Source organism: Apodemus sylvaticus, chromosome 7 (genome assembly GCF_947179515.1).
Source record: "Apodemus sylvaticus chromosome 7, mApoSyl1.1, whole genome shotgun sequence".
Lineage (NCBI taxonomy): Eukaryota > Metazoa > Chordata > Mammalia > Rodentia > Muridae > Apodemus > Apodemus sylvaticus.
Genome location: NC_067478.1, coordinates 70,790,053 through 70,921,772, shown reverse-complemented (window position 1 = coordinate 70,921,772; position 131,720 = coordinate 70,790,053). Strand labels below are relative to the sequence as shown.

Sequence of the window (131,720 nt, the reverse complement as noted above, 5' to 3'; positions counted from 1 at the left end):
TCTTTCTTTTTAAGTAAATATATCCTGAAGGCTGAGGCTGTTGGGCAGGGAGCTCCCAAGGCACTGGCCCAGCCCCACCCTGAGTGGGCTGTATGTGCAGGCAATATGACAGAGATGACAGCATGCCTGACAGAGAGCAGAAATCAGCCTTGGCAGAGGTGTCACTGGCTGGGGATTCTGAACACCCTGGCTTGCAGACAGAGAGGTTCCACAGTCCAGGACCCAGTACTCAGAGCAATGTTGAGAGGCCTCACTTCAGGAATGGTTCCTGTGGCTCAATCCCCTTGGTGGTGAAGTCCCATAACAGGTACTAGACAGTGTGGTGAGCTTTGTCGCTTCTGGAGTCTATCATCCCACACTGTGTGAAAGGGGCAGCTGCACCTTGTAGGGTGGGTGTGAGACCTTTCTAAGCATGAAGGACCATGGGTAGGAATGGAGGGAGGAAAAGTCCAAGTCGAAGGAGCTGGCAGAGACAAGGGAGCCAGAAAAACACTTCCTAGCAAGGGCCCTTCTGCCCTCCACAGAGTATACCTGTCTATCTCCCCTAGTCGCCCTTGCCTGTGTTTCCTCTTCTTGTCTGTAAACCTGATAGATTCTGCTTGCCCTCTCAGAGAGGCCCAGGGGAAGTGGGTATTGTCATCGACTGCAAGTATACAAGGAGCCTCACCCCGGTTCCTCACATCCGCTCCTGGCCGTGAAGCTGTTGAAGATCCCAGAGTGTTGCCTGCAGACACCAAGTCTGAAGCTAGGGAGTTATTGTAAATTCCTTTAGCTGTGCCCTTCTCTCCTCTCCTGCCCCCCTGGAAGCCTTCTCTTGCACCTTGCTTATGGTGTGGGAGAGTTTAGGGCAGGTCCTGAATTGGGTCGGGCAAGCAGAGGCTGGAGGCCTACACTTCAAGATTCACCAAAGCAGGGGGGATCTGACCCCAGGGTTTGTCAGGGACAACTTACTTGTGACTAGGGCCTCTCTAGGTTTCTCAGAACACAGCCACACATATCCACTCACTATACAGCCCATGCCATCAGCCCCACCTACAGGGCCCTCCAAGGAGCTCAAAGGGCCCACTCTCCCCACTTCTCTACAGTTCACCCAAGGACAGATCAGCCACTCTCCCCACCCCTCAACCCCTTCTGCTGTGACAGCTTCCTTCCGGCATAGACAATAGAAACCAAATGGAGCACGCCTTTATTTTCAGCACTTGGAAGGCAGAGGCAGGCAGATCTCTGTGAGTTCCAGGCCAGTCTGGTCTAGAGTTCCAGGCCAGCCAGGGCTGTGTAGAGAGAGATTCTGTCTCAAAAACAAAACAAAAACTAAAAGGAGGAGGAGGAGGAAGAAGGAAGAGGAGAGGAGAGGAGAGGAGAGGAGAGGAGAGGAGAGGAGAGGAGAGGAGAGGAGAGGAGAGGAGAGGAGAGGAGAATAAAAACCCACCTCATCGTGTAACCTTCTGGGCCCCTAAGTCTGTGCTTGATCTCCTCATCTCACTGCCTGCCCAGCCTTCCCTTTCCCACACTTATGCTGATCGGCCGCCATTTGTCCTTCCGTGGGAAGACAGAAGCCTTGTCATGCAGGCTGCTGTTGAACCTGGTACCCAGAAGTCCTTGGGTATATGAATGAGTTGTTGGGTCATCAGATGCCACAAATGAGTGTTTTAGGGCTCATCTGTTCTCTCCCTTGTGGCACAGATGAAGACTGTAGGCTAAGTGGGAGGAGAAATGTGCCCAAGGAAAGTTCCCTACGATGAAGACATTTCAGAGATGTTTGTGTACAATGCCAGGGAGCCAAACTTTTCATGGATGGGAGGCCCTCACTAGCTATTCCAGGAACAGCAGGCCTGGCCTCCTCATTCCCTACCAGCAAAGCTCTTGATGGTAGCCAAATCCCACTCCCTAGAATTCCATTTCGGAACATCCCTGGAGGCTGAGGGCAGGAGAAAGAAGTGGGAGCGGCCCACCCAGGCAGAGGAGGCTGTATGTGTAGTCACTGGTAATTCTCAGCATCAGTCAGGTCCAACTAAGGCTGCCAGGGCACAGGATGCCTCCTCTGCCACAAGGGGACGATGAAACAAGAGCTAGATCAGAGCAGGCGCCATCTGACCTTCTACGACTCTCATGTCCCTTTTTACAGTGGGACATATAGATCACCCGCAGCAGGGCACTAGGAGCAGTCCGTAGGTGTTCAGGACACAGTCTCTTCAAGCAACTGTTTCCTGTCTCATGGGTGATCCCAGATGAGGCTCTTCCTGCAAAGGCTACTCCGGAGGATACAATGTAGCAGGCCTGAAGGGAAAGGAGAAGAGCGGATCTCCTCCCTGCCTGTTGCTAGCTCCCTGCCCACCACTGCGGCCATCTTTACTCAGGTCGGAGCAGGCCCTGGGAGGCATACATGAGACCTTGGCTCTCACCCAGAGGCTGGAGACCTCAGATCCTCAAGCCCCCTGAGCGATCTTAGCCTTCAGCAGTCCTCAAAGGAGGGGCACTGAAGAAAAGAGAAAAGAAAAACCAACCTCTCTTCTGCCAGCCCAGATTCCTACCCACAGGTTATCTGACAGCTTGCAGAGTGGTCAGCCAACTGCCCTGCTCTGCCTGCTGGCCTTTCTAAGATCAAAGATCTCTGCTGCTCCATCTAACAGGCCTAGTAGATGGTGACAGTTGCTCTCCTAGGAGGGGCTGGTGCTCACTCCCCCCCCCCACCAGCTTTTCCTTATTTTTCCTTTCTCATTCTGTAGACTCAGCCTTCTCTCCCCACCCCTCCCCTTTCTCCTGTCCCACCACTTCCAACTAAGGCGGCCAGTCCCACACCAGCTGCGGCTGCTCAGCCGGAAGCCCCCCAGCCCAGGGAGGCCTGTAAGGGGCCTCTGCACCATGCCAGGCCACGTCAGCTTTTCCTGGAAGGCAGGAAAAGAAAAATCCCAAACATGGAGGGTGTGTGTGTGTGTGTGTGTGTGTGTGTGCGTGCAGGAGGTTGGGGTGGGGGTGGGGGTGGGGGCAGGAGGGAGAGGGTCAGAGTCAGCAGGGAGAGAAAGCTGGAGAGAAACAGAAACTTGGGAAGTAACAGCCAGTGAGTTAGGAGGGAGCTGCAGTGAGGCCTGGGGTAAATGTCTGGGGAGTGGGGTGGCCGTGACCCAGGTGGAGAAAGGAAGCCAGGAGGAAGCAGGCCTGGAAAGAGATGAAGAAAGGTCTGGAGTCTGAAATAGAAACATTGTGCTGTCACAGTACACACTGAACTGCCCCAGCAAAGGGCAGAGCTGGTCTCTGACTCACACCAAATGTCCTCCACACAGCTTGGAGGCATCCCTGGGAGGAAGCTGGCTCACCCTCACAGAGATTTGTTTTACTAATGGGTGTCTGGGTGGGGGAAGATGGGGAATATGGACAGAGCTCCTGTGTCTATGACACTGTTCATGCGGTCCATGACGTGTGGGGCTATGTTTAAGCAGGGCTCTTTCCGTTTGGCATATATGTGAAAGGTGAGCTGGTATCGACTTTCTCTGACTGCTTTCCTATGTACATGTGTGTGAGCGCATGCTAAGCCAGCATGGTGTGCACACTTGAGAGCACAGATGGGGAAGCAAGGCACACCTAATTTTCTCTACTGCATCTGCCTCTACCTGGAGACTCCGGCTGACCTTGCCAAGCTGACTGCTGAGACTGCCTCCTCACCTCCCACCCACTTTCCCCGCCATTCATGGCTTTTGTTTCATGGTCTCTGACCTCAGTGTGAGGTTCACACCATGAGCTTGTGGCTGGCCAGCTCCTGGCTACTCCTCCCACCGGAGTTGTTGTATACTTCTGTTACAATGCTTACTTCTTATCCTTTGAGATATGTTCAAATGTAAGCCCTTGCCAACAAAGGCCTTTCGTCATTGTGTCTTATCTGTCCTTCCCAACCTTTCTTTACCAATTCTCCACATATTTCTTGCCTATCTCTCCAATCTAAGTGTGAGCCCTGGAATGGGCAAGGACATTATTCTGTTCACTACTGTCCCCCAGGGCCTGGCAAGGGCCTGCCATTTAGAAGATGCTCAGTAAATAGTCACTGAGTGACACAATGGTTTGATTAAGCTTGGCCCTTGAGAGTAGCACTGTTAGGAGGTGGGTGTGGCCTTGTTGGAGTGGGTGTGACCTTGCTGGAAGAAGTAGAGCATGCTAATGTTAAGAGAAATCAAACAAGAGATGCGTACAACTGAATGCCCCAGACTCACTTATTCTTCCTGTTCCTTTGCCAGCTCCTAGAGTAGTGTGGTTCTCAACCTTCCTAATGTTGTACCCTTTAATACACTTCCTCATGTTATGGTGACCCTAAAATAAAATTATTTTCATTGATATTTCATAACTGTAAGTTTGCTATTGCTATGAAACATAATGTAAATATCTGTGTTTTCCAATGGTTTTCAGCGACCTGTGAAAAGTTCATTTGACCCCAAAAGGGGTTGAGATTCACCTCCGTTGGGGGTTAGCTTCCCATGATGTCTGTATTTCACATGCCACCACCCCATACAGAACACTTCCAGGGCTCCGGCAAGGCAACAGTGGGAGGCTCACACCCTAGAGATACATCCATGTAACATACCCACAAGCTGCCCAGTAGTTTTTAACTCTCCCTCCTTGACAAATACAGCCCCACAACCGCCTAGAAGAACAAGTTTAAACTTAGCTTTTGTAAAAGGGGACATTTGAATGGAAAGGGAAGACATTTTGGAGACACGGGGTAGGGGTAGTAGATGAAGAGGAGGCAGCTGTAGAGGGATGCATTTACAGAGAAGAACCCCCTAAAATGACCATCTGCCTTCAGACCCCAAGGAGAGGCAGAGAACGGTCCCAGCCCTCCACAGCCCATAGAAGGAACCAGCCGACTTCTAGCCTGCATAGACGTCACTGCATTCTGGCCTGTGGTACAATACGATATATCTGTGTCATTTAAGCCACCTAGTTTGGGGTCTAATCATTCCATTCTCTCAAAAAAGTAAGGTTTCACTTCATCTATGTAGTCCTCTTTCCTCTCTCCCTAACCATTCTCATTTTGCTAGTTAAAATATTCTTGGGGCAGAGGGCTGGAGAGATAGTGCAGTGGTTAAAGCACTGGCTGTTCTTATGGGTGACCCAGGTTCAATTCCCCAGCACCCACATGGTGGTTCACAACTGTTGGTAACTCCAGTTCAAGAAGGTCAGACACAGCTGGGCAGTGGTGGCGGGCATCTTTAATCCCAGCACTTGGGAGGCAGAGGCAGGTGGATTTCTGAGTTTGAGGCCAGCCTGGTCTACAGAGTGAGTTCCAGGACAGCCAGGGCTATACAGAGAAACCCTATCTTGAAAAACCAAATAATTAAAAATTAAAAAAAAAAAGGTCAGACACCCTCTTCTAAACTCTGAGAATACCAGTCATGTGTGTAGACACATAGACACATATGTGTAGGTAAAATACCCATATACATAAAGTAAAATGAAAAGTGTTTTTTTGAAGATTTATTTATTTTATGTGAGTACATTGTTGCTATTTTCAGACACACCAGAAGAGGGCACTGAATCCTGTTACAGATGGTTGTGACTCACCATGTGGTTGCTAGGAATTGAACTCAGGATCTTTGGAAGAACAGTCAGTGCTCTTAACCACTGAGCCACCTCTCCAGCCCCCCAAAATGTTAAACATTTAAAAATATTCTTGGAGCAGATGAGGTGGGTCGGTAGATAAAGGCACTTTCTGCTAAACGTGCTGTCCTGAGTCTGATTACCACAACCCTCAACCCTCATGGTAGAGACTGAACAACTCCAGCAAGATGTCCCATGACCTCCGCACTGGAGCCATGGCAAGTCCACATGCACACGCGTGCATCAGCAAACACACAAACCAATAATTGTTCTGTTGGTTACATTTAAGCATTAAATGACACAGATGTGTGCAACAGGACCTCCCATTGCACAGAGCTATCACGTACTCTAAGGACATACTGCTATAAGTGGGAAACTCTGGGGAACTTTCATTTCTTTCTTCCCTTTCACTCTTCCCTAATTTTCACATAGTCTCACCTGTACATTGTAAACGATGATATTTATATGATTCAGAAATTGTAAGTACAATGGTGTAAAAGTAACTTTTATTCTCCTGCTCTGTCATCTCAGAGGCTTACTGCCTCTGTCTGCTAATCTAGGCCCAGTCCTGGAAGCTTCTAGCCTCTGTACAATTTTTTTTTGTTTTGTTTTGAGACAGGGTTTCTCTGTGTAGCCCTGGCTGTCCTGGAACTCACTCTGTAGACCAGGCTGGCCTCGAACTCAGAAATCTGCCTGCCTCTACCTCCCAGAGTGCTGGGATTAAAGGCGTGCACCACCACCGCCCGGCCACCTCTGTACAATTTTATGTAGGCCTAGAATGTTTTCAGCCTCTGAGACTTGCTGCTGAGTAAACTCACCCTTTCTAGTTCTTTTTGATCTCTTCCTGGCTGATTCAACTCAGCTGTTCTAGCTCAAAACTCCTCTCCAAGCTGACTGATTCAATCTGGGTTCTCTCTCAGCCTCTGAATTGCTCTGCTTGGCCTCAGACCAACTCTAGCAATCTGTTCTAATCTTTTGGCTCTTTCTCATTCTCTGACTCATTCTGTCTTCACCTGTGTCTAGCTTTTTCTCTCTCTGCAACCTGTCTCTCTATAACTGTCCCAGTAAAACCACCTCCTCTTTCTTCCTCTGTACTGTTCCCTCTTATATTGCCTCTCTTTCTTCTCTCCTTCTGAGAGTTGGGCATATCCTAGTCTGTCAAATCTTTCTCTGATTCAGCACTTTGTCTGTCACTCAATTAGACATCATTTTCAAACATGAGTGCTTCCTTCTAAAAACTAACTTTACTTTCATTGTTTGGGATTAAAGGTATGTACTAAAGGTGGATCTGTATTCCAGCCAGAGGGATTAAAGGTGTGTGTTAAGGCTGAGCCACACCACAACCACAAAATAGGTTTTTCTAGCCACCAGCACAATCTTGGGGTTCACAGTGTGATCAGCTATCCTGCAAAACAATGTTTTCACTTTGTTCCCAGACTCTAAAAGGTTGTTTTTTTTATTTTGTTTTGTTTTTTTTATCACCAACCTGATCTCCCATTCTCATGTCCACATGAGTACTGTCTATGCCAGTGCTGAGCTAAGGACATCCAAGGATTACGTTTCCTTCTCTCCTGAAGGTCGGATATTGTCTCGGTTCCCTCAGTCGCTGGGAGGCGTGAGAGCCTTACTTGCCTTCTATTGGGGTTGTGGCTTCTCTGGGAGAGCTTCTGAGCTACCTGGAGTTCTAATTGCTTTCTTTATTCTTATTGTCAAAAGAATAATGAACGGGCCTTCACCAGATGCTAAAAATAACCCTGGCTTTGTGCGCAGCCCCTGTGCTGACTTCACCTGGTATAAAAATCACCTAGGTGCTTGCCGTATTAACATTGCAAATGTTGATTTTCTTTTGCTCCTCAAGGATCTGGAAATTTTTTCAAACAACAAAAGGAGGTTTTTGTTTTTGTTTGTTTGTTTGTTTTAGTAAAAGCCTTCTGGGTTTTAGAATCCCAAGAAATACACACTTCTCCCCCTCCTTCTCCCCCTCCCCTCCCTCTCCCCTTCCCCTCCCCTCCTTCTCCCTCTCATGTAGCTTCAAACTACATTTTTAGCTTAGGATGACCTGGAATTTCTGCCGCCATCTCCCAAGGACTAGACTTATAAACTACTACACAATGCTTGTCCACTGTCTCTTTAGAGCGTGTGACCCACTAGGCTAAATGACTCCTACCTTAGATGCCTGATTATACCCAGGCAGTTCTTTTATCAGCCTTAGGAATCCTTACAGGTTTGTTTTTTGTTTGTTTTTATTTGATTTTGACAGAAGAGGATTAGAAAACAATTTATTAATTGCATCCATATTTGTAACTTTTGTGTGTGTATATGTGTGTGTATTCATGTGTGTGCAGGTGTACATATGAGGAGGGAGGTACACATGGGTGTGCATGTAGAAGCCAGAGGAATCGCAGCTGTAGTTCCTCAGTTCTAGCTATCTAGTTTTTATTTGTGAGGCACGGTCTCTCAGTGGCCTGGAACTTACCAAGGAGGCTAGGGTAGCTAGCCAGTAAATGTCAGAGATCTGCTTGTCTCTCTGCCCCTCCAGCACTGGACTTGTAAATACACCTACCAACCACACCTAGCTCTCTCTCTCTCTCTCCCTCCCCTTCTTTTCCCATGTGGGTTCTGTAGCTCTAACCTGGGTCCTCATGACCTGAGTTTAATTTACAGCTACTGACTGGGCTACGTCCCCAGCCCTTTTGTCCATTTTCACTCACGGTGGGAATTACCAGACATCATATCTATTGTTCTTTTCACGTCTACTATGTGCTAGGTCCTTTGTGCATATAACTTAGAACCACAAAACCAAGCACCTTTATTGCCCATTCTATAGAAAAGAACAGAGAGGTTTAGGTTAAAGAATCCCTCAGATTCCTTTTGGTTAGGTAACAGGCGACCACATGCTTTTTCTCAAAAGTCCTATAGTTCCCTGATCCAACATTATTAATGAGACCACGATCTTGAGGCTAAATAGGAACAGGTCAGGAAAGATCCAAAGAATGTGTGTTATGTTGGGTAGAGTCAGCTTTGAATGGGCAACAGTGTGTGTGTGTGAATTAATGTGTGTAAGTATGTATGTGAATGTGTGTATGAGTGTGTGTCAGTGTGTGTGAATGAATGTGGGTAAGTATGTATGTGAATGTGCATATGAGTGCATGTACATGTGTGTGTATGTGTATATGTGTGTGTTAGGGGGTGACACAGACCAACTCCTACCCCTCAAAGGCTCCTACTAGAATTCCAAAACTTCTGTTGTTGTGTTTCAAAAGAAAAGAAGCATTAGGAGGGGAAAACCTATTACTGTTATTCTACTAAATGGACATAACAATAAAACTAATGAGTTATTGCTACACCCACAAATCAATGCATCCCTCAGCCCTCATCAGGGACACGTCTTGATGTAGATGGTAATTAATACAGAAACCTAAACTGGTCAATGTGCAGAGAACAAAAGACATCAATGTGTACGTCACATCCCTCCCTCTTCTCAGGGCTTATGGATGGATCTATGTGGAAGAGAAGGTGGAAAAATCGTCAGAGCCAGAGATGGCATATGAGTTCAAAACTGTGGTTTCTAGATACAATGAGACAAATACACAGGTGAACTCAGAGACTGGGACAGCATGCATCAGACCAGAAAACCTCAAGGCAGACAAAACCAGCAATTCTCGACCCAGCTCAAAGGCTTTCAGCATTGGATAGCTGCTGGAGGAGGGAAAGCCCCTTTTGCCCCCAGTGGAATATCATCTGTTGTGGGAGCTTGAATGAGAATGTCTGCCCCACCCCCACCCTTAGGCTCATTTGTTTGAAAGTGCAGTGGTGCCCAATTAGTGGAACTGTTGGATAAGGATTAGGAGGTGTAGCCTTGTTGGAGAAGGTGGGTCACTGGTGACTGCCTTTGAGGTTTCAAAAGCCTACACCAGGCCCAGTCTCTCTCTCTCTCTCTCTCTCTCTCTCTCTCTCTCTCTCTCTCTCTGCCTACATCATGTGGATCAGATGTGAGCTCTCACCTACTGCATCAGCATCATGCTTGACTGCAGCCATGCCCCCTGCCACCATCATCATATAAGCAAGCTCCTACTTCAATGCTTTCTGTTATAAATTGCGTTGGTCGTGGTGTCTCCTCATGGCAATAGAATAGCAACTCAGATACCAGCTAAACTGGAGGATCTGGGGAGGGGGGATGAATATGGACAAAATACTTTATGTGAAATTCCCAAAGAATAAATAAAAGCATTATTTTTTTCAACAAATGAAAGTGGGACCAGAACCCAAAGTCATGTCTCTGATTCTTACTCTGCCATGTTGAAGAGGGGCCATACATACTGGACTGGTCTCAGCTGGAAAGGGCAGGATCGAGGATATAAGACTTGATCCAAACCTTGGGCTCTTCAGAGGGTCAGTGGGAGCTGAAAAGCCAGAAGGTCAGACAGTCCGACGCTTTCCTCTCGTGTGTCTCTAAGAGAAGTGCATATGCAGGTGCTTAGATGTGGGATGAGAGCTAGACCTTAAGAATCTGCCATCCAGGGCAGATAATGGATAGAAAGTGGGGAGCAGGGCTTGGAGAAGGAAAGAGAGGCCTGCAAAAACAAGAGAGGTATAGAAGACAGAAAGTAAAGGGTGATGTGTGGAGAAACAGTTGCCAGAGATGGTAACAATGTGACCAGGAGAGGCAGAGTGAGCAAAGAGGACTTTCCCAGGACTGAGAGAAAGAACACAATAATTTCCACTAAAGGATGAGGGGGTAGGGTGGGGTGCAGCTCACACAGCCTCCTTCATTGACTCATTTATTTCAACCATTTCACAAGCACCTGTGGGCAGCTTTTAAGGGGTCAGTGGGTTCTGGGGGTTTGAGTGGTACAGGGGCTAGAGTGCCTGCTGCCCTTCAGAGAGCTTGTCATCCCCTAGGAAGAACTTTCCCAGCAAGACTCTCCCCTGTAACTCCCTTCTTTCTTTTCTTTTGAAACACAAAGGAACTTTGAGGGCTCTAGTAGGAGCTACTGGGGGAGAAGGGAGAGTCTGTATCTACCACCCACACTGCTGCTCAGCCAAAGCTGGCTGCCCAATGTCACGCACATTCCTTGGGTCTTTTCCACACCTGTTCCCACTCTTCAATTTCATGGGAAAATTTTTTCTTGTTTTCTTTATGTCTCAGTTTTATGGGAGACAGACAGACAGTTGTGAATGCCCATCAAAAAGACTGTGTAAGACTCCAAGAACAACTGCAGAAAATCTAAACTCTGAAATGGCCAGAATTCAGGGATGCTGGTACATTACTAGTGGGAATGCAAAATGATCTGGCTACCTCAGAAAATAATGAGGGAGACTTGCAAAAAGCAAAACATACACTAACCATGCAATCCACTAAATCTATTCTTATAACTCAAGAAAAATAAAAACAGGTGGTTTGCACACACACAAAACCTGCATATGCATATAGTAGCATATTCTTAATCACCAAACACTAGAAACCACGAATGTCCTTCAGTTAGAAAATGAATAAAAGATGCAGTGAAAAAACACAGAAACTGCCAACTTGAGCAACAGCCTGAGGAATTCTCAGAAATGCATGGGGTGGACTCTTGAAAATGACAGCCTAGGGACGCCTGTGTGGGCACACGACTGGAATGCCAGCACTTTCACTGCATCGTGAAATCCTGTCTCAGCAACAGGGCCACCAGCAAGATGGCTCATCAGGTCGGCCACTTGCTTCCAATCCTGATGCCCTGAGTTTGATCCCTGAGACCCTCAAGATGAATGGAGAGCCAGCTCCCAAAAGCTCTCCTATGTGGGCCCATGCACACAAATGTTTACAATGCAATTTTAAAAATCATACTTCTCTTCAAAGAAAGAAAATCCATAAAAATCCATGCCATGACCTTTCTATATTTTGGATGTGATCATAAAAATATGAAAATAGATACTGATTTGGAATGTTGTATTATGGCAAATAATACATGTAATGTGTACATGATTATGAATTAGTAATATAACATGCATACTGTTAGTTAATCAGAGCAATAGGACCAGACTGAGATTGTCAGTTGTGATTAATACAGCCAGTTGAATAATATATTTGAGAAATGCCATTTTTTAAAAAAGACTTTTTATTTTTTGTGTATGAATGTTACCTGCATATACATGTGTGCACTACATGAATGCCTGGTGCCTTCAGAGGCCAGAAGAGGGCACTGGGTCCCTGGAGCTGAAGTTACAGATACTTAGGAGCCACTGTGTAAGTTCTGGGAACCAAAACCAGGTCCTCGGTTTGAGTAGCTGGTGCTCTGAACTGTTTAAGTCGTCTCCCCAGTCCAGAAAAATACTGCATTTTGATATTGTTTCCACCCTCTATGGCAATTCATTTTATCTTCTTACAACTCTTTCTCGATGTTTCAATTCTACAGACTAATTCTTATAATATTAAAATACATAAATGTGAGTCTTCTAAAAAGAAAAATGTAACCATAATGTGATAGTTTGAACAAATCTTCCATTTAATAAACAAAACAAACATTTGATAAAGGAAAACTCCATGTTTCTCTCAAGAGCCGTCCAGTCTTCCCCTCCCTTGTCTAACTGCTGTCTTTCATTGCTATGGCACCCAGGACATCAGGACATCAGTCTTCTATGTAGTGGTGACCACATCTAAGGGCAAACGCAATGTCCACTATCAAATCAGCTCTTAGCTTCATGAGCCCATAGGGCTCAGATTCTTGGTGTTACGTGTAAGGGCATCAAATTAACATCCTCTCAGGGGCTGGAGAGATGGCTCAGTGGTTAAGAGCATTGTCTGCTCTTCCAAAGGACTCCAGTTCAACTCCCAGCACCTATATGGCAGTTCACAACTGTCCGTAACTCACACCAATGCACATAAAATGAAATTAAATAAGTATCCTTGCAACAACAGCATCTGAACATGGAATTCTTGGGTTCTGTCTACCAGGCTCTTAGACCTGTTGCCATTCATTTGGTGTCTCCATAAATGCTGTCTAGTCTCTTTGGAGCTAACGCTTGTTTTAGGCCACCCTCATTAGTAGACCAGCTGCTTGTCAAGTGGATTTTTTTTTTCCCATCTTAAATTCATCATTCAAGCTCTCCATGTCTGACCTGTCCATCAAGTTCCTCAGAGGCCCCTGGGTATCTTCCAAGGCAAGACCCCTGGTCAGGAAGGTGGATGTGAAACATGGGGCCATTTGAATGTGTGAAACTGAAATTGAGTTTGAAATAAGTTACAGGTTTTCTCTAACCAAAAAAAAAAAAAAAAATTGAGGAAGATGTAGGGGAAGGGGGAGCCCCTAACTCAATATTGGTGGGAGTGCATATTAGCACGACCATTATGGAAATCTGTATGAAAGTTCCTCAAAGCATTAAAATTAGAGCTAACACGTGACCCGGGTAGGTATTCTACTTCTGGCCTCCAAAGGACTCCATATTGACCACCGAGACCCTTGTGCATTCATGTTCATGGCTCCTATGCTCACAATAACAAGGAAATGGAGCTAGCATACTGTCTACCAATGAGTGGATAATGAAATGTAGTCAATATATTCCATTGTGTAGTGGGATTTTATTCTGTTGGAAAGAAAGATGAAATAATGAACTTTGAAGAAAACTGAGTGGATCTGGAAAATGTAATTTTAAATGAGGTGTCTTAGTTACTTTTCTATTGTTATGATAAAACATCATGACCAAGGTAACTTATTTTAAAAAGTGCTTATTAATTGGGCCTAGGATTCCAGAAGGTTAGAATTCATGGTGGCAGGAACAGCTGAGAGCTCACATCGCAAACCACAAGCAGGATGCAGAGAAAGCTAGCTCAAAATGGTAGGAGTCTTTTGAAACCTCAAAGCCAAGTGACATACTTCCTCCTAATCATCCCCAAATAGCTCTGACACCTGGGAACCAAATATTCAAATGCTCTAGACGGTTTTGGGCTGGGGAACATATCATTCCAACCACTACATGAGGTGGCCCAAACTCAAAGACAAAAAACTGGGTGATCTCCCTTTTACAGGGATTATAATGTAAATATCTTTCGAGGTATGAGTATAGGTGAAATCTTTTAAAAAAATCTTGAAAAGCAACCAAGAAAGACTATATTAGGTCATGAGGAAAGATGGGGGGAGAGTGAAAGGACACATGGGACATGAAAGGAGACAGAATCTGGCACCAGCTATGAGGGAGAAACAGGTGACAGGGCAGGTAGGGCTGGGAGCAGGAGGAGACTCACAAAAACACACTGTTAAAGATGACACAGTGGTTCTGAACATTGTATCCTGATTTGTTTTTTAATTAAGTTACAGATTTTCTAAAGAAGTTGAAAGGTGCTATTTAACTTAGCTGCTCTTCTCTGCTGATTTTGTTGTTTTGTTCCAAAGGAGTCTGATTTCCAAGAGTCAGTCTTTTTCTCTCCCCTCTGTCTCTCTCCCCCTCTCTCCTTCCCTCCTTCTCTTTCTCTCTTTCTCCCCTCTCTCTGCCCCTCCCCCTCTCTCCCTCTCTGTCTCTCTCTCCCTCATGCTCTCTCCCTCCCTTCCCTCTTCTCTCCCTTTCTCTCTTTCTCTCTCCCTCTTTACTGCTCTTTCTCCCCTCTCTCTCCCCCTCTCTCCTCTCCTCTCTCCCTCTCCCTCCTCTCTCCTCCCTCTGTCTCTCTCTGACTCTGTCTCTCTCTCTCCCCTCCCCTTCTCTCTCCCCCTCCCCCCTCCCCAGCAGATGAGTTTTTGCAGGTGCTTGATTTTGCTTGGTTCGTCTCTTGTCTGGCCTTTCAGATGACAGAAACAATCTCAAAGAGAGCACATCGCTTCCACCACGCGCTTCTGCAGTGACCTTTCCCTCTGGTCTCACCCCCCACACCCCCATGGATCTCCACACTGGAGAAAGACATTTCCCTTATCCTACACTTTGAAGAGCTGACTTATGGGAGGCCAATGTTTTAGCAGGTTTCCTACAAGACATCTTGTGTGCATATGTCTGAGAAAGCTATCTCATTCCCTTTCCATAAATAATACTTTAAAAAAACAACAAACCCTCACCAAGTGCTTCTGCGCGGTTTGGGGAAGCTGAAAAGTGATCCCAGACCACATCATGAAAGTGCCATCTCACAGGTAACAAAGTCACAAGGCTTTTCAGTATTTGTAAAAGGAGCAGCAGATAGCGGGTGAGTTTTTAACTTTTTCTTGGGTGGCAGTCTATATACTAAATGGCATTTTTCAGCTTATATTTACATTCCTTACCAAAAATACAGATTGATGAACAAATCCTAGCTTCAATAGGAGAAGTCATCAGCTTTTTTTTTTTAAAAACAGATTGGTCTCAAACTTGCAAAGGATGACCTTGAACTCTGGGTGACCCTGCCTCCACCTCACAAGGGCTGGGCTTACAGGTGAGGGCCAGAGTATCAAGGATCCTGCTGGGCTAAAACACTGACCAAAAGCACGAGAGGAAGCCAGGGCCGAAACCTGGAGGCAGGAACTGAAGGCAGACCTTGGAGGAGCTGCTGACTGGCTTGTCCTCGGGCCTGCTCAGCCTGCTTTCTTATACAACCCAGCCCCATTTCTGTAGAGTTGCCATCACCTACTGGGAGCCAAACCCGCTTACACAGATTAACAATTACGCTGCCCAGAGACGGCCCATGGGCCAGTCTGATGGAGCCAATCCCTCAACTGACATTGTTTCTTCCCAGGAGACTTCAGTTTCTATCTGACTAACAGCAATCCAGCACAAACTGGATACTACTTTTCAAATCAAAATACCCAGGAGCTATGAAATACATGTTGCTGCAATCCAACCTACTGCTGCCTGTGCTGCAGCATGTGTGTGATTGTTGAAATAAATCACAAAACAGGGGGATGCTGGACCCAAGGTTATCCAAGAGTCCCTTTAGTTCCCTTTGCAGTGTTTTAGTTACAAGCCGTGAACCCCATTTTTCTAGAGTATTAAAGATCAAAGAGGTCCCCAGTGGGATGTATTCAGACACTAGGGTCACCTGTTTCCTTCCTTTAAATGTTTTAAAATGTTTCTTCTCTCATACAATACTTCCTGGCTGCAGCTTCCCCTCCCCGTCTCCTCACCAGTCCCCAGAAAAGAGCAGGCCTCCCAGGGACATCAACCAAGCACAATATCTGATGTTTTCAACAGGACATTCATCAGTGCCTTTCTGAATGACAGAACCAAAAACCCTTGGTTTATTCTAGAATGCCTGCTTGTTGGCGTAGATGTAACCATCTCGTCCAAGATGACTGAGATCCAGGTTCATTTTGGAGAACAGAGTCCTCCCTGCCAGGGGCAAGGCTTGCAGTACAAGCCTGGGTTGGACTCCTCCCACTCCAAGGATGGCAGACAGGCACCTCTGGGGTAAAGCAGGAGTGTGCTACCTCCCTAGATGGGAGCTAGCTCTCAGGGTGACTTCCCTAGACTGGTGCACAGCTATTCAGCTGTGCAAATGGGAAAGTGGGAGGTGATGTAATCACCCTACCAGGCTTGACATGTGACTGAGAGAAAGGGTCCTGGAGGCTATTAGTGACCTCGGGGTTTCACTGGCACAAAACTCCATGCTGGGGGTGGGTGGGGGTGGGGAAAGCAAGCAGCTACAGCTCCTATGATGAGCCTAGGCCATAGCAGAGGGAAGCAGCTGGGCACACAGATCTGATGACTCCTGTTGTCAGCTCTCCACAGGAGAAAAGCTGTTCTGTTTTAGTTGCTAGGCTAGCAAGGGTGCTGTACCACGCACCAGCCTGGGAACAAGCAGGCAGAGCAAGCCTGTGGAAAATTTTTCTGAGAAAGATGGGGCACCAAACCACAGGCTAGTCTCAGCGAGGCCAGTTGGATATTAGCAATATTTGGTCTGTAGCCCAAACCCCAAAGATCATCCAGCTAAAGGGGACTGTGCTTCCCGTTGCCGGGTAATTGCATGGGTCCTAGCTGGTTGGCGTGCCAGAGAAGGGGTAATCAGCTAAAAATAAACTTAAATGATTTCTTAACCAAAGGGGAGAGTCACCCATCAATATTAAGAAGATCAGACTATAACAATACTTAAAGATGCATACATGTTTACAAAAGCTTTCCAAAAAGACTAAGTGACTTGGGTGGAGAGGATCAGGACGGGGGCATGTGATACAACTGACCAGCAACATTCATATGTGCCCAATCTGCTTTGCCCAACTCTGGGGTTTTGTTATTTTTTTCCCCTAAGTAGGATGTTGGTTCTGTTGAGTAATGCCATTTTTCCATGCTTCTAGGGCATAATTGGGAATACCAGGAAGGTAACAGAGACGTCTGTCTTATTGGAGGGCAGATACCAATCCAGAAATAGTGCAGAGCTGGTCAGCAGTGATGAAGAGATGAGCAGACACAGCTATGCTGCCAGGGCTGGGAACAGCCTGCTTGCTGGGGCTGGGAGGAGGGGGATGGAGTGGGGAGCGGGTTTGGATTTTTGTTGACTTAGCTTTTTCAAGAACGCTGAGGCTTATAGCTCAGCTTCCTGCCTGTCACCAGGATAAGCCAAAAGCTGAGAATCTCAATCTCTCTCTCTCTCTCTCTCTCTCTCTCTCTCTCTCTCTCTCTCTCTCTCACACACACACACACACAGAGAGAGAGTGGCAAGAACCTGGATGAGGTAATGGACATAATGAGAAAGCAGGCAGGGACCTTGAGTCACTTGCAATATATATTTTTTATTTCTGAGCAGTTATTTTAGCTTCATGTGATGCTGTCACAGTTGGCCATATGGACTCAGTTGCTGTGAACCAGTCAGCAGCTGCTGCAGCAGCAGTGTGTTAGAGCTTTGCTTTAGCTAGGCTGTAATACCAGCTACTCAGAGGGTGAGCAGGAGGTGCAGAGTCCTAAGACCTGCCTGGGCTGTGGAGTAAGTTCAAGGCCACAAGCCTGGGTGACACTGAGTGATATTGTTTTGAAATAAAATTGAACCAAGTTCATTTTAGTGTAGCTCAGTGGTAGACTCTGAGCTACTGGGTTGATTCACCCAGTACCTAGTACTAGGGGAAGGGGGAAGAGACAGAGAGAGAGAGAGAGAGAGAGAGAGAGAGAGAGAGAGAGAGAGAGAGAGAGAGAGAGAGAGAGAGAGAGAGAGCGCTAAGGGCATGACTCTCATGACTCTCTCAGAAGTAACTTCAGTTTGTCCACATAGTGACTGCATTCATTTCTGATAGAGCAGGATTTATTTCTGGAATCATTGGTGGTGACAGCTGTAAACTTGACCAAGGATGGACCAGGCACAAACTCTCCCAGCCTCTCTGTCTCCTAAATCTAGCAAGTCCTCCCTCCCTCCCTCCTTCCCTCCCTCCTTCCCTCCCTCCTTCCCTCCCTCCCTCTCTCTCTTCCTCCCTCCTTCCCTCCCTCCCTCTCTCTCTCCCTCCCTCCTTCCCTTCCTCTCTCTCTCCCTCCCTCTCTCTCCCTCCCTTCTTCCCTCCCTCCCTCCCTCCCTCCCTCCCTCCCTCCTTTCCTCCCTGCCTCTCTCTATTTCTCCATTGTTCCCTTCCTCCCTCCAATACATATTAAACACTGGCTGTCTGTGCCTATGGCACGGTTAAATTCTAAGAAAGAATGGGGCCCCAGCAGCAGTTCCGACCATAAGGCTTAGATGCTGCTGCTTTCTCAAGTTATCCACATTTTCATTCCCAGAAAATGGTGACTGTAATGCCATTTGTCAACCTAAAAACAAATCTGTACTTAAACAGGACAACATCATCAGAAAGAGAGATTTGCAATATGGTGGGCACTCCCATCCTAGAAATCGGAGAACATCCCAAAGTCAAATGAGAAAAGGGGTTTCCTTAGTAGGGTGAAGGAGGGGTGAGCGGAGAGGAGGAAATCATTGGTGGGAAGCTGATGCTGTGCTCCACATGCCTGGGAGGAAGCAGGGCCTGGGGCCTGCGGCCTGGGTGAAAGGATGCAGCAGGAAGTCAGATCAGGGCAAAGCAGAGGGTAAGGAAGGAGGTTGTGAACAGCCTTGGGAACTGATGCTTCCAGTGGATTGGCGGCTGATTAGACAACGTGACTGCTGATAGATGATGTTCCTCAACCTTATTCCGGGAAGCGTCCTCTCACACACCCACGTACGGACGGACCCATGGGGCTCCCTTCCTGCTGACATTCTGATTGCTTTATTCTGTATTTCATAGTTTTCTAGGCCATTCAGCAATAGTTCCCTTATGGTGGGGGGAAAAATGAACCTAATTATATCTGAAGCACATCCAATACCCAGAGAAAAATGGGAAAACCAGCTCCAACCTCTTCCTTTGTTTCTTGAATAAAAAAGGGGCCAAAAGAATAGAAAGAAGATTTGTACAAATACAGATCATGAGGGGAGAGTGTAATAAATTTTTGCAAAAGGTGGGAGCACAGTAGACAGGAAATTCAAAGTGTTCCAATCCAAGCATACATATCTTTAAGCACAGTAAATTATAACTCTATTGTGAGTCACGGCAGGAAAGGTATTCCACCTGGATGTCTAAAGTCCATTAGATATGGTCCGTAGTGTTCTGCTATTTATTGCTACCTGACAAACATTCCCAAAATGGTTCAGATGGAAGTAGATTATTACTTTTTGAAATTGTATGGGCTGGCCATCTAGCAAATTCTGCTGGTCCTGCAGATTGGCCATGGTGTTGCTGTCAGTTGACCACTCAGCAGGTCAGAGAGTCTCAGATGTCCTTGGGACATGCCTGGCCATTGGTAATGGGTCCTTTGTTCTATTGAGAAAAAAGAAAAAGATGCTTAAGAGTGTTTCCCTGCCCATTGGATCAACTCACAGGGCATCAATGTATGCAGTTTGAGGTGTAAAATTTGTCTGCTCATCATCCAGGTGTACCAATTTGTCAGGCGCTGGTGCCGGTGCCGCCGGTGCTGCCGGTGCCAGTGCCCACCTTTAGTCCCAGAACTCAGGAGGCAGAAGCAGCCAGAGCTCTGAGAGTTCAAGACTAGCCTGGTGTTCATAGTACATTCCAGATCAACCAAGGCTACACAGTAAAATCTTGCCTGTAAACAGTCTTGTGTGATAGCAGACACCTCTAATCTCAGTGTGCAGAGGTTAGAGGAGCATCTGGATCAGGAGTTCTAGGCCATCCTTGGTTATACAGGAGTTTGAGGCTAGACTACACGAAACAAAAACAAAAACAAAATCAACAGAACACACACATACAAAACCCTTCAAGTTGACACGCATGATATCATACACTTTGTGGATCTCAACTAATAACAGATTTTGATCAAACATGCTAGGAAGAGTCTAAATTAGTCTTTTATTTTGTACTATGGAAAGTGCCTCAGAGTGAAGTCTGGAGATGCAGCTCAGTGAGGAAGCGCTGAGCTAGCATGTTCAAGGTCACAAGTCCGATCCCTAGTACTTCGAGGAAAAACAAAACAAAATGACAGGTCAGAGTCATTACCACTAAGAGGTCATTTTGTAATTTGCCAACTTACTAGGCTGAGCTGTTTCTCAGAGCTGTTCCTCTGGGATAATTTTAGTTGGAGAGGGCACAGTGACATTTTGGAAGGCCATGAAAGAGAGGTAGCAGCTGTCTGTGTGCTTCCTTGCCAGGTCACCTCCTCAGTGCAAGCAGCAGCAGGTCTGAAAATGTTCTTCTCTCTCCCAGGATCCTTTTTCAGCTTCCCCGACACTTGGGCCAGGTGTGTGTTTAGTTATGTGAAGTAGGCACCAGTTTCTCCAGCAAGAGGCCTGCATCGTCAAAACCAGAGAGAAGTTCCCGTCTGTCCTGTGGGTCCCAGAGTGTGCTCCTGGGTTCCAGCTAATACTTGCTCCCTCTAGTTTACATGTGCACCTCCTTTTACCCAGGCTTCTCTGCAGACACGAGGCTCTAGCACGAGACCCTTGAAATGCACACACACAGAAGTAGCTTCCACAATTTGAAAAGGTCAGAGCCTAGAAACAGATACATGGATGGATAAATAGATAGGTAGATAGTCAGAAATATATGTCCACCCAGTGGGATCTGCTTCTAGTTGAACCTTGACTAACACTGAAGCCATTAGAGCTATAACTAATATTTGGGAAAATTGCATTATTATAAAGGTATATCATGCAGTTTAATGCTCATTTTTCTAAAATCTGTGGTTTGTGTTCATTGCACATGTTTAAAACTTGTAATTTTCTATTATTTCTTTATTCATGATAAGGACATATTTTTGTGATGTATAATTTTCTACTATTTATTGTTTAGTAATTACACACATTTATTTTAAGTCTTGCAAACCCAGGATTCTTACCTGTTTCATTAGAAGACAGGGTGGGGACTGAAGGGATGGACGGCTCAGTGGTAAGATGAGGCAAGTTTGAGGACCGAAGTTCGTCAGACACCCAACACCTAGGATATTTTTACTTCCACAGTAAGTTGGTGACAGTAATAGAAATAAAGAAAATAAGCAAGCAAACAAACAAACAAAAAACCAAGGTAAATACCAACTTCAAGAACATAAGGTTGTATAAGAAAAGATAATGGAGTATAAGTCTGTACATGGACCAGCTGGGAATGTTTGCATAATTATCATAATGACAGCTTTGAACATCGATTTAAGCAATAGTTGCAATTTAATTATACTAGAAGGGAGGGAAGCAGAGAGAGAGAAAGAGAGAGAGAGAGAAATTTAATTCAAGCTCCTCAGAAAGTCAGTATGTTGCATTCAAAACTTTAAAAAAAAATCCAGGAAAGCACATAATTTTTTAATATGGTAGGAAATAGCAGAAGTGAGAAAAGTTGTGATGGTTGCCCTGGGGAACTGAAATCAGAAGCGAGGCACAAGGGCTGGATTTTTTCCTTAGAGAAATATTTGATTAAAAATAAATTTTAATAATAGAAAAGGATATATTAGGCATAAATTATAAAACAAAGGAAATGAAAATTGCAGCCTTAACATCAGGGAAAAAAGAATAAATTTATGCTAAAATCACACACAGAAGGTGATGACGCTTGAGCAGACACTGTAGCACCCTGGGATGTCACAGACCCAGACATTCACACAATACAGCTTTGCCATGCAGAAATGAGAGAGAGAAAGCACATCTGCAACCACAGTGTGTGTGTGTGTGTGTGTCTATATGTGTGTCTGTGTGTGCATTTATATGTGGGGTGTGTGTTTATGTGTGTTTGTGTGTGGTATGTGCATGTGTATATATGTGTGTTTATATGTGTTTATATGTATGCATTTGTATTTGTATATTGTGTGTGCTTATGTGTGTTTGTGTGTGGTATGTGCATGTGTGTATATGTATATGTGTGTGTTTATATGTGTCTGTGTGTGCATTTGTATATGATATGTGTTTATGTATGTGTGTGATGTGCATGTGTGTTTATGTGTGGAGTGTGTACATGTGTATATGTATGTGGTATGCATGTATGTTTATGTGTGTTTGTGTGTGGTATACATGTGTTTTGTGTGTGCATATGTGTTTAAGTGTGTGTATTTTGTATGTGTGTATGTGGTATATATGTGTGTGCATGCGTGTGTGCATGTGTGTGGTGTGTATATGCATGTTTGTGTGGTGTATGTGTGTGTGTGTGTGTGTGTGTGTGTGTGTGTATGTGTGTGTACACAATCCCGGTGTTCTGTGTAGGGCTCAGAGGACAACTTCAGAGATGTTATCCATCTTTTCCTTTTAAAGCTTTTTCTTATAAAATGTTTTTGTTTCATTTTATATTGTTGTATTAATGTTCCCGGGAGAGTGTGTTGGGTCCCCTGCACTGGAGTTACAGTCTGTCGTGAGTGTGCTGGAGCCTGACCCTTGGTCCTCTATTGGCAAGTGCTCTCTGCCTCTGAGGCCCTTCTGCAGCACCGGCCTTTCCTTTCTGACTCCCTTGAGTCAGGGTCTCTCATTGACTTGAGCCAGATGACTGAGGTAGAGTGCACATGCGCGCATTACCACACTCCACCTTTTTAGAGGGGTTCTGTGGATCAAACGCTGATCTTTATGTTTGCATAGCAAATGCTTTATCAATGGAGCTGTCTCCTAATTTCAATATCACAGAACAAAATGAAACAAACAAACAAACAAACAAAAACACCATCCACAACAAAAAAACAAACAAAACCTTTTCATTTTGCCCAAGTTGCTTTTGAATTTGTTCTGTAGCCCAGGTGGCTCTGACTTTGTGATCCTCCTACCTCAGACTTCCGAGTAGCTAGAATTTGGGATCTGCACTGCCAGGCTGGCTAAAGTGGAAGATGTAAAGCAAATTTCCCAGAAGTCCACAGATCAGATAGAAAATAAGCAAATATATGAGTGATTCAGTAATAATTAACTTGACCTTAAAGGTCATGTAATATATTTTACCCAATAGTTAGAAAGTATTTATTAACCTTGAACACACGTGAAATTAAAACAAGTTTCTTAAGGGGAAAAAAAAGGCCAAAAGAGGGCCAGCAAGATGTCTGCTGCCAAGCTTGGGCTGAGGTTAATTCCAAGGACCTGCTTAGTAGAAGGAGAGAACTGGCTCCCCAACACACACACACACACACACACACACACACACACACACTAAGTAATTAGTCAATTAATTTACTTATTTTTTAAAGGAGAGATTAGGTGTACCAAAAGCAACAGTTCACAAAATCATCTATCTGAAAAATTTTAAAATATACTTGTAAAAGCCCTTGGCTTAGTTACTGGAGGGATGGTTGGGTGGTTGGGACAGCCTGGTGTGGGGCTAGAAAGCTGGCTCAGAGGTTAAGAGCACTTAGTGCTCATGCAGAGGACCTGGATTCAATTCCCACCGTGCACTTGGTGGCTAACAACCATCTTAACCACAGTTCTGGGGGAGTCCAAAGCCAACATGCAGCTACAGTCAGGAAACTATTCTTTCTAAACAGTGCATGCTGCTCTCTCAGCTTCAGGAAGAAATTATAAAACTTTCAAGTATTGTACTTTATTTAGAATCAGAGTTCAAATCACTAACTTCAGATTATTTCAAATGTTCTCATAGAATTTTTAGCCCTGAGCAATGCCCATCAAGTATATTTTAACCACATTGATAGATTCATCCTATCCATCTCCAGAACATCTTCATTGGTACTAAATATAGACTTTTTGAAAGAACACTTAAAACATTACATACCTGAACAAATTACTAAAATAGTAGGCAGAAGCACTTGCTGCTCTTCCAACAGACCTGAGTTTGGTCCCCAGCACCTAAGTCAGGGGTTGTAGCTTGTCTGTAACCCAGCAACCAGGGAATCCAATGCCTCTGGTTTCTGTGAGCACCTGCTCTCATGTGCACACCCCCACATGTGGGAACATATGTTTACATATAATTAAAACAATAAAACAGAATATTTTTGTTTGGTTTTTAAGATAGGGTTTCTCTGTATAAACCCGGCTGTCCTGGAACTCACTCTGTAGACCAGGCTGGTCTCGAACTCAGAAATCTGCCTGCCTCTGCCTCCCAAGTGCTAGAATTAAAGGCATGTACCACCACTGCCCAGTTTTATAAACTCAAAGATAAAAATATGAAGATAAAAGGTAGACATTGATAGTCTAGGTAAGGAATAGGGTTGATTGACAAACATAAAGTTGGGTCTTTCAAATAGTGTACAACATGAGAATCTTTTTATTAAAGAATAAAAAGCAAGAGAGAGGAAATACAAATTAACAATATTAGGAGAGATTATGAGCATATGAGCCCATGGATAAAGGAAACAAAAATTAGACCAGGCATGGTGGCTTTTCCCTGTGAGACCAGCTTACTCTCAGGAAGACAGAAGTGTTACTGTGCTGTCAAGGCCAGACCGGTCTACAGTGTAAGATCCTGTCTCAAAAACTAATTAAGATTTGTCTCTAAAACTAACATTTGAGTACTGTGGCTCCTACCCGAACCACAGCTCTTGAAGGGCTGAAGCAGATGGACTTCTATGAGTTTGACTCAGCATGGGCCACATGGCGAGGGAATTCAAGGCCAGCCTGGGCTTCAGAGTGAGACGCTGTCTCAAAAGAAAAACAGTAATCATCATCATCATCATCAAAATTAATGTGATAGAAGTAATTAAAATATCGTAGAAAATTGAGGGGAAAAACCAACCATTTTTTGAAATAATAGTGAGTTCAGTAAAGTTGTAGGATATAGGGTCAACATGCAAAAATAATTGTACCTTTATATACTAATAATAAGCATGCAGAGGCTACAATTTCAAACAATGTATTTTACAATCACCTACCAAAGAAAATTATGTATTTATGCATGTATACAACTGAAACTACATTCAGAGTCTTTAATGATGAAAAATTACAAAATCAAAGCTGACTTCATGAATGGAAAGACAACATCATGCTCCAGGCACCGAGGTTCGTGCTGGTGAGGCTGTCTATGGTTAACGCAGGTCTGCGCTGATCGCAGCAAGGCCTCTGTAAACAGACTGTTAGTTCTACAGTGCACAGAGGCAGACACAGCCTTCAGAGGAGCTAAAATAGCCTCGTGGCAGGCAAAATAAAGTGGGAGGCATCGCTGCACCTGACATTTGGGTTTACTTTGTACAGCAATCAATACAGTGGGAAGGATTATATACAGAGCTGGGTGGCACAGACTGGAGATCCCGGAAGCTGGCCCACCCACATGTGCCCAACTGATTTCTAACAAAGACCAGGAAGCATCTCTATGGGGGAGAGACAGCTTTTCAACAGAATGCTTTCCACCACACTGTAAGTCGCACACAAACCCCAACTGGAAACGGATCAGGGAGGTAGGTGCATCTATAACTTTAAAGCTTTATTGAAGACACACACACACACAGCCCACATGTACCACACCACACCATACCACAAAAGGGAAATCTTTAGGATCTAGAGCTGGGCAAAGACTTCTCAGATTTAATAGCAAAAACAAGGAAACTTGGTCACTTTTTATCTCATAAGATGTTGTAAAGGGTTTATCCTGTGAAAGTTTGGCCAAAGGGGATTCAAAGACAAGCTCCTGACTGGGAGAAGCTGGCAAGTCACGTGGCTAAGAGGTGGGGGGGGGGTTAGGGTTTGTAAAGCACTCCCCAAGAATCAGGCTGAACACATTACAAGCAATCCCATTAGGAAATGACCACAGGCATAAACGCAGTTTACTTTAGTACCTGTCTTTGGAGCCAGCGAGGTAGCTCTCAAAGTTCAGCTCGGTGTGGCCAGCCTGTCAAGCCAACAGCAGAAAAGATGGAACCAGTTTCTGAAAGTGGTCCTGTGACTTCCACATGTGCACACAACCCCATCCCCACACAAATCCATACACATCCACACAGAAATATACATCACACATACAACAAGTTTTTTTTTTTAATTAAAATGATGGGATCTTATTTGTTTCATAGCCTAGGCTGGCCTTGAACTCATGATCTTCCTGAGCACTGGGGATTATAAGCACATAACCCAACATGAAAGGGATGTCTAACAGTTTGAACCACTGGTCAAATGAAAGTTAAAACCTCAATGAGGCACCAGTACACACCTACCGAAGTGCCTGATAATAAAAATAGTGACAATCTCAAATGCTGGTGATGACGCAGAGAAACTGGATCACATTCACTGTAGCAGGTGTGACAGTGACCCTCCGAAGAGATGCATAATTTCACCAAGTATAGTGGCTCACACGTGTGAACTCAGAATTCAGGAAGATCACAAGTCTCAGAATTCAGTAAGTTCCAGGCCAGCCTGGGCTACACAATGAAACCTTGTCTCAAATAAACAAACAAACACAAACCAGCAAGCATGGTGGCACATGCTCTGTTCTCAGCACTTGGGAGGCAGAAGCAAGAGAATCAGGAGTTCAAAGCCATCCTTAGTTTAAAAGTGGTACAGGAGATCCTTTCTCAACAAACAGCAAGCAAACAAACAAAGATGTGTATCAGAATTCCTAAGCCTTGCAAAGGGGTTCAGATTGGGAAAAGGTGATCTTTGTGATTAAAAAATGGTTGGGCCGCCTTCATATTCTCATCGGGGAACACCAAACAACTTCCAGATGGTCTTCAAAATGAGTAACAAGTAAAGCTTTTAGGATAAAATAGGGGAATATTTTAAAGACCATATGCAAAAGATTTCCCTTAAAATAGGACCTTGAGAACATACAGTGCAAAATAACACAAAAATCATTGACTAGCTGTCCGGGGAGAGTAGGCAGTGGCAGGCTGTCTCTGCCATCCCAGCACTAAGATCACAAAGGCACACTACCATGCCAGGCCTTTGCATGTGGTCTCTGGGATTAGGCTCAAGTATTCATGTTTACATGCCAAACATTTTAGTGACTTAGCTCTCTTCTCGGGGCCAAGACAAACATCCTTATCAAACTCGAACAGACAGTTATAGAATGGCTATATATGACTCTTCGGAATAGGTTCTAACAATCACCAACCCTATAACGAGAGATGCGGCCTCTACTCTCTGACAGCAGTGTGCTGAGATTAGTGTTAAAGACATGATTTTAAAATGACAGGAAAACTATACATTTAAAAATGTAAAAGCATGTATCTAAATTATTCGTGAGCCCAAGAACAACTCTTACAGGAATGAAATATTTAAGACTGAAGGGCAGCGCAAACAGTAGCTATCAAAACTTAGGGGCCTGTAGGAGTATGCTTAGGAGAGCATTACTAGTTCTACATGTGTATATTAGGATGGAGAAAGCTTAAAAATTCATGAATTAAAAACAGAGCTCTCCAGGTAAACAAGGAGAGGAGGGCGGACTGGCTAGACAGCTCCTGTCTTACATCTCTGCAGTACCAACCTCAGACAGAATTGCCACGTGGGCACAACAGGAGTTGGAAGCTCCAGCATTCTCCTGTGGCTTCATGAAGGCAGCCAGAGACCTCCAAGTCTCCAAGCAGGCGCTAGTTGAGCCTCCTAAACTCCACCCCGTTGGGTTCTCCTTCAGTCTGAGCTTGGGCTGCAAGCTGATTCTGCATAGCGTCTTCACAGAAGAATGGTTGCTGAGGCCTGGCTGTGCACGCCTGCGATCTCAGTGTTCAGGAAGCAGGGGAACAGAGAGCTGGGCTAGGCTGCCTAGTGAGATCTTGTCCCAGAAGGGAAAAAAATCCCATAAAACAAACATCTCTTCTGGATTTATAGCTGGTACCTTGCGCTGGGACACTCGGTCAAGGTGGCCACCTGTCAGTTCTGTGTTGGTCCCAATCTGATTTGTCTTACACTGACCTAGGACCACTGTAGCTAGAGATGTGGAAAAGAGAAACCCTAGGGACCTGGTGACCTTAGGATGCTTTCAGGTGCACTTGGGGAGGCTGAACGAAGTCACATGGGTTGGGGTAGGAGCGTTATCTATTTTATGACGAAGATGTATCCAAACACCATTCACGTGATAGAACAAAATACCTTTTTTTTCCTTCCTTCTAGAAGGAGTCTAAAAGAAATGCAGCATGTTAAATATGATTTTTAATTGGCTGGAGAAGTTATAAATAATTTATTCTTATTACATTTTTGTATATTTCATGAGTTTTCTCTGCCCCTCTGTCCAAACCACTGAGTACATGTGGCTATTGCTCAGGTGACATGGATCTGACACCGAGGGACTGGCATTTTGATCGTATTTAATTTTAACTAACTAAAGCTAAAAACAGCCACGAGTGACTGGTGGTGCTGTCTTAGACAAGCCAGGTGCTTACAAGAGTAAGCACAACTGATGCTGCTCATTCCCAAGGATTTTTTGTTTTAATATGTTTCCTTTGTGTGGAGATGGGGTGGGAGAGTCTCACTATGTAGCCTTGGGTAGCCTAGAACTTGCTGTCAAGACCAGACTGGCCTCAAACTTACCAAGATCTCCTTGCCTCTGTATCCAGAGTGCTGGGATCAATCAAAGGCATACACCACTCCATCCAGACTCCAAGCATTGTTTTTTCATTATTTAAAAGCCGAGGTTGCCAGGCGTTGGTGGCGCACGCCTGTAATCCCAGCACTCTGGGAGGCAGAGGCAGGCGGATTTCTGAGTTCGAGGCCAGCCTGATCTACAGAGTGAGTTCCAGGACAGCCAGGGCTACACAGAGAAATCCTGCCTCGAGAAAACCAAATAAAAAAAAAAAAAAAAAACTTTTAAAAGCCAAGGTGTGGGGTTTGGGGAGGTGGTTCAGTAGAGAAAGCATTTGCTACACAAAAGTGTAAGGACTGGTGATCAATATCTAGAACCCACAAAGATGTCTGGGCAGGAATGGTGGCCGTGATAACCCCAGCTAACATAAAGACAGGGCTAACTGGAGTAAGCTCCTAGCTAGTCTAGTGCATCTGCAAACTCAGGGCTCAGCCGGAAGACCTGGCCTCCGCAAACAAAGCAGAGAGGAAAGGAGGAAGATGGCAGACATCAGCTTTGGTCCTCTGCATGTGCACATGTGCCATATACACACAAACATGCACACACACACACACACACACACACACGCTGAAAACTGCAGTGTAATAAACACAACGGAAAAGGCATAAATCTTAAATGTAGCCTGGTGGGTAACTGTCAACTTACATCAAGAGCTGCAACATTTCTGGGACCCCAGAAGTCCTGGGAGCCCCTCCTCCTGCACAGTGTCCCCTGGTGTCCTTCTTCCACCGACCTTACTTGCTGTTCAGTTTGCCGTGAGTGACTCCATCACTGCCCTCTCCTCTGTGGTTGGCTCCTTTGTTCGTCGCTCGGCCATCAATGCTGTGCACAGCAGCGGTTGGTCTTTTTCATGTCTGAGTAGTATCCCACTGTAGACTGCAGGCTATTTTCTATGATTTACTGTTAGGAACTATTTCAAAGACAGACACTATGAGCATTTGTGTGCTTATGTCCCCCAAAAGACTCTTTTGATGAGTCTAAAAGGCCCTATCTGCTGGGTATATATCTGAGAGTGAAACTGGCAAGTCGTAAGGTTCCTTTGACTTCTGTATATTGCCAAGCATTTTTCTAAGGGGTGACTATCCTGTTTTCAATAACTACACAAGGGAACTAGTTTAAACAGGAACTTCATATTTAATTTTTAAAAGAATATTTTGCTTTTAATCATTGATACTATCTGATCCCCCCCAAGTCCCCATTTTCTTCTCCCTGAACTTCAACATCTCCTCTCCCTCCTCCTCCTCTCCCTCCTCCTCTCCTTCTTCCTCCCCCTCCTACTCCTCTTCCTCTCTCTCATCCTTTCCCTCCTCCTCTCCCTCTATCTCCCTCTCCTTCTCTCCCTCTCTTACTCCTCTCCCTCTCTCTCCTCCTCTCCCTCTCTCTTCATCTTCCTCTTCATCATCATCCACTGAATCCAGCTAATGTTATATGCATAAGCATGGACAACCTACCTGTGACCACACCCCTGAAGAAAAATAACTCCCTCTTCCTCAGGTATCAAATGTCAATAACTCCTCAGCTAGGAATGGGGCCTCATAAATCCCTCCCCGACCCATTCTGAAATTATTGACTGGTTTAACCAGAACTTGTGCTGGTAACCACAGTTGTAGCCAGTTCATAAGTGCAACAGCCATTTCCTGTCCACAGACAGCATTTTGGGACACTCCTCCCTATCTTCTGGCTCTTACAGTCTCTCTGCCCCCTCCCTCTTCTGGAATGTTCTCTGAGTCTTGGGGTTTGAGACAGATGTCTCACTGGGGCTGAGCACCCAATAGTCACTTTTTTCTCGATAGTTTGACTCTATTGATCACTGGTCATTTCAGTTTCTCTGACCAAGGGTAAGCACCACACTAACCTATGGGTTCAAACGTATTAGGGGACAGTTTGACAACATGTCTATTTAGCAAAATGGCAATAGTATACCTCCACTCCAAGGCCTACGATCTCTGCAGCCATGGGAGTTTGGGTAGGTTTGAGATTCTAGGCACAAATTCCCTTCTATGGAGCAGGACTCAAATCCAACCAGAAAATAGCTGGTTACCCCATAGCAACCATGCCCTGTTGTACCCGCGGGCACATCTTGCCCTGGCGGTTGGTATTGTATCATGCAGAGTCCAACACAGTGTAAGTCCACTGGTGACTTTTCTCCCTCCACTGGCCAGAATGTCACCTGTTGATATTATGGCGATCAAAAGGAAAGGAATTTCCAGGTTAATTCCAGTTTTATTTCTGTGTTTGTCACAGCCAAAGTGTGTCATGTCTTCTGTAGCAGGGTCCTACCATCAAGTCACATGGGAGTCAAGAGCAACGGCACCAGACTGAGGAAGAAGTTTCAATTAACTTTTAAGTTTTGTATTTGTTTGGACAAGGTCTTGCTATGTCACTCAGAATAAGACAAAGCTTAACATGTGTCCCAGGATGGTCTTGGATTCATAATCCTCCTGCCTCAGACTTAGGTGGGCATTGCTTGTCATGGATAGAATACTAGTTTGAGAAATAAAAGACAGCAGGGTAAATCTCTTTTTAAAGACTAGCTCCAAGCCAGGCAATGGTGGCTCATGCCTTTAATCCCAGCACTTGGGAGGCAGAGACAGGTGGATTTCTGAGTTCGAGGCCAGCCTGGGCTACAGAGTGAGTTCCAGGACAGCCAGGGCTACACAGAGAAATCCTGTATCGAAAAAACAAGAAAAAAGAAAGACTAACTCCATAATTATCAGTAAAATCAAAACATATAGAACACAATACCTTTGTAAAATCAGATTAATGGAGGAACTAGGAGGGGTTCTGCTTGAATCAGAGAACTCTGAAAATCACCAGCTGTGTGACCTTCAGTAAGTTACTAACCCTCTATGTTCTCTGGTTTCTTTGCATGTTTGTTGGAATAAAAATACTGTCATTCACAGGATTTCCATAAGGATTGATAACATAATTATTGTAAAGCACAATGTGGGCCTGGAATATGAGAATATGGCAAATATTCACCCAGCTTTGGCTATTAATGATATTATTATTTGTGTCAGTCTGAATGATTAATGAGTCACTGTTCTTAAAACATATCTGGTAATTGATTCCCATCCTTATTCTTTGTTCTAACACTGATCAATTCTTAGGAAGTTCTTCCCTCTTTTCTCTGACCCTGGCAGTTTTTCTCTCAAATGGTTGAATATTTTGAATATGGTTTCTAAATTCAATTTGAGGGCGAGTTCAATAGAGTGTTGCTAAGAGAAAATTTACCTAATTTGCTAAAACCAAATTAAGTCCATACATACACAAGGGAGTAAGTTTAGTCCATAAGCAGTTGGTATATATATTATATATAATATATATACATTCTCCTTGCTCCTCATGGACTACAATTTCACTTTTAAGCTTACATTTATACATCCAAACAACGGACACCCACTAAGCGCAGTTTCGAAAGCATCTCCTAACTCATCCATCGGCTCACTCACCCAACCGGTGCCGTAAAACCTTCCTGATTGACTTAACTCAATAGGTTAAAATTTTTTTCTACTTAGCACTAGGTATTTGAACGGCTTTAAAAAATGTCAACTCTTCTTAAGAATGCTGATCTTATTTTGAACTAAATGTTAATACTGCAAGACATGTCATAATGGAATCTGTTCTCCAGGCCAATCCCAGGAGATCTTTCCTTTTCAGTGTGACACTATTCCCTATTGAGCCCTGAGGGAAAATCGTGTCACTGAAACATACAGGTGTGGGCGGGTGTGTTTCAAACACAATCAATGAATTGACATGTTACGAATGGAATGGCCTTGTTTCCTCCACTCCCAGTTTCCCAGCTTGGTCTGTCAATATCTTTACGTTGCAAGTGTATAAGAGAAAGGCGTCCATTCCTTCAAACGTGGCGGTTTTCTGGTCCCCACATGGAGCCTTTGTTCTGTCCTGACGCCTGGGCACAGCCTTCCCACAGTAGGCACTGTAATGTCTGAGACGGCCTCGCAGTTTCCCTGCTCAGTGCTCATTTTGGTATGCCCCCGTCCCCAGCCCCACTGCAAGTTATGCCTTTGCCCTCTTTCCCTGAAGAGTGTGCCATACCCAAGTTCTCCTGTTAAGAACCTTGAGTGAGAGCCCCAGAGAGACGCCCCCTCCCCACTTTGCAAACCAAAAAGCATTGCTCTGAGAACTGTGAAGTGCAATTACATTTCCCATCGTTGTCAGGAAGTGGCAGCCTCCACATTTTTGGCCTCCTCTGTTTGTCGAGGTGTTCGCTTTAGTTCTGGTTGCAGTCTGGCTATCACAGGTAGAGGGCTACACAGGGGACACAGACCTGAGAGGAGCAGAGGTCCCCATACCAGCTCCTTTCTTAACTGAAAAGCCCCACCTTCTTTTGTTTCTTCTTATACTGGTCTTCGGGATGATTCTCATTCTAGCTGGTCCTCAGGAAATACCCGTGAGGAAGCCATCCTTTCAAATCACCTTTCTGCAGACAGGCTTCTGATTGAATTCAAGGCCACATCCGGGGCGTCTGGTTTCTATAGCACAAAGAATTACTGCTCCTGATATAATGTTCTGAGTTCTGAGGCTACTGCTGTCATATTGCATTTTCTGACCATTTTCCAGGAACTTCACCACACCACACCCACACCCACACACCCACCCACCCCCCCCCACACACACACACAGAGAGAGAGAGAGAGAGAGAGAGAGAGAGAGAGAGATTTTTCCAACTCATTAGACTCTATCTTCATGGAACATCCTTATATATTTTATGACCACACATACACCCTGAGAAAAACCAAGCTATCACAGCACCCAAAGCACACAGAGGTGCTCAAAGGAGCTGGATTGAATGAGGTGCTGAGGAGCTCTGGAGTTGGGGATAGAGACAAGGACTATATCTCCAATGTCTTACAAGTCCTTAAAGGGGCAAAGCCAGTGGCAAAGTCAAGCTGGGCAGGTGGTAGCAAGAAGACACACTTCATTGGCGGCGGTGGTGGGCAAATAGTGAGTCCCCGGCTCTGGGTAAAGACAAGGGGACCTGAACCTCCCGGCTCTGGGTAAAGACAGGGGGACCTGAACCTCCCCGGCTCTGGATAAAGACAGGGGTACCTACAAATTGAACCTCAAGTGGGCAGCTGAGTGAAAACGGCTGGAGAGAGAACAAGGGGAAAGAAGGGCGTGAACGATAGAATTAAATTGGCGTGGAGCTTTAGAGGGAAGGTAGAGGCTAGGGGCCATTCTGCACATGTGCAAATAGTTGAACAGAAAAATAGAGAGCTCCTTCGAGGGCCGGTATCTGTGTCAGCAGATAGCCCCAGCATCCTGGCCCCTGGCCTCCGCAGCTCTCTCTTGTTCTCTGAGCAGAACCTGTAGAACTCTGCCCTGGGAGCACCCAGTCTAGCTGAGCAGTATCTCTGGAAGCTTGGCCCCAGACAAAGGATTGAACTCTCAGCTACCCCTGTTCCCTCTGCACTGAGCATTCAGGCTTTGGGGGCGGGGCATTTAATAGAACTCCCAATCCTTGAGATGGGAAGGAATAGGAAGTAGCCCTTTTCTGACTGCAGCTCCATGACCAGACCTGTATCCAAGTACTATCCAGGTGCAATCCTTGAACCGGTGTGAAACCTCAGCAACCCTGACAGCTGCCCATACATTACCATCACTGGTGGAACACTGCCAACCACTCTAGAGATACACACACACACACAAACACTGCACTCACACACACACACCTACACACACATAGCACTCACACTCACACACACCCCCGCGCGCACACACACACACACACACACACACACACACACTGACTTCAGACTAATACATCAGCTTGTCCAGTGGAGACAACCTTTCTGCAATCACCTGCCTGATCTGAAATGTGTGGTGTGCTTTCTCTCTGCACACCACAGCAGTCCTACCTCTAGGGAATCTCCTCCCCAATCTTTCCCTTGCCCATCCCCCTATCTTCCCAGAGAACTCAAAAAGGGTGGTGCTGAGAAACAGAACACACACACACACACACTGAGAGAGAGAGAGAGAGACAGACAGACAAACAGACACAGGGAAACCCCAGAATACCAACAGTTTCAACCCAAAAAGAGCAGTGGACAGTGTGCTTGTTCCAGCGCTGGCAGCCCCCTACCCCCACCCCACCCCCTACCCCCACCCCACCCCGCATCCTGAGAGCCCTCCCTGTTCTCTGACAGCCTCCTTTCAACCCAAGCGGTTTTACCTCCAGCCAGGAGCTGAAAAGCCTCCAGAGCTGGGGCTAGGGGCAAACACCCTGAAAAATCACTTGGCCACCAGGCAAATGCCAAAGGAATCCCAAAGGTACCTTCGGTGGTTTCCACCTTCAGCCCTCAGCCTCCTTCCTTTGTTGTCCCCTGACTTCCCACCCAACCCCCAAAATTCACCGAGTCCTGTTCAAATTGATTGTTTTATTGACAGTTTACATACAGAAGCATTTAGAAAAGGACGTGGGCTCCGGGGTCAACTCCGCCCCGGGCCACCCACGCTTGTGCTGCACTTCGCCCAGAGCCAGAGCCAGAGCCAGAGCCTTGGTCCAGACGCCTGAAACCCCACCCCCTGACGTTTTCCTAAAAGAACTAAAACCTGACCCCACCCGAGTCCCCTCGCGGCTCCCGCCCTCTCCCTCCCTCCTTCCTCATCCACCTGCCCGCCCGCTCCCATCCCCCCACCCCCGCCGCCGCCCCATCCCCCTACACTACACCGTCACACTTTACAGGACACAGAAGTCTATAGCCCACGCTCGGCGGGGACTACACGCTGGGCAAACTCTATTTTCCTGGAGGGAGGGGCGACGCAGGGAACTAGGGTGTCCCTCCCCGATTTCCCATCCCACTGCTGCCTCGCTCAGGTCTGAGGCAGGCCCGCTCGAGAGATGGTGAGATGCGCCTGGAGAGTTACAGCTCTCTGCGCGCCCAGCACGCTCCTGCCGGGCTCTGGACCCCATGGAGTTGCAAGAGCCGCTGTGGCTTGCACCAACCTCTGGCATCTGCAAGACATTGACAACGAAACTGGCCCTGGAACCAAGGCGGCACCCTGTGAGCAAAAGGGTGCGCAGTCCTGGGGCGCTTGAAATTAGGAGAGAGCCGGAAGAAAACATTCCGACGCTCACACTTGATACACTCACACCCAATCTCCCAGAAGGTGGGAAGGGATAATAGCACCAGACCCAGAAATGTCGCTGTTTTTTTTAAAAACAACGAAAATAAGAAAATCAGTGCGCTGAGTTGAAAGGCCTACCAGGACCCCAGTTTGGCTCCAACTAGACAGAAATGGGATGGGGGTAGGGATGGGGAAACGCGCGGATTTGGATCATCATAAGAAAGGAGCGTTTAGGGTAAAAATTGGCGGGCTTCTGGCACATGCAACCTTGAAAAGGCAGAGTGGGATAAAGGTGAGAGCCACAGCTCCACGCTGGGGACCTGTCCTGGGGATCCCGGGCAAATACAGGACCAACCCCATTATTATCACCAGCTGTGGCCATTGACTGGCGTGGCGCATTCCCCTGGCCTCCAAGTTCCACCGGATGGGGTGCGCGATGGGTTTCGCGGATCGTCGTGGTGGAATGGAAGGCGTAGACGGTTTCTCGCCGCCCATGGGTGGTGTCTTAAAGGAGGTAGGAGCCTGACTCTGTGCTTCGGGTGGGGGTGGGGATTCAAGCCCGCCAAGAGAATGACCAATGAATTCGGCCCACTCCTAGAAATCCCTAGTAGTAACCCCTGGGGAGGGCTAAGGAGGCAGAGTAACTGAAGGCTTGGGGGTGGGGCGGGGTCCCGCGAGGGTGGTAAAGTCCTGCCATCCCTAGGCTACGAGGTACCCAAGGTGGAGGTGGGCAGGCCAGCCGTGCTGGGGGCTCAGCCCGCTGTCTGCCTGTAGTTGCCGTTAATCTCCTGGGCGATGTTGACTGCTTCTGCCCCCAGGGGCAGCCGATCGCTGTACTCAGAGCCAGCCTCGAACTCCTCTTGGTTGGCCTTGGACTGAGACTCCACCAATGAGCAACCCGCCAGGCTTTCCTCTCTCTGAAGGTCCCCGCTTGGGTCCCCCTGCTCCACGTCTTCATCTAGGCCTTCCTCCGGGACCTCCTCTGGCTCCTCACCTCCGGCCTCGCCACGGGCAGGGTAGCTTTTCTCAGACTCAAGGTAGGAGGCACGCGGGTCGAAATCGGCTGCGATGCGTTTCTCCATAGGGTCCGGAGCCTGTGGCCGCAGGATTAACCGATAGGGTTTGCCCGGATGTTTGGCCAGCAGATGGCAGCAGGCGGCACCCAGCAGGGGCACGGTGGCCAGCACCAGGAGAAAAACGCTCACGGTCACGATAACTAGCAGGGATGGCAGTTCTTTCTTGGTGGAAAACACCACTTGCACGTGGCACGCCTCGCCCGCCAGTGCCAGGCATACGGAGTAGTTGGTGCCAGGCCGGAGGCCGCGAAACCAGTAGGCATTGACCCCCTCCTCCACTCGTGACCACTGAACTGCTGTGCCACCCCCCGCAGGACATAGATAGAGTAGGCGCAGTGGCCGCCTCCCGGGCCGCCGCGCTCCACTAGCACCATCTGGCCCAGGGCCCCAGCGAGCAGCAAGAGGCGTCAGCTGCACCCGAGCCTCTCGCTCTGCTACATCCAGCGCGATGACGCCCAACTCAAAAACGTGAGGCTTGAGATCTGAGCTCTGGTTGAATGCATGGTTAGACACATAGCGAGAGGGGTCCCCATGGCCACAGTGCTTCTCCCCCATCGGATCTGCAGAGATCTGACCGCCCGTCTGGTCTCCTTCATCTGTCTCCTCCAGCTCTGCCTCGATTTCCCCGGGGACACTGACTCGAGCCAGACCTTGGCCTTTAGTTTTGCCTTCAGGTTTGAAGGGCAGGACGCTGTTGCTGCGGCCCTTAGTGGTGGCTTTGCGCTCAGAGGTCGGGACCTGCGCATCAGGTTCTTCCCCTGTTCCAGGAGCATGTTTTGGCGGCCCCGCTGCAGCCACCGTTACCCGTAAGGACGTTGAGTTGGTGCCCAGCTCATTGTGTGCACGACAAGTGTAGATGCCTGCCTCCTTGGCACTCAGGAGGGGCACCAACAGAGAGCCATTTGCTAGGGCCAAGAAGCGCGGGGTGGCTGGAGGCGCTGGCCAAGCAGGTGCTGGAGTCGGGGTTGGCGCTTCAGTCTGCGTAGGCAGGTCCTCATCTCCATCACCCTCCCCATCCTCCTTATCTCCTCCATCTTCTTCCGTGCTGAGAACCGGTGGCACTAAGACTACAGTGCCGCCAGGGATCTGAAGTTGCCATTGCAGGCGGGGTGTAGGGTGGCCTTCAGCGACGCAGTGTAACATGAAAGCCAAGCCTGCGCGCAGAGGGGTGCCAGGCGCCTCAGGCGACGGCTCTGCGCTCAGACGCACGCTGGGCGGTGCGCAGGGCAGGGCGGGCAGGCGGTGCACTGGCACGCCCTGCAGCTCAGGAGGTGAGGCGCACGCTATAGAATCCGGCTCCGGTAAGGAGACCCGGGTGCTCGCCGCCCAAGCCTGCAGCCACACGAGACCACAGCTGCAGTGGAAGGGGTTGTGATAGAGTTGCAGGTGAGAGAGCGCACTTAGTGCGTCGAACGTGCCAGGCTCCAGGGTACGCAGCCGGTTGTTGTTAATGCGCAGAGAGCGCAGGTCCGGGAGCGCGCCGAGTGCATCCCGGGGCAGGGAGCCCAGGCGGTTGTGGTTCATTTTCAGCAGTTGCAGTGCGCTCAAGTTACGAAGGTCGCTCCAAGGGAAGTTGGATATGAGGTTGTGACTTAGGTCGAGGTTCTTGAGCTGACTCAGCACTGCCAATGCCCCTGACTCTACAGTACGCACCTCACTGTGAGCCAGCCACAGCGAAGTGACCTGCGTGACGTTGACGAAGGCCCCCCGCCTTAGCACGGTAATCTTGTTGGCAGACAGACTAAGCGTGGTCACGTTGGCTGGCAGTCCTTCTGGGACCTCGCGCAGCTCCTTGTAGGCACAGTCTGCAAACTGGTGGGCGTATTTGTCAACGCAGGCGCAAGGCTCGGGACACGCTCTGGCCACTCCTAGCAAAGTCCAGGCCAAACACAGGGCTCCGAAGGGCCCCATCATGGCTCCTGCAGAGGGAAGTCAAGGTGAGGGGGGAGACGGTCACTTATGCCACACCTCTCTCCCTTCCCTAACAGACTCTCCCTCCTAAACCTATGTAAGCTCCAGACACCTTGGGTACTGGATGGAGCCCAGTGAAAGCCTGCAGACTCAGTGGAGGCTTGCTTTTCAGAAACTGTCGTGTTTCTCCAGAGGGCATGGGACATCCTTCTCCTGGCCCCCAGCTATCCCCTCAACCGGAGCTGCTCCCTCCAAAGCAATGGGCCCCACATGGACCCTTCTTTCTCTATCTTCATTTAACTCGGTGGTTAAATGGAGGTGCGGAAAGATTTTCGTTCATGAGTAACTGTCTTCTTTGGAATCCTTTGTCCCACGCACAGCACTCGCACACACTTCCTTACAAGCAACAACAGAGCAAACAAAAACTCAGGCATCTCCCTGCTGCCTCCCACTACAAGGCACCGAGACTGTGGCAGGAGGCTCGCTATGAGTTATATAGACACAAAAACACGGGCACCCAGACATCTACACAATGTACCCTGGGGACCTCATTGTTCCCTCCACTCAGTGCAGCTTGGCCACAGTGTTCTTCACCGGGAAGCAAAGCACTTTCCTGTGTACAGTGAGAACAGACAGGCACAAGGACACAAGTCCTCATGTGAACCAACCCACACTCAGAGACATGGGTGCCACACCGCCCTCCTCTGTGACCGAACCCCTAGCTGATAAGCAACATGGAGAACTTGTGAGGTGTGGTGTGGGGACCTAGGCAGCCTCCACCCACTTATGCCTTCTCGCCTCCCTACCCTGGGCTGCAGCTCCCCTCACGGGAGAGTCACATCTGCTCAACCATTCCATCTGAGAAGAAAATTCTGCCCCCCTCCCCGCCCCCACTAGAGCAGGCATGTTGTGGAGACAGTCACTAAGGCTTCCTCTTTGGATTCACAGAGCTCAGGTGAATCTCTTTGCCCTCGGGTTTTTAGGGGACAGTCTCTAGCTAAAAATCCTGGAGACAATCCAAGGTTCTATACCTCTCTCTAGAGCCCCAAGATGCCTGAGTGCCTCCCCTGTCTCTAGATATACAAATACATCAACACAGACTCCCTGTCCCAACTTGAGGCTCCTGTCAGTCTTGGAAGAACCTCTCCTACACCCTGTCTTTGACATTAGTGGGTCCCCCTTCTTGCTTTTGCTCCTAAGGGAGGCACCTCCCTTCCCTGTTCCTCCCAGATAGCCACCCAACCCTGGCTAGGCTGGACCGACCTTTTGGGCTGGGGTTGTGGGGTCCTTCCACTGCTTACCTGCTGCCCTCTGATTGCAGTGCGTCCTCTTCAGTCTGAGAGCTCTTCTCCAGACTCAGGCGACAGTCTGAGGGAGCTTCTGGCATCTGTTGCTGTGGCAGTGGGGAGAAAGGGGTAGTACATTGAAAGAACTCCCCTTGGCCCTGAAGTCCTACTTCAATTTTTTCCTTTCTTATCTGTTCGCCCTACTTCTCGATGACTGCAGGTTTGAGAGCTGTCGCGCGCCCCCGGGCTCGGCGGGAACGCGCACAGTCTCCCACCTCGTGCTGCGTTTACATTTGTTAAAGCCATAGAGATCCTCTGCTCATCCCAGGCTGAGACCTGTCGGTTCCAAGGGGCTCCATATGCCCATAGCCCTCGGCTCCACCCTTCCCAGCCCACCGTACCCCTATAATCCATTTTCTATTTCTCCCAACATTTACACATTCGATGACATTGTCACTATTCCTCGTTATGCTTCCAAACCCCTCCCCAACACACCACACACACACACACACACACACGCACACGCACACGCGCACACGCACACACACACACACACACACACTCACCCTCTCCACATGACCTTCACAGGTTACAACTACCCATCAACACGTAATAATCGTGTCAACGCGCCAAGTTCTCTCTACCTTCACACACATTTTCACAAGCACACCTTCACTCCAACACTCACCGTTGTCTTTTGCGCGCACGCACACAAATACCCACGCTCACTCACCTTCACGCGCCCGTCCCGCCAGCGCCCGCGAGCTTTGCTTCTAATTGAATGCGAGCTCTTCTACGTCCCGCAACACGTGAGACAAACCATCTTTGAGGAATTTGGGAGAAAGAAAAGCAGAGGACTGGAGGGGCGTGTCTTTGCCTTTAAACACTTTTTTTTTTCTCCCCAAAGCAAGCAGTGGCGCAAAAAGCCTTTCAGCGGGACCTGCTGAACGGCGCGCGCTGCCTGGCTCTTCCGGACCCTTTCCCTCCTGCGGGCTGCTAGCCTCCCCCTCCCCGAAGCCTCGTTCAACACGATGCATAATTGATAGTGTTAGCAGAACGCCTCACCCTCTCTGTCATTTTTTTGCCTGGATCTGGGCAGATACAAATCCTAGTTTCCCTCCACCCCCAATCACCGCCAGACTAACTCGCCAGATGAGTAGGCGCAGCCTGCAGGGTGCGCGGAGAGGAGACGCCCACCTCCCCAGCCCATTGCAGACCCTGCTCAGCCTCTTTTGCCTGAACTCCACACTCAGGTCTTTTGTGGCAAAACCAGTGCGTGCACTCCACTGCCGGTGGTGTACCTAGTGCTTACAGTGGTGTGGGTGTCTTTTGAGCTCACCCAAGTGTCTCACTCTGCCCTTGTTTGCTGCAGGCTAACAGGGCACTGAGGTTGTCACTGATAGTGGTGACAGGGACCAGGAGTGCTGTGGACTAGGGACTTAGGACTCCTGAGCATTTCCTGCACCTCCCACTCCTCAGTATCCTCTCAGCATCTCTAGCAAGCATGCCATCAACCCCTGCATGCTCACACACACACACACACACACACACACACTGTTAAAGCCACCACCCTGCCATCTCACACCCTCAAGTAACAGCTGGCCTCAACAAACTGGGGACTCACTGTTCTCTTTGGCAAACCCTGGACATTTCTTTTAGCGACAAGCAGGAGGATTTCAAGGGATGTCTAGGCATTTGAGTAAAATGCATCATCTCACTCCCCCGCCTATGGCATCCCAGGAGACAGCTGCTAGCCAGACTGGTAAGGGGGCACAGGTTTGAGATACATGTGGAGTCCCCTCCTCCTTCTCTTTCATATACACTGTAATACCGGGGTGCCTGTGGTCTCCCAGCCCTCTTCAGAGTCAGCCTTCTGGCTTGGTTGGATGGCAGAGTGTTTAGGGCCTCTGCAGAGATCAATACCCTGATCTGAGTGTTAAGCATTTTAATGAGCTGGGGAGGGGGGCGCAGAGAGATCCTGGAAGAAACTGCATCTAAAGAGACCACCCGGCAGGGGTTCTGAGGCTCCTTTGTAAATTAAATATGAACACACTGTTGTGTGCACGATTTGGTCCCTCCCTCTTTCCTACTCCTGCTGCTGGGACCCCCACAAGCTCAGCCAAGTTCGGAATCTAAAACTTCATCACACCTGCTCGTGCCTGAAAACAACACAGACCGACCCAGGAAGCGGGTGCTTGAGCGGTCCAGGGAAGATGTCTTTGAGAAGGGAGGAGAGATGATAACTCTGACTCCTCCCTGCCTGGAATCCTGCACGTCTGAGACCATCCAGCGCAAGGCTCTAACCTGGGCCGAGGCCTCAGAGGTTTGGAACAGCGGCCCGATACCGACTTCTTTGTCTGCAAAGCAAGAGGAATGCCTTGTCGTCGTATTGTTCACGTTCTAGCATCCTGGGGGGGGGGGGGTGCCTTGCAGCAGAAGAGGGCGTGGCAGCAGAGCGACTAAGACTCGGTGCTCTGGGATGGAGAGTCCTGAGGACTTCCCTGGTGGGGGAGAGAAAGACGAAAGGCGTGGGCGTGGACACCCACTCACCCCATTTTCACTTCTAGTCAGCTCTTTTTTGAGTTTCGAGGGACGCAAGTCTGCTGAGGGATAACTTAGGAGGAGCAAAGGGCCGAGGGCTGGAAGGAAGTGGGCTCACGAGCGTTCTCGGACCGCGTGGACGTGCAGGCGTGTCTCGGGTAAGCTCTCCCAATTCTTCCCCAAAGAGGCCAAGGCCAGGGGACTCCCTGTGGAGAAGGCGGTTCCAGCATCTACAGAATAGTTTAAGGGCGTGGCGACCACGCTGGCTGGGGTACTGATTCCCGTGGACCCCGGCTTCCCACCTACTCTCCCTAAAAATGCTTCTGTTGCCCGAATTTGCACCAGGGAGAAGACATCCCTTACCCCTTCTTCAACCCTGCAGAACCAACCTAGTGCCGGTCCAGACAAGGCTAGCCGGAGTCGCCTCTAGCAGCGTCCGCAGGGTCTCGGGTAGCAGCTGCAATTCCAGATTCAACCACTGAGCTCTGCTAGAAAGACGGCAGAGCAGAGCCCTGGCGCCGCCCAGAATTGCCGTCGATTGCTTTTACTGTTAATAATACAGTTACCAAGGGGAGGAGAGCCCGGCGTAGAAACACTTCCCGCCTCCTACCCCTGCCCTACGTCTCTGATCTTTAAAGGAACACGTGTTTAATCAGGTGAGTGTAGTAAAAGTGGGGAAAAAGAGCGACAGAAAGTTGCCAAGGTCGAAAACAGAGGGCTCCCGATTCAGAATCTGTTCAGTTCAGGGACAACCTGTTACCAAGCTGCAGTCCTGACTCTAGACAGACGCAGAGGCCAAGAGCCCCTGCATTGTTTTGTGCATTGACCTCCACAAACTTCAACCTTGAGGTCCCAGATAGTCCAGGTGGTGGGAGCGCTGAAATCGAAGGCTCGACCGACTTGCTCCCCGCACTAGGTCTGCAGAGATCTGGGGTTCAACCCTGGTCCCCGCGCGCCCCCTGCTGGATGCTGCCTGCAGACTGCAGAGCCAAGGCCTTGACCTTGAAGGAATGGTGCGAGAGCGCCTGAGCACCAAAGCGAGCTCTGTCTGGGGCTTTGGGTGCTGTTGGGAAATGCTTAACTAAAATCCTCGAGTTTTCTCTCGGTGTGCCCAGCCTGCGCCCCCCTGAAAACCTAACCGGCCCTCCTTACTCTAATGGGTTTGGCCAGTTTGTAGTCCACTGGGTTCCCAGTGCCCAGAATCCAACAGTGCATCATTCTCCTGCGAGTTAACCAACCGGTGAGCTTAGGTGCATTGGCAAGAGAGCTTCCATCATTCCTCCTTGACCCTGACTGGGAGCGCCTTCTCTTGCAGGCCTGTCCCTGCCTCTCACTACTTTGCCAGAGTCCCCTAAAGAGCCTCTGAACCAACAAAGGAAACTTATTGGCCTTAAGCCTGGCCAGAGCAGGGGAAGAAAACTGAAGGAATAGCTGTTTGACTAAAGGCTTAGGACAGGTAACATGTGCCCAATTCTTCAGCAACTGCTCAGTCATGTGCCCTTGTATTTTAATGTGGCACGTGGGTGATCTGATGGGCTTGCCAAGGGTGTGGGAAGAGCTTCCAAGAACAAGATAGCCTGGCATCAGCAGCCTGCTCAGGAGACCTTCCCTCCAGCTGCCCTACATCCAGAAGCTCTGGAACACACTGCCTCACAATGCCTGCAAGTTACGTTATCACACACACACACACACACACACACACACACACATTTCTACTTTCCTTTCCTAATTTCTATGAGAAAGGTCCCTCTCCAGAGAAGCCAGACCCTGTTTCTACACCATCACTTCTCTTCCCAACACCAGACTCTATCACACACCAGCCATAGGGCCCTGGCTTAACCTCTCTGCATCTTTAGGAAATAAAGGACAGAGGCTACAGAGATGGGTCCAGCGGTTAAGAGCACTGCCTGCCCTTTCAGCAGATCTGGGTTGGACTCCCAGCACCCACGTGACAGCTCCCGATCTGTAACTATAGTTCCAGAGGAGCCAACATTCGTTCTGGCCTCCCCAGGCATCAGGTGGAAGTGGTACCCAGACACATCCATGCAGCCTTTCACTCCTCCTCATAAAATAAAAATCAGTAAATCTTTAGAACAAATACGAATGAGAGGATTTCCTCGTGAGGATTAAATGAGTCAAGACACTGTAAAGCACGCAGTCTGTGGTACTTGGTGCTTAGTGAAGCACACTGTCTCGCCAACTGCTGGATAGAATCAGCCACTGTTGTCGTCTTAAAGATGTGGGTCTCGATAGGATGAACACGCTGGCACATGCATTCCTGGTGCTTATGACCCGCTTATCCCACAGGGGGAAGAGCTTGGCTTTGCCCCTAGACATCTTTCTTCACCACCTGTCCCCTTTGTAACGAGTAGGGATTACCCGTTATTATTTGTACAGTTTTTTTGGTTTCATATCCCCAGCAGATTGTGATGCATGTGGCCGCCACCAGTGTGCCTGCCTGGGAAGTGAGATTTGCCGCTACAGCATTGGCAGAAGGTTTTTAATTAAAACCGCATTCTCTTTAAGTATTTATTGAGCTCTGGGACTTTAATTATTTTTCTAAAGAAAAACAAAAGCAAGCCTACATTTGTGTGTGAGAAGACTGTTGATTTCTGAGGAAAACAGCAACCTGTGGCAGGTAGCTGGAGGCAATGCGGGGGGGGGGGGTTCTGGAGTGGGTCACATGAAGCCTGACATTATTAACGAACCCAGGTCTAGCCCACGACCTTCCTTCCAGGACTTTCATTAAATTAGCCTAAGATGCTGGTGTTGCCATAAAAATTAACGATGGCTCTTCTGGCTGTAGCTCATGTGCTTTGTCTCGGTGTGTATTTGTATTGGTGGTTCTGGGGACTCCTTGGAAGGCACAGTGCCCTTCATGCAACGTGCCCCACTCCACAACGCAGGCCGGCTCCCCAAGGAGAGGGCCTGGAGTGGCCAGGCTCCCCATGGCAGGACTCAGTGTGATCAAGAGTAGGGAAAGGTAGGAGGGTGATGGAGGAGGTGGTGATGGTCCAGCAGTTAATAGAGGCATTTTTAATGTGCTAGATGGCCTGGCCTCAGGAGCCACACGATGGAAGGACAGGATACATTCCTGTAAGTTGTCCCCTAGCCTCTCCATACATTAGTGACTACCGTGTACACCCACATCTACACAGAAATTAAAAATCTTAAAGAGTTTAAGGGCTGAAAAGATGACGCAGAGGTTAAGAGTAGGATCTGAGGGGGCTGATGAGATGGCTCGGCGGTTGAGAACACCAACTACTCTTCCAAAGGTCCTGAGTTCAAATCCCAGCAACCACATGGTGGCTCACAAACATCTGTAATGAGATCTAATCCCCCTTTCTGGCATGTCCAAAGACAGCTACAGTGTACTTACATATAATAAATAAATATTTTTTTTTTAAAAAGAGTAGGATCTGAGTTCAATTCCCAGTACCCACATTGGAGAGTTCATAACCAACCACATATAATTCCAGCTCCAGGGAGATCCGATAGTTTTGGGCTCTTCGGGGTGCTGTGACTCACATGCACAATCCCACACACAGACACATAAGCATACATGTAATTGAGATAGATCTTCTTTTTTTTAAAGCTTTGTTTTATTTAGTTTATGTATACGAGTACATACAGATGGTTGTGAGCCATCGTGTGGTTGCTGGGAATTGAACTCAGGACTTCTGCTTGTTATGGCCCCGCTCTCTCCAGCCCCCAGATTTATTGATTATTATATGTAAGTACAATGTCACTGTCCTCAGACACACCAGAAGAAGGCATCAGATCTCATTAACAGATGGTTGTGAGCCACCACATGGTTGCTGGGATTTGAACTCAGGATCTCTGGAAGAGCAGTCAGTACTCTTAACTGCTGAGCCATCTCTCCAGCCCCCAAGATAGATCTTCTTATAAGATAGATTTTCTTAAAGAGAAATCAGGAGCAGGATGATGCTGGGGTATCATGCAAGATGCATTTGCCAATGGTAAAAGTCCCACCTTAAAGGGTAGAGACCAGTAACCTTGTCTTGCCAAGCAGGCTGCAGGGCTGGTGGACTCTGTGCCTCTGCCGCATCAGCAGCCCCTGGTCCCTTTCTCATTTCTTACCCTTAATAGGATGGCTGGCTGTGCTCACTGAGGCTGTTAGAGGATTTTGACAGCAGCACAGACAAGTGCCCACCAGACCAGTGCTCGGTTTCTGGAGCTGTAGGTTGTGACATCACGTGGGGTTGTATAGCCAGATGTGTGAGTTATGAAAACTTTGGTAACAGTAAAAGGTTTCTGAATGAACAGTGAGTGATCAAAGTTAATTCAGAATAGATCTATACTAGAAGAGGTGTTTCTAGCAGTGCTTGCTCGTGTTGTAGCTTGCAACATCACTACAGGTTTGTATCCTCTGAATACACACCATGAACACATGTGCAGACCATCATGACACCCAAGGAGAACAAAAGCCCCCAGAAACACCTCCATTCACATTGAGGGCTGTTTTATGTCATGGACGACAGGGGTTTTACTGTCCAAACAAAGTTTCCTGCTTTTATAGAAGCATACTCCTTTAATCAGGGAGACAGGGACAATATTTTTCTATAGTCACTCCCCAGTGCATAAGTATCAAATTACTATATCTTTGAATTGTGTCTAATTAGACTGTTTGATTTCTACAGTTGCTGTTCAAATTCCTAACTTGAATGGTATTTTAAAACATGCTAAGTAGGGGCTGGAGAGATGGCTCAGCAGGTAAGAGGATGCCCTCTTGTGGTGCATCTGAAGACAGCTACAGTGTGCTCATATACATGAAATAAATAAGTAAATCTTAAAAATAATATCCTAAATGAATTTTAGCTTGGGATTAAAACAGCTCCTCTAACAATTTGGAAAAATGTCCCTGAAAATACTTCTGCCACTAGTATTGTATATTTATGCAAAGTGACGTTCTCAGCATTAGTCATAAATCAAAGTGACACTTAACTCTGAAAAACACTGAAGATGTTTTATTATCTGCAGTGTTAAATATTCAGCTAAGATTTAACTTTTTATGTGAAAATAAATAGGTACGCACATCTCATCTGAATGAAAGTTAGTTTGCTTCCATCTTTAATAATTATGTGTGTGGGGGGGTGCATTGTTTTAAAATAAATTTCTTTCTGGAGCTACCAGAATGATGTTTTGTTGTACATATATCATGACTAGAAAGTTTCAGAAGCCTTGGGTTAGTGGATAGAAGACCAGTTTTCTATCCTAAAGCCATGCTTTTCTTTGGATTATATTGCACACAGAAGTTTAGGATTCCCCATCTCTAAAACAATCCTGACCTAGGAGATGGGATGATCAATTTAGAATAATCTAGTCTTGAGTCAATCCCAAATTTCCCCACAAGCAGGATCCCCTTTCATTAGACAAGCTGGGGATTTGCATCTTCAAAGAAAGCTAAGATGAGGTCAGAATAAATCAAAGTGTCTGCCCAGAATGAGCTAGAGTCAGTATATACATGGAGATGAGGCTGGTCTGGCCATTCTGTGACCAATGTCAGGACTTAGGTAGGGGTCTCAATCAGGGCAGTGTGTGTAACCAGGTTTGAGGAACTCTCTTTGCTGGGCATACAAACCAGAAAATCCTCTGCTTTCACAGAATTCCTGAAAGGATAAGTCTGTTCTTGGAAATGCCTGTGCTGGGATCCAAAGCTATTTTGGTAGCAGCAGACGCTGTATATTTATGAGCAGGATATGTTTATGAGCTCAAAGATGTTCCTTGGTGACTTTACATCCTAAGCTTGTCACCCATCCATGGTTTAGAAAAGAGGCAGCACACCATTGGCTGGCAAACAAGAGGAAGAAGGCACCAGTGGTCACAAGAGGAACCCAGAGGAAGTAGAAAGTTGTGAAGATGTCACTGGGTTAGGAGCCCATGGCTTGCCACTCGGAGCCACTGCTACTTCTGGGTTTCCATTCCTTCGTTTGTTTGGCTGACCTTTGTTTTCGTTTGGAAGAGTCTCACGCAGTCCAGGCTGGCTGTAGTGGTTTAAATCAGATGCTACCCTATCTCCCAAGTCTCAAGCATTTGGTTACTTGGTCCCCAATTGATGGCTATTTGGGGGAGAATTCAGAGCTGTGGCCTTCCTGGAGGAAGTATGTCATTGGGGGCTATACTTTGAGGTTTCAAAAGACTCACAGCATTCCCAGAATCCTCTCTGCTTCCTGCTTGCAGCTCAGGGTGTGAACTCTGGGCTTCTGCTCATTCCTCTGCCCCTCCGGTCTGCCACCGAGGACCCTAATTGTTGGAATAAACCGTGAACACATGCCAGACCCTGACCAAGGAACTTTCTGGTCCCCTAAGGCTTGCTGAAATCCCCCACCCCTATGCTGAAAATACAGCCATTTTCACCTCACTGTCATGCCTAGCCCAGTCACCCTCGATCACCAGCATCCTGATAGCCAAGAAGAGGCAGTTTCTAAAGACAGATCAGCCTCGTCCAGGCATACGGCTCCAGGAAGCAGAGGTTGTGGACTGGACGGGCATGTGGCCCCTCTATTTAACTTTCCTTCCACCACACTTCCTATATAAACTCCAAGCACTTCCTTCCCCCTCCACAGGCACCCCTTCTCCCACCAGAAGGTGCCTGCTCCTCTCTGTTTGAAAGAAAATATCTGTGAGATCAAGACACATGGCTTATCTATGTTGTCTCAGAAATCTAACATGCACCCTTTGGAACCTAAGGCCAAAATGAACCGTTTCTTCTATAAGTTGCCTCGGTTATGGCGTTTTATCACAGATAGAAAAGTAATTAAGACTTCTGGCCTCAAATATTATACTAAGGGTTTTAACTCTTTTGTTCTTTTTTTTTCAAGACAGGGTTTCTCTGTGTAGCCCTGGCTGTCCTGGAACTCACTCAGTAAACCAGGTTGGCCTTGAACTCAAGATCTGCCTGTTTCTGCCTCCCAAGTGCTGGGATTAAACAAACCACCACCTGGCAAATTAATTTTATACTAAGTTAAAGATGACATTGGATTTCTAATTCCCCTCCTTCTGCTTTCTAGAGGGCCATGATTATGCCTGTTTAGGTAGGTGCTGGGGATCAAACCTGGAACTTTGTGCCTGCTGGGCAAACACTACCAAGTGAGCTACACTCCCACTCCCTGGTCACTTACTCTCCTCAAGAGAGATAGAGTGCCACAGCTGTCAAAATAGAATCCTTATGAAGCTGGCTCTGCTCAAAACTGCTACCAGTGGACCCTAGAAAGGATTTTCTCTTTTTGCTGAGATAGACTGAGATAGTTCCGAAAGTAGGCAGTAATGGGAGGACAAAACTGTATGCTTGCATAGCAGCCCAGCCACTGCACCTAATTTCCCACTACCACATCTTCCTATATGAACTTCAAGTGTCCCCTATCCCTTTCAAGGGCCCCTCTTTCCACCGAAGAGTGTCTGCCCTTCACTGTTTTGAAATAAAGTCTCTTCTGTAGAGGTCAGACTGGTCTCTTTTCTACCTTCTGTCTCTTTATACCACCTCAGAAATCTAACAAGGAAACCTGCCTGGATGCACCCGGGGTCTCTCAAGCACCACCATGACCAAGGTCTGTTTCTGGGGGTGGGGAGCTGTAGGCTTAGGAGCAAATGGTTTTCAGATTGAGCTGGACTTCTTAGGCAAGCTGTGATGGCAAGGAGGTTGTTCTGGGCAAGCCCAAAGTCTCTAATCCCTTCCTTGGTGTCCTCAGCAGGGCCAGCCTTTCTCCTGACTTCTCGGAGCGTGCCTCATCTCCCAAGGCTGTTGGAACACTTGGACCCGGGGAGCTGATTCCTTCCCCCAAACACTGCACATTGCTCTATAGACATAGAGTCCCAAAGGCAGTGCGGACAACCACTCCTAGAGGTTAGAATCTGGTCAGCGAATATTTGATTGGGACATCCACCAAGGCAGGGGAAAGAGGGACACCTCCTCCTGCTCAACAGCTCACTGTCACCTGGATCTTCACACAGAGGGACCACAATACACAAGGTCTCAGAGTTCAGGTCTGTAGAGTCCCCAAGTCATGCCCTGGGTGGGAGGGACTCCCTTTCCGCTATTCCTCAGCCTCAGAACTCTTTCCCACCCAATGCCCCACTGAAGCTCAGAGCAGTGCATGGCCGAGCACATGAACGAGTGGGACAAAATCACTTTTCCTCTTGGTCCCCGTAGGCTCTTGCTGTTTTCATTATCATTGGATCTGGTTTTCTAGAAGCACCGTTGATGTACTGTGTGCAGATTGAAAGCAGTAAAGGAGAAGAAGGGAAAGCAGGTGAGAAGCAGGGGCGAGTCAGTGTGGTGTTAGGAATCTGCGTCCCAGGGAGCTCCCAGGCAAATCAACCCCTCAGAGCTCTTCTCACCTCCAGTCAAGGGGACCTGGCTTCCATGGAGTATGGCATCTGACATGGCTGAGGACTGCCAGGGGGTGGAAACTCCTATGAATTTTCCTCTCAGTGCCTGTACACAGTTCTAGTGGCTTGGAAAGTCTGGGTAAGGCCTGTGCCACCCTAGGGGATCAGGAGAGGGGACAAGAAGGGTACCATGGAGATCTGGTGACAGGTTGAAGGAGTCCCAGTGTCACCAAGCATCATCAGAAGCCTGGGGTCCCCTGTCCCTGGTTCATGTCCTATAGTGGAGAGGAGACACTGAAGAGAGGACATAGAGTAGCAGAGGATGCTGGGAAAGGCACAGCATGTGGTGGCTGTGAGTCACGCCCTCTCCAGGGCCAGTCCATGTCAGAGATATGCTGAGCTTGGTGGCCAAGGGTAAGCCCTCTCTACTTGGGAGACCTATACAGATGAGGTCTCTCCAGGGGTGAGTAAGGCTGCCTCTGAAAGGGGGCTGCCTCTGAAAGGGGGCTCTGGTAGCCCTCCTTAAGGTCCCCAAGTCTCCCCTCCAGAGTTCTAGAGCACCAGGACCACAGCCATGGCCACATCCACTGGGAAAGACAGTTAAACTCTCCCGTTGGAGATCTAGAGGGAGCTGCTAATGCCAAGTTGGACCTTACAGAGGAGCATCCCAGGCAGGCCGCTGCCTGGGAGAGATGTGATACGAGGGAAGGAAAGGCTTTCTGGGGGAGGACGGTGTGTTACAGACCACCCTAGTTCTGCAGCCAGGCAAGGTCGGGTCCAGTGGCTTCATCCTGGGGACAGCCAAGCATGGTCCATCATCAGGGAAGATTAGGTCTTCACAGGTTGAACTTCCTGCTGAACTCCTGTGAAGCCTTGGGGAACTCTGTCTCCCTCTTCAGACTCAGTTTCCCCTCCTGTGCTAAGTATTCCTCCTATCTTTTAACCTGAACAGATTCACTTTTTCTTCAGGTCAGCCCCTACAAATCCCCAGCTGAGGAAGAGTTCCTCAGCCTAGTCCCTCCCCCAAGAGGCAACCCACCCCAGGCACAGCCCATTTTCAAATGCCCCAGTAAGTGTTGCTGGAAAGACAGCAAAGGGCTGGAAAGGGGGAAGCTCCCGTGTAGCCATCGTGTGAGTGTGAGCGTGTGCGCCGCGGCGCCTCATCTCCCTTGTCCTTATCTCCAGACCCAGCTGCAAACTTGATGTATTTATTTGCTCTGATGTGTGTAAGGGGGTGGGGCTCTATCCAACCCACAAGTCTGTCGGCACTGTGAGAAAGTGACCTTCCTGCAGATGGCTGTCTACTAGCCAGGCGGGGGCCAGAGGGAGGTGGGGACTGCTATAAATCCCTTCAGCCTGCCACTAAGAGGGTGACCCCCATCAGGGTAAAGGACATTGTTGAGGGGGCTTGGGAAGGTGGGACAGAACCTGAATTCTCAGTGGACTGGGATCAGGCGAGAGGGGATAGTAAGAGAGGGGAATAAAAGAGTGGAGGTATTGGGGGCAAAAGCCTGTTCTGGGGGGGGGGTCAGCACACAGGCCTGTCTATTGAGAAGAGTATTCTCAATTGTATTCTCATTATCTGTGTTCTTTAGCTGATTGGCTAAAGGTTAGTACTTGTTTAATTCTTAGGAGTTATATAATATTTATTATCACGCTTAATCTGCATATGAGTGCAGTTTTAGATAATCAGATAAACAACTCTTTTTTTTTTTCCTGGTATTTTCATGCTGGTCTTACTGGCTGGCTCTTCGGAAATGTTCTATGGTTAGCTAGATGGTTTTTGCAATCAATCTGGCTATCAAGTTGAGGATATTTATAATATGTATGGATTGAATTGTCCTCTAGGCAGCTGGTCCAGGAAAGAATTCCTTTGAGCTGAGTTTAAGGAAGTTCCCTGAGCCAAGACTGAAGGAATTTTTCCCCTCACTTGACAACAAACATTTTTTATGGTTGGATAAGGACTTTCAAACTTCCTGGGTTTGTGTGTGTGTGTGTGTGTGTGTCTAAGTAATGGGGAGAGTGAGTGGAAATTCTAGATCCTTCTCTCCACAGGCATCTTTTTCATTAGGCCCAGTGGATGTGGAGCTGATATCTGGGTTCGGAGAGAAAAGCTAACGATGGTCCTGCCTACCATTGTGGCATCCCAGCCTCCGAGTGGCCCTCCTGGATGACCTCCACTACTCCGAGGGGGCGTATCCTCAAAGGTCTCACCCACATCTTCTGTCATTGCGCTCCACATGTCCCCGCCCCCACAGCAGGCTCAGCACTCCGTGTCCAGCTCCGACTTGCACTGTAACTGGAGATGGGACCTCTCCAGGAATTGTACATCTTCAACAAAGGCAGCACCCCCACCCCAGGAGAGGGAAACTGATCCTTGGCGGACACCTGACAAAAATCATCCCTCTGATGTCTCACTGTCCAAACAGCTGCATTCCATAAGTACAGCTATGAACAAAAGAAAACACTCTTTTTAGAGGTCACAAATAGAAAACGTCCCAGAGAAGGCCGGTATAATTGGTATTGACACAAAAGTTGGAGGAATGTGAAAATAGTGCCAAATTATCTTTAAAAATTCCTTTGGGGGTGGCAGGAATATATATATAAAGAGGTTAGAGGACACTGCCCTAAAGTTCAAAAAAATTAAGATAAGCTTGAGCAGTGGTACCAAGTTGAGGGAGACAGGAGCTTCAAGGGCCTCCATTTTTCATCACCCCAGACTGGGAAATCAGGACACCAGTGGAAGGAGACAGGTACCTCCTTCAAGGCCAAGGCCAGACACCTGGTGCAGTGGCCTAGGCCTGGGCTCCCTGTGGGGTCGATTCTACTTCTGCCTGCATAGGCAAGAGAGCTGACCTCCAGCAAGATACTGGCCTTGCTGGTCCCTGTGTTCACTGGTAGGATGAAGAAGACAAAAGCATAATTAAATGGTGTAGCTGGGGCTGGAGAGATGGCTCAGTGGTTAAGAGCACTAACTACTCTTCCAAAGGTCCAGAGTTCAAATCCCAGCAATTACATGGTGGCTCACAACCATCCATAATGAGATCCATAATGAGACTCCCTCTTCTGGAGCGTCTGAAGACAGCTACAGTGTACTTACATATAATAATAAATAAACATTTTTTTTAAAAGTAAAATAAATGGTGTAGCTGAGAGGAAGGGTTGAAGCTACTTGGCGTTAGTGGCCAAGTCACGTCGGATATGCAGTCTCCCTCCTAGTATGACAGCCGGGAGACTGCACCGAGATACACACCTGATGTCCTGGGCTCGTGTCCCTAGAGAGATCTGCACATGGCTCAGTCTTTCCAGTGACTGGGTGGACTTGGCCCGCTGGGGTTCAGTGAGCCGTAGCAGAGGGCTTGGGACAGAGCATGCACTGGGGCACCACGTGAGCAGGAGTTCCTCAGAAGCTTCAGGGACTCCTCATTGCTGAAGCCACACCTGGAGACTAGAGTCCGTGGCTGGGGTTTCCCTGGATTCCCAACCTTCCCTCCAGTCGTGACCCCGAATCTGATCTAACCCCACATCTTACCATTACCCCCAGCTAGACTGTAGGTCGTGTCCTCTCCACTCACAACTAGCTTAACCCACGCACCCCACCCCCAATTCTAACTTGGGCCGTAACCTGGCTCAGTTTTCACTCTCCCACGGTCCTTGTTCTAATTTTACTGATTATCCAACATTTCCCAAATGCTTCCACATTTTCAGGTTTGCTGTGTCTGCGTCCCTGCTGGGCTTATGGTTACTTAATACTGATAATATGCAGACCTTTGAAGAATTCCAAGTTGGTGGCATTCTGAGCAACTGTACCTCAGAAATCAGCAAGATTGGTAATATCACTCTTGATAGGTGTTCAATTAAATATAAAAGAGTTCGACATTTGAAAATTGTTCTCCATGGGCCAGCTACCTAAAGCTGTCTCCTGTAGTCCCAGAATGCCCAACACATTGCAAAGGGCTGGGATACATTGTCTAGGCTACCAACCCCAGCAGAGCTGTACACAATGGTTCTCCAAACCTCTGGTCAGACATGTGGGCTGTGGCGCCCTCTGCTGACAGAAGTTGGGAGTACTGTGAGCTTGGCTCCTCTTCTACCTGGGATGGTGCAGAGTACTGACTTAATAGCATGCCACACCCAGGGAGTCCACGCTAACTAGCTGTGCCCTTCGTAGAGAACAAAAGAGGCAGAAACTCCGAAAGCAGGGAAGCCAGGCAAACCTGGGGTGTTGGCAGGGAGTCCCAGAAGACCTAGGAGATCTGCTGAGGGGCAGGACCAAGGTTAGACTTTGAAGGTGAAATGGAGTCGGGTCCAGGGTGGCAGAACAGCAGGCACCCGGCTAGCATTTGGGTGTTGTGCAGGTTGGAGAGGCATGGTTGGAATTAGGGTAAAGCACTTTCAAGGGACATTCACAGGGGCCTGGGCTAGCCTTTGTTCCCAAGAGAGGCTGGGGAAGAAATAAGCCAAGCAGCCCCAGGAAGCCTGATCTCACTTGGTGTCAACACAGAGCCAACCACTGCTCACTCGCTATAACGTGGTGATGCCTGACTCTTCTTGGCTCCCTCCCAGCCTCTCCCCCAACATAGTGTGTATTCTTGTTATGTTGCTAAGATTTGCTATTTATTTCCTTAAAGAGTGGTAACTCTCATCTTGTCCGTGAAAGAAGACCTTAAGTCACAAACACTGATCGCACTAATCCCAGCAAAGGTCTCATGAAGTAAAAATACACACTATCTCATTTTACAGGGGAGCTTCCTGAGGACCAGGGAGTTGGGAGTACCATATACCAAAATCCGAATCCCAACTCCCAGACCAATAAAGTTTTGGTTTGGGTGTCTGGGTAAATCTTGACAAAATTTTAAAATGTGCCACACACAGCGTATTTAAACTTCGATATATTTCGATCAAAGGGTCAAGCTGAGTGACCAGAGCTCTGGACGTGGAATTTGGGCACCAAGGACAGAAAGTGGGTGAAGAGGTGGTGTTGCTGACCAAGCCGGGCAGCTCACCCAGCCAAGGAACAGGAATCCCTAGGACGCTGTGCACTGGCACTTTGAGAGTTCTAGGCTAAGCTCCATCCAGGATATCAAGAACAATGGATGAACCACATGTTGCCAATTTCCTATGCTGCTTCTCACTTTTCTATTCATAGGATTTTATTGCCAGCTCTAGAAACTTGAAAACGGAAGTGGGCCCAGCAGCGGCGAAGCGCCTGCCGGTCCTGGTCTCTGGCTCTCGCCTCCCTCTGGGAAGCACTTCTTGAAGTTGGTGCCTCTCACCCTTGGAAACCATCCTGAGGAAAGTCCACCTGGGTCTCCCTACTTCAAATAATGTCCTTAGCTCTGAACAAGGAGATGCTCAGCTCTGCCAGACTCTGAAAGACTTTCCCTAAAGCTAAGTAACCTGCTCACCCACGCCTGAGAGAACCTTCTATCCCCAGGATAAGAGGCGCCTCGAAGGCTCCTTTAGGGAAGGAGGGATGAGTAAAGTTTGTGATTGGAAAGCTAGGGCTTCCTTCTGTCATTAATCCATCATCAGCTGAAGACAAGTAGCCCCATGAGGCTGGGACTTGGTATGAGACATGGCCCCCCTTCCCCCTCCCATCCTTATCCCCACCCAGAACCAGAGTTCTAATGGACAGTTTTCGGAGTTCATCCCTACTATGGCAGGAATGAGCTTCTACAGAACGCCTTAGAGCAGCAGTTTCTCAGCCTGAGGGTCATAACCCATTGGGGGGGGGGTCAAAGGACCCTCTCATAGGGGCCGCAGACCAGAAGGTCTCCATACCAGGTTCATTAACTAGCAAAATCACAGTCATGAAGTAGCAACAAAATAACTTTATGGTTGGGGTCACCACAACACTTGGAACTGTATCGGAGGGTTGTAGCATTGGGAAGGTGGAGAACCAGTGCCTAAGAACACCCACAGGATGACCGAGAGGTGTGGGCGTGCAGAGCTATCTGGAAAACACCCTAGGAGCAAGCAGGGAATGTGTCAGGGTAGAAGGTGAACAGCAGTTCAGCCAACTACAGGGAACAGCGGGCCTCCAAGATGACCACAGGGTCAGGGACCAAAGGCTCAGAATGAGAGTTGGGGTCCAAAGGGTAAGGATGCTTCTTATCTGCTGCTCCAGTAACCTGTGGTCCAACCCTCAAAGCCCAGGGGCTGAGGACTGAGATAATACCACAGGTTAGCCAATCTCACAGAACATTGGCGTTCCGATCTTTTCCTGATCATACTCGATGTGCACGACCAGGGGCGTCTCTGCTTCCCTTTTGGGGGGATGTGTGGTCTGGGGCAACAGTGATGCTCAGAATTGTACAGAGCCGCCTGGAGAACTTGTTAACACGACAGGCCCTGCTCCAGAGAGCCTGATTCCAGAGACCTCCCCAAGGTTGAGATGCCAGTGCCCCTCTGGGTGTCCCTTGGAAGGGCTGAGTGCAGGGAGGAGTCAGGAGGCCTGGTGAACAAAGTACCAAGTCTGAGGGGTGAGTGTGGAGGCAGGTGTGCACGGTTACAGTTCCTAGCTCTCTGCTGCTGCAAGGCCCCTTTGGAATGAAAGTACTTTAAGAAAAATACAAGTGAACACAGTTGGCTTCTGGGGCCGAGAGAACTCAAATCCATGAGGGCATTTTGGTTCGAAAGGCACTTGGAGTGCTCACGGGGCTGCTGGTATGGGGTCAGTGCCACCTTAAAGTATTATTTGTGGGCCACCAGCAGGCCAGTTGGGACATGGATTGAACATCTAGGGAGAGCTGCAAGGCCACACGTGATGGTGGTGGTAGGTGGTGACTGGGGCCCTTGAGAGCCCAGAGGCCATGCCTTCTTTATGCAAGCCTTCCTGGTTCCGGCTTCCAGAAGGGAGGTCTAGGTCTGGGGTACCTTTGGCGTCTGCTGCAGGAATTTTAGAGAAAGGGAGTTTGGTCCCAGAGAAAGGATACCTGTTCTGAACTAAAGGACAGGATCTGGGAATGTATTGAAGGGGGGAGGGGACTGGCTCAGGGATGCCCCTCCCTCTGTGCTGAGCAACTAGACCAGGCACCCCTTATTTTCAGCTCTGCCAGACAGAGAGGCAGAACTGTCTTCTGCCCCAGCAGGGGCATGGCCCTCCAACAGTCCTTCCATGTAGGTGCTCAGACGCTGCAAGAATTGGGCAACTTGGGTCGAAGCCGACGACGAGGTGGTCTCCGGGCTCAGGTAGCGGATATACTTCTTCAAGCCTTCTTGCCGGTTGCTGCGGTATGCGGTCAGCAATTCTAGGAAGCTCACATTGTGGAGGGCCAGGAGGCGGGCCTCAGGCTGCGGCAGGACACTGGCCTGAACTAGGGGCTGCAGGGACGCGAAGCACTGCAAGCTACTGAAAGAGTAGATGTGCTGGACCAGCGGCAGTCCAGGGGAGACCTCGAGGAGGCAGCACAGGTCTCGCATGGCCAGCACGGAAGCCAGGGCGCTGCGCTCGCTCATGTTTCTCGCCAGGTAGGTCTTGGCTAGGTTCCTAAGTTTGAAGCTGTTGGCGCCGGGTATGCGTTCCCGGATGAGGGGCAACACGGCCAAGAAACCCGAGATGGCGTTCTGGAATTCCCACAGTTTGTTGATATCATTCAGGGCCTGGAAGAAGATGGGGAGTCCGGGCCCCCACAGCCTAGGACATGCCAAGATGGGACGGCGCATGGAGGTGAGGAAGCCCAGGAAGTGCTGCAGCCCCGTCTCCAGGGAGACGGCCTTCGAGTAGACACTGAAGGCCTCGGGCTGGATGAGCACTCGGAACTTGCTTTCCCGGTTCACGGCTGCCAGCTGGCTAATTTTCTGGGCTAGGCAGGAAAGAAGGGCAGGGTGAGGTTCGGGGTTCAGGAGGTGCTGGGGTGGGTGCAAGGGAAGGGACTGCTGACCCACTGTCTAGTAATCCCACCGTGAAGCCTGCTGGCAGGAGCCAAGTGTCTTCCATACGTAGCTCTTGCCTGGCTCTGACTGGGGGGCCGGGAAGGCTCACCGGCCTTGCAGCTGGCTCTTCCTATCCCTCCTGCCCCGGAGTTTGCCCAACCCTTAGAATTCTGCCCATTTTGTATTTTCTCAGCTTCCAGCTCCAACAGAGACCCCAGAGGGTTTCTTATCCGCCTTCTATTCTGTTCCTACCTCCAACCCCATCAGTCCCTGCTGGACCAGAGCCCTGGGCTGCACCCCTTAAGAGCATGGGCCAGAGACTTCTGAAGCCCAAAGATGGCTTTTTTTGTGCTATGGAAATATCTGATGATTTTGGCTGGCTGAACTAGCCCCGATACAGGGCCCATAATTACTGGTTAGAGTAAAGGGCCAGAGCTAAGGGGCCAGGGCAGGGGACAGAGAGGAAAACTAAGCACTTCGAGGAGAAGGAGTCACAACTCTCTGTGACCTGGGTCCTGCAGGCTTCCCCATATATCTGGGCCCTGTTCTGGGAAATGTGTGATCACAGCCAAAGGTCAAGAGTGATCACTTGTCAACAATAGCCTATACACTGGTCCCAGTCTCTCCACAGAGGCCGTGTCAGAAGTGAAACCGTGGAGTTCACGTCTCCCTCCCACGCCCGAGTTCCACTCCAGACAGATATGGCAATGCTTGGCATCCCAGATGTGTCAAGAGTCCTCTGCCCACCTGGCTGTCATGCTGGCTAGGAGCTGGCTGGAGCCTCAGAGGTGGCTCTACCTGCATCTTCCCTGGGGGACTCAGACTAAGCTAGAAAGAGGTAGGGTAGATCTTGGGGAACCCACTTTCATTGTCAATCTTGAGGTCAAAGAAAACCAGGGTCCTGTCTTCTAAGCGGGGCTCAGCGAGGCTCTCATCCAAGGCCATGAGGGAATTGGGGCCCTCCAGCTGGACGCTGCTGGACTCACTGCTGCTATCGTCCAGCTCATGTGAAGACTGCAACACAAAGAAGCCAACAGGTCAGAAGCTCAGGGGCCTTGAAGGTCCAAGGCAAGGCGGGTCTGCACTGGAGCAAGTGTGCGTACAGGAAGCTGCAGGGATGGCACCCGCACACGCGTGCGCGCACACAGTAAGGGCCTCTCTGTGCACAGGACGGGGTGGATTAGCGGGGATGCACAAATGCATATGCACGTGTGAACCGAATGTGTCCCATTTAAGGGTTGCACATATGGCCCAGGGCTGTGGCTTCTGGAGAACAAACACCTCTGACTAGAGAATTAACATCCCTGCTGCCTAGCTGCTGTTTTTGTTACCTTGACACAAGCTGGAGCCATCTGAGAAGGGGGAGCTACAATGTTGGAGAAGGCCTCCTTTCGTAATTAGTGATGGATCTGGAGGGGCAAAGCCCACTGAGGGCAGTGCCATCCCTGGGCACAGGGTGGTAAGAAAGCAGGCTGAGCGAGCCAGGAAGAGCAGCAAGCCAGTAAAAAAGTCCTCTTCCAGGATTCTGAATCAGTTCCTGCCTTGGGTTCCAGTCCTGACGTCCCTGGATGATGGACTACAAGCTGGGACCTGAAATAAGTAACTTTTGGCCCTGGCCTTTCCCACCCACCCTTCCAAAACACTCGCTTTCCACAAACCTTCAGCCAAGAGAAACTGTGGTGCTCACTAGAAAAACAACCAGGGCTTAGCTCTCCTAAAGGAGGCTGCTTTTCATTTAACTTACATTTTGTAGTCCTGCCTCAGGCAACCCAACTTCCTCCCAGCCCGCCTTGCACCCAGACACCACACATTGCTTCTCCTTCCCTGTGCGGACCTTTCTGGAGGCATCTTCCTAGTTGCGAGCTGAGAGCAGCAGAGTGATCCCTTCCCCGTGGAAGAAGCCAGTCATTTTCTGGCGTGGCCCCCAGAGTCTCTACTTTTGCTCTGGGTTTCTGTCCTTAGACTCCCAGTGTCTATCCTCACAGCTGGACTGGCGGGCCGAGCTGAGCCACCCTGGCTATGTCCTTCTCTACTCTGGGCTCACCCTCGCCAGATGCTGAAGAGCCGCCTCACTGGCCCAGTCAATTCTTCTACCAGTGACATGACACACGGGCTTCCTTCCCACTTCAAACATTACTCCAAACGCCCCTTTGTGGCCTCAGGTGCTTCTCCCTAAGTCTTTCCTCTGGCCATGTCCCTTCAGGCCTTGAAGGCAGTCTTCAGAGCAGGACACCTGGAGTACTACACAGCTTTACCTTCTGGCCTTCATCTTCACGCCACATCTCTTAGGGCAGGAAACCTCATGTCTAGATCTCCCTTCTCTGAGGTAAGATGCCCCCTTTCCTTCCTGTAAGCTGTGGCTGGAGGAAAGGCCAGGTCTGTCCTTTAGCCCACACTCGCCCTCAACCCCCAGGAATTGCCGTGCACTACGGCAGAGGTTGGTCTCACTGGAACACCATGTACTTAAGTCAGCCATCAGCAAACTCCTCGTTTGCCTCTTCTCTTAAGTCTCAAACCGGCTTGGTAGTAATGGACCGTTTAAGCAGGGCATCTCTAAAGACAAGAGTCTACAGGAAGGGCACACAGGGCATCCAGACCAGCAAACCAGGCCATGTGATGGGCTGCTAGGACACTTCTGCCTGCCGCTCCAGCCCTTCTGCAGGTAGCACTGCTCTTAGGCGCACAGTTCCTACCTCCTCAGCCAAGCACCCGCCTCACATTCTCTGATATGCATGCTCGTCAGCACCATGGTGGCATCTCTGCACCAGCTGCTGCTCTTCCTGGGCCTCCCTTCCTCTGCCAATCATCACTGCTGGGCCTGCCACAGGCTGTTCTCCCCCACCCCCATTCCTGCTGGGTCCTGATACTGGCAAGGTCTCTGGTCATCTGTCACAAAAATGAGCGAGAATACTTCTCTTTTCTGCTTCAAGACTCTTCCAGCAGTGGCCCTGGCTAGGTGCGGGGCCCACCCACCTTTCCAGGGCTTAAGCACAGCTTTCCTGCCATGGACTCTACAAGAGACTAGGACTTGACATCTCTCCACATCTGAGACCCTGCTGCCTCAGCCAGCAAGATGAGCTCTTCCGAAACATTCCTCCTTGTGCAGTCTCTCCTCTGGGACAGGGAAGACTTGTAACTGACATAGATGCGGGCCATGCTGAGGTCTACCCCTACTATCTCATTTGGAAAAGTGATATTTCAGCAGGACAACACTATAGGACAGCCCCTCATTATAAAGCAAAACAAAGGCCCTACAGAGAGGAGAAAGGGATGGGTACCCTGGAAGGCAGTCTGTCCCTCCAACCTGCCAAGTGGCTATTTATAGGAAGGTATGCTATAGAGCCTCAGGGGTTTGGAAGGGTCCTGGAAAACAGGAGTGAAAGACATGAAGGGTTCAGTTTATTTTTAAATTTGGGACTTCTCTAACGGTTAGTTTTTACATATATACACTGAAGCAATGGACTCTTCTGCCCCCCAGGCTTGCTCTGCACCGTGAGCAATGGTCACCTCTTCCTAACCTGAAGTGTGCATGTCCCTCCTCTCTTGGAGATGCTGCTAACCCACTGACGGTTGGATCTCATTGTCCTCTCCCCACCTGCTACAGCGCTCGTGGCATCTCCTGAGCTCAGCCATGAACAATGTCCAGGGAAACCGCTGGAATACTTTCCTCCACTGTTCCTTCCTAGGTTTCCAGTTCCATCCGGGGCCAGTAGCTTGAGCATTATCAAAGATGATGAGATAGAAAGGAACACCCAGGTAACAAGGACTATAGGCAACAACGGAAAGGCAAGGACTAAATGTTGGCTACAGGTGAGAAACAGTTACAAGGGGTGCCCTGCCCTCGGCAGCACCTCTGCAGAGGGTAGAGTGTAATCCAAGGGGAGAGTCAGGGACAGTGGGCACAGTGCACATGGGGCTTCTGGGCAAAGCTGCTGGGAGGCCCTGGCATTCTACTCTAGCAGGCAGGAGCAAGCACGGGCATCAGTTCCTTCTAGACAGTAACCAGTCAGAACGGGCTGTCCTTACCCAGACACTGTACACAATACACAGGAAAGAGGCCCAGAACCAAAGCCAGAATGCCAGCCTTTACAAGAGCAAGGAGACCTGGAATGGAGCACCCAGAAATGCAAAGAGAAACAGACTTCTGGGAGAGGCCAACCTTGGTCAAGAATGCTATGGACTATCTGGGACCACGGTGCCGAGAGGCCTAGAGCTTCCCTGGTATCAACAGGTAGAGGGTATCGGCATGGTGAGGAGATGCAGAAAGTGGGATGGAAAACATAGGCCAACGGGGAAGCAGGAGTGGGCAGTGATTGGCAAGAAGAAAGTGGATGAATCAGAGGACACAGAGGGTGAGCAGGAGACAAGAGTGAGGCTTCTCACAGGGCAGGGACTGGGCCAGGACTCAGGTGTGGGTCTTAGAGGCAGACAGACTCCCCCGCCAACCAGGCAGAAGTGGCAGATGAAGGGACGTGCCAACAGCAGGCAAATCTGTAATTAGGTAGCAGATGCCCACGATTCCCACACTGCCAAAAGGGCTTCTGTTTCCTCCCAGGAGCAGAAGGTACAGTCAACAGGTTAGAGGGAGGATCAGGATGAAGCTCAGAGAAGAACTGTCCCCGAGGAGCCAAATGAGAACAGGAGATCAGAAGTCTTTAGATCTTTGCCTTCTTGTGTGGCTTTTCTCTAACATGTCTCCAGGGGGCAGCAGAGAGTCAACCCGGCCCAGGATCTTCCTGTGGTTGTTTCTACCAGCAGATCTCTAAGAGATGAAGCTTGAAGAAGGGAGAGCTGGTAGGGGTTGATGGCAGATTTGAGAGCTCACAAAACATAAGGCTGTGTGGTCTGAATCCGAGCAGTCCATTCAGAGATGGTGTCGAGGCACATGGTGTGGGTCATGCGGTTGGTTGTCAGCTGACGTGACTAACGGGCTGAAGATCCTTGACTTGCCAAGGAGCGGTCAGATGGTGGGAGTTGAAACCAATCAGGAAGAAAACAAGACATGAAGGGGAAGAAGAAATCTGGGGGATGTGGGGGGGAGGCCCTATCTTTTCTCCACGAGAAGGGATGTGGGCAGATGTCTGAGACACTAAGAATTGGACCTCAAAGCCACCAGGGATAGACTGTAATAGTAGAGGCCTCGCCCTGCCTACTTTGGATTCTCATAGTGTGGAAGGAAGAAAGTCATGGCCTTCCCCTGAGAAGAGCTAAGTTCCATTCTGGGAGAAGACAAACGGCCCCGCAGGGAAGCTCCCGCACGGGATCTGATGGCCATGGGAAAAAGGGTTCACAATGGAAATTACCGAAAAGTATTTATTGAGCAGTCATACCTGCCAGGCTTTGGGATGGTCAGAATCTCTGCATTCACGGGCAGGGATATCTGGCCATAAGACTGTGGAGTGAGATGCGGTGGCCACACCATGGAGGAAGAAGAACTCGGGTTCTCAGAGGCCCAGCAGATAGAGGGCCCACGCCTGGACTGGTAGACATGTGGCCTCTTGGTTGGGTAGTATGGTGATACTGAAATTTCAAAGACTTCAGGGCTTTGAACTTGGGGATCCTCCATGGGGGCTTTGTTAGAATCTCTGGAGTGGGGGACCTGCTTCCTGAGTGACACCCATGGAAGAAGCATTGGGCTGAGAAGCCACGGAGAAGCAAGGGGGAAAGGTAAGTTGCAAAGCCACTGGTGAAACCTGGGGGAGCCCCGGGGGAGCAACCAAGGGACTAGAAGGTTCTGTGCATGCAGCAGAGTGTGCTGATGCCCCTCTGTGTGTGGGCGTCAGCAGGACACCTGGGAAGCCCTGTGGTGTCAGGAGCAGTGGCCTAAACTACAAGAGGAGGCCTGTTGTCGGGGTACAGGACCCCTGGAGGACAGGCTACCAAGGGTGTGGTGAAGGCAGGTAGCTCTCCTTGCTTTGTGTGAGAACATGCAGATCTGACAGAGGACGGCAGCATACTTCGGGCAAGTGGGAGGCTGGAGGGAAGCATCAGAGTCAGAGCTTGCTCAGTGGGATCAATCGGTGGGTGGCAGGTGCCTCGGTGCAGACTGCAGGTCCTGCTGGGGTGGGCGGTCCAATGTAGGTGGGAGGTTCTGCAGGTGCTCAGCAGGGAGGTGTGTGCTGGTAATGAGGGTTCTGCACACACTCTGTACACGCTCCAACATGGAATCTCAGGCTGTGAGCTTGGGGACCGTAGGGTCCTCCAGTCTAACCTCTTACTCTCCTCATGCTTTGCTTTCCCTGGACATGTAACAACACAGTCTCTGATGACATGCCTCCAGGTACAGAAGAGTCACTGGTTTCATTATCAGATGCCTTCAAAGAAGTTTTCTAACATGAAGTAAAAGCTTGCATAGGGCTTCTGTGGTGGTTTGAATGAGAATGTTCCTCATAAGCTCCCATGCTTGAATCACCGGACCCCGGTTGGTAGAACTGTTTGGGAAGGATTGGGGGGCGTGGCCTGGTTGGAGTAGGTGGGCCACTAGTAGTGGACTTTGAGGTTTCAATAGTCTATGTCATTCCCAGTTAGCAGCTCTCTCTGTAACTTGTGTTTGTGGATCAGATGTAAATTCTCGGCTCTGGCTCCACACCATGCATGCTGCCTGCTGCCAAGCTCCCTGCTGACCATGGACCGACCCTCTGAAACTACAAAGCTAAATAAGCTCTTTCTGCTCTAAGATGCCTTTGCACTGGTGTCTCTCCCCAGCAATAGAAAAGTAAATAAGACATCCCTTGTCCATTATTTGTCACCCATGGGCACACTCGACCTATCACTAACCTCCATTGACTGACTTTGTTGTTGTTTTTCAGTCAGAATCTTCTACATAGTCCTGGCTGGGCTGTCCTGGAACTCACTCTGTAGACTGTAGACTGGGCTGGCCACCTTGAACTCAGAGATCCATACCTGCCTCTGACTCCCAAGTGTTGAATTAAAGGTGTGTGTCACCACAATGCCCGGCTCATTGATTAACCAGGGAATGAGCTCTTGTCCAGCAATCTCATGGAGTACTTAGCAGATTGAAAACACACAAGGAAGCTCTAGAGAAGTTCTAGAGAAGTTTCTAGATCAAGAAGATATTTCAGAGGATAGCCAGGGCCTGGAGCAAGCAGCCCGGAAAGCACTGCAGAGGTGTTCTTGTCAGGAGCAGTAAGAGGGCCAGGATGCAACAAGCACGCAGCTAGTGCATGCAGACTGTCCTCAGTACAGCTTAGCCTTCTGGGAAATTTCCCAGGTGCCAGGTGAGCCCGAGAGTCACCAGCTGTGGTTGTGACCTCTGGAACCTTGAACAAAAGGAGGCAGAAGTCCTAGGCTGAACTCCGAGTTACTCACCAGATTCTCGGCATCTGAGTCCTCTGAGCTGCTGATCACCACGATTCGCTCCTCTGAAATGGAGAGGGGTGGGGTGGCAGCATTAAATCCTTCCTGGGATGTCCACTGGCTGAGGTGAGACATCCAGGAGAATCCTTGTAAGCCAATGGGCTGGGGAGGATGGATGCCCTGCCCTGTGTGTGTGAGGAGGAGATGGAGTGTGAATGTCTCCAGAGCACAGAGACTGGCACTGGCAGTTTTGCCCCTCGGGTGTCCCACACTGGAATCATAGCAAGTACAGGGTAAACTACCGGTGCCATACTCAATAGCTGCTAAGAGCAACTCAGGCAGGGGAGTCCTGGTGGCTTTGAGTGCCCAGGTGGGATCAGAATGTGGAGGTAGGGCCTGGGGCATTCCAGATGTCCGAGGGCAGCATGGCAGTCCTAATGAGTGTTCCCCACCTAATCCTCCTACCTGTTTCCCCTGTGTTGCTGGTAACATGATTGTTGATGGGCAGGAGGGTCTCTTTTTCAGGGATGGTGCTCTCAGGGCTGGAAGTCCCATCCAGAAGGGGAGGGGAGGTGGCCTTGGAAGTGCTGGGCCTGGTCTGCTCAGGGGAGCTTGTAGACAACCTGTCTTCATTCTCTTCTGTGGACTCTATCTTGATGATCTTCCTGGAGCAATCTTTGCGGCAGCACTTCCTCTTCATGGGGCCAACAGTCTGAGAAGCCTCCTGAAGAGTGGGGAGTTAGAGGGGTGACTCTGGTGCCTCTGGGACTACTGGGCTGAGACACTGAGTTGAGTGCCAGGAGTTTGTGGCATGTTTTCACCCTTGTTCTTTGGGCCATGCTGAGCATGTCTCTGCAAACAGGAGGCTCTCTCAGGTCGCCATGCACACTGGTCTTGGCCACTGACCAACAGTCTCAGCATCTCAGCCGGGCTGAGAGTGGCTCAAGGTTATTTCAAGCTTCCTTAGGGGAGCATCTGAGAGCAATGGAGAATGTGGAGCAAATAAAGACCTTAGGAAGGCCCAGATTCTTATCCAATTACACCTCACTGTAGGCGGGAGTCTAAGCCTTTTAGATTGACGCAGGACTGAAGAGGGGCTTACCTCTCTGTAGGTGCGGCCTTTCATAGAGAAGGCATACACTGGTACAGGGTGTGCTCCAGGCACTGTCTTTACCATAGCCACAGGCTGGGTCTTAGACAGCTCCAGGGCCTGAGCCTGGACCCTCTGCATTTCTTTGGGCTGTAAAACCAGGTAATAAGAAAGTTAGAAATGACCAGCGAGCCTGGGCCTACAACCTGCCTCAGGTGTAAGCTTCTCGGTCCCATCCGAAGAGCTCACTGGGGCAAGTGATTCTTTCCAAACCCTCCATGATGTCACCTCCTTCTGACCTTGGGTTGCTGGTACCCAGGCACCACTTCAATCTGCACGTGTCTTGACAGGGCAGGAAGACACCTCAGGGACCATGGTGCCCGGTTCCTCAGAACATGCTTGACAACCGGCCTAGCTTGCATGCCTCTAGAGACAAGCTGCTTGCTGTTGAAAGTGGCACAGCCCTTGGCAGTGACAGAGTTGCAGCAGTCAGGACCTCAGCGGCCAGGCTCCTAGGAGCTTACCTTACCCCGGAGTCTTCTCTTTACCTAGTAGCTGCTACACAAGTTGGAATTACTTACAACTCACTGGGCCTTAGTCTCCCTCCATAAAACAGAATAATAACACTTGCTGAAGGCCTTCCACTTGCCTAGAAGAGGACCTGGGACTTACAGAGACCCAGCAGTGAGGGTGATGAGCGAGGGTGGCTAACGAATGCAACACTAGTTATCACTATTCCATGTCGGAGTTGGTGCTCAGGGTTTTGTGTCTCTATCTCTAAGTGAAGCAGGGCAGCTCTTCAAACAGTGAAACGGGAGCTGGAGAGATGGCTCAGCGGTTAAGAGCATTGCTTTCTCTTGCAAAAGGAACCGGGTTCAGTTCCCAGAACCCACGCGACAGCTCATAACCATCTGTAACCCCAGGTTTAGGGGGATCCGACACCCTCTTCTGGCCTCTGCAGGTACTGCACACATATGGTACACTCACATGCAAGAGAAACATTCATATACGTAAAATTAAATAAATCTTTTTTTTTTTTTAATGAACATGGCTTACCAGTTCGACTCCTAGGTACTACCTCAAAAGTACTAAAGGTAGATGTTCAATTGCAAACTCTACCTGGGGCTGGGCAGGAAGCTCAGTGGTAGAGCACCAGAGCCCTAGGTATTCCATCTTCAGAACAGGAGTAGGAAGTTGAACCATCTTATCTTTGTCATTATGGCTCTTTAGTTGCTGGCAAGGCTGGCTGCCTCTGCCTCTGTTCCCTCAACACAACACTCACCAGCATTGAAGAAGCAGACGACAGTAGGTGTGTGGGGGGCGAGGGAGGGCAGTGCTGTGTCAGCCCAAGCTGCCTCTGACAGCACTGGCTATGCGGCCATATTTCAGTCGTATATGACCTTTGCTCCCACACACTGCTACCCACTTCTTTCCTGAGTCCTAGCCTCAGCCCCCACATGACAACCACGGTGAAAATGAAGAAGTTTTGTGGAAAAGCCCACTGCCCAAGGTTAAGTTCAAACTACTGCAAGGCAGAATCTCTTTGGGTCTTAACTACATCCCTGCCAGAGGCTTTAGACTCCATTTAGAGCTTTGTAGCTCTAAATTTCTCAAACGTCCTGCCTCCCCCAAGAAGCCTTTCCCCATGCTGTAATCTACAGCAATCTCTTTCCCATGGCTTGCCCCAGAGCAAAGCTAGAAAGGCTGAATACCCTTGCTGCCCACCAGAAGATCTGCCTGGTCCTGGACCCACATCTTGACATGCATCCACACACAACAGAGTGACCAAGCTGGGGACTGGGGGGAAGACACCAGGCGCAGGAAGGAACCTGGAGCGCTCACCAGGTGCTGCTGCAGGGGAGCCATGCCCGTGAGTGTTGACTAAGAGAATGGAAAGAATGCCCGTGCATTTCTCCTGAGAAGGGGTCAGTCTGAGCAATCAGAACAGGAAGTACCACCTCCAGAACCAATGACTTCCTGGTCCCAAAGGATGTGCATAAAAGTCAAGGATACGGCAGAGGGAATGACAACATGGGGGTGTTTTCCAACCCTGAGAAACTAGTTTTTTACGTATATGATGGTCTTGGAATCTGTAGGATTGAGTTCTGACTCCTAGCCTTAAATCCAAAAACCATGTGCGTAGCTGTGGAAATCCACCTATGCCAGCCCCAGAAAATGGTTGACAGTGCATGTGAGCTTCAGATGTAGCCTGTGTCACATCCAACAGGGCCATTGTTTATTATACTCTCTACATTCACTGCCTGCCCACCCCTGGGCCTGATCCCTCCTAACCCGGCTCATGGCCCATCAAGAGCCCGTCGGGCACTTAGGAACCTTGCACCAGACAGCCAACCCTTCCTTGACCCTGTCCTCCTGAGAGCTCCAGCCCAGCCACCTGCTGTCCTCTCTAGGGCACTCTCCCTCTAGTCTAGCACTCTCCCTCTAGTCTAGGACATCAAAACTCCCAAGCATTTGCCTGCTGTACCCCACCACCTCTCCTCACTCACCCCACTCACCTGCTCAAGGTCAATCGAGTCCTCAGGAGTTCTGGCTGCCTCTGGGTGAGTGCTGGCTGCCTCTGGGTGAGTGCTGGCTGCCTCTGGGTGAGTGCTGGCTGCCTCTGGGCTGGCTCTCCTAGCTGTAGCTGCATCTGGGGGAAAGCAAAACAAAGAGCACTCTCATAAGAATTCTTAGGTGGGATGCTTTTCTTGGGTATTCATTATTGAGCATACCCCCCACGGGGGCGTGGGGGGACTGGAGCTGACTGCTATAGGAATGAACCCAATAGAATGGGGTGGGAGTTGGGGAGGCAGTAGCACTGGGTGATACCTTTGGTTCTAACCCCCAAGTGCACATCTTTGCATCTCCAGGAACCATTCACTGCCTACATGGAGATGATATAAGTCTATCTCTATTCTAGGACTATTTCTTTCTTTCTTTTTTATTGATGTATCTTTTTATTTACATTTTAAATGGTTTCCCCCTTTCTGGGTCCCCACTCCCCGCAAGTCATATAAGTCCTCTTCCCTCCCCCTGCTCCTCCATCTACCCCTTCCTGCTTCCCTGTTCTAGAATTCCCCTATACTCTTGCACTGAGTCTTTCTAGAACCAGGGGCCACTCCTCCATTCTTTTTGGACATCATTTAATATGTGGATTATGTCTTGGGTATTCAAAGTTTCTAGGCTAATATCCACGTATCAGTGAGTGCATACTGGACCATTGCTTTATAAGCCAAGGCTCATGTGCTTATCAGTGGAAATCCACCTATGCCAGCCCCAGAAAATGGCTGACAGTCCTAAGGGAGCTCTTCTATCCTTGGAACCTGCCTGGAGCCAAACGGGGCACAGCTGCTTAGAACTAAAGTCCCAGCTTAAAGATTTCGGCAAACACTCTGAAGGTGTAAATGTGCACTCGTGGTCTTTGTCTGGAAGGCCACTTGACGCCACCCCCTCACTCGGGACACAGCTCCTGGACTGATTCAGAGCCAAGCCATGGGGCCCAGGATCCTCTCCCAGTTGGACAAAACAGAACTTGAGGTCAGGAACTGGCCCGCCACATCTGTACATCATAAAAGCCCAGTAACAGAGGCTCTAGACCTAGAGGCTGGCAGATGGCTGCTTTGTTCTAGGGGAATTCTTCCTTTCAGTGACTGACCAAATGCCTCACAGCTATAGGTTTTCTGAGCATCCTCCTCTCCTGTCCTAACCTTACAGACCAGCTGACTTCTCTTTTCCTGGGCATAGGAGGCTGATGCCAAGAGTGGGCTGCAATGATACCACATCTGGTTCTCAGCTTCTCAGTTTCCACCTGTTCCCCAAGGCTCACAAAGTCACGCCTCCTCCAGGTGCCTGCCACACCAGATCAGCGTCTCCTCTTATTCTGTCCCCTGAATCCTCAGACCTGATACTTTCATCTATCAAATGGAAATCATCTTTTCTGCTTTGCCTTCCCCTGGGGGCAGCAATGAAGCATGGGGCCTTTAAATGACAAACTAACTGCCTATGAGTATGGCCTCAACCCTTACTTGTCCTCTGGGTGATGCAGGAGATGAGGTCCTGCAGGCACAACTTGAACTCCTCGAAGCCGCTGGTGAGCAGCCGGACTTTGTGGTTCTGGGGCTCCTCCTGACGCAAGCCACAGAGTGCCTTGCGCAGAAAGGTGTGCATATCCAGCACCTCCTGGTCGGAGGCGTAGAGCTTCATCCTTTTGACCAGTGCCCCACTAGTGCGGATGCGCTGCAGCACAGCTTCCAGGCAGCCCAGCTGGCCAGCTATTTCCTGGTAGTCGCGCTGGTAGCGGACATTCACTGCCTCGAGCAGCTCACGCTCCTGAGCCTGCGCATATTCTACCACCTGGCGCACGCGTGCGCGGATCTGCTTCTCAATGTCTGCGCGTGCGTCGTCCAGCTGGCCTATGGCTGAGCGCATCTGTGCATGGGCACTGTCGAAGAGTCGGCCCTGCTCCTCCAGAGCCTGTGTCATGGTGCCCAGCTCCTCATGCCGCTGCTGGATCTCCTCACCAATATCGCACTGGAGATGGTTGTGGCTGCGGTCCAGGATCGCACATGAGCAACACAGAGGCTTGGAACAGCCTCGGCAGTAGATGCTGCAGAGACATAAGACCAAACATACTGTTTCTCGGTTTTTGCTTTTCCCCAGTCAGTGTCTATAGATTTGGTTATTAGTACCGGATCTATCCATAAAATACTAGACAGTAAAAAGAGATGGTTCAACAAGTAAAGGTGCTCAACAGCCAAGTCTGACAACCTGAGCTGGATCTCCGAAACCTATATGGTGGACGGAGACAACAATCTTCTACAAGCTGTCCTCTGAGCTCTACATGTGTGCTATAGCACATGTGCACCCACATGTGCTGTACATACATACATACATACATACATAATGAAATACGTATTAAAAAACTACAACAGCCACGATTCCTCCACCACTGCAGCAATGCAGATACATACAAGAGAAATAACCACTTCCCACCACTTCTTAACATCCCCTAATCCCAGCTCTGACCCTACTCTGCCCACTTAGGCTCTAGTTGAATATGGTGTGGCTTCTTCCACATCCAAACTCCAAAGTACCTGACATACATGCCACGCTGGTCGAATACTTTCATCATTCTCTTTCACAGATGAAAAAGCCAAGACTTATAGCTTAAAAATGCAGAAAGCTAATGTTTAATTTTAAAAAATAAAAATCGGGGCTGGAGAGATGGCTCGGCAGTTAAGAGCACTGACTGCTCTTCCAGAGGTCCTGAGTTCAATTCCCAGCAACCACATGATGGCTCACAACCATCTATCTGTAATGGTATCTGATGCTCGCTTTTGGTGTGTCTGAAGTCAGCTACAGTGTATTCATATACATTAAATAAATAATGTTTAAAATAAATAAATAAGTATCAAAGTACAATCACCTGGTAGCTTCCTTCTCTAATCTTTCATTCAGGACATCCCTTTAGGTCATAGGGACAAACCTAATGCATTCTTTTTTTTTTTTAAGATGTATTTATTATATATAAGAACACTGTAACTGTCTTCAGATACACCAGAAGAGGGCATCAGATCTCACTACAGACCGCTGTAAGCTATCATGTGGTTGCTGGGAATTGAACTCAGAACTTCTGGAAGGGCAGTCAGTGCTCTTAACTGCTGAGCCATCTCTCCAGGGCTCCTAATGTATTCTTTTTAATAGCTCCATTACAGCTTCACAGACAACTGTTTAGTTCAACAGGCTTCCTTTAACCAAACACTCCCATGATTTCCTGTCTGTGCATTTTCTTTCTTCCTTTCCTCTCTTACTATTTGATATGAACAGTCATTTAATAACATAACACCCATGGTAAGCAGCCTAATAAATGAAATATAGTACAAATAATATGAAAAATATCTATGAAATATAGTACAAATAATAGACTGCTAGATTAATGAATGTATATCTCTCTCAATATTTTATGCATGTAATATTAATTAATAATGTGAGGCCATGAATACATGTAAATATATATAATTTTTACTAGTCAATTTACTATACATATTGGCTAACAGAGACTTTCACAGCATCTATTGTAATCATTCTATCTAGTTTTTAAGTATGTTACAAAGTCAAGGGACAATTCATGTGTGATTAATTAAGAATCATGAGATTGTAGGAGCTGCAGAGATGGCTCAGCAGTTTAGAGCACTTGGTACTCTTGCAGAGGTCCCCAGTTTGATTTCCAGGACCTACACTGTGGCTCACAACAGTCTGAAACTCCAGTTCCAGAAGATCTGATGTTCTCTTCTTGGGACCAACCTCTGTCGGCCCCAAGTACACATGTGGTGCACATACATGCATGCAGGCGAAACACATAAGCTAACTAAATAAATAAATAAAAAGTCTTTTAAAATGTTTTAAAAGAATTTTAAGATTGAGAGATTGTTCTGAGTTATCTGAGTGTTATCAAGAGTTATACCAGGAGGAAGAAGAGGTGGGGGTCGAGAGAGGACCTGGGAGCAGTGGCTGGACTGATGCTCTTGCTCTCTTCCTGGCCTTGGAGATGGACGGGAACATGTACTGAGATATAGGGGCAGCACAGAACGGAGAGAACAGATTCTGCCCGGGAGTCTGCCAAGGGAGCCAAGCTCGGCTGGAACTTTGATTTAGTCTCAGAACCATTTCAGATATCTGGACAAGATAAGGGAACTGTATTGTTTTAAATCCCTGAGCTTGTGGTAATTGTTAGCGCAGCAATAGGACACAGAAACCAGGGAGCAACCTCGGGCCAAGCTCTTAACCACGGTAAAGCCTGTTGCTTGTTAGAGGAAAGTACTTCCAGTTACTTCTCCAGAGATATTCTACAAGTGACTCTTACCCCTGATGCTAAGGAAACGCTCACTTGAGATCTGGGGAAAGGTCTTTCTGGTGTCATTTTGGCCTAACTTAGTAAAACCAGCATGACCTGAAACTGTCAACAGAGAGCTGCTGGTCGGACCCTGGTCCTCAGCCTCACCAGCTCTCAACCTCCCAGGTCACTCAAAGTGACGATGTCTCAGTGCTGCCTCAGACACTGGATTCCCAGAGAGTTCGGGAGTGGCGACAGAATGACCATGTGCATGTATGCATGCTTGTGTCTGTGTATGACTATGTGTGTGTACATGATTCTGTGTGTGTGTGCATGACTCTGTGTGTGTGTGTGTGTGTGTCTGTGTTCTGCATGACAGAATTCCCAAGCATGCAGCTCTCCCAGCCGTGGGAGTCTGATCTAAGTACAGAGTTCTGTTAGCCAGAGAGGTAGCGCCTGACTGAGGCAAATGGCGATGGAGCAGAGGGAAGGCTGTGTGGATAAAGGCCTGACCTTGGGTCCATGCCATTTGCAGGAGGTCACTGAACTTCCAAAGCCTCTAATTCTCTGAGAGGGCTAAGGGTACACCTGGAATCGGGGTAATCCCTCAAGGGGCTGCCATCTAGACCCAGGAATGATCTGTTGAGCCAAGTGATTTCTTCCTCTTCATCTGCGGGACACTCATTGAGCACATACTATGTGCCTGGGACCATGAACAAGGCCGAGGTAAGATGAGCACCAACACAGGGAGGCCTGGGCCAAGAACCGAGATTCAGTCAAGGCAGACAGCTGAGTCTCCAGAAGGGCAAAAGGACAGTTATTTGCTCCAAATATGCAAAAGAATGAACTAAAACACTACTGAGCCAACAAGAAATTGTTCAGCAAAAATGACTAAATTAGATCAGAATTGAGCAAGTGAGAGAGAAAGCAGAGGGAGAGGGGTAGGGAAAGGGGAAGGGGGGAGGACAGCGGGAGAGGGGTAGGGGAAGGGGAAGGGGGGAGGACAGCGGGAGAGGGGTAGGGGAAGGGGAAGGGGGAGGACAGAGGGAGAGGGGTAGGGGAAGGGGGGAGGACAGAGGGAGAGGGGTAGGGGAAGGGGAAGGGGGGAGGACAGAGGGAGAGGGGTAGGGGAAGGGGAAGGGGGGAGGACAGCGGGAGAGGGGTAGGGGAAGGGGAAGGGGGGAGGACAGCGGGAGAGGGGTAGGAGAAGGGGAAGGGGGGAGGACAGAGGAAGAGGAGTAGGGGAAGGGGAAGGGGAGGACAGAGGGAGAGGGGTAGGGGAAGGGGAGGACAGCGGGAGAGGGGTAGTAGGGGAAGGGGAAGGGGGGAGGATAGCAGGAGAGGGGTAGGGGAAGGAGGGAGGTCAGAGGGAGAGGGAGGCATATACATATACATACATACATACATACATACATACATACATACATACATAAGAGAGAGAGAGGGAGAAGAGGAAGATCTGGGAGGAGTTGGGGGAGGGGAGAGAATATGCTTACGATGGCTCACATCAGTAATCCCAGTGCTGAGGAGGCAGAGACAAGTGGATTCCTGGAGTTTGCAGCCTGTCAGTCTAGCTGAATTAGTGAGCTCTGTCTCAAAAAATATGGTGGAGAGCTACTGAGAAGATAGTAACATCAAGTTCCAGTCAACAAAAACATACACAGTCCTGCAAATAGTCATGTGCTTGCACACATACACACACACAGTCATGCACACATACAGAATCATGTACACACAGTCGCACACATACACACACACAAGCATGCATACACGCACATGGTCATGCACACATAGAGTTATATACACATACAGAGTCATGTACACACAGAGTCATGTTCATACACAGTCATGAACACAAAAGATAAGGCAAGCTTTATTCTATAGACAATAATAGTGATTGTATTGTTTTTCTTAAACCTGTTCTATTTCTACCAAACAAAATAGCAAAATAGAATATCCAAAAAATTAGTTAAGGCCATGAGTTTTTTTAAGGGGGTGGGGGTGGGGTGGGGTGGATATTCAGTAAGAGACTAAGATAATAATAGTAGCATGCATCTCTAGTCGATAAGTAACATATAAAACAGCCAACTCGGCCATTTATTTATGCCCATCTTAAATTACCATGCTAATCTTAACAACTTTGGCAAAGTATATTCAAAATATAAGATATGCTATGCCAGGAATATTTTTACAAAATTCAATGACCAAATAAATGTTAACAGAATTTGGTGACATACAAAATAGTCAGTGATTCCCTATGAGACACAAGTGACTCTGGAATTATCAAATAAGTTATAAAAATGATTATTACATGGCTTTGCCTGTATATGGTAGCTTTAATCTTTGTTACCCATGCAAATGATGTTAAGGAAGTTCCCTTCAAAGCATGGTGATATGGTTAGGTTATCAATAAGAAAACACTTAAAAATAATAAAGTAAAAGGTATGGTATTTGTGTCAGCAAAGCAAAAAAAAGGAAGAAAAGGAGGAGAACAAGTAATGAGTAACGGAGGGAAATGTCATTGAAATAAGCAGAAAGTTTTAGACAGATGGAGTCCATGTTCTAGAGTAGTTTGATACAACATGTTCACCATCAAGATAGCTTAGGGCCTGGAGAGATGGCTCAGTGGTTAAGAGCACTGACTGCTCTTCCGAAGGTCCTGAGTTCAAATCCCAGCAACCACATGATGGCTCACAACTGTCTGAAATGATATCTAATGCCCTCTTCTGGTGTGCATGAAGACAGCTACAGTGTACTTAGATATAACAATAAATAAATATTTTTTTAAAAGGGGATGATAGGGAGACAGTCAGTGTTAACCTCTGGCCTCCAAATATACATGTCTGAGCATGCTTACCCCCCCAACACACATACATTTGCACACACGCTTACACACACAAATGAAGAAAGAAAAATAAAATCAGTTTTCCCTTAGACCTCTGTTTTCTCTGATGCATAAAACGCAGCAGTGTGTACAACATTCAGAAGGAAAGAGAGAGTGACCCCTGAACACTTTAGCTAAGACAACTCTCAAGTATAAGAGCGGCTATGAATATTCTTGAAACCAAGAGACTCAAGCAACTTGGAACGCAAAAGTCCTCCTTGTAGGAAAATATATACCGACAACATCCCTTCAGTCAGGAGCTCAACCAATACAAAGAATCTGGTCATCGACAGCCTGTATCTCAGAGGCAGAGAGCACATGCCCTGAGTCCCATCTCCAGTCTGAGACTCATGCTAATACAAACCACCCTGGGTTGATCACTACAACAGACCGTACACAGCCGAGAGTCCATTAGTGCTGAGATGGAGTGCTTCACTACAAACAAACTGTAAGACTTTGATAGGATTTTTATAAAGTGTGTGTGTGTGTGTGTGTGTCTGTCTGTCTGTCTGTCTGTGTAGGTCAGAGGACACAGTTTGCAGGACTCACTTCTCTCTGCCATGAGGCCTCTGGGATCAACTCAGGTCACTAGGCTTGAGAGCAAGTGCTCTTACCCACTGGGCCATCTTCCTAGACCCTCCAATAATTTTTTAAAGTCTAGGCATTGAAGTTTAAAATAGGTAATCTTGGAGGAATCTTTTTGGAAGGGTGATCTTCCTTCCTTCTTCCCTCCCTCCCTCCCTCTCTCCCTCCCTTCCATCCTTTCTCCCCTTTCTGGTGACTGGGAATTGAACCCAGGACTCATGCAATTTAGTAGATACTCTACTAGTGAGCTACGTCCTCAGCCCCTAAACATACTTTGAAGTTGGCAAGTCTAATTTGTTTTTCTGTTAAATTCAAGGAAAATGAAACTCTACATTGCTTTAGCAGCATGCTTTCTTTTATAGTACAGTTCTAAAAGGAAACCAGCCTGAGTTCTAAATAAGCAACCTGCAGGATCCTTCTGCTAGCTGCAGGCTGGCAGGGCAGGAGAGCCCAACCTCTGCAGTCAGGGACCTTTCATCCTGTTCTGTCCCTGGGTGGGACTGCCCTCCTGGGTTATCTCCTGTAACCTCCCACTGCAGTCTCCTCTGGGCAGTGGAAACGGTCTTAGCTGAGGGTCAGGGATGCAGGGAACATTTCAGAAGATGGGCGGGAGGAAGGAAAGTGGGATCAAATCACAACACCCCACTCTGCGTGCAGCGCTACAGGAAAGGACTCCTAAGGAGTCAGGGTGCTTTCCATGACGCCGGCCACAAACCTGTCCTTTGCCCGAGTTTCTCGTCATACCTGGCACTTTATTTTCTTTGATTCCTTTGCAGTAGCCATTTTTCAGAGACACATTAAAGGTGTTTCCCTTTCTGACCAACAGGATGGAATCAGACTTCCTTTGGAGGAGGATACAGCTTTGAGCTTTGAGAAAGAAGGACTTAGCATAGGTTAAGCTGAGTGGCCCCAGCAGCCCCTGCAGCTTTTCAAGGAGAGAATTTGACCCACTGGAGATAACACTGAGACTCAGCTTTGAATTCGCACAACAGTTTCTTGTCTGTTCCACTCCACTCCACCCCCCCACACACCCCCAGGACTCGAGGCTAGCTATATGCACCCTCCGCAGTGCCTGCAATCCTCTGGCAACCCTGAGGAGAGAGCCTTTGGCAAATGGAGTGGCCTTGGCAGAAAGCCAGGCCACAGAAATACAAAGCCGTCTGGGTGGCAGGATCTAGGTGTGTATAACCGGGCCTAGGTCAGGCCTGAGCCAGATCACCTTCCTGGCTTAAGTGGGCTATTAACCATTTTACACTCCAGAAGCTAACTAAACATTTCTTGATCGTTTTTACAAACTGTTTTCCATGAAACTCACAGAACTCAACATACTTCTCTGAAGTATGATTTAAAGACTGACTCCTTTATCAAGGTTCCCTTAATCTTCCTCACAATCAGATACAATATCCTCCCCCCGCCCCTTCTAACTGCCGGGTACCTTATCTGAAGCCGTCTCCGGGGGCCTAGGTTCCTTGCCAGGGAGCACCACACTGTGTGGACCTAGCACAGCCTTTGGATCAAAGTCAGACTCCAATTCTCATCTGCTTGGCAATAGCTGTTTCAGTGCCCAGAGCAAAGTCAACTGTTCCCTCCCTAATGGACTGTTCGGTGCCTGCACAGACAGAGACAGATCCGGTTCCAGTTAGTTTCACTTTATGGTTCAACATTGATTCCTAACTCATAAACTTAATTAACATTAAGTCTCACTGTTAACCACTCTTCCACACTGGCCAAGGTCTCACCTCCCATTGCTGCTGTGCAGCTATATCCAAAGCCACTGCTGAAGAGGAGAGAGCAGCCTTTCCAGGGGCTTACACCCTAACCCTAATCTTGCCTTGAGTTATTTTAAAATCCTTGTTTCTTCTCTGAAACATCACAAGGGGAATCTCTTTTATACACATAGTATCCTACCACATGGACCATGGTTATTACTGGGTCTGAAACAAGTCTCCTGGGTGAGTGCATATAAAAACGGAGAAAGGAGTCCGATCTTTTCTGTTATGTCGTCTGACTGCTGGCAGCAGCCTCTGTTCTGCCACATGGCGGTGCTCCTCCCTGCCCAGAAATCAATCTTAGTAACATCACTGAGCCCCGAGAAGAAGCAACGCACTAAAAATTGCACAGGGTGTGGGTGGGTGGGTATGTAGGGTGGGGACAGGCAGGGTTGGGAAGGAAGTGGCCGCTAGGCACCCAGCATGCAAACTTGTGGTAGATTCTCCCAGAGGGTTAATTTAGGCCAAGCAAGGGAGTCTCCTTCAAGTTTGTGCCTCTGGCACCTGCTAGCCCCACTACAGTCTCAATGCTAAACAGAGCCATCGGCACATCCCCCTTCAACAGCAATCAACTCTTCCAGGCTTTGTCATGGCTTTGCTGCCGTATGTCACTAGTTCTTGCCTGGAGCTGGCTTGTCACCTTTTACCAACCACTCCAGCTTCTCATCTGGAAGACTTTCCCCAGGGTTTTCCATCCCACACACGTCTTTAATTTGATTAACAAATCTTCCGTTTTCTCTATATGGCTATAGTATCTGCCCATAAACGTCGATGGCCCTGGATGAATTCCCTCACCCCAGCCCACCAAACTTTAAGCTCTGATCTCCAGAGACAAAGAGCCCCAGATCCCTATCATTCATGGGTAGAAGGCCTCTCAGGTGAGCCTCCAGGTCCTTCCGAGCTCTGACAGTGTGAGAGCCAGTCTCTCCAAGCCCCCCTCCCCCACCCACCTCTTGCAGACCTCGATTTCCTAAGGGATTTCCTTTTCCCTCCAGATCCAACACTTTAGTTTCTGAATACACCCAACATATGGTAATATGTCCTGTCAAAATCTTTATGAACAGGAGTAAAACAGAGATAAGAATGCAGCTAAGTGAATAAATGTTGACCTTGGAGCTGCCGACACTGCCCACTTGAGACAGAGTGCAGGAGAGGACCTAGCCACGAGTTCAAGCAGTGAGTTTCCAACAGTGAAGTCTGTCTCACTAGCGCTCTACAGCTATTCAACAACAGGTCATGCCTGTGTACATGAGGACAAAGAGCAAGCTGAGCAGGTTCAAGGTTCTGGAAAGTGGAATAAAATCATAACTACACTGGGCGTAGCGGCTCACACCTTTAATCCCAGCCCTCGGAGGCAGAGGCAAGAGGATCTCTGTGAGTTCAAGGCCAGGCTGAACAATCTACAGAGCCTGCTCCAGGACAGCCAGGGCTAAACAAAGAAACATTGTCTCGAAAAATCATAAAAGGGAAAAAAATACTTCTTACAAACCCAGCTCACTTTTCCTGTACCTGTAAAGAGCAATTTCGAAGGCTCTCAGACTCTAGGAAGCCCTAGACTCTCTCTGCCTTGCACACAAGCCGCCTCCTTTTGGTCTTTCTCTTTCCTTCCACGGGGCACTGCTAATTTGAGTCAATATGACACCCTCTCAGAAGCTTCTCCCTGTCTGTTCAGGCTGGGCAGGTGGTTTTCTACAATCTAGACCGATGTGCCTTCCTTCCTCCTTCTGCCCACACTAGCGTCCCAAGCAGGTGACAGTGTCAAGGGAACACAACGAAAGAGGCAGTGTAGTCAGAGTCACTGTGAAAACACAATAGGATGGTTAGTAAGACTGGCTCCCACCTTGTCACTGCAGGACCGTAACTGTACCCTGCTGGTTGCCACAGGTTCCCAAGAGGGCGAGGCTGAATCCATAACACTTAACAGAAATCACCAGGCGTGACAACCATGAAACGACCCACACCACAGGCATGGTGATCAAATGCCAAGCATCTGAAGGCAGACTCTAACCCCAGGTTAAAGCCAGTTCTTGTGCCACTCCCCAGCATGAGGTACTTGTCAGCTCAAAGACAAAGCCCAGGGTGGTTTATTTTGACTTGTGGCCAGAGGCAAATTGTGGGTTATTTATGGCAATGAGGTTGATGAAAAAAAAAAAACAAGTTTTTTCATAACCTCCAGTTTAAAAACAAAACCAAACAAAAAACAAAAATGATGGCAAAGGAACAACAGCCAAAATTGTCCCCTGGCCTCTACATACGTGAGCACACACATGCATTTGTATGTGCACTCAAGTGCGGATGCATACATGCACATACACATGCAGTCTATATTGTACCTGTACAGACTTTTTCATTATTCCCAAATATTAAAGTATAAAAAGTATAAAAATTATTTACACAGTATTTATATTTGTTAGCATTATAAGTAATTTGTTTAAAGGCAGAGTCTCACTATATAGTGCTGGTTGGTCTGTAACTTGCTATGTAGACTAGTGTCCTCAAACTCACAAAAATCTGCCTCCCTCTGCCATCCCAATGCTAAGTATTGAAGGCACCCTGACTTATGAGTATCCTGGCTTAGCGTTCACGTGTGGGGGGGGACGGGGGGACAAACATCTCCTTTATTATGATGGATTATCATGCTCAAAGAAATGAAAGATTTCAAATGAAAGAGTATAAAGTATAAGGCAGACAGGAAAACCTAATGCAAAACCCACACAAACTACATTAGAAATTGATTATAATTATTGTTTCAGAGAGTAGCCTAATTAAAATAGTTCAAAATGTAACCCAGATCGGGTTACAAAATTAATAATATATCATGATCCGAGTTGAGTTTTTCCTCCTAGGATCCAAAATCTAGTTCAAAGAAAAGACATTGACTTTAATTCACCATACTAAAAGACCAAAGATCATATTAAGAGATTATTTTATACATAGGTGTGAGCTCTTCCTTGGACTGATTCAAAGTCATTCGCTATAAGAGAGGGACCGACACATTTGATACCCTAAAACTAAAGAGTTATTTTAAATATGATACTACAAACCAAGTGAAATAGTACCACAACAGATTCTCACAGAGGGCCCTGTAAGAACTCCTCAAAGCAAAGAGAAGAAGGCACCAAACAGGCAAGTCACAAAGGAGGGAAAACACCAGGGCCAATAAAGAGAGCCATAGGCTCTTTACTTGCACCATGGAGGAATGGGGTGGGGGTGGGGCAGGACTACTGGTGGGAATCTGCCAGAAAGCAAGCTTCTAGAGGTCAGAGGTCCCAAAAGAGGAACCTGTCTCTGTTCCCACTGATTCCTCAAAAACTACTAGTTCCTATGCAAGCAATATACTTCTGAGTGGCCAAAAATTCCTTTATCATACACTACCTTATTTGCTAAAAGGGTGGAAACAAGCCCTGATAAGGTTACCAGACCTGCATTTTATTCACAAAGAAACTTAAAAGAAGCATTCCAAATTAGCAATGGTGTTAGGATTGTGTCTAACCACCCCACGGTTACCTGGTAACAGCCAGGTATGCTCCTCCTCAGAGTTGCCTGGCAACAGCCAGGTAGGCCTGGCCCTCTATAGGGGGTGCTGCTTGTCCCCCCCCCCCCCCCTTACTCTCTTACTCCTGCTTCCCACTTGCTTCTCTTGCCCTCCTGGGCTCTTCTCTTCCCCCCCTCCCCCTTCCCCTCCCCCCTCTCTCTACGTGGTCATGGCCAGCCTCTACTTCTCTACTCCCTCTCTCTCTCTGCCTTTCTCTGCCTCTACTACCCTCTTAACTCCCCTCCCCACACCCTGAATAAACGCTATTACTATATTGTCGTGTGGCTGGTCCCTCAGGGGGAGAGGATGCCTTGGCATGGGCCCACCAAGGCACCCCTCTCCCCCATACCTCACCATGCACCCCATAGAACATAGTCTTATACCCTTCGTCTTTTTATAATCACAACAAATGGCAGCTAGCCTCTGAATGGCGGGAAAGTCTTGAGAACTAAGCATATGGGAATGGAATGGAGATGGCACTCTCTTTTATTTAGTATAAATTTTGTTTGTGAGCCATATACATATATTCCCTATATAAATAGAAAATTTGCTGCTTAACAAATATATTATAAGCGACTTTCCTAGTTCTTTTGACATAGTCATTTTCAGATAGCACTCCCCGATGCTATAGTTTCAACTTTTCAAACACTATTTTCCCGCCCCAATGATAACATCCAGCCTTACTGGGGCCTCTGAAGGAAAAAATCCACTCTTAAGACATCTAAAGTTTGTGGTGACAAGTACTAAAACCTACAGTTTTTACATTTCACTTGCAATGGCACTCTGAAAAAAACTAGGTAAGGCGTGCAAGGATGACTCTGCAGCCATATATGTGTGTGTGTGTGTGTGTGTGTGTGTGTATACATATATACACACACACACACATACACATTTCAGTTTCAGAGGGGCATTAGAAACGACTGCAAGTCAGTGGACCCAGTTTGAGTGACAGTTCCCTGAAGCTCTCACCCCGACTCTAGGATGCCCCACTTACCTGGTCTGCGCAGGGGTGCGGTGGTTGGAATTGGAGCAGAAGATATTGGACTTTCTCGTGCTGTCGAGGAATTCGCTCACCGAGCTGTCGCGGAGCTCGGCCAGGGGCCGGGCCTCGTGTTTGAGGAACCACTGGTGTGCATCGAAGCACTTGCCGCACATGAGCTGCTCACACTCGAAGCACCAGAAGTCAGCCAACTCTTTGCAGCGGGTGCACGCAGCCCGTGCGTCCACGATCTGCCGGAATACCGCCAGGCGCCGCTGCAGGCTCTCGAAGAAGACGTTATCCAGGGCCTCCACATTAGCACCTGCCGAGCCCGGGGCCTGGCAGATGGGGCACTGCAGGCCAGGCGCCTCCAGGCATCCGGAGCACAACGTGTGCAGGCAAGGCAGAAGTTTGGGGCATTTGGCTTGGGCCTGGCAGCCCGGGCACAGCAGAAACTGAAATTCCTCATTGAAGGCTTGCTGGTGAGTCAAGGAGAGAAGTGAGGCCTACAGAAAGCCCGGAAGTCCTGTCCCCTCCACAAGCCACCCATCCCTTCAGCTTGTGGCTGGAATGGGTAGGACCTCACATTCCATTCCAGGGAGTGACAGGATCATGTCCCAGCTTATCAGCACCCCAGTTCCTCATTTACTCCTCGCACTGAGAGCCTTGCAGCTCTCAATGTACAGTTTACTGGGCACTCATCTACTTATCATTAGACTCACTAGTAGGTTCTGGGATACAAGATAGGATACATCTTTGCATTTAAGGGACTCAACTGGAAAAGAATCAACTTCATATAAAGTGCTTAAGTCAATTGGCGGGATGGGCCTCAAAAAGTTAGACTTAAACTACCAAATGACCTGGACTTTTACTTTTCACATATGCTCAAAAGAACTAAAAAAAAAAAAAAAATCCAAGCATATAATTATATACTAATGTGCCTAGCAACACTACCACAAAAGTCACAGTAATCCAACTGTCCATTAGCACATGAATGCATAAACAAAATGTGTCTGTGAATGTAATGAAATATTATTCACCCTTAAAAAGGAATTAAATTCTGATACATTCAACAACATGGTTGAGCCTCGAAGACATTATGGTAAGTGAAATATGCCTGTCATAAGATGAGAAATATTGTGCAATTCCAGTCATACAAAATAATAAGAACAGTTAGTTCATAGATATAGAAGGTAGAACTGTTGTGTAAACGGTTCCTGGTACCTGGCACCAATATGGTACCTGGCACATGAAAAGTACCCACTAATGTCAACTAGTATTTTTAATCCTTAACTATATAATGCTAATAATAAAAAGTTAGGGCAATGTGGCCTTTTTTTGTGCGTTTGTGAAGGGAAAAAATGAATAAAGAATAATGGGATGGAGGTAGTTCCTTCCGGGGTTAATTATGGAAGGTTGAGGCAATCCTTCCAGGAGAACCATGAACTAGGCTCCTTTAGGAAAAGACACACGAGCCTGGCGTTACACACATTAATCCTAGAGCTCAGGCGGCAGAGACAGGTAGTCTCTATGATCGTGAGGCCAGTCTGCTTTACAAAGCAAGCTCCAGTCCAGCCAAGGCTACAAAGTGAGACCCCGTGAGCAAAGATTAAACAAACAAACAAACAAACAAACAAACAAAAGAGTCCCTAAACCTCATGAACATAAAATAAATCTATAAAAATCAAAAGAGAGAATCATGTTGGTCTTAGCAGGCACTCTGGGCTGAGCCAGGTTTTGGGGTTTTTTGTTTGTTTGTTTGTTTGTTTGTTTTGAAAAAGGTCTTGCTGTGATGCCTTCAGCGGTCTTGACTAGGCTGGCCTGGAACTTGTCATTCTCCTCCAGTCCCCACATCCCAAGTGCAATCGCTCCTGGAACTATGCCTTTTGCCATGTCTGGGACATGCCTTTAGCTCCAGGCCAGGTCAAATAAGACACCTGACCAGGCTTCCTCCCAGGTCTTTCACCTAAGGTAGGACCTAAACGGCAAGGTTTCAGGAAGTAGGAGTTGCAAACCCACTATCCCCAGGGCTACGGTAACTCAGGTAACTCATCCTTTCCTATTTTACACTACTATCAGTTCTATCCCTGTCCAGCCAGGAGGGTGTCTCTTTAGGACACTAACTCACTTCTCTATAACGACATTCTCCATTCTCAACTTCTCCACCAAAGTAAACGAATAAAAACCCCTATTAGCCCTTCATCCCTTAACCCAGTAGTACCTCCGCAGGGCTTTGGCTGTGTTCACCGTCTTCGGTGGGCTCCTCTGGGGGAGGCATGGTGGGTGTGGGAGTCAGGGCAGAGTCTGGTTGTTGACAAGGAGATCCAGGGGGTGCAGGAGCCTTCTGCATGGAGACCGTTTCAGTTTCGATTTCTGGATTGGGTCTGTGAGGGCGGGAGATGCTTCCCAGACTTCAGCCCGAAAACTGAGCCGCGGGAGGGTGCCCGCGGAGGGCCCGCCTCCGGATAGGAAGTGAGACAGGGCTGGGCGGGTCTAGGGGCTGAGAGGCTGGGAATCTGTAGTTTCCCTTCTAAAGTTAACTGAAAGACCGGGAGTTAGGGAAGCAACTTTGGTAGAGCCAGAAAGGTTAACCAAACATGCAAGTAAACAAGTCCGGCATGCTGGCACGGCTCTGTAGCAGAGCGATCGCGAGCTTGACTGCTCTACAAGGAAAGACCCTGCCCCGTACGCAGCATTCACGCCAGGAGGGATACCGAGTTGACTGGCAGAGAGGCATTTCCCTGTCTGTGAGCTATTCAACTCACTTCACAGCTATGTGTCTTTCTAATTAAGAGCCAAGTAGAGGGCTGGAGAGATGGCTCGGCGGTTAATAGCACTGACTGCTTTTCCGGAGGCTTTGAGTTCAATTCTCAGCAACCATATGGTGGCTCACAACCATCCGTAATGAGATCGGATACCCTCTTCTAGTGTGTCTGAAGACAGCTACAGTGTACATATATATAATAAATAAATAAAAATCTTTAAAAGGAAAAAAAAGAGCCAAGTAGAGAAATAAACTCCTCTTTGAAGTCACCCCAAATAAAGACTTCGACCCAGTATTGGGATGGGGAGAAATAAACTCCTCTTTGAAGTCACCCCAAATGAAGACTTCGACCCAGTATTGGGATGGGTTTGCCTGGAAAGGTATCTCTCAGCTTAGAATGAATGGGGCATGAGGTAGAAAATTACCAGGGATTCAGAGTTGCTCGGACACGTTAAAGAGAGATAAACACACGTTAAAGAGGAAAGGGGTGGAGGTGTGATACAGAGAGCCAGTCTGGGAAGTAGACAGGGCCATTTTCAGATCTGAGATGGGGCTCCTGCAAAGTGATACCAGAGAAGATGAGATTAATCATAAGGTGAGACACGGACCAGTTCTATATATGATCAGAGAGTTGGTGAAGGGTGTGTCTCTCAGATGACCTTGAGGCAGTTGGCCTATGAGAAGTAACTGTGGGAGGCAGAGTTAGACCTGAGTCAGTGGAAGGACAGTGGTGGCAGAACAGGATGGTGTGTTGAATAGGTCTGGTGAATGTGCACTGTAGAGGTAGAGAACAGGGAGTCAGGGATGGATGGAAGGGTGAGGGTGGGTGGGGAACTGGCCAGCAGGAGTGAAGAGAGCACTCCTTTCTCTTCACTTTCTAGTAATGTTCTAATAGAAAGTCAGCTTTTCTTTCTTTCTTTCTTTCTTCTTCTTCTTCTTTTTTTTTTTTTTTTGATTTTTCGAGACAGGGTTTCTCTGTGTAGCCCTGGCTGTCCTGGAACTCACTCTGTAAACCAGGCTGGCCTCGAACTCAGAAATCCATCTGCCTCTGCCTCCCAAGTGCTGGGATTAAAGGCGTGCACTACCACTGCCAGGCGAAAGTTAACTTTTCAACCAACGAAATGCAATTCCGAACCCAGTGGGAGAGGAAAACACACCTGCAGACACCCTCGCTGGCCAGTGCCTTTGGCTTCTGACGTCACTTTCTGCCCCCTGTGTGCATCTCTCCTACTCTCTGTTTCTATGTCAAACTGATTAGAATGGGATGGGGACAGGCCCCTGCTTCTGTAAGCTTAGAGTTGGGGTGAGGTGGGTGCTAAAGGGAGACCCAACCTCCTGGAGACTGTGAGAGACTATGAGAGGCCTTGAAATTATGCCATACCTCCAAGCTGACCAGTATCCCTGGGCCTTTCAAATTAGGCCATCAGACTAAGATCATCCAAATGTGGTAGAAAGTTGTTTCACTTATATTGTGTACAACTATTTGTGTTTTCTTTCCTTAATTTCCTTATGTGATGTAACATCTATTAAGAGAATATCAGCCGGGCGGTGGTGGCGCACACCTGTAATCCCAGCACTCTGGGAGGCAGAGGCAGGCAAATTTCTGAGTTTGAGGCCAGCCTGGTCTACAAGAGTGAGTTCCAGGACAGCCGGGGCTATACAGAGAAACCCTGTCTTGGGGAAAAAAAAAATCCAAAACACCAAAAAAAAAAAAAAAAAAAAAAGAAAAGAAAAGAAAAGAAAGAAAGAGAGAGAGAGAATATCAATGATTGTCATATTGAAGTTTGAGATACTAAAAGAATGTCCCTAGGGTCCTGGAAAGATGGTTCAGCAGTTAAGAGCACCAACTGCTCTTCCAAAGGTCCTGAGTTCAATTCCCAGCAACCACATGGTGGCTTACAACCATCTGTAATGGGGATCCGATGCCCTTTTCTGGTGTGTCTAAAGACATTAACAGTGTACTCACATACATTAAATTAATTAATTAATTAAAAAAAGAGAATGTTCTTCAAGGAACATTGTCACCTATTCTAAATTTATAATGCATTTGCAGTTGTATGAAGGATAGTTATATCTTGTTAGGTGTCATTACAACATGGTTAAATATATAATGTGTTTGCAAGTGTATGTCAGATAGTTATATTGTATTTAGGCATTATTATGATTTGCTTATTGTTTTCACTTGGAAATTAATAAGAAGATATGATTGTGTGTCAAGTTGACAAGGGGTAGACTTGCAAGGCAATTCTGGGTTGTCAACTTGACTAACTAAAACTCCACTCCTGGAACTAGAGGCATTAGGGTTTTTATTGCTTTGACAAAACACCATGACCAAAAGGCAAATTGAGGGGGAAAGGCTTTATTTTGCTTATATTTCCATATGGTAGTCCATCAATGAGGGGAGTCAGCACAGGAACTCAAATAGGGCAGGAACCTGGGGGCAGGAGCTGCTACAAAGGCCATGGAGGATGCTGCTTACTGGCTTGCTCCGCCGGCTTTCTTATAGGACCCAGAACCAGCAGCCCAGGGTTGGCCCCACCCATAATGGAATGGGCCCTCCAACATCAATCATTAATTAGGAAAACGCTCTTCCGGTTTGCCTACAGCCCGATCTTGTGGAGGCATTTTCTCAATTGGAGTTCCCTCCTTTCGGATTACTCTAGCCTGTGTCAAGTTAACATAAATTAGCCAGCCTAGCAGTCATAGGCAGAGGAACTTAGAAATGGGCTATGGCATACTGGAAAAGATCCATTCTTTCCTTGCTTTGTAAAATGGCCTCCTGCATCCCATTGGAGTACATTTTCTACCTTCATTTGGGCTTTCTGGAGCCATGGAAAGACAAAGTCACCTCAAGTGCCTGGAACAAGGAGTCTGATATAATGCTGTGGTAGCCCTTCTATCTTATAACTCTGTGCTATACCCACCACCACCACTGCCATGATTCCTGGGGTGTCTGCATGTGAAATTTTTCTTTTATACCAAAGTTCGAACTTTCTGACTTGAACTTGTTCACAGTGACTTGGATCAACCATCATTAAGCAAATAAGGACAGGACTCTGTATGACTGGCTCAGTTTTCTTGGCTGTGGGGAAACAAAGAAAGAAAGAACAATTTGCTGTCCACACCAGAAGAAAGCCTAAATCTGGATAAGAACATCATCCCTCAGTGTGTTGAGTTTGGAGGAGTGGTCTGAGGTCAAAAACATTTCCCTGATTCTGGAGAAAACGCTCCTGTAATGCTCCTTTAAAGCCAAACTCCCTTGCCTCCTCTCCTAAGGTCAGGTAAGAGATTAGGAAGGAGGTGGTCAGGAAGCCTGAAGATGCTCTCCACCTTAGAATCAAGGCCACATCCCCAAACTGTGCGCCCGCTGTTCGGTCCTCCCAGCGCAGGGGGTGCTGTGGGGCGGCAGGCATGGACCCGGCCTGATTCCTGATCCTACTCAGCCACTGTTGTTGGTAGGGCAAGTGAAGCCGGAAGCAGTGGGGACGAGGAGGGGCGGAGCTGCCACGGGCTGGGCAGGGCAGTCTCCCGGTGGAGGCTCGGGGCGTGTCCCGGTTAGAAGTCATGCTTGGCAGGTCTGGCTACCGGGCACTGCCCTTAGGGGATTTTGATCGTTTCCAGCAGTCGAGCTTCGGCTTTGTGGGTTCGCAGAAGGGCTGCTTGTCCCCAGAGCCGGGCGGCGTGGGGCCGGGGGCCGGTGAGTGGCTGCCCTGCACGGCGGACAGTGGGACTAGTCAGTACCCCCAAGACCTGTACTCTCTGCCCCTAGGAGGGAGGCTAGTGAAGAGGATAGGATATGAAGAGGGTGCCAGACAAACTGTCGGGGTGCTACTACTGATTTGTTCTCCCCAGGGCCACCAGCTGTAGCTTTGGAAGCCCGGCAGCCCCATCTTAGCCCATCATGTTACTATTTCCTGGATAGCCCATCATGCTTAGAAAGAAAACAGAACCCTAGGCAGAGGAAGCCACAACCCACAAGGCATCAGTGGAGAAATGGAAAGAGACCCTAGGGTAGCAGCACAGGGAGCAGGAGTCTCTTGTGTCCTGGTGAAGATGCACAGAACAAAAAGCCAGGCCTGCAAGCTTTGGCTTTCTCTCTCCAGAGCCTGACCCTGGAGTGTTCGAGTCCTCTGTGGTTCTCCTGTATTGACAGGGTATTGAAAGCTTTGGCTTTCCTGAATGAATCCCCCATTTTCTGCCCCCTGTTCTTAGGTTTGTCTCTGACCAAGGATTCCTTCTTTCCTGAAGAGATCAGGAATTAATTTATGACTTACACTGTACTGCAGGCAGGGGCCTCTTGAAGGATACAACAGGCTCTCTTGTAACCTTCCTGTCTAGGGCTGGGGAGGGAGAGAGCAGATTGCAAGCTCACCCTCAGATTCTGGGCCTGTTTGCTCAACACCCACTCGGAATTCTTAGTCCTTTGGGCATCAGAATCCTTGGCTTGAGTCTCATCTTCCCAGCTCTTCCCCCCAAACAGCTTGAATTGAAATACACATTTAAATACATATTTTTTCAGGGTATTAACGTGGGAATAAAGACTAAACTAGAAAGGGACACTTTAGTCCCACTGTGACTGTCACTGAAGAGTATTAGTTTTATCCTAGGTAGCTGAGGCATTTTCTTTGTAAGGACCCCTTAAAAGCATACTTGTGGAGTCACTGGTAGAGTGGGTTATGTCTGTTTCACCCAGCATGAGTGTTCTAGTCCAGGTTTAGGTGGGTGGTACACATTAGACAAGGGCTTGTCGTCCAGCAAAGAGAAACTGAACAGATTGTATTCTCAGATTCGGTGGCTCTCACCCGGGAGAGAAAAGTCTTGTATAGGGTGATACACAAGTTAGTTATGATGGAGACCCCTAAGTAGCTATGGGGAGCCTCTGGAGCAGAACACACGCAAAACATACACATGGCCCACTGTACTCTGGGACACGGTACTTAAAGTTGTCCTGCCAGGCCCAGCTGGTGTTCTGTGGTTGCTTCTGCCCTTTTGTCCCCAGATGCGCCGGAGAGCTGGCCCTCCTGTCTCTGCCATGGCCTCATCAGTTTCCTGGGGTTCCTGCTGCTGCTGCTCACCTTCCCCATTTCTGGCTGGTTTGCTCTGAAGGTAAGGCTGGCTGGATGCTGTGGGGGGCTGGGAGGCACAATGAAAGCGACGATGAATGGCTTCCCCGTATTTGGCCCCTTGCCTCTAAACACTATCACACCTCTATGAAATAGGTAAGACAAAGGCTGTTCCTTTTTTTGATGGCTCTTCCTGGTTGTCAACTTGACATGATGCCTGTGAAGAGGGAACCTCAACTGAGGGATTGCCTCCACCCTGTAGCCACAGCTTTGGAGTGTGTTTTGGTTGCTTGAGAGTTGGGCCTGAGCTAGCTGAGCACTTGCAAGTGCAGGCCAGGCAGAGGGGTTGGGGGAGCGGGCTCCAATCATCCTTCCTTTGTGGTCTCCGCTTCACTTCTGCCCCCAGTTTCCTGCGTGAGTTCCCGCCTTTGTTTCTTCCCTCAGTGATGGTCTGTAACCCAAATGCCAAATAAACTTTCTCCCCAAGTCTTTTTTGATCACAGTGTTTCTCAGAGCAACAGGAGAAACTAGGGCAGTTCCCATCCTTCAGATGAATAGACTGAACCAAAGGTACCTTGAGAGCCAGGAAGGAGCAGAAATTGTTTTCTGAGTCCTGGAATCTGGACATACACATTCTTTTGCAAAATCATCCTCCCTTTGGCTCAGGTCCGATCGAAAGAAGAGCGCCCAGCATACCCAGCAAGCACAGAATAATGAAACTCAGGTCTCACTTTGCATAACGGTTGGTGCTATAGGTAAGGTGATGATACAGATGTAGATGAGCAGCACACTGAGCGCTCCAGAGAGGCGAAGCCCAGGCCAGTGTCACCTCACCGTCACATGGCCCTCAGCAGGGAAGTCCCTAGAAAGCCTCTGTGTTTGTGAGTCTAGAAGGGAGCACTGAGGCGAGCCCGGGTCCTACTTCTACAGTGCCACTGAAGCAAATGTCCTGTAGCCACAGGTGTGTGGCCTGGCCCCCCTAGGGAAACTAAAGTTCTCAATTTAGACTTAACTATTTATCAAGGGATCCAGGGATCTGAAAGTGGCGAAGCCATTTGCTCAGGGCATTTGTTAGAGCAGCCCAGCCTTTCCCTCAACTAATCCAAGAGCAAACATTTCCCTGGAATGAGTCATGTCTAGCTTCAGGCCCAGAGGTGAAGTTTCTCTGATCAAGTCAATACTTGTGCTGACTAAGCTGTGGCCCATCACTGAGTTCTGTCTTCAGATCACACCCCTCTCACTGACGGGCTGTGTAATGGCTGAGTCTGTCTCTGAGCTCAGTGTCTCTGTCTGAGCCCAGCTAAGTGTGTTAGTGTTCTTGTCACTGTGACAGAGAGCCATGAAGGTGGGCTTGGTTTGGCTCTCAGCTTCACAAGTGTCACCCTTTGGTTGCTTAACTCGGTGTGTTTGATCAGAGCATCACGGTGGTGAGGGTATACCACAGGAAGTCCTTCACCTCATGGCGGAGGAAAGGGAAAATAGGAAATGGCCAGGGCTGACGTCTGGCCTACACTATGCACACCAAAGGGCATTTGGCTGGCTGGGTGAAGTGCAGAGGACAGAGGAGGACCTGGCAAATGACATTAACCAGCCAAGGCTTTCCAAACCCTTTCCTTTGCCATCCTGACCAGATCGTGCCCACCTATGAGAGGATGATTGTATTTCGACTGGGCCGGATCCGTAATCCCCAGGGGCCCGGCATGGTTCTTCTCCTGCCCTTCATTGATTCCTTCCAGAGGGTGGATCTGAGGACCCGAGCCTTCAATGTTCCTCCTTGCAAGGTGAGAGGCTTCTCAGCTGCCCAGCACAAAAGGAATGAGGCATGCGCCTGATGAGGCATGCGCCTGATGAATCGTGGGCATACCAGGGCCTTGACCTGTACCTGACTCCACCTTCTTGGAAGTAACATTTTGTGTTTGAAGAGCTGGCTGAAGCTGGTAGGTCAGGCTGAATAGAGTCAGTAGGTACGCCCTCCCATAGCCCCCAGCCCTTTAAATGTGATCTCTGTCATGGTCTTCTGAAACAGCTGGCCTCTAAGGACGGGGCTGTGTTGTCTGTGGGAGCTGACGTCCAGTTCCGTGTCTGGGACCCAGTGCTATCTGTGATGGCCGTGAAGGACCTGAACACAGCCACTCGCATGACAGCCCACAATGCCATGACCAAGGCCCTACTCAGAAGGCCACTGCAGGAGATCCAGATGGAGAAACTCAAGATTGGTGACCAGCTCCTGGTAGGTGGCTCCTCACAAGGTGGGGCCCAGGGTCTGGCAGCAGGGCCTGGCTTTCTCTGCCAGGTCACTTTGAACAAGGACCGGATTTCGTTGGGCCTTGACTCACTGCATCTCACCACTGTAACCTCCTGAAAAGAATCTAAGTGAGACCCCAAGTGGAGGAACAGTAGGCGGCCTGGGTCATGCACATTTTGAGCACATGTCCTGAAAAGAAATGCTCTAGGGGATGCTCTTAGGCCGCTGCCTCTGACTGCTTTGTTTTACCTTTCACTGCTGCTGTGATCGAGACCTTGGGCATTGAGCCCTCGAAGTGTCTGTTCTGTGGGTGGCAGGATCAGCCCTCCGCGTACAGGCGAGTGCTTGGTATTCCTGTACATGTGGTTCTTTTGACTTATTTTGTTGTTGTTTGGAACAGAACAGAGACATGGGAACAATTGAGTCTTTGTCCTGTCCCTGCTCTATGTATGAGAAATTAGTTACACTGGAATTTACCGTCTTTCCTGTATGCTACACATGTGGTAGTATGACCCTATCATACCCAGCTTGTGCTCCGCCTCCTGTGTTGCCTAGGTTGCCTAGGTTACCACCTGCCAGCGAGCACCCCCACTGACAGGGTTCAGCCCTAACAGTGGTCTCTCACACAGTGAGAGCCCCCACTAACAGTAGTCAGCCCCACAGCGATTGCTTTATTGCTTCGCTTTGTTGTTTTGTGGTGATGCCAGTTGGGGATGGAACCCAGGGCTGTGCACACCCTAGACAAATGTTCTGTCTGCCACTGAGCGCACTGGCCCCGGGCCCAGCGTTCTGTGGCTCACTGTACCTGCCCAGCAGCATCTCAGCTTCCCTTTCATTGTGAGAGGGCCTGCATTTGTCATTTTAGTGGAGGAGGGGGACCAAGGTTCAGAAATGATTTCACTCGGTTCTGAGAACCATTCTTGGTAACAGTGCCGGGCCAGAGCCCAACCATCCATCCGCTCCTACCCATACTCCAGGCCTTAGATAGTGCAGCTCAGGTAAGACGGTGCTGCCAAATTTTCTTCACACAAGCACAGCCCATTATAACTCATCTTTAGGAAGATAAAATGGATCTTATGGGTGTGAGACAGTGAGGAGAGAGTCCATCTAGGCTGTGAGAGTCACTAGGGGCCGTTGCCAGGAAGAGTGGGCCCCTGGGACAGTAGAGTGGAAAGGAAGTCTCAGGAGCTGTATTTCTGTATTCTCGGGGCTTGAGCCCTCCCCTCGCCCCTTTCCCCTCCTACCCCCTCCCCAGCTGCCGCCTCCCTTCTTCCTCCCCAGTTGCATTCTGACCAACAGCTTTTCAGCCCCCACTGCTCCCCTGCAGCCTCCCCAGCCCTTGCTCTGTGCTCTGCCTTGCCTAGTCACCGTCAGGAGAGACTCCAGGCAGAGCCTTCACACCTCTGTGCTTCCCGCTTCCCTCCTGGAGGCTCTTCCCTGTGCTGTGTGCTGTGCTGCACTGCCCGGCCTGATCCACCTCCCCCAGGGATCCCAAGGAGTCTCTCTACCTCCTTACTCAGGCTCCCACCCCTCCTCCCATGACTTCTAGAAGGTTCTGTTCCTCTACCTGAGACTTATGAGGTAGCTCTGCTGTCACCACAGTGCCCCCCTCTGCATACACACCCCATCGTCTGGTCTGAGCAGTGGGAGTCTCTCAGCCCCTCCCTCACTTCATCAGGTGGCAACATTCTACTTTAGATCTTTCTGCCCCTCCGCCAACCCTGCTTCATCTCCTGCCTCCAGTGTTTCTGTTATTGGCCTTCTCATTTTTGGCAACCGCCCCCGCCCCCCCATCACCCCCCACCTCAGCAGAGTTTGCTCCAGGGCTCACAGCAATACTGCTCTAGTCTGATGCTTGTGTGCTCTGCTCCCCTCTATCCTTTTTTCTTTTTTAAAGACATATTTATTTATTTTATGCATATGGGCACACTGTAGCTGTCTTCAGACACACCAGAAGAGGACATCAGATTCTATTTCAGATGGTTGTGAGCCACCGTGTGGTTGCTGGGATTTGAACTCAGGACCTTCAGAAGAGCAGCCAGTGCTCTTAACCACTGAACCATCTCTCTAGCTCCTCCTGTGACTTTTACATGAGTTTTCAAGGCAGGCCTCCCTTGCTGCATCTGCCTCACCACACCCCTCTGTCCTCTCCCTCCCTCTATCCCCCTGCCCAGTCCCTCCTCACTTCTTACCTGCAGTGTGAAACCATTCCTTCTTTCCCAACACAGTCTCTACACAGCAGCCAGGAGAATCTCTCGCCAAAAAGGAAGAGTCTGCTTGGTTGTCACCACCATGTCTATATACTCCCCTCTGGGGTCCCTTGTCGTCTTAGAACAAACCCAGCTGAGCAGAAGGAGGCTACCTGGAAACCATAGTTCTCACCAGTGCCCCAATCCATACTTGAGAATCTGAGTGGAACTTTCTAGAGCCTACAGTCTGGCATTTGCAGAGAAGGTTCTATTTATTTCTACTTAGAGTCCTCACCTCCCTCCCTGACCCTGGCCTTGCCTAGTGAAACACTTGCCGCTTCCTGCTGAGTCCCAGGGGAGCTTCTCCAGCATGGATATGGGACCTCCATGTCCCTGTGTGGCTATAGCGAGGTGTCCAGAGAAGATGTTCAGGGGGCGCTCTCCCCTTTTCCCTCACTGCCCTCAGCTGGAGATCAATGACGTGACCAGAGCTTGGGGACTGGAGGTAGACCGTGTAGAGTTGGCAGTAGAGGCTGTGCTGCAGCCTCCCCAAGACAGCCTAGCTGTGCCCGGCCTGGACAGCACCCTCCAGCAGCTGGCCCTCCACCTGCTGGGGGGAGGTATGAACTTGGCGGCTGGACGTGTTCCGTCCCCAGGGCCAGGTAAGGAGTGTGGCATGCTCTTTTCTTCCAGTCCCTTTGGCTTAGCCTATAGTCTATCCCATGTCTAGAGCTGACCAGAGTGAGGGCTTAGAGAAGGGCCCAAGTGTGCAGGTGTAGAGGCCCTTGGTAGCTTCTGTGAGAGGAAGCCCCAGTCCTGCAGGAGCTGTGTGTTCCAGGCCAGAGTAGCTCAAACACATGGGTTTGGGCTATTTGCTGGGAATTAAGAGGAGGCGATTTCACAGAGGATGAAGGGCTGTAAGAAGAAACTTCACAGAGGGTTGGAGTGATCCTAACCTTTGCAGAGCACTGACCTGTTCTCTGTCACCCTCCCCAACCCTATTGGCCTCCTGTGTAGACACCTTGGAAATGATAAATGAAGTGGAACCCCCTGCTTCTCATGCTGGGGCTGGGACTGAGGCCAGCCCGAAGCAGCCCGTGGCTGAGGGGCTCCTCGCCGCCCTGCAACCCTTCCTGTCAGAGGCGCTGGTCAGCCAGGTTGGGGCCTGCTATCAGTTCAACATCATCTTGCCCAGTGGCACCCAGAGTATCTACTTCCTGGACCTTACTACAGGTGTGGTTGTCCTCTCTGTCTTTCTCTTCCCTTTCCCCTTAGGTTGTCTGTGCCCTCGCCCCATGGTCATTTAAAGACTGTCCTCTGCTTCTGACAGCTGTTTGGAATGAGGAATCCATAATGGCAACCTGGACTCTGGTCTCCCTGGGATCAGCGGTACAGCTCAGTTCGATAACCAGGTGCCCTCATATATGGCAGGGCCTGTCACATGCCCGGCTCTCCCCTGAGCAGTCTGCCTACTTGTCACTGTGAACCTGGAAGGCAGGACTATCTTTGTCATTCCTTCTCCCCCCGGACCACCACAAAAGAATTGTTTATTTTATTTTTATGAATGCACCACACACCAGAAGAGGGCATCAGATCCCAGTACAGAGGGTTGGGAGCCACCATGTGGTTGCTGGGAATTGAAGTCAGGACTTCTGGAAGAGCAGTCCGTTCTCTTACACACTGAACCATCTCTCCAGCCCAACTTTGTCATTCCTAAGTTTGCAAACAGAAGCAACATGTAGTCACAGTCAGTTAGGCTTAAGGCCACAATATTAGAACCTGACCCACCTCTACCGTGTGTGTGTGTGTGTGTGTGTGTGTGTGTGTGTGTGTGTGTGTGTGTGTGTGTCTGTGTGTGTGTATGTGGTATGTGTGGTGTGTGTGTGTGTGTATGTGGTATGTGTGGTGTGTGTGTGTCTGTGTGTATGTGTGTATGTGGTATGTGTGGTGTGTGTGTGTGTGTGTGTATGTGTGTATGTGTGTATGTGGTATGTGTGGTGTGTCTGTGTGTGTCTGTGTCTGTGTGTGTGTATGTGGTATGTGTGGTGTGTGTGTGTGTGTGTGTCTGTGTGTATGTGGTATGTGTGGTGTGTCTGTGTGTGTGTGTCTGTGTGTGTGTATGTGGTATGTGTGGTGTGTGTGTGTGTGTGTGTTAAGCCTAACCCACATCCCCAACTCTAGAACTTGAACTAACCAGCGCTTGCTACTGTTAGTGGGATGTGCTACCCACATAGCATCCTCCTACTGATGCTAATGCTCCCTCCCAACAGGACAAGGCAGAGTGGGACATGGAGTGCCGGATGGCATCCCTGACGTGGTGGTGGAGATGACTGAGGCAGACCTACAGGCCTTGTTGTGCAAGGAACTTAGGCCTTTGGGGGCCTACATGAGTGGGCGACTGAAGGTGAAGGGTGACCTGGCCGTGGTCATGAAGCTGGAGGCTGTCCTCAAGGCCTTGAAGTAGCCGTGCTGGTCGTCCATCCAACATCAAGCCCTGGTGCCAAGCCAGAGAAGCCTCTTGGAATAGGAGGCGTTGGTTTGGGCCACGGAAAAACTGAGGCCTGAGGATGTTTCAGGCCCAACGAGGAGCCCGGGAGGCTGGGAGACATCTGCGGCTGGTCACAGCTGAGTCAGGTGTACTGCACCTTAGCTGTGGTAGTTCTCCGGACAGGCCTTTGCTCATTCAATCCCCAGCAAATGCTTTGTCCTGAGTTACTGCACAGAGTGAAGACAGAAAGCCTGGCCTGCCCGACCCAGCTGATAACCTGACTGGAAAGAGGTGAAGCACAGAGGCAGCCTAAAGGGCAGCGTGTGAGGGATCGGAGTACATGAACTGTGGCTCTGACATTCAGGGAGATCAGAGGGAAGGGAAGGCGAGGGAGGGCAGCCCTCATGAAGGGCTTACTGCAGTGGATCCAGGCAGCCCACCTTCCCGTTGGCAAGCCAGAACCGGCTAGGTGGGGAGGGCATGGGATAGAGCAGTTTTCTTTTCTCGTGGGTCTGCTCCTGAAGACAGCAGGCCTTATCCACCAGCTCCATCCTGCATGTTTGAGGAGCTGGGCTCAGGGCAGCATGCGGAAGAGCCCTGCTGTTCTGTGCTTCCTAGAGGCTTGGAGCCTCCAACAAATAAATGTGGCGTTTACAGTGTGGAATGGAGAAGTGCAGCCGGCTGTGGGGTGTGGGGGGCAAGGAGGGTCTGCAAATCACTGTGCTCAGCCAAGGACCAACACTAGAGGCTGGCACAGGCCCTCAGAGCATGTGGAGCTCTTCCTCCAGGGTGTCTTCCGGCCCTGGAAGTCAGGGTGAGGTAGCTGTGGGTTGCTCTATGCTTCTTTTATAGTGGGAGAACAGATTCTCTAGCAAAATAGGGCATGACTGCAAATACTAACTTCCTGAAGAGTGAGATGAGAGGAATCGGAACCACTGTGAGCAGCGCTGTTGCTGCTCTCGGATACTGTGGCTTCTCTGGGTGTGGAGAAAGAGACAGCTAAAGGCCTGACACTGGGCTCAGCTGGCTTCTGCTCCACTGATAGACCCCAACTCAAGGCTAGGAGGTGAATCTCGCATCCCGGAGAGGCCTGTAGAGAAAAGCAAAACCAACTGGCAAGTTCCACAGCCCTTAGCTTGTGTTCTGCTTTCTTCAGGGCCCTTTTACTATACCAGGCCTACAATATGTTCCTCTGCCTTTTCTGCTGCCAGATACTGACTCGTATTTGCTGTAGCTCCGCTGTCTGGCCTGGGCACCTCCCTCAGGGTCAGTATGGGCCCCACAATGGTTTTGTGGATTGGTTGGCACCTTTTCGTGTTCTGCGCATTAGAACTTGTGTGTGTGTGGGGGGGTGAAGGTTCTATGTAGGCACCAGCTGGACCTCTTCATCCATGTTCAAGGAGTAATGTGAATATTGTCTTCAACAATGGGGGCCAGTCATCAGTTTGTGGAGAGCAACCCATTGTCTTGGCAACAGCTTAGATTATTTGGGGATTTCCATGTGTCTTAGTTTCAGTTTCATTGCTGTGACGTGACACCATGACCATGGCAATTCTTATAAATGAAAATATTTAATTGGGGCTAGCTTACAGTGCAGAGATTTGGTCCATTATAGTCATGGTGGGGAGCATGGCAGCCCTCAGGCAGAGATGGTGCTGGAGAAGGAGCTGAGAGTTCTCCATCTGGATCTGCAGGCAGCAGAAGGAGGCGACTACACTGGGCATAGTTTGAGTAAATAAGACCTCAAAGTTTTCCTCCACAATAATATATTTCCTACAATAAGGTCACGCACACCTCCTGATCTTGCCACTCCCTATGGCCAAGCACTCAAGCACATGAATCTATGAAGGCCATTCGTATTCAAACCACCGTACCATGGAGCCCTTCTGGTCAACAACTCAATTGGATGAAACCCAGCCCCAGCACTAGAAGTTTTGTTTGGTGACAAGAGGTGGCCAGTTGGGGTTCCATCCTCATTATCTAGAGACTTCATTAGAGTCGCCTTCATATTATAGGAAGTTTCCACCGCTCTGGTTTCCATGCTCCTCCTCAGATGCCTTCAGTTCTAGCTGTCTCTCCCCTTGTTCCCTCCTTCCCTACCATCTCTCCTCCCCCTTCTTACCTTCTCCTCTCATTCTCCTCCCCTCAGTGCCTTACTCCAGTTCACCCATAAAATCTATTTCCCCTCCCCTTCCCAGAGAAATGTATGCATTCACCCCGGTTCCTTCCTCTAGGCCTTACCTCTCTGAATTGTGACTTGATTATCATTTATTTAATGACTAATATGCAGATATAAGTAAATTTATACCATATTTATCTTTCTGAGTCTGGGTTACCTCACTCAGGATAATTTTTTTTTCTAGCTCCCTCCATGTGCCTGCAAAGTTTATGATGTTTTTTTTTTTTTTTTAATTTTATTTACTTTATTTGGGGGACAGGTTTAAAGACAGGGTTTCTCTGTGTAACAACCCTGGTTGTCCTGGAACTCACTTGGTAGACCAGGTTGGCCTCAAACTCACAGAGACCCTCCTACCTTTGCCTCCTGAGCACTGGAATTAAAGGTGTGTGCCACCACTCTTGACAATGACATATTTTTTAAGAGCTGAATAATTCTCCATTATGTAAGTGTAGCACATTTCTTTATCCATTCTTCTGTGGAGGGTCATCTGGGTTGTTTCCAATTTCTGGCTGTCATGAATCTTTTCTATGTTACCCTGCTTCCCCGCTGGGCCATGAGCTACCTGTAAGCATTCAGGTGCCAGTGCCCTGCAGGGCTGCTTTTCCCAGGGTACCCAGGTCTTTTTCCATGTTCATGCTCAGTCCTGTGGTAGCTGGAACTGTACCCTGGGAAGGTGTTGACAGGAAAGATAAGATCATAGCTTAAGGAGAACTGAAACTCTCTTTTTCTTTATGAACTTCTGATTAGTATACCTGTTCTGGGAAATGGAAACTTCAGTGGGTGTCTGTGTAGATGTAGGTAAGACCTACATCAACCGTTAGTGGGCACCTCTCTGGGTATGGTTTGCATGCCAGAGGAATGTCTCACAGGCTCTATTGCCCTGGGCTAGGAAGATGGGGAAGTCCACATGGGATGGAGCACAAAAGTACCTAAAGGGCCAGTCAGAAAATGTCCCTGAGACTGCCAGTGGGTAGAGCACTGACGAGAGAAAGGCAGGACAGGAGACACCCCCGAGGGCACACAAGTGGAAGAGGCAGGCTGACGCCTCTATATGAGTAGATAGAATTGAAATGTGAGGGCTGTGTGTGGAGATGCTGAGCGGTAGAAATCACAGTATTACTGCACACCTACTATATCCTGGTGTGCACTAGGCAGACATTTCTATTTTTTCCCCATCAAAATAACCTAGTGGGTAATTTTGTTTGTTTGTTTTTTGTTTTTTGGATTTGATTTTTTTGAGACAGGGTTTCTCTGTATAGCCCTGGCTATCCTGGAACTCACTCTGTAGACCAGGCTGGCCTCAAACTCAGAAATCCGCCTGCCTCTGCCTCCCAGAGTGCTGGGATTACAGGTGTGTGCCACCACTGCCCCTGGCACCGAGTGAGTAATGTTAATGGTTATTCCTTGATAATTGATATGTAAATTTGTGGTACTTTGCTGTCATTCTGCTGTAGCAGCTGCTGAGCCTCTGATCAGCAAGCAAGAGGCAGAGGGAGACAGTGGGCGTGACCGCCCACCCTCATTGATACACCTCCTGACAATCCACACCTCCCAATCCTTCTCAAACCCGTCCACCTACTGAGGGTGAAGTATTCAAATATATGAACCCATGGGGGTGTTCTCATGTAAACCATCACAATAGCTAATATGTCCACCTTGTTTTTAAAAATAGTTAAGGGGATAGAGAGATTACTCAGAGGTTAAAAGCCCTGACCATCCTTCAAGAGGACACAAGTTCAAACAGCAGCTATGTGGCAGCTCACAACTCTAACTCCAGTTCCAGTGGATCTGACACTCTCTTCTGGCCTTGGGCACCAAGCGTTCACGCAGCACACAGACATACATACAAGCAAAACAAAAACCTCAACACTTAAACTAATAACATAGTGTTAATAATAACTTACATTGTTAAGGAATAGAGAGAACTTGTGGGTTGTCCCTAGCAAGCATGGCTCCTTCCGTGTGTTCCCATCCACCCATCCCTTCCTCACACAGCTCTTGGTTCTAGCTTATTCTTCCACAAGACTTTTTATATGATGGCAGTAATTATTATTACCATAGGTCTTGCCCTTAGCCTAAATCTATAAATAAATGTATAGATTTATTCCCACTGCAGAGGACTCCAGTATTCACCACCATGGCTGGTGTATCCATCCTCTCCCATTTGAGACAGAGTCTGCATAGGTAGCCCAGGCTGGCCTTGGACTCCTGGGGTCTTCTGCCTCAGCATCTCAAATGCTGTAAGTACAGTTGTATGCTGCCACGCCCAGCTGCCGCCTTTGTCCCAGCTACTTTACGATGCTATCTTGTTTATCTTGACTAGGGCGGGGAGGGCATTCCGTTAAAGTTGCTTAAGAGGTTTTTGTACCCAGAGGAAAGAGCCTGGGATTGGTGGTAGTTTCTAGAGAAAGAAAAAAAAAATCTATTGTTGGAGGAACATCGGAGTAACAGAGGAGGAGGGAAGGAAATATAGGGGGCGGGGCTGAGCACAGGCAGGAAGACATTTGCAGTCCAGCCCCTCCCCCAGGTTCTAACCAGTCAGCAGAAGGTAAAGTTAGCCACCCAGTTATTTGCATGAGCATCGCATACAGGGATGGAGGGGAGCTGGGAGGTTCTTTATTAGATGGGCCGTGCCAGCTGCTTCTCAGTTCCTGTTCTGAGAGAACAGCAAATCTTTTTTAGTATTTTCAAGGCTGGTGGGGGACACCTGGTATCTGGCTAGGGTGCAGACAGAAAGAAAACCTCAGGGTGTGGAACAAGAAGATGTGTGTGTGTGTGTGTGTGTGTGTGTGTGTGTGTAAGTATAGATCCTACCAGCTCACTTCCTGGATGAGGAGAGTGAGGCAGGTAGGCCCAGAGTATGTGTTTCCCTGAGGGTTTGTAACAGAGCTGGTTCCCTGTGTCTCCTGGCTACTATTCACGAGGAGACAAGGGTTGTCTGGAAACAGTGTTTCAGGACCCCGGGGCTTCTAGTCCTGTCAGGCCTGACTCTATTGTAAAGGCTGTACACAAACTTGGAGGTAGGACAGACAGAGACCCATCCTGTGAACCTAGCATGAGAGAAGCAAGGGAGAGACAGAGACTGAGGCAGAGAGGGGAGACTGGATAGAGGGGAAGGAGACTGGAGAGCAGAGAGACAGAGGGGTCTCTTCTCAGTCTCCTGCCAGGAAGAGTTGCCTGTCTGGAGTTGGAACTCCAGCCCACATTTACGGGATTTCCAGTGGCGGCCACTGTCTAACTTTAATGGACACCAGCAGCTGGCTTTGAAAGTGAGCTTATTGAATACAAGGGGAAAAAAATCTTGTGGCTGGAGAGATGGCTTAGTGGACAATCTCTGTCATACAATCACGAGGACAGGAATTTGAATCTCCAGAACTCATTTAAAAACTGGGCAAGTATGGGTGGAGCCCATCTGTAATTATGTAGACAGGATCCCTAATATCCCTAGACCAGCCAGAATTGGCAAAGTCTGGGCTCTGTGAATCCCTAAGTAAATAAAGTAGAGAAAGATTTAAGAAGACACCCACTGTTGACTTCCTCAGGTATGCGTATGCACACATATTTGCTCCTCACGTACATGCATACATATGCAAAAGAGTAATTTGAATGTGTAGAGAAAGGAAGGAAGCGAGACAGAGAAACGCGGAGGTAGCACCGAAGAAAAGGGGCGGAGAAGGAAGGTAACAGGAACAGGCAGCGGAGTAAAGGAGCGAATGTGGGCAGGAGCAGGACCCCAGAGGGGGAGGAGCCCGGTACTCTCAGAGTTCTATGGACACAGTTCTGTCCGCGCTTCGACTGTTTCCTAACTTTGACTTTGGAGCTGGGAACGAGCAGAGCAGAGCATCCACTGGCTTCAGACCCTGTGTGCACCCAATCCACCAGGCTTGACTCCGAGTTGAAAGCAAAGTCTCCTAGTCACCCTGGAGCGGCCAGAGTCACCTAGAAGAGAAAAAACTAGAGAGGGACACCCAGAGGTCGCGCTACTTTCTGCGTTAGGGTCTAAGGAAACCTGAAGAAACCAGTCTTTAGTGTGTGGCGCCACCTAGTGGTAGCTGGATAACAACAGATTTTCTTTCAGACTCTGCTTTCGCGGAGTATCAACGTTTTAAGGATAGGGAGGTCCTTCTGTGGAGGGAAAATGTAGGGGTGCAGGAGACTTCACCTGGCCTGATCACTTCCCATCTTAATAACAAACAAACATCCCTGCTATACCTGGGCCTGGATGTGTTCGGTGGGCCTGAGGGTAGAAAGGGAAGTGATTAGGAGGTTAGCCAGCAGATGTTGGACAGTGTTGACTAGTACAATGGAGAAACTGCAGGTTGTGGATTAAATCTGAGAAGTGGGCTATTTATATCAAAGGCGTTTTGGTATGTGGATTCCTCCATCAAATGTAACACCCTGTAAGATAATACAATGTGAGTTTCGCAGGTTTTTCAGTGGGAGTGAGCAGGCTAAGAGCAGTTCTCGGCCTCCTTCCGTTCTCCCTTCATTCCCAATGCGTTCGCAGAGTTAAAAAAATCTTCTAACCCTACAAATCATTTCCAAATACAATGCAACTCATGATTGCTATATTTAATAATGAAAGAAGCTGACATGAAATTAATGACATACATTAATAATGGATGACATTTTATAAACACTTGATTAAATATTAATTAATTTGTATTATTCTTTAGTTTTTCCACTTTACGATCTTTAAATCTTTATCTTAGGTTTTAACCATATATTTGGGTCCCTGTCACCTCCAAGGGCTCTGTGCCTGTCCTGGGGGGGGAGGACCCCTTAGGAAAGCCATACAAAATAGAAGTGAGGCAGATTATGGTGGTGCATGCCTTTAATTCCAGCACTCAGGAGACAGAGGCAGATGAATGTCAGAGTTTTGAGGCCAGCCTGGTCTACATAGGAAGTTCTAGGCTAGCCAGAGCTATGTAGTGAGACCCTGTTTAAATGACAGGCTGGAATAAAAGTGGCTGAGCGGTGAAGAGTGCTCACGGCTCTTATCAAGAACCTGGTGTGGCTCCCAGCAACCACACAGCAACACACGACTGCCTATTAGCTCCTATCCCAGGGGCCTGACATCCCCTTCTGGCCTCTTGGGCTCCTGCATGCACGTGATGCCCACAGTTTCACACATGTAAACATCACATAAAAATAAATAAATCTTTAAAGGTAAAAATAAAGAATAAAAGTAGATATCAGATGAGGACAGCTTGGTGCCTGGTGTGCTCTTAAGCACCCCATAAAGAGCAGTTGTTTTATTAAATATCCAGGGCACATTCACTCACTCAGTCGTTCATTATTGGTTTTGACCGTGCCGATGGCTGGGCAAACTGCTGCTCTTTTGCTAAGTGGATACGAGGAACTCTGCTGATGTCCACAGAATGGTGCTGCTGTCGACTTTGTCAGAAAATCTCTCTTTGTACTGTCAGGAGTGACCGTAGAGACCGATGATTGGTCAAAATGAAGAGAATAAAGTGACGATTGCATGCTCAGCTGTAAATGGAACAAGAGAGTCACCCCCTTCTACGCTCAGGGAACATCCTGAAGAAGGGGGGTAAGGATGTAAATGCTGGAGGAGGGTAAACTGAGGCATGTGACAGTCACGTGTGGGTATGTCACGGCTTTGCATGCCAGAACACACAGTAGCGTGAGACACACAGAAGACCTGTGCAGGATTGGGCCTGTCAGCACCCTGTCATGGAGAGGAAGGGACTCATGGGACCCTAAATTTTACTCAATTTTACTCACCTTCTTATAAATAACTCTGACATAACCTAACCTTTCTCTCTGCTGTTTCTCTCTCTCTCTCTCTCTCTCTCTCTCTCTCTCTCTCACACACACACACACACACACACAGATATAGACATAGACACACACAGATACATATACACAGATACACAGACCCAGGAACACAGACCCAGGAACACACACACACACACACACACACACACACATACACACACACACACAAAAGTAAAAGGAGTGTTAGCTGGGAAAACCCGAAAGATTAGGGGAAGTGGAAACAAAACTGGAGGGTAGTGAAGGGTGACTGTGATTGAAATATTCTATTTCTATGTATGGAAGTGTCATAGTGAAACCAACTATGTATAATTGGCATATATTTTTAAAAAACTAAACGTTTTACTGGGCACGGAGTTTTTGCTGGGTAACACAGTGTTCTAGGTGGCACTGTTAAAATAGTGAGCCAGCTCAACTAAGATGTAAATCCTGTGGAAGTTCTGTTGTAGTTGGGAAAACTAGACACGAGTAATAGTACTGAAGGCTGAGCATGTCTTGGAAGAAGGCCTGGTACATTTCAGAGCAACAAGGAATACACAGGGTTTTAAAGATTTATTTAGCTGGGCAGTGGTGGTACACACCTTTAATCCCAGCACTTGGGAGGCAGAGGCAGGTGGATTTCTGAGTTCAAGGCCAGCCTGGTCTACAGAGTGAGTTCCAGGACAGCCAGGACTACACAGAGAAACCCTGTCTCAAAAAAAAAAAAACCCAAAAAACCAAAAAAACAAAAAACAAACAAACAAACAAAAAGAATTACTTATTTATTATATGTGAATACACTTCAGACACTCCAGAGAAGGAGCCAGATCTCATTACAGATTGTTGTGAGCCACCATGTGGTTGCTGGGATTTGAACTCAGGACCTTCAGAAGAACAGTCAGTGCTCTTAACTGCTGAGCCACCTCTCTAGCCCCATATGCAGGGTTTTAATGGAAAGAGGCAGATGAGGTCAGAGGACAAATGGGACCAGGTCAGGGGAGCATGGGAGGCCACTGGGTGTACACTGGGAGATTCGGAAGATGCTCTGGAGAGACCAAACAAACAAAAACAATATGTAAAGTAGAACTCTGCCCTACAGTCTGAGCCATTTGCCCAGGAAACCACTCCCTCTGTCACAATCAACAGTCAAGAAGCCAGCTTGCTGTCAGCCATGCTTTAAGAAGCCAAATTGAGAGCCCAAGCAACCACCCAGGAAGGAAAACAGCTGCTTCAGTGAGCCCGGTGGCTGGGCTGTGTTAGTAGTAACAGGTCTCTCGTGTCCTTGCCTCCAAGTTAGGACAAGCCAGAGAAAGACTAATATGTCCCTGTTGTGACTATGTTATGTCAGAAACAGGTATGTTTGCCTTTCCACAATGTCAGAGTTTATTGGATAGCCAATAAATTCACAAGCTACATAGTTTATTGATTATGATTAGCCGAACAGTCCCAGTTGCCCTTTATAGCTGGCCACTGGCAAGAGGAATCTTTTTATTACAAACTTGCTTATTGATATCCCATTTACTTACTTTATTTATTCACTGTGTGCACACACGTGCATCTGCCACACTGAGTGCAGAGGGTGGAAGACAACTTGTGAAAGCCCGTCCTCTCCTACCATGTGGGGTCACGGATCAAACTCTGGTTAGCATTCTTTTTTTTTTTAAAGATCTATTTATAAGCCGGGCATGGTGGCACACGCCTGTAATCCCAGCACTTGGGAGGCAGAGGCAGGCAGATTTCTGAGTTTGAAGCCAGCCTGGTCTACAGAGTGAGTTCCAGGACAGCCAGGACTACCCAGAGAAACCTTGTCTCGAAAAACAAAAACAAAACAAAAAAAGGATCTACTTATATATATGACACACTGTAGTTGTCTCCAGACACACCAGAAGAGGGCATCAGATTCCATCACGGATGGCTGTGATCCTCCATGTGGTTGCTGGGACCTGAACTCAGCACCTTAGGAAGTGCAGTCAGCGCTCTCAACCGCTGAGCCATCTCTCCAGCCCCATTGGTCATCATTCTTGGTAGCAATCTCCTCTACCTACTGGGCCCGCTCCCCAGCCTGCCTGTTACTAATACTGACTCTCAGATCTCACATTAACGCTTCACAGAATAATATGCAAATGCACAGTTTTCAGAATGGCTAAGAAAGGGCTGGAAAGGCTGCAGAGTTCAGAGAGGTTGTGCGAAGAGCTGATACAGGAAGTTGGGGAGAGGGCTCAGCAGTCAGGACTGCACACACAATCCTTTCGTAAGGCAAGAAGCATCTGTCTAGACATGGCCTCTGTTCCCAGATGCTGGGGCAGAGCTCTTCAAGCCTTTTCACACTGGAGTTTAACTTAATAGAGTGAGTGTTTAAGGGAGTACAGTGACTAGGATGCTCACCAGGAAGAAATGTTTTAAGTTAGGACTTTCTCTGTGACCTCTAGGGAACAGAGAGTTGACCTACCAGTGACAAATGTTTTATGTGATCATGCAAACAGTATAGAACACTCTCTCTAAAAACAAACAAACAAACAACCTCTAAATAATGAGGTCTGGAGAGTTTCCAGGTCACAGTAGTGATGCTGGGAGGTTGTGGCTGGAACAGGTGTGCTGGCTGGTCTTAGGTCAACTTGGCAGAAGAAACTAAAGTCATCTGAGAGGAGGTGACCTTTAGGAGAAATCCCTTCCGTGAGACCAGTCTTTAGGGAAGCCTGCAGGGCATTTCTTAATTGATGATTGATGTGGGAGGACCAGCCCACTGTGGATGGGGCCACCCCTAGGCTGTAAGACAGAGGTTGAGCAAGCCACTAAGCAGCACTCCTCCATGGCCTCTGACCCAGCTTGAGTTCCTGCCCTCACTTCCTCCCATAGTAAACTGGAAGTGTAAGCCGAGTAAACCCTTTCCTCCCCAAACGGCTTTTGGTCAAGGTGTTTATCACAGCCATAGAAACAAACTCCCATGACAACAGAGGAAGCAGACAAGGAAGCCTCCCCCTGCGTGTGTCTCCCATGTGACTGTTCAGAGTCTCATCCTTTACACAAACCAGTAAACGGTAAAGAGCACGGTTTGTTTTCTGTGAACAGTTCTAGCAAATCACCAAGTCTGAGAAGCAGGATTGTGGTTGGCCAGGCAGAAATTTGGGAACTGGTATCTGTGCCTGGCCTTTGAGACGGGTTGCCTGGTGGGGCCAAGCCCTTAAGACCGTGAAACTAGAAACTATCTCCAGGTACTTAGCATTAGGATGGAACTGAGGCGCGGAATGAGCTGTCCGAGAATGCGAAGATCATTTGTTGGAAATGACAGGGCTCACTTGGCCTGTGCAGTCATTTCGCATGCATCATGCTGCCTCTTTAGCGCTACCGCAGTCTCTACTTTTCCTAGCCCCCGAGAGCCACTCACCTGTGTCAGTGAATCTGTTATTTCACCCGATTGCCTGCAGTATCCTTTGATATAATTTCACTCAGCATTTTCTCAGGAGGTACACCCACTGTGGTTGAGTAGCAGTCTGGGATGTGGACCAACCAGCGTGCTTACCTACTTACATTTGGGAACATAGCCAAGTATTTTATTTATTGGGGCCTATTACAAAGAAAGCTGCTATGAACATCTGTGTACAGGTCCCACTGGGAAAATAAATGTCATTTTCTCTGGGACAAATGTCAGACATTGGAACTGCTGGGCCTTCTGGTAAGTTCGTTCTTAGTTTTAAAAAGAACTTGTTATGTTTTGAAACTTGAGTCAAACATGGTAGATGGGATAAAAGGAAAGAGTAGAGGGGGGCTTGACCAAGGATGGTCACATACCTGGATGGGACAGGGACAGAGCAGTGCACGGAGGTGATGGCAGCCAGCCCCTCCAGAGGAAGCAACTGTGACTCAAGCTGCTGGGAAGTGAAAAGCCACAAGATGCTGTGAGCTGAGGACATTGCCTCAGAGGGTGTCAGGAGTCAGGCAGAGGACACATGGTGTGTGGAAAACCCTTTGATTATTTGCATATGTGAGGAGTCGTTCTGAGCCTGGAGAGAGCCACAGGAGAATGGTCGGTTACATTGTAACAGGAAGAAGCAGATAACTATGAAAGCATGATTTACTAAAGCTGTCAGAGTTGAGGTCAGAGGCAAGTTAGAAACCAAATTCCAGTGGCAAGCTAGTCCTGAGAAAGACAAGACCAGCTGTTCTCCTGGGCAGGAAATGTGGGGGGGGGGAGGGGGGGGGTGCAAGACTGTGCCCTTCCTGTGAGCTCTTGTCTGAGGGCCTTTCCTGGCTATGCAGGAGAAAGGCTGGGAGGCAGGAACTACCACTTAGTAGCAGCACACATGTTATCCTACAGCTCCTGCCGGCTGCAGTGCAGGCACCATATCCCACTGGTTTCCCTAGTGTAGTTACCAAAACACTGTTCCCCAGCCCCAAGGCTGCTGCAGGCAAGGCAGGAAGCAAGACTCTCTGCTCTCAATGCAAGATAAAAATTTTAACATCTTTGTCCTGTAGGTGAGGCAGAAACTCTGTCCCAGGCACACTGGAGATGGATGGGACAGAAACACTGTGGGAAGCCCACCTTCTGAGACCAAAAACATAGGCTCTTAGGAGTCTGGGCCGGAAGAAGCCAGCAGCACCCAGAAGCACCCTACTGGCTCCAAACACAATGACCCACATCCACACTCAGTGTCTACAAGGCTTGTACAAGAGAGTAACAGTAACCACACTTACCACTTGTGGGAGAGCAAGATAAGAGTGTAACATAAATTAACATCAGACTTGGAGCAGGAGGATTGGAAGTTTGAGGTCAGTTTTGGTTGTCTTGAAAGAAACAGCTAGGGGGCTGGATTGATGGCTTAGCGGGTAAGAACACCAAATGTTCTTCCTAAGGTCCTGAGTTCAAATCCCAGCAACCACATGGTGGCTCACAACCATCCGTAAGGAGACCTGATGCCCTCTTCTGGTGTGTCTGAAGACAGCTACAGTGTACTAACATATAATAAATAAATAAATCTTTTTTAAAAAAAGAAGGATAAAGTTATATAAACAATAGTCAAAAGGAAAGCAGTCTCAAGGCAGTGAGAAGAAATAGGCTTTGGAGTGACAGAAGGCAGAACATAAAGGGGTGAGCTCGTCAGAGGAGACAACAGTTCCCAAGGGTGTGTGCACTGGAGAACAGTGTATCAGGAGACAGACAGTTAAAACAATGGAGCTGAGAGAAGGAACGGAGAGAGTCCCCTCTTAGCACAGTAAAAAGCAAGCACACAAAATTGGAGTGGTTATAGGTCATTGGGTAACTTGAAGAACACTAACCAATTTGATCTGATGAACATTTATCCGTGAGATGTTCCACCCAACAATAGCAAAGTCCACATTCTTTCCAAGTGAATGTGTAGCCTTCACTAAGACCACATTCTGAGCCATAAATCAAACCTTGATGAATTAAAAATAATTGAAATCATTCAAAATATGCTCTATCATGATAAGTTAAGCTATAAATCAGTCACAGAAAAATATCTGGAAAACCTCCAAGGATTTGGAAATCAAACAACAGGCGTCTAAAATAACTTATGGTTCTAAGAAGGAGAATATTAGAAATATTTTAATTAAGTGAAAATAAAAACACAATTTGTCAAAATGTTCAGAGCACAATTTAAAGCTGTGTTTAAGAAAAATATTTTCAAAATAGAAAAGACAGGATGCTCGAGAGATGGCTCAGCATTAAAGAACACTTGTTGCTCTTCTAGAGGACCTCGGTTTGGTTCCCAGCATCCACATGGGAACTCACGACCATCTCTAACTATATGTAGTTCCAGAGGATCTGATACCCTCTGGCCTTTTCTGGCACTGTACACACACAGTGTACAGACATTACATTCAGGCAAGAAACCCACTTAAATCTATAAAGAAAAGAAAATATCTGTGATTCTGTTTAAATAAATACTGTGTGGTTTAGGTATCAGAGTAATTGTGGCTTCATAAAACGAATTGGGTAGTGTTCCATCTGTTTCTATTTTGTGGAATAGTTTGAAGAATATTGGTATTAGGTCTTCTTTGAAGGTCTGAAAGAACTACCTGAGAACCCAGCTATACCACTCCTGGGCATGTATCCAGAAGATGCTCCAACATGTAATAAGGACACATATTCCATTATGTTCATAGCAGCCCTATTTATAATATCCAGAAGCTGGAAAGAACTCAGATGTCCCTCAACAAAGGAATGGATACAGAAAATGTGGTACATTTACACAATAGAATACTACTCAGCTATCCTGGAGTGGAGAAGGAACGGAGATGGCTCAGCGGTTAAGAGCACTGACTGCTCTTCCAAAGGTCCTGAGTTCAAATCCCAGCAGCCACATTATCCGTAACCATCACGAGATCTGATTCCTTCTTCTGGAGTGTCTGAAGATAGCTACAGTGTATATATGTAAATATATAATAAATCTTAAAAAAAATTAAAAAAAAGAATACTACTCAGCTATTAAAAACAATGAATTCATGAAATTCTTAGGTAAATAGATGAAGCCAGAAAATATCATCCTAAGTGAGGTAACCCAATCACAAAAGAACACACATGGTATGCACTTGCTGATAAGTGGATATTAGCCCAAAAGCTCAGAATACCCAAGATATAACTCCCAAGACCACATGAAGGTCAAGAAGAAGGAAGACCAAAGTATGGATACTTTGATCCTTATTGGAAAGTGGATCAAAATATCTGTGGCTCATAGTCAACCAATCGACTGAGCATAGGGTCCCCAATGGAGCAGTTAGAGAAAGGACCCAAGGAGCTGAAGAGGTTTGCAGCTCTGCAGGAGGAACAATAATATGTACCAGTCAGTACCCCTAGAGCTCCCAGGGACTAAACCACCAACCAAAGAGTACACAGGGAAGAACCCACGGCTCCAGCTACATATGTAGCAGAGGATGGCCTTTCCAGACATCAATGAGAGGAGGCCATTGGTCCTGTGAAGGCTCGATCCCCCAGAATAGGGGAATGCAAGTCAGGAAATTGGAGAGGTGGTGAGGGGGGGTGGGATAGAGGGTTTTCGGAGGGGTAACTCGGAAAAAGGATACCATTTGAAATGTAAATAAAGCAAATACCTAAAATAAATAAATAAATAAAGTAGGCAGATTCCTGGGTTCAAGGTCAGCCTGGAACACACAAAGCCCAGGCCTAAGTATAGGGGAAATGGTAACTTCAGGATTTCAGGGCAGGGTCCCACCCAACTAGTTTATCTTCTGAGTTTAACAAAGGCGGGCAGATCTCTGAATTGTTTGCAATGTAAAGAAACAAAAGTAAAGCCAGGCAGTGGTGGCACAGGCCTTTAATCTCAGCACTCTGGGAGGCAGAGGCAGGCGGATTTCTGAGTTCAAGGCCAGCCTGGTCTACAGAGTGAGTTCCATCCAGGACAGCCAGGGATACACAGAGAAACCCTGTCTCGAAAAACCAAAAAGAAAGAAAGAAAGGAAGGAAGGAAGGAAGGAAGGGAGGGAGGGAGGGAGGGAGGGAGGGAGGGAGGGAGGGAGGGAGAGAGAGAGAGAGAGAGAGAGATGTGTGCTTGCTGTCCAATCAAGAGGAAACCTGAATTGACATGTTAAATAAAAGACTGGACCTGTGCCGTGCAGGAGACCAACTATCCGGAAAACTTTTTTAGGATAAAAAGAGAGCTGCTCCGAGAACTGTCATGCACGCATGATGGACAGAAAAATCTCCAGAGAGAAAGCAGAATGTAGAAGCAGACTGGAAAATCTGTATCAAGCAGCACACAGATCGTCACCTTGAATCCACAATTTGACTTCAAGTCCATCTTTCCGAGGCTCCTAGACATCCTTCTCAGAACCCCTCTTTAAGCTGAGGGTGGACCTGGGCGAATGCACATTCCAAAATCATGAAGAACTGCGGCTCACTGGGCAGAGTGCTTACCTAGCATGCATGAAGCGCTAGGTTCAGTCCCGGTGTTGCAGAAGCAGGGTGTGGCTGCACGTGACTGTACTTGCCCCGCTTGGGAAGATCTGGCACAAGGACCGAAGTTCAGTGTCATCCTTGACTAAGTAGCAAGTTCAAGGCTAGCCTAGGCTAGAGGCCTTGACCAAAACAGCAAACAAAAGTCACCAAGAAATTGCATCCGAATGGTTTCACCCCCCAAAAGACTAGTACTTGACATGATGGCTATGTTAATGAGCGTAATTTAATTGTTCTGTCATGTTCAGAAATCACAAAGTACCTCACTTTGTATCCCATAGTATATACAGCTAGATTATTTCAATTTACAATATAAAAATAAAAATAAACGGCATATTCTGTAAACGAAATTAGAAAGGCTGCATTCTACATGGAGATCCCACGAAAGGCAGAGAACAGCTCAGTGACTCCAGGGGTCTGTGACTGTGAGACTGAGTACACGGAAATGCCACAGGATAAGATAAAAACAATATTAGATACTGCTTCATTGATTTGTTTAGTGATTCACTTAAAGCACTGTTAGAATGCGTAGTGCCAAACATGGCTTTACTTGCCTACCTGGAGCAGAGCCACCTGAGAAATAGTTGAAACAAGGGCTGTTGCCTTGACAACCTGCGGACTGCCTCACAGGCTTCTGGCTGACTGCCCTGTATCAGTAAAACCCCACCAGCTCCTCCTTGTGGACACAGACTGGGTCAGTACCAAGGCCTGTTGGGAATAGTCCTGGCTTTGGCCCAGATGTCTCCTCTCTTCCACTCCCACTGGTGTCAGAGTGCTTACTCTAGAAAGATTTCCACAATAGGAGCAAGAGAGGAGTGGGGGTTTTGTTTGCATTTTATGTGTACGAGTGTTGTGCTGCGTATACAAGCACCATGTTCATTCGGTGTCCGTGGAGGACACCTTGGTCCCTGGAACTGGAGTTGCAAATAGTGTGCTCCACCATGTAGGTGCTGGGAATCGAATCTGGGTTCTCTGAAAAAGTTAGTGCTTTTAATTGTTGAGCCCCAAGAGGGGATTTTGAGGGTTATGGACTTTTTGCACTTTTTGTTTGTTTGTTTGTTTTTTGTTTTTTTGGATTTGGTTTTCCGAGACAGGGTTTCTCTGTGTAGCCCTGGCTATCCTGGAACTCACTCTGTAGACCAGGCTGGTCTTGAACTCAGAAATCCGCCTACCTCTGCCTCCCAGAGTGCTGGGATTACAGGCATGTGCCACCACCACCCAGCCTTTTGCACATTTTTACGGTGGGAGTATATTTATATTTATTTATAGTTTTAAAACTTGTCAAACTCTACACATAAAGGAGGTGAATGTAACCATATGCAAATTATTCATTAATGTTCCTTAGTTATACGTAAACAGCAAAAGAGACAGTGTGACTCAGAAATTATGTCATAGATCCAAAAACAACAACAACAACAACAATAAAACCCACCCAAAAATAAAACAAAACAATAAGAAAAAAAAATCCTATCCCTGAAATAGCCTTGAGGAAACAAAGTCCTGCTCCCCCTTGTGGCCTTCAGGTGCATTTACAGTCTGGTCCCTGACAAGCTGCTGGAACTTCAGCTTAGGCTAAGATGTCTTGCTGCCAGAGAGTGGAGCTCCTTGAGGGCAGAAAGTGGTTGTCAAAGTACCACAGGCATTGTCCTAAAGTTTGGGGGGGGGCTGCCTTAATTACTTTTCTATTGCTGTGATCAAACACCATGACCAAAAGCAACTTGGGGGTGGGGGAGAAGGGTTTCTTTCCGCTCACAGCTCTCAGGTCTCCCGCCATCACTGAAGGAACTCAGGACAGGAACTCAAGCAGGAATCTGAAGGCAGGACCTTAAGCACAGACCATGAAACGATGCTTACTGGCTTGCTCACTTTCCTTGGTTTTCTCAACCTGCTTTCTTGTACCACCCAAGAGCACTTGCCCAGGGTCGGCAATGAGCAGGGCTCTCCCACACCAATCAGCAATCAATCAAGAAATGCCCCACCCCACACCCACTGCGCCTGCGCAGGCTTGCCCATTGACCAGTCTCGTGAGGGAATTTTCTCAATTGAGGTTCTCTCTCCTCAAAGGACTCTAGTTTATGTCAATCTGACAAGACACTAACCAGGACAGGGATTATGCGTATTGACAAAGGAAAAACAGACTTCTGTCAGGATTCTGAATTGTAAAATCAGGCTGCAATCAAGCCTTGTAAGAAGAAGGCAGAACGGGCAAACTATTCAAAAACACAAAACAAGACAGGCCTGGTGACATATGTCTATCATCCCAACTACTCAGGAGGCTGAGGCAAGAAGATGACAAGTTCTAAGACCTGCCTATGCTGCAAGTGGGCTTAAGGTCAGACTGGGAAACTTAATAAGACCTCGTTCTCATTTTTTTTTTAAACAGTGAAATGAAAATGGCTGAAAATATAGCTCAGTGATAGAGCATACCCAAGATCCCGGGGCCATCCCAATTACCACAAAACACCAAGACCTTCATCAGTCTAGTGTGGTAGCCTCAGTCCTATAATCCCAGGATTTAGGAGCTGAAGCAGGAAAATAGAGAGATAGAGGCCAGCCTGAGCTACATGATGAGTTCAAGGCCAGCCTCAGCTACCTAGAGAGCAGCTGTTTCAAAAACCAAACCAAACCAACAAAAATTCTCCGAAAGGTAGAGAAATGTCAAATTACCAACCCAGTGGTCCTGCCCAGCTAGCCACAAGCTGCCAGCAAACAGCAGGGATCCAATGGCAGGCCTTTTATGTTGTATTTTTATAAGCTGTGCACACTGGCTTTGCTGGCTTTCTCTGCTTCCTGAGGGGGCATTTAGGACCACACAAAGCTGATGCTGTGTCCAAATTGCTTGGACTCAGACCTTGGCTTCCTGTATTGCCGTAGCATAGATTTGAGATGCAGGGGAACAAGCCAAATACCAACCGAGTCAGACCACACGACGGTTCTGAGCTCCGTCTGCTGGCATTTCATCCAGGACCGAGATGTCCGCCATCTCGAGTTAACCCAGTCTGTGGCTGTCATGTGAGCACGGGTGGGCAGGATGGCTGTCTCCGTCATAGTTTTGGTGTCAGGATTATGTTTACTTCATAATATTGGCCAAGGAACATAAAATCAACCCAGCTCTGGAAGAGTTTAAGTGACACAGGCATTACCCGTTTCTCCACTTCAAAAGAACTCATTCTAGAATTCTCTTAAGTCTGGCAGTCATTTAGAGGTGACAAATTCTAAACTCCTTAGGTGGTAATTGGTTATTTTTGTGCTTTTTACTCCTTGGTATTGATTTTGGCAGTTTAAAAACTTATTCCTAGGGAAGTATTGAATGTTGAAACACTCTAACTTATAAATGTATATAAATCTTAATTTTTTAAAAATTATATCTATTTGGTGTGTTCATGTGTGTGTGTGTGTGTGTGTGTGTGTTCCAACGCCTGCCATTCTCTCTGCCCATAGGCATCACCTACAAGACTCCTTCTGTGGGTTGCAGGAAAGTGTGGGTGCTTCCCAACTTGTGCCGTGGTTGTGGAATCCACCAGGGTGTGGCCATGGAGGAGGCTGTTGGGAGAGTCTATCCTCACAGGCACCAAGGGGAGGAGGCTCAGAGCCATGTGTGGGCATCATGCCAAGGGGCATCCAATTCCCTTGTCATTAATGCGGAGCTTGGCAGGGACTAGAAAGGGACTCCTTACCCTGGATGGGTGGATGTTACTAACAATCTTCACAGGACTAAGACACCTCAACATTGTCTGGCCCAAGGAGTAGGTGTCAAAAGTAAGACACATCTGTGGGTTGTTAGAGAATGCTCTGGAAACAGAGACCCCCCAAAGTAAAAGATAAGGAGTCCGGGCTCTGGGCCTCTCTTTCTTTCATTCTTTTTTTTTTTCTTAATTTTTAATATTTTTGGTTTCTCAAGACAAGGTTTCTCTGTATAGTCCTGGTTGTCCTGGAACTCACTCTGTAGACCAGGCTGGCCTCGAACTCAGAAATCTGCCTGCCTCTGCCTCCCAAGTGCTGGGATTAAAGGCATGCGCCACCACTGTCCGGTGGGCCCCTCTTTCTTTAGCGTTAGGTTTCAGAGGCTTTGTGTGGAATCTGTAGGCATCTTTAAAGCCCTCAGGCCCGGGTCAAACAGCCCAGTAAAGCCCCCTTGGAGACACTCAGGATGACAAGACCCTTCATCAAACAGTCAGCCCAAAACTGGATCAGTGTCTCCCATTCACAGCTGTTATCAGGTGTCACTGGGTCCCTCACAGGGATTTCTGTTGAGTGGGTGAAGACAGGAAGATGCTTTCGTAAATTAGCCTGGAGTCTTGTGGAAAGGGTGCTACTCCCTTGGGTGGGGGTGGAGCCTGAAACTATCGGCATCCTGGGCATGGGACAGGGTAAGGTCAGGATGCAGTCAGGACAGTTAACAGGAGAGGCAGCCAGGTCTGACTGACCTCACCTTTCGGTTGGCTTTTGTAGCCACTCCACCTTTCAAGAGGCCCCTGAGCACCTTGGTCTTGGTTGGAGTCTTTCTTAAGTTTCCAGTCCCAGGTCCTGGTTTGGAGGTCTAATGCCCCATTGCAGGCCTCTAGTATGATCTCTTCTAAGCCAGGCAATGCCACAGCCTGTGCAGCTACAAGCCCAGCAGTCTTTCTGGTCACTGCCCTGATCTGAGACCAATAGCACTAGGGCCCAAGAAGCCAGGCCGTCAGTAAGAGGCTCACCACAGGGCAGTTAAGGCCTCTGCTCTGTCTATTTTTCCTGAATTCCTTTCATATCCAGGCCCACTACACCAAATAAAGAATCCTACAGGTCAGACCAAAGGGAGGCTGCAGGGCCCAGTGCAAGCCAAACTGTCCCAGCAGGCCTTGGGAGAAGCAGTGAGTCCTCAGTACCAGGACTGAGGCAGGGGTAGATAGTGCAGGCTGCTGGGCAGGTGCTGAGGCCCTCTCTCCCATTCAGTGAAGTACCTGGACCTGGAGTGAACATGATACCTGTGCGCCTTGGTTGTTTCTGAGGGAGGCTAAGGAACCTTCTTCCCCCCACCTGTCCATACAGCAAGGGGAGGGAGAGCCACAGTGGGGACATTCAGTGCTCCCCAGACTCAGAGGGGAGAAGGGAAGACCCAGGTTCCAAGGAATGGGATTTAGGCTGGCCCTTAAAGGGACGTATGGGAGACTGAGGTGGTAAATGGACCAAATCTCTGAGCCTCATGGCCTGTCGTGTGGGTGTGGGTCTGACAGAACTCTGAGTGAAACTCAGGATGAGGTGCAGGTCATCTTCCACTAGGTGAGCCCTGGGTAAGGGTCAAAGCCAGGTGACAGCAAGACAAGGGTAGTAACATGCTGAGATAAACCTCGAGGGACCCTCTTCTGTCTCCTTCCTGACTACAGCACTCTCTCAGCCATTTAGGACTCTTTGCTCCCCACTTGGCCACAGACTCTGCCATGCCTGCACACACAAATGTCCTATGAGCCACTCCTCTGGGTGGGTGGAGCACACCTCTTTTTCCAGAGGGAGGAGCAATGCTGTCCTACCTCCTGTGAGCTGGGGGCTTCTTTTCTTTTTTGCCTCTGCTCCAGAACGCTCATCTCAGAAGGTCCTGGCAGAATGTGGGGACTGGCCCATGTGCCTGCTCCATCTTTTTTTTTCTTTTTAAAGATTTATTTATTTATTACATATAAGTACACTGTAGCTGTCTTCAGACACCAAAAGAGAGTATCAGATCTCTTTATGGTTGGTTGTGAGCTACCATGTGGTTGCTGGGATTTGAACTCATGAAGAGCAGTCAGTGCTCTTACCCGCTGAGCCATCTCTCTAGCCCCAATGCCCGCTCTACCTTAAGGGCAGAGCTGCAGTTATCCACCCAGCCTCTGCGGCCTGGGCTCCAGGGTTAGGGCTTATGTGCACATAGGAACCCTGAGTCTGTCCCTTCCCCATCGTTTGAAATGAGCCTCCTTGGAGAAACCTCTTCCTATCCCTCTCCTTTTCCAGTTTTCTGGCCTGAGCCTCCTTTAGCATCATAAGGATAGGGATCTTCTCCCCAGAAACCGCACACACCAGCCATCTAGCCTGACTGGGGCTCAGGTATTTAGGTTCCAGTCCTGTTCCCCCTTGGTCTCCCATAGGCTCCCGTTCTGATCTAGGAATTGAGGATCTTTAACTCTGCCTACCTTCTAGGGTCCTTCTAACTTTTTTGGGGTCCGGACTCACTCTGGGGCACCTAGAGAGGAACGGCAGGGGCAGGTCTGGAGAAGCATCTTTAAGAGTCATGTGGGCAGGGACTGGAGAGATGGCTCAGCGGTTGAGAGCACTGACTGCTCTTCCAGAAGTCCTGAGTTCAAATCCCAGCAACCACATGGTGGCTCACAACCATCCGTAATGAGATCTGACGCCCTCTTCTGGTGTGTTGGAAGACAGCTACAGTGTATTTACATATAACTAATAGCACATGCCTGTAATCCCAGCACTTGGGAGGCAGAGGCAGACGGATTTCTGAGTTTGAGGCCAGGTCTACAGAGTGAGTTCCAGGACAGCCAGGGCTATACAAAGAAACCCTGTCTTGAAAAAAAATAGATAGATATCTAGATAGATAGATAGACAGACAGATGATAGATAGATAGATAGATAGATAGATAGAATCATGTGGGCAGAGGGTGTAGCAGGACAGCAATCCAAAGCCTAGACTGCCCCTGAGTTCCTGCTCAGCCTCCTGGTCCAGCCCAGATGTAGAGTGGCTGGCCAGAACACCTCCATCATGCTGGGAGAGTTGGGTCCTGCTGCCTGGGAGGATGCCTGGCCCAACCACTCCAGTGGGTTGGGGCCAGGAACCTTCTGGGAGGTCTTCCTACCAACCCACCAGAAGATCTCCTGGCTGCCAGGGACACAGAGGCAAGAATAGCAATGAAGCCCAAAGTTGGGGGTGGGGCAGGTGCTGACACTGTAGCTCACCTAGTGCCTGCTCTATGGAAGTGACAGCTGGTTCTCCACGACAGTAGCTTTGTCAGGCAGGAGGGCAGTTCCATTTTATTGATGAAACCTGAGGCACAGAGGTATGGCATGCCTGGCCCAGCGTCAAACACTAGAACTAGAGCTTGAGCCAAGACTCTCCCCCGTTGCGACAGTGATGTTCCATGGTGGCAGCAGCAGGTGGGTGGAAAGAGGTCTTGAGAGCTGGTGGGAGGGGAGCAAACGAGTGGACAGTTTCTTTCCACTTCTTCCTGACGCAGACTGGAGTTCTAGCTACCATATCCAGGGAAGGACAGCGGAGCTCCTCCGTCCTGCGCTCCCTACAGCCTCCAGGCCCACTACTCTACCTCATCCTAACCCTAACCTTAACCCTAACCCATGCTATCCTCTCTGCCAAGAATTCATGTGTCCTCTCTTTGGGAAGGTAGCCCTTTCCCACTTTAAGGTTCCTCTGCCTCTCCCCAGTTGTCCCGAGGGTGCCCAGCACTGTGAAAGCTGTGGTTAGCGCCCATGGCTGCTGCTGCTGCTGGTAGTGGTGGTGGTGGTGGTGGTGGTGGTGGTGGTGGTGGTGGTGGTGGTGGTGGAGGTGGTGGTGGGGAGGTGGTGGTAGTGAGCTACAGTCTGAGAAGGAAAGAAGGAACAGTAAAAGGTAGAAGACTGGGGGTAGGGGAAGGAGGCTAGGAGCTGGAACCACCTACCGCCTCTGCCCTCATGGGGTCCTCTACCTGGGAAGGCAGCATGGCCTTGGCCTAAACTCCTCAGCATTTCCATGATGGCTAAGGCTGGTGACATGGAAGTTGTTGGAGCCCTGGCCGTCCAGCAGCTGCCCTTCCAACATTTTTCTACACAAAGGCTGAAGCCCCAGAATATCTCCTGGGCCTGACCCAGCTGTGGTCTGCCAAGCCACAGGGCACAGCAGAGCTCCAGACTAGAAAACCCTTGTTTTTTATTCAGCACCCGGGCAATCTTGCTGTGTGGGATGGCCAAAATATAAAAATTAGAACCAACAAAAGACACCATAGTGTTGTAGAGGAGGAGCAGGTACAAGACAGGGTCTGGCATCCAGAATCCCTGTGGTTTGGGTCCATGTTCACTCCCTGAGGCCGGCAGGGAGGGATGCCCCAGTGGCCAGCTGCCCTCGCCCTCAGGCTAGGCGCTGAGCTTCTTGGGGGAGGCTGCCTGGAAGCAGGTCCTGCTTTCAAGGAGAGACAATGGGGGCTCCATCCACTCAGATCAGGACCTAAGGAAAGAGAGAGAATGTCAGTGGTGTGACTTCTACACGGCGGCCCACCTCTCTGACGCCTCAGGTTTCTTGTGGTGCAGGCGTGGGGGTCCGTCTCTCCTTCAGGGCCTCTCACCCCTTTGAATACCTCCTGCGGCTGCCCCAGGCCCCAGGTCCCAGGTTCTAGCTGTTTTTGTCAAGAAACACTTTCACGCTTGTTATTTTCTAAGTCTGACCCCCCCCCCCTTTTTTTCCTTAAAAAGGAGAAAAATGTTCTCTTTTCCCCTCTTCAGAAATATGATGGAAACCCACATGGGTCAGTCCCGCGGCCTTTCTGGGAACGCTCCGTGCAGCTTCCTGTGTCTGCTGGCCCAGCAGCCCGCCTGTGGTCAGGGTCACAGGGACACCCTAATAAGACCTGGGGCTTTCCAAGCACTTATGTAAAGAGGTCTTGGAAGGAAGGGCCTTTTCCTCCACAGCCACAGGCCTCAGGGGAGCACAAGGGTAGCCCAGATGTCGACCCTCTGAGAGGGCCCTGATGGTGCTGATGGGGTCCCCGGGATCCAAGACACATGAGGAGTAAGCAGGCATTAGAAACTCAGGCTTATGAAAGCTGAACCGCCTGTGAAGAGCAGGAGTCAGTCATGGCACCCCCTGGCATGGCACCCCTGGGTGACAGGAGCCTGATGCTACTCCTAAGTCACCCGATCTCTGTACTAAAGTGGAGGTGGCAGGTCTCATCCTTTCAGGCATGAGCATATGAGTGGGAGTCATAGGTTAATGGAAGGAAGAGCTGTCTTTAAATGTGCTCTGGTCACACAGTGTGTGTGTCAGGACTCACATACTGATCCTTGTCACATACTGAGCCCTGTCCCTGGTCACACACTGATCCTTTATCCTGGTCACACAGTGAAGCCTGATCTTTGTCATATACTCAGGCCTGATTCTTTTTTGTTTTGTTTTGTTTGTTTGTTTTTTTCGAGACAGAGTTTCTCTGTGTAGCCCTGGCTGTCCTGGAACTCACTCTGTAGGCCTCACAGGCTGGCCTCGAACTCAGAAATCTGCCTGCCTCTGCCTCCCAAGTGCTGGGATTAAAGGCGTGAGCCACTACCGTCCGGCCTCAGGCCTGATTCTAGTTGCACACTGAGCCCTGATTCTGGTCACACACTGAACCCCAATCCTTATACTGACTCCTGATCCTTGTCATACACTGAGCCTTGGCCCAGGCCACATACTGAACCCTGATCCTAGTCACACACTGAACCTTGATCTTGGTCACACACTGAGCCCTAATACTTGTCATACACTGAGCCCTGATCCTAGTCACACACTGAGCTCTGATCCTAGTCATACACTGAGGCCTGATCCTTGTCATACACTGAGCCATGATCCTAGTCACACAGTGAGCCCTGATCCTAGTCACACACTGAGCCCTGATCCTAGTCACACACTGAGCCCTGATCCTAGTCACACAGTGAGCCCTGATCCTAGTCACACACTGAGCCCTGACCCCACAGCCTAAACTTCCATACTTGCCATCCTTTAACAAGTGCAATCTTTGGGGTAACAACACCTCTCCAGGGACGTGGAGTTTTCACAGTCTGACCACAATAGATGAACTAAGCTTAAAGTGCTGGGACATTTTTAGTAGAAGAATATTGCTGTGGTCTAAGCAAAAACTTTAAATTCACAGGGAGTAGAGGGAAATTGTAAATCTGTAAGCATAGGTTCACTATAAAGTGCTTCCTGGAAGGAGAGATTCAGGAGAATGAGTTCAATTGGCCTGGGGCAGCAGGTCCTAAAGACTCTGTTTAGCCACCATATGCCAAAAGCCCAGATTCTGTTAACTTTCTGTATGATGAAGACTCAGGAACAGAACTTGGCTTATTCCAACCAGAATTACTTCTAATCTCTGATCACTTAACCTAGTCCACTTGCTAATGACACCGATGGCCACACCTGCTATCCTGCTCCTCCATGAGCTGGGAACCTGGCAGCAGGCCTGAGGTCCTCATCCCAAGCTTATGTGCAAAGTGAAGAAGGTAGCTCTGAAAGCAAAGGTGTTATCAGAGCAAGGACGCACACACTAGTATTGCAGAGCCTATGTGTGCATTTAACAGACCATCCTGCCTTCTGCCAGTTTCTATCTGAAAACCCTAGGGGACTACAGGACCAGACCCATGTCAGTGTCCCATAGCCTGAGCGCTTCATCGTGGGTACTCAGCTTAGGGCTGGACACATCTGCATTCAACCTTCAATGACTCAGCCCCAAAATGCAGGAATCTTAGGTATTTTAGGGAGTCCTGCTCCTCAGGCAGGAATGTGGTTGGGGTAGGAGTTAGTGGCTGGGCAAACACGTACTGGACAATTTTGCAGTTTGTTGTAGAAACGTATCGACCTGTGTAGTGGATGTTGCATCTCACCACGTTGTTGGTGAAGTCAGACTCCAAAACAATGTACTTGGGGTTCACATGCACCTAGAGAAGATAAATAGAGACAAGGTGCCTGTTAGGAGGCTGCACCTCACCTGCTCAGTGGGGGGGGGGGGAGGTAGACACAGATGTGATAGAGAGGGAGACAGATGTTGGGGACAGAGATATGGGGACACAGAGAGAAGGATGGGAAAGAAGGGGCAGCTGTGGTCCAAGAAAGCATCATCCGTCTCCTCAACAGGAGACTGGAAACTTCTGCAGAGCCGGGGACCACTCCAGGAGGCCCCTGCATAGGCATGGTTGCCAGTTTCTGCCCTGGAGAATCCTGGCAGTGTGGGGGACAAGGGGTCAACACTGGTGTGGGTGGGACAGGGGTCAACACTGGGCCTCCTTGACTCCAGCAGCACAGCTATCTACCACAACAGGTTCAGGTGAGCTGTTGAGGGCCCCAATGCTGCCAGGGTACTTACCATGCCCTGAAGCCACCACTTCTTTAGAAGATGGCCCAAGCATGCCCTGTGCTCTTTGTCTGAAAGAGCTACAGAGACAAGCCATGACAGTTTGGATTAGCAGCCCCCGAAGGACATTTAAGACTGGATGCAGTGGAGTTGGGGGTGCAATCCTATGATAGAGCACCTGCCTAGCATGGGTGGTCCTTATCTTCAGTAACACACACACACACACACACACACACACACACACACACACACACACTCTCTCTCCAAAAAGAAAAAAGAAAAACCAAAATACTTAAAGAAAACAGGGCTGGAGAAATGAGTCAGCCCCTAAGAACATTGACAGCACTTCCAGAGGACTCAGGTTCGGCTCCCAGCACCCACAAGGCATCTCACATTTTGTACTCTGACCCCAGGAGATCCAATGCCATTTTGGATGCACAGATGTACACACAGGCAAGACACCCTTATAGAAAAAAAAAAGAAATTAGAAAAACTAAAAAAAATATTAAAAAGAACAGATGTTACTTGGAATCTTAGTGTGTTCTTCCCAGCTTGGACTGTGTACCATTTATGTGGTTAATTTGCCCACTGCCTGCAGCTCAGATGGCTCTTCCTTAGACTTGGATGAGTAACTCACCAGGCAGGATTCACACTCATGCAACCTGTGGAGCAGAGCTCAGGCTGCACACCAACGAGTTGCCTCTGTTTTATGTTTTAAAGGCCACCTCTCTCTCTCTCTCTCCCTCTCCCTCTCTCTCTTCCTCTCTCTCTCTCCCTCACTCCCCCCCTCTCTGTTTTTTGAGACAGGGTTTCTCTGAGCATTCCTGGCTGTCCTAGAACTCACTCTGTAGACCAGGTTGTTGAGGATCACCTCTCTACCAGCCTCTTCTTACAGGTACTTGTACAGAGGAACTAAGATTTAACTTCCTGAGGTCAGGCTGTGGGAACAAAGCCCTTCCCTGCATACATGAGTGTACCAAGCTGAGCAGGGTATCACCAGCATGATTGTTTATTTGCCCCAGTAACAGGGAATGGACGACAGGTAAGCTCCACCTCTCCAGGTAGCAAGAGGGGTTCCAGCCAGAAGGCATCTCAGCCACAGATGTCCTAGGGCTTGGCACATGTCCTGTCATCCCAAACATGGAAGGATGGGCTAAATGGCTCTCTGGGTCTTTGTCACTTAGAGGGGAGGCGTCATCACCCCCCCTGTCACTACAGCTGGGCTAGAGATCCCTTGAGGTCTCTAGGGAAAGAGAAGTGATGTCTGCCTAAGACAGAAAACACCAGAAAGGAATATAATCTCAGATAAGGTTGCATAGGGCAGCCTAGCTGAGCAACAAGGCTCGTGGGGGCACAGTCAGAGAAAGGGGCGCCTTTCAGAAGCAGGAGGCAGTAAGCATGGGTCTCAGGCTGGAGAGGAAGTTGCAGAGTGGGAGCCCTACCTTGAGGATGTAGTTCCCAGGCTGCACATCAGTGATATCGATCCATTGGCAGTCAATGTCTGCATTGTAGGTGTCATAGCAGCCTGGACTCAGGCCCTGGGGAAAGGAATGAATAGGATTCGCATCTCAAAGCCACTCCATCTTCCCGCCCCCCACAAGGCAGTCTGGGCCTTCTATCTCTGTGCTTCCTTGATGACCCAGCAAGCCCTCCCAGAGTCACTGGGTGATGAGCCAAGAAGAAGGTGGAGATGCCTTAGGCAGAGGGGCAGGAAGCAAAGGGCAGATGTTTGAAGATGCTTGACAAGGGTGGCAGGAGCAAGGGCTGAGACAACAGACGGGCATACGGATATTTTGTGGATGAAGCAGTTGAAAGGCGGATTGGGATAGACCTTTGCCCCCCTTTAGGTGAATGCATTGTCTAGACTATACGGCAATGTTCCTTTTCTCTATTTCTTCTTCTTTTTTAGTTTTTTAAGACAGGGTTTCTCTGTGTGGCTCTGGCTGTCCTAGAACTCACTCTGTAGACCAGGCTGGCCTAGAATTCACAGAGATCCACCTGCCTCTCCCTCCTGAGTGCTGGGATTAAATGAGTGTGCTCCCACTGCCGGGGGTGGCAATGTTTTTTGGTTTTTTTTTTGTTTTTTTTTTTAATCTCCAATACAGTCACCCCTTGAAATGAGGAAGGGGCTTGTGCAGGGGTCAGAACTCAGTGGGCACGGCCTCACGCGTGCTCATTCTTCTCTGGGCTGGCCCACGCCCCATCCATACACTCCTGTATCCAACCTGCGTGTGCGAGGTGCACGCATAGCGCTTGAGGTTGCCGAAGTCGCAGGTGCTGTCCTCCAGGCAAAAGCTGGCCTTGTGCCCCTCGGCTACTTTCTTGCCCGTGGATGCGTCAAGCAGGTCGTAGTGGCTAAACTCATCCATGCTGTGGTAATGTCTGGGGGAGGAGAGACAAGAAGGCCTAGTTTCCCCAGGGCTTTTCTTCATGTCCCCTCATGAAGTGACCCAGATGACCTGCTTCCTAACCATGGGGCCCTCTGTTCCAAGTCCCGCAAGATAGCATCTTGATGCTTGTCCCCTCCTATGGCTCCTTAATTTTCTGTTTGTTTTTGTTTTGTTTTTTGTTTTTTCGAGACAGGGTTTCTCTGTGTAGCCCTGGCTGTCCTGGAACTCACTCTGTAGACCAGGCTGGCCTTGAACTCAGAAATCCACCTGCCTCTGCCTCCCAAGTGTTGGGATTACAGGCGTGCGCCACCACGCCTGGCACTCCTCACTTTTCTGGACTCTTTCCTGTTCTGGTCTCCCGTGGGCAAAATCCTGTATTCTAGACATTTCCATCCCTTACCAAGGCTGATGACCCTATGGCCCATCTTTCTACTCAGTTTTGCTGAGGGTCCCCTGAGGATCCTTGACCAGCGAGATTCTTTCCAGGGCGGGAACGAGTACCCTTGCCTCCCAGTGCTGCTGGGAAGGAATTCAGGCCCTGAGAGACAGCCCTGACCAGGAGGAGAAGAAGCAAAGGCTACTGGGAGTCTCACTTACTGGTGACAGCTATGCCACTCCCAGGTGTGGCGTGGCCGGTTGGGGAGGAAGTCCGCTGTGCCTTGGTTTTTCACACGCTGGGGGAAGCGCAACAGCACTCTGAGGTCATAGTCGGTGGCCTCGGGGGCATAGGCTGTGCTGTGGAGACAAGGAAGGAGACTGGAATGGTGCTGTGACCCCCAAAGTCAGCGAATGCTATGTCAGGTCCCTGGGACCAGCCCTGGTCACTGTCTTGTCAGCTCCCTCCTGCCCCAAAGATCCCTTGATCTCTACATGACATTGAGGTCTGGTGTCTTCTCTCCAGACACTACCCAGACCTGGACTTCTCTCTCTCTCTCTGGCCTTCTCTGTGTGACTGGCAGCTGTTAATGGGCTTAGACCACAACCTTGAGGACCACAAGTTTCCAGGGACAGCGCCTGCTACCACCCTGGGAGAGATTAGGGTCACATGAAAATCTTCGGAGGATAATTTAAAAGCAAATGGTTCTGGGCGGAGGAAGACATCTGAGCTGGTAGAGCGTTTGCTTTGGAAGCATTTGGATGAGGATTCTGAATAGAATCCTCAGAGCCCCGTCCAAACCCAGTCATGAGCCGTGTGCTTCCAATGCCAAGACTGAGGGAGTGGAGACAGGGGATCCGGGGAGCTTGCTGGCCAGTGGCCTAGCCTAACTGAAGACTTCAACCAGTGGCAGACCTTGACTCTGAGGTGGGCGACATCCTGGAAGATGACCTGAAAGGTTGTCATTTGGTCCTCACTTGTACATGAATACACTCACATAGGCATGCACACACACACACACACACACACACACACACACACACACACACACACACATAGATAGATCCTAACAGCCACATACAGGAATTTGTAAATTCTTCCTTCTTCTAGACAAAGCCTTAACTGGTGACCAAAGGGTGTCACCTGTGTGTGTGAATGAAAGCCAGGTCTGAGCATCTTGGGCTAAGTCTTCATGTTCCCGGTCCCTTGTGCCCTGCCCCACTACAGACTGAGAGTGAGCGCCAAGGACTTTTCTCCCATAAGACTTCCCTCTCCCCTTCCTCCTATGCTGCTTGTATGACCATAGCCCTAGAGCTCACTAAGCTTCCTAGGTCCAATTCAAGTTCCTTCTTCCAGGAAGTCTGCCATGATTGCGCACGTAGAAGCACCCTGTTTGCCTGTGAGCTTTCAAGATGCTGCCTGTGACTCATCCTGGTGTGGCATGTCCCCTGGCTGGTGCCGGAGTGACTAGACCACCTCTCCCTGATGGCACAGCTTCAGGAACAGCAGTGGTCACTCTGGAAGCTTGCTCCCTGTGTGACTTTAAATTCCCAGAAGAAGAAAGAGAAAAGAGGGATATCTTTTGTGAAAAAGGCACACACACACACACACACACACACACACACACACACACACCAGGAAGCCTGGCTGCCAGTTCTCCTTTTTGCAGCTGACCGCTGACAGCTGCCCTGGCTGGCCTCATTTGGGGATGGGTTGTAAGGCCAGAGGCGAGAGGTGGCCGGTGGTGGGGATTAGTTCTCTCTGAGAATATGTCTGGACAGCAGGCGGCTCAGACGCAAGGCCCTGGCCCTGTCTGGGGGAGGTTTGGAATCTGTCTGTGTCTGGGTTGAAGCAAAACATCCTCCTTGCCTATTTGGTAAAATCCTGCCCTGCTGTTCATCTCAGAACATCCGTGGGAAAGCAACAGGATCTAGCTTCTAGGCCTAGCTTGGCCACAGACTCATGGCAAGACTTGAAGCAAATCCCCTCCCGTCTCTGGGTTCGGTCTGCAGTGTGGGACCTGGCCCAGGGCGCCAACCCACCCTTGAAGCTCCCACTACAGGGCCTCAGCTCTGCAGGCTTCTAGCCCCAGAGCTGTGTGCATCCTGGCTCTTAGTCTCTTCCTGCTGCCTGCTTAGTTCTGTCATCAGAGCCTGGGGTGAGGGGACACTCGCTCCAGCTTGATGAAGAAGTCACCCAGGGCACAGGGAAGGAAGGCCGCCATCTTCTCACCCAGCTGGGAGCTCAGGGCCGGGCCCCTGAGATGGTCCAAGAGGATGTAGTGAGAATTTGGCTTTGACAAAAATGATTCAGACCCATGCAGGTCGCCACGGAGACTACATCCTTACCACTGGAAGGATGTCAGTAGAAGTGCTGTGTTCTCCTCCCAAGGACAAGGGACACAAGATAAGGCCTGAATGGTCAGGTCAACTGAGTGGCTGTCCATGGACGGAATAGGGACACTTGGCCCATCTGTGATAATATACGGAACTGTCATCAGAGTGTAAGTCAGTGACTCTCTCTACTCATCACCCTGATCAGTATCACTTTAGAATCAGATGGCTTTACGGAAGAAACGTTACGTTGAGTTATATGCTGAAGAAAGTTCATTATCTTACCACAGAGAGATAAGAGCTCACGGTCAACTACTTTGAGGGGCACAGGGCTAAAGGTCAAGAAATGAGTAAATGTTGACATTCCAAATGGTTTCCTAGAGAGTAAAAGCTAAGAGAGTTCTCATGTTAAAAATTTTTTAAAAAATGTTTTAAAAGTGAACAATTGAAGAGAAAAAAAACTATGCTTCGGTCCAGAGGAGCCGAGGATCGAGGCCTCCCTTAGCCAGGTCTGTCAGCACAGGCAGAGAGCCCCAAAGCACGGAAGCTGAGCCTGCAGAGCAGGGTAATGGGCTCCTCCCCTCCCCTTGTCTCCCATGCCCAGCCATTCCCTGCTATGATCGGACGCGCTGCCAGGGCCAGACAAAGCCACACCCATCCTTGCCCTACTGCTCTGCGTCCTCCAGGACTTCCCTGACACCCACACTGACCACTGGAAACACAAACGGGATCAATTTTAGTTCTTTTCATTGTGCCTTAGTTTCCAAATGGGGCAGTCCACTGTGCCAGGGCTGGTGTTTAAGACAGACGTCACAGTGTAGGTTGACAGGCCCCATCCCTTCCCTTTTCCTCATTCCTTGAGCCAGGCAATATGGAGGGCAGGACTCGGAGAGGCTCGGATACTTTGCCAGGCTCTGGGTGATTCCCACGGACTATCCCAAGGCTTCTGCTTCATGCCTCCCCCAGCATCTTACCTGGCCAGGCACTTCTCTTCGGCTGCGCATCGCAAGGAGTACAGATGGGCTCTCTGCACGTAGGTAGACGCCTGCACGTAGTTGGGGTCCGGGACTAAGTCAGGGAGGCCTGGAGAGAGTAGGAGGGGAAGAACACAGCACCAAAAGGGTCAGGCTGGTTACTGCTGGCTCCGAGGACCTCCTCCACCAAACTGTTGGCCATTCTCCCCCGTAAGGGGGTCCTGGGTTCAAGGAGGTCAGGGGCCGCTCACTGCCTCTACAGCTTGGTGGTGTGGGAGCCACTGAGACATCCTAGAAGATTTGGAATGAGAACAAGACCCAGGAGCTGGAGAGAAAAGGTGTCTGGAGGCTGGAATGGCAGCCACGAGTAAAGGCTTAGAAACAGGGCCAGGGAGACCAAGGGATTTCCTGACTGAGCCGCTCCCTCGGCCCTTGCTCCCCA

At 48.6% G+C, this 131,720-nt stretch overlaps 4 protein-coding genes across 10 annotated transcripts in view; 1 reads left to right on the top strand and 3 right to left on the bottom strand.

Moving 5' to 3' along the window:
* Positions 1-35,080: 35,080 nt before the first annotated feature.
* Positions 35,081-38,473, bottom strand: Islr2 (immunoglobulin superfamily containing leucine rich repeat 2). Its single transcript, XM_052189469.1, has one exon. It carries the CDS (start codon positions 38,471-38,473, stop codon positions 36,236-36,238), a length of 2,238 nt encoding a protein of 745 aa, XP_052045429.1. The 3' UTR covers positions 35,081-36,235.
* Positions 38,474-56,460: 17,987 nt separating this feature from the next.
* Pml (PML nuclear body scaffold) lies at positions 56,461-85,988 on the bottom strand. Of its 4 annotated transcripts, XM_052188193.1 has the most exons (10): positions 85,737-85,986; positions 83,531-83,994; positions 70,957-71,537; positions 69,550-69,581; positions 69,448-69,507; positions 66,944-67,081; positions 66,307-66,565; positions 65,854-65,906; positions 59,388-59,538; positions 56,461-58,454 (listed from the first exon to the last, which is right to left on the bottom strand). In XM_052188193.1, the coding sequence occupies exons 1-10, from the start codon at positions 85,863-85,865 to the stop codon at positions 57,673-57,675; spliced, it is 2,649 nt and encodes an 882-aa protein (XP_052044153.1). In that variant the 5' UTR covers positions 85,866-85,986; the 3' UTR covers positions 56,461-57,672. The 4 variants fall into 4 exon arrangements, with proteins under 4 accessions (XP_052044153.1, XP_052044152.1, XP_052044154.1 ...); XM_052188192.1 differs by having other exon boundaries at positions 69,448-69,581; positions 85,737-85,985; XM_052188194.1 differs by having other exon boundaries at positions 58,351-58,449; positions 69,448-69,581; positions 85,737-85,987.
* Positions 85,989-89,648: 3,660 nt separating this feature from the next.
* Positions 89,649-98,923, top strand: Stoml1 (stomatin like 1). 4 transcript variants are annotated; one of them, XM_052188187.1, is made up of 7 exons: positions 89,649-89,976; positions 91,279-91,385; positions 92,974-93,123; positions 93,369-93,572; positions 96,243-96,438; positions 96,794-97,009; positions 98,047-98,923. In XM_052188187.1, the coding sequence occupies exons 1-7, from the start codon at positions 89,844-89,846 to the stop codon at positions 98,238-98,240; spliced, it is 1,200 nt and encodes a 399-aa protein (XP_052044147.1). In that variant the 5' UTR covers positions 89,649-89,843; the 3' UTR covers positions 98,241-98,923. The 4 variants fall into 4 exon arrangements, with proteins under 4 accessions (XP_052044147.1, XP_052044148.1, XP_052044149.1 ...); XM_052188188.1 differs by lacking the exons at positions 89,649-89,976; positions 91,279-91,385 and adding an exon at positions 92,009-92,097; XM_052188189.1 differs by lacking the exons at positions 89,649-89,976; positions 91,279-91,385 and adding an exon at positions 92,104-92,303.
* Positions 98,924-122,015: 23,092 nt separating this feature from the next.
* The window catches only part of Loxl1 (lysyl oxidase like 1), a 25,037-nt gene continuing 15,332 nt past the window's right edge, over positions 122,016-131,720 (bottom strand). The window contains exons 2-7 of the mRNA XM_052188186.1: positions 131,279-131,387; positions 128,193-128,330; positions 127,431-127,587; positions 126,648-126,743; positions 124,677-124,792; positions 122,016-122,333 (exon numbers count right to left, since the gene is read on the bottom strand). Coding sequence (XP_052044146.1) covers positions 122,327-122,333; positions 124,677-124,792; positions 126,648-126,743; positions 127,431-127,587; positions 128,193-128,330; positions 131,279-131,387 — 623 coding nt within the window. The 3' untranslated portion in view covers positions 122,016-122,326. The remainder of the gene's footprint in view (positions 122,334-124,676; positions 124,793-126,647; positions 126,744-127,430; positions 127,588-128,192; positions 128,331-131,278; positions 131,388-131,720) is intronic.

Coding starts and splice junctions, on each gene's coding strand:
- Islr2 (XM_052189469.1), bottom strand. CDS start 38,473: ATGATGGGGCCCTTCGGAGCCCTGTGTTTGGCCTGGACTTTGCTAGGA.
- Pml (XM_052188192.1), bottom strand. CDS start 85,865: ATGCAGAAGGCTCCTGCACCCCCTGGATCTCCTTGTCAACAACCAGAC. Junction 69,582..70,956: donor CTGCATCACCCAGAGGACAA/GTAAGGGTTGAG, acceptor GCTTTCCCCCAG/ATGCAGCTACAGCTAGGAGA. Junction 67,082..69,447: donor ACTCGATTGACCTTGAGCAG/GTGAGTGGGGTG, acceptor CTGGTTTTACAG/CCCAAAGAAATGCAGAGGGT.
- Stoml1 (XM_052188187.1), top strand. CDS start 89,844: ATGCTTGGCAGGTCTGGCTACCGGGCACTGCCCTTAGGGGATTTTGAT. Junction 89,977..91,278: donor CGGCGTGGGGCCGGGGGCCG/GTGAGTGGCTGC, acceptor TTTTGTCCCCAG/ATGCGCCGGAGAGCTGGCCC. Junction 93,573..96,242: donor AGATTGGTGACCAGCTCCTG/GTAGGTGGCTCC, acceptor CACTGCCCTCAG/CTGGAGATCAATGACGTGAC.